This window comes from Pholcus phalangioides, unplaced genomic scaffold (genome assembly GCF_987345545.1).
Source record: "Pholcus phalangioides strain wild (caught in Gottingen) unplaced genomic scaffold, Ppha-v1.0 ptg000008l_1, whole genome shotgun sequence".
In the NCBI taxonomy this organism is placed as follows: Eukaryota; Metazoa; Arthropoda; class Arachnida; order Araneae; family Pholcidae; genus Pholcus; species Pholcus phalangioides.
This window is the reverse complement of record NW_028301601.1, coordinates 34,576,680-34,720,858: the sequence shown is the minus strand read 5'-3', so window position 1 is coordinate 34,720,858 and position 144,179 is coordinate 34,576,680. Positions and strand designations below refer to the sequence as shown.

At 37.3% G+C, this 144,179-nt stretch overlaps 4 protein-coding genes and 1 pseudogene across 5 annotated transcripts; 4 read left to right on the top strand and 1 right to left on the bottom strand.

The window, feature by feature from the left end:
• Positions 1–60,751: 60,751 nt before the first annotated feature.
• Positions 60,752–61,162, top strand: LOC149084206 (DNA-directed RNA polymerase II subunit RPB9 pseudogene; annotated as a pseudogene).
• Positions 61,163–63,784: 2,622 nt separating this feature from the next.
• Positions 63,785–64,454, top strand: LOC149084205 (DNA-directed RNA polymerase II subunit RPB9-like). The gene has a single exon (XM_089235457.1). It carries the CDS (start codon positions 63,898–63,900, stop codon positions 64,288–64,290), a length of 393 nt encoding a protein of 130 aa, XP_089091583.1. The 5' UTR covers positions 63,785–63,897; the 3' UTR covers positions 64,291–64,454.
• A 4,916-nt stretch (positions 64,455–69,370) lies between these two features.
• LOC149084204 (NEDD8-conjugating enzyme UBE2F-like) lies at positions 69,371–84,103 on the bottom strand. Of its 2 annotated transcripts, none has more exons than XM_089234547.1 (7): positions 84,026–84,103; positions 79,108–79,270; positions 76,887–77,050; positions 75,529–75,631; positions 74,777–74,835; positions 71,667–71,729; positions 69,371–69,651 (listed from the first exon to the last, which is right to left on the bottom strand). In XM_089234547.1, exons 2-7 carry the CDS (start codon positions 79,217–79,219, stop codon positions 69,598–69,600), a joined length of 555 nt encoding a protein of 184 aa, XP_089090673.1. In that variant the 5' UTR covers positions 79,220–79,270; positions 84,026–84,103; the 3' UTR covers positions 69,371–69,597. The 2 variants fall into 2 exon arrangements, with proteins under 2 accessions (XP_089090673.1, XP_089090674.1); XM_089234548.1 differs by having other exon boundaries at positions 83,840–84,033.
• Positions 84,104–84,352: 249 nt separating this feature from the next.
• On the top strand, positions 84,353–100,997 carry LOC149084203 (4-hydroxy-2-oxoglutarate aldolase, mitochondrial-like). The gene is made up of 7 exons (XM_089234546.1): positions 84,353–84,697; positions 87,590–87,718; positions 89,795–89,922; positions 93,935–94,069; positions 95,211–95,307; positions 96,271–96,404; positions 99,540–100,997. The coding sequence occupies exons 1-7, from the start codon at positions 84,499–84,501 to the stop codon at positions 99,687–99,689; spliced, it is 972 nt and encodes a 323-aa protein (XP_089090672.1). The 5' UTR covers positions 84,353–84,498; the 3' UTR covers positions 99,690–100,997.
• Positions 100,998–107,437: 6,440 nt separating this feature from the next.
• LOC149084202 (8.6 kDa transglutaminase substrate-like) lies at positions 107,438–120,450 on the top strand. The gene is made up of 4 exons (XM_089234545.1): positions 107,438–107,577; positions 112,202–112,266; positions 116,364–116,496; positions 120,246–120,450. The coding sequence occupies exons 2-4, from the start codon at positions 112,220–112,222 to the stop codon at positions 120,363–120,365; spliced, it is 300 nt and encodes a 99-aa protein (XP_089090671.1). The 5' UTR covers positions 107,438–107,577; positions 112,202–112,219; the 3' UTR covers positions 120,366–120,450.
• The last annotated feature ends 23,729 nt before the right edge of the window (positions 120,451–144,179 follow it).

Sequence of the window (144,179 nt, the reverse complement as noted above, 5' to 3'; positions counted from 1 at the left end):
CTTTTGTACTTGATAATATTTCTAATTTGATGATGCACAGTCAGTTTCAAATCTTCTCACTCTACGCAATTATTCTAATATACAACCCCTTCAAGCGAACGCGAGCAGAGAAAAAACACAAATTTGGAGTGAATAACGTGTTTTAATCTGCTCACACAAAAAATTCCTAATGTTACTTTCTTATCTGAAATTAGCACAGATTTGCTAATCGAAAGAAATGGTGGTTTTACTGTATATCTTCCATAGAGCTTCCAACCTAATATTTCCAAAAATATTGGAAGGGAGAAGGATCTTTGTACCGTATATCCAGTGAAACTATTTAAGTCTCTAAGGCTTTTTTTTTCTCATTTAATGTATTTTATTTTTTATCTAAATTATTTATTTTACGTAAAATGGCTCGAAATCCCTCTGAAAGAGATATATACGAAAGCGATTCCGAGGTGGAAATAAATTAATCTTGCTCAAGTATCAGTTGCTCATTGGGCTCATTTGGAAGTTTAGCCGACGGCACGAATGTTCAATATAAGCACATGCATCAATGAGGTTGACGAGAATCATCTGATGATAAGGTTCTCATCGTGGATGAAGTTACTTAGAGTTATCTCGTGGTGTTGTCGTTTTGTTCATAACACTAAATCTCTTCCTAAAACTCAAGAGTATGGTTCTTTACCACGCGAAGAGATTAACACATCTATGGTGACAGTTATCAAGTGTGATCAGGCTACACAATTTCCTCAAGAGCTGTCTTTTTTGCCGAAGGAAAAAACTGTACCAGTTGAAAGTATATAAACTTAGACCATTGAATCCTATTCTGGACAGACATGGAATGATCAATCGAAATGTTCACTAGCCGAAAAATCTGTAACCCAAGGGGAGCTCCTCATTAGCCTAGGTATCACAGTAACTATTTTTTCTTTTGTTTTTAATTTTTTGGTAGTTATTCACCACTCAAAAGTGAATTTTAATTCCAGTAAGCCGTCGCCATCATGGCTTTTTTTACGAGATGGAAAATTGCGGAATAGAGAGAGAGGATAGTAGAGGTATATACGTATATGAGATAGCACGTTAACGACGTTTGAATAAAACGTCCATGTTTTCATCAGTTGGAAAATTAGTTTTTTTTTCTCTCTCTCTCTGCTGATTTAATATATGATAATAATAATATTTCCCTTTTTTTTTTGACTGCATGGGAAAAGCGTCATCTGCTTCTCATAGTATTCACTGCATCCTCTTGAATAGCATCTTCTCAGTATTATGGTGAATTATTTTCCTTCTACTTCTATATTTAAGTATACATCTAGCGCTTTTTTTCGTGTTTTCATCTCGGATAATGAGGGTTTTTTAGTCCATGCAATCTTCTACATTTTGAGGACAGCACTCATGTTTTATTTATGTTTATTTATTTTTTTATTTTTGACTGCTCATTAAAGTACTCTACAGCATTATTATTGTTATTCTAGTTTTTCTCATTTTTTTACAAAACTTTTTTTGAGCTTAATTGACTATCCCGAGTGTTTTAAGGAACGAGTTCAAAAAGGCTGATGTAAAAGAAAATCAAATTCTAATTTATATAATTCTGCCGTACCGTATGTTGGAAGCGAACTTTAAATTATGTAATATTTTCATTACATTTTCGTAATACTAAATTGAAAAATACGTTGGAAGAAAACCGTGCAGCTTGCTTGTTAGTTTAATGAAGAAAGCTTTCATATAACTCGGGGTAGTCTTTTCCTATACATTTACGGTAATTTTAAAAAGTTTACTGAGAGGGAATTCGATTTTGAAAGTCACTTTTACACATTGTGCCTTAAATGCTTACGATTGCTAACCAGGTTAAAGATTTAGAGAAAAACACCGCGATGCCACTCTCCTCTGTTCATACAAAATACGCGGGACTAAAGTAATAAGATGAAGTTCGGAAAGAAAATTCACATTCCTCTGTGGGAAAATGAACCACCAACTTCTCACTGTCCAGGCGAGTGCTCTACCATTGAGCTACACGGGACAGATATTTTCTTTTCTTAGAGCATATGTATGAACGCCGAACGAGACTGCACATGAACAGCTTCCTAGCTCAGCTAATAACTCTTACAACATCAGCCCCCAGATGGTGATACGAGGTATATAGAATGAATTATTTTTCCGAACTTCATCCTCAACTTCACTTCTTCACTTGGTTATCCAGGCATTTGAACTTCGTATGAACAACGGAGAGCGATATTGTGTGTTTCTCTCGATATATCTACTCTATAATATAAAATCACAAACTCGTAAAGGGCCTGTTGCTAAGCAACCGAGTGACGGAAGTGGGTGAAGTTTTTGAGTGACGGAAATCTGTTACGTTTTTGTGTTACGGAAGTTGGTTACGATTTTGGGTCAAGTATTCATTTAACTCTAGCACATATTGGGACCCATTTGACCCATCGGGACCATGTTATGATGTGCATGTACCGAGAGGCTCCCATATCCTACAGCAGGGCCCTTTGGCTGGAATTTAGATGGCGAGCCCCCAAACCAGCTTTTCAGGGCCCCTCTGTGGTTTATTTATAGTGTGAAACATCAAAAAGTGATAAGAATCGTTCTGGTCCTGTCAGCCCTGCCCTTGTGGGAGGGGGGGGGGGCGGTCATGCCGAGAGGTATATATATATGTATAATATACATATAACAACAGTGCTCCCAACACACAGGGACGGGGTACCCGTGGCGGATTGTACTTATACCTTCATGGGGAAGTTAAAAGTTTTCATTTCCAGGGGCCCTTGATGGATCTCATTGTTTTCTTGCTGCTTTAACATTGAAAAATTTGCGATAGCGGAAGCACAAGATATATCCAGTCTGGGGGCTCCAAAAAATTTGCGAATTCGGTTACGGGTAGTTGCGTGGGTGGTCCTGGATTTTATTCGTTGGTAAAACGAATACAAATGAAAATTTTTCATGGCATTCGCACCGGGGGATGACTGACAAGCTTCCAAGTCGGGGCCCCCATGTTTACAGGTTTCATTTTGAGGGCCCTGGATGAATCTCATTCTTTTCTGTTGTAGAATTTGCAACAGCGGATGCCCGAGATCAAGACAGTCTGGGGCCCCACTAAAAGTATGCGAATTGGTGTTCCGGGCAATTGGTTGGGGGCTCTGGATTTTATTCGTTTGTAAAACGAATACAAATGAAAATGTTTCATGGCAATCGCAGCGGGGGATGACCGACAAGCTTACAAGTCAGGGCCCCATGTTTGCAGGTTTCATTTTGGGGGCCCTGGATGAAGCTCATTCTTTTCTGTTGTAGAATTTGCAACAGCGGATGCCCGAGATCAAGCCAGTCTGGGGCCCCACTAACAGTATGCGAATCGGTGTCCCGGGTAATTGGTAGGGGGGCCCTGGATTTTATTCGTTGGTAAAACGAATACAAATGAAAATGTTTCATGGCAATCGCAGCGGGGGATGACCGACAAGCTCCCAAGTCGGGGGCCCCATGTTTACAGGTTGCATTTTGGGGGCCCTGGATGAATCTCATTATTTTCTGTTGCAGAATTTGCAACAGTGGATGCCCGAGATAAAGACAGTCTGGGGCCCCACTAAAAGTATGCGAATACAACGGGCAACTGATTGAGGGCCCTAGCTTTTATTCATTGGTAAAACGAATACAAAGAAAATTTTTCATGGCAATCGCAGTGGGGGATGACCGACAAGCTTCCAAGTCTGGGGCCCCATGTTTACAGGTTTCATTTTGGGGCTCTGGATGAATCTGATTCTTTTTGTTTTTTGCAACAGCGGAAGACCGAGAAAAATCCAGGCTGGATTCCCCACTAAAAGTCTGCGTATTGTGTTCCCGCTACTGGATGTGGGGCCCTGGATTTTATTCGGTGCAAAATTGAAAAAAATGAAAAATTTTCGTGGCCCCTTACAGGGGTGTGTCCGACAATCTTCCAGGTCAGTGCTCCATGGGAATGTTGATAGGTTCTAATTCGGGGCCCCTGGATGTATCTCATTGATTTTTGCTGTTTAGCATTGCTAAATTTGCAACACATCGGTAGCCCGAGATATATCCAGTGTGGCCCCATTAAAATTCAGCGAATTGAATCTCGGGCCCCAGTTTCTGGGGGTGCTTGATGAATCTCATTTGTTTTTTGTTGCTTTATCATTATTTTTATTAAAATTCGCTTTTTCAGTAATCTGGTGCTTTCACACGTCTCTTTCCATAACACGCTGATGAAGTGGGACGAGATAAACAAGATATGTTGTGAAGAGAAGTGGGGGGGGGGGTTTGGCCGTCAAAGTTAGAGTATCGTTAGTTAGAGTATCGCGTTAGAGTTTCGCGCCACAAAAGGCTGCTTTAAACACATAACCCGAAAGTAAATATTATGAAAAGGCGAAAGATGAGAAGTTATTGAAAAATTGTAAAAAGGAAAAATATGGATCAATGAGGAGGTCGTTCTCAAGGGGGAACTCACCACATTGCTCCAAACTGCAAAAATGTTTATAGTGATGGTAAGCCATATTTTAATGGCATGTCCATTTTTTAAATCCATTTTTTTAATTTGAATCCATTTTTTTAATTTGAATCCATTTTTTTAATTTGAATCCATTTTTTTAATTTGAATCCATTTTTTTAATTTGAATCCATTTTTTAATTTTGAATCCATTATTTTTAATTTTGAGAATTTTCTTGATCTTAGCGGTGAAATTTACCCTACGGATTTGACACTCAAGAAAACCAATCACAACCCCGCTATCTACGGACTTCCTGGATCGTAAAATATGTTTATCTAATAACATAGCTTTTATCGGTATTTTCGACAAAAGAAAATAATTTCAATTTAAAGTCAATTTTCTGACTAATTTCAATCCTAATATTAGTATTAGAATTTTGAAAAATAATTTTTTTGGACAACTTTCAAGAATTAAAAAAACTTTCAATAATCCTAAAGATTATTTAGAAGCATATTCTGAATTTTTAATATCTTGAGTGGCAACGGATTTCCAGCTTCTTTTCTGGGTTTCAAAATTTCACTCACACATTTCTTATAGTCAATTCAGGCGGCACGCTTTAAAAAGAGTCTTACTCTTGGTATGTTTTATTCAAGTTTTCTCATTTTTCAATTTTTAACACACTTTGTGTATATATATTTTTGTGTTCTTAACTCATTTGTTATTTCATATTTTGATACTAATTGTATATTGTCATTTTTGCTGTTTGACTTCCAGAGCTTGTTTATCGCAAAAATGTCAGGGGAACTGATGGTAATTTTACGCCTATTAGGCTTACCATCATTAGAAACATTTTTGCAGTTTGGAGCAATGTGGGGGGGGGGGGTCCCCCTTGAGAACGACCTCCTCATTGATCCATATTTTTCCCTTTTACAATTTTTCAATAACTTCTCATCTTTCGCCTTTTCATTATATATATATATACCAAATGGCAGTAAAAATACTTGTTCAAAATAATTTTTAACTTTTTCTGAATATTAACAGAAAATTCCCAGGATTTTGATCTTTTTATTAGGTTCGTAATCACTTCATGGTGCTATGTATTCATTGAAATATTTAATCACATTGAAATGGGTGGCTAAGTCCTCCTTTTGCATAGGAAACGAAAATTTCTACTATAATTTGAATCAAAAAAGTAATATTTGCGTACAGGAATTACATATAAGTACAGTTTCATTGAAATTTTTATAACAGACGAAAAAAGAGAGGAATTATAAATCTCACGAATGAAATTTTGATATATGTACCTATTTAAATCAAGAGTACATAATTTAATTTATTTCCATTGTATCCCAGATGAATCCACTGACTTCAATAATACGTTGGAAGTTTGAATTTAATAGAGGAATATATTTCTGGAAAATAAACTGAATTTTCCTTATTTATTCCTCACTAATAGCGCTTTATATTTGTATACCATCTAGATATGAAAGCAGCCGCGGAGAGAGAGGAACAAACCTCACGGCAGGAAAATTTTCTGACGCAGCCTGCCTCCGAAGCAATAAAACTATGAAAGCGTGAAATTGGTTTTTCCGCTAAACGCGAGAAAACTACGTGTAATAATAAATTGAATGAATCTATTGCATTGACGTAAACAGATAAACTCTATACTGCCATTTATTTATTTATTTATTTCAATGGGGAAAATCCTTCAGAGAATGAAATGAATTCTGTTATCTGCGCTGGGGATGTTTCCTATTTTATAATTTATGATATTTTAAGAGTTCTTTATCAGGTTAAGGATCATGTGTAGCTCTCAAAATGCAAATGATGCCACATTACTAATGTGGTTATTGTGAGCAAAACTATGGAATTTTCAATCGTATAAACTGCAGCAAACTATTTTCTTTAGCACTCAGATTCTTCCCATCATCCACAGTTGATCAGCTTAGTAGCCTGCTCTATCACTCCATGATGATCTGAATTTTTGTCTTCTTTTTTTAACGAAAAAATTCTTAAAATGGCGTATAGATGGCGTACATATATATATATTTTATGTTATTATAATTATTATTTCTCTATTTTCAAGCACATTTGCTTGCACTATATAGAATTGGTGTACATTGCTGAGTAGTAATAGAGTCGTGCCTGCCACTAATCACAAGTTGCCGGTGATTGTGGTTTCAAGCCCAAATTCTTTGTTTATATCACACCTTTGCTCGATTGTATTATACACAGTGAAACCTCCCAAAAATGTTGGGAGGGAGAGGCGAAAACCAAAAGTTTCCGTAGGGAGTATTCTCAAGATGTTGACAAATATTGAGTGGGTCGGGCTCATCGACCGGATACAATTGTACACCTACGATAATTCGGCATTACATAGTTTGCTAACAGTTTATTCGGCATTATATAGTTATTTGTCCATTATATTACACCCAGTAGTTCTTTTCCGACAAAATATTACGCTTTATAATTAATTTCTCTTTTCTTTTTTATTTGATAAATGCTTCATTCTCCTATCGCTGATATTTATGAATGTGGTTCTAGAATGTGGTTCTTTCGTTTCAAATACTACTTTCTAATTTCAAACGTTCAAATTCTGGTCATATTAATTGTCTTTCTATCGTTTTTGTTTTTAATCCAAAAAATTAATTTCTCAATAATTTGCTAAATATATGGTTATTTTGATAAACTGTGCCCACTTATAATATAATCGGAAACGGTGAAATATTTCATTCATACAGTGTTTCTTCTCCCTTCATGAGCCCGAACTGTTATAACAACGATAAAAAACTTGATTTCTTTTGCAGTGTATTCGTAGTACTTATTTGCTATGTTTTGAATTTATAATTCAAAGTTGAGAAAATCTGCCCGAGGCATGTAAAAATTTTGAATGGGCATAAATTTGTTTTAATGAGCTAATTATATTACATAAGCACACCAGCTCAAGCTTCCCCCCTATGGCTCAGGAACTCGATTGTACAGTGTAAAATATAATAAAAATATGTTCGCACGTTTCTTTCATTTTCCTCTGAATTGTCCTTCATCCAATTGTGAACCTTGTTTATATCAGCCTTTAGTCATTATGTGTCATTTTTACATTGCTTTTCATTTCATTACGAAAGCAACTTTGAAATTTTGAGCAGATCTGGAACTAATTCAACAATTTCCCATAGAAACCTATAGGAAATCCTGTTTCGGCCAATGAATGTGATTCCAAAACGAATTGTCTTCGTTTTAATGTATATGTGTGTGTTATTACATACATCATTCATTATAGTGAAATGTTTCATTTTATGAACTGACTGAACGTTAATTGAATTACTTGTACACGTGTAATCCGATTTTTATAATTGTATGAAATTACCGATCAATATATTTAATGGTTTTTTATACTCAAATACAAATTTCTTTAATAACTGTTACATTTGTGATGTCTTGGTACATCAAACGTTTTTTAAAAAAAAATAATCATAATAATAAATTGTTGATATTTGACTGGGATTGAAAGAAAGTTGGATTTTTTTTATATTAAAATGTTTAGTTGCATAATTCAACAATAGAGCTCGCTAAATTCAACACATAAATGTGAATGAGCAGTATTACCCGTAAGAAGAAATTTCAAGAGTAATTTCACTCAACAACATTTTAAAGGGTAATTTTGTGGAGTGAGGAGAATTTTTTAATGGGAAATATAGAAATAGCTCTATGAGAAAAAAATCACCTAAAATTCGAAGGCGTATTTTCACTCTTCGATGAAATTTGGAAGAGTAAATTGGTAAACACCGAGTACGGTGGTGCATGCACGGTTAAAAAGTAGTAGTATTAGTAGCAGTAGATGACGGCTAACACGAAATTTATGAATCGCATTATGCAAAAAATGGCTGCCAGCAATTTTGTACTTCGTATAGTTAGCGGAGAGGTTCATCGTTACGTTCTATGTCGCCATCTGGTAGCTAATTTCGTTATGAGCTGCTGCTGAGTTAGGAGGCTGTCTATTACGCAGTCCCGTTCTCGCGGTTTCTCCAGTTTCTCCAGTCCCGTTCAGCCCAAAGAAACACAGTGTTCTTAGGAAAGGAAAAATGGCTGTCTTCTGTAGCTTAACACGTTCACTGCGGGGCCTAAATTGCTTGTCGAGTCCGTGAGGCGCATTTTTTTAAGATTCAAACTAGCTTTTTGTCCATGACGCCACCATGGCGTAATGAGCCCTTAGTACAAGTCCTTCATGACGCCACTATGGTGTCATTAGCAGTAAACGTGTTAATGGTAGAGCACGCACCCGGAAAGTGCGAGGTTGGTGGTTCGATTCTCCATAGAGTAACGTGACTTTTCCTTCCAATATCTTCGCTTAGTATCCAGTCATCTGTACTTCGTATAATTAGCGGAGAGGTTCATCGTTACGACATTAACAATGCATGACAGAATAATATATTGCGATTTTGTTATCATGCAATCAATAGATTTTCAGAAATCATGTTTCAAGCTCAACTAAAAAATTTCAGAAACAGAACATTTAACATTCTTCGTAGAACACGAAAATTGGTAATTCACGTTTTGCATGAAAAACATTATCATTAATTATATTCATTAATTCCTATAAAATATTTATAACAATTTTATTATACAGTGTGAGCGAAAAGTCCTGGCCAGATTTTAAAAATTAGTTTTTTTAAAAAAATATTAAAAAAAATGAACATGATAAAATTGTTGTTTGCACACCAGAGTGTTTATCAATTCATCGGTTTTATTTTTGATGAATGATAAATGAAAAAGTTCAAATTTCTCTCACAAATGGCGTTGTGTCATGAGACTACTCGGAATAACATATTGAATGCAACACAAACAGCGCCAAATTAATGTTTATGAAGAATTTCCGATACGTAAAACACATATGCATTTGAATATGAACACTCTTTCTAGCCCTGGCTAAACGGCTGAAAGGGTGCTCATATTGAACTTTGGTAGTTTTATGTAACGCAAATCACAAGTGCAGCGTATGTGTATGTTTTATGTTGAGTATTTAGTGATACAACATCGTCTGTGAGAAAAATTAAACCCTTTTATTATTTCTTTAAAAAATTAAAAAAAACCCATCTCGACGCCTTGATAAGTATTTTGTTGGAAACCGCACTTTTTTATTAATTTTTTAAATGTGTCCAGGACTTTCCGTCTATCCTGTACTTAAATGTGCTGTACTTAATTATGCTGTTTCAAATTTGCGTTTTAAACAATGTATTGGACCGACTTTTTAAAGTACATATTTGTATGGTTGTTCCACCCGTGCTCGGAAAGTTCATCGACAAACAATTCACCAACATCAGTGAGTGAATGATCGAGTGAGCAAGTGAACTTGGTGAGTGAATGATCGAGTGATCGAGTACGCAAGTGAACGTGTGAATGAGTAAATGATCGAGTACGCAAGTGAACTTGGTGAGTGAATGATCGAGGGCAAGTGAACTTGGTGAGTGAATGATCGAGTACGCAAGTGAACTTGGTGAGTGAATGATCGAGTACGCAAGTGAACTTGGTGAGTGAATGATCGAGTACGCAAGTGAACGTGTGAATGAGTAAATGATCGAGTACGCAAGTGAACGTGTGAATGAGAAAATGATCGAGTACGCAAGTGAACGTGTGAATGAGTAAATGATCGAGTACGCAAGTGAACGTGTGAATGAGTAAATGATCGAGTACGCGAGTGAACGTGTGAATGAGTAAATGAACGAAACCCCCTCCCCGGCCTGTCACTAGAGTCATCAAAGTAGCTCATTTTATTCCTCACCAACTAGGTCGTTAATTATATTACTCATCCACTAGGTCACTCACTTGCTCACCAGGATACTCACCTATTTCATAGTTCACTCACTTGCTCATCAGGATACTCACCTATTTCATAGTTCACTCACTTGCTCACCCGGATACTCATCTATTTCATAGTTCACTCACTTGCTTACAGGATATATACTCACCTATTTCATAGTTCACTCAATCACCAGGATACTCACCTACTTCATAGCTCACTTACTTACTCACCAAGTCACTCACTCACAATGTCGGTCACTCACTCACAATGTCGGTCACTCGCTCACTCACTGACTAGGTCGCCCACTTACTCACTATATATATATATATAAGGTCACTTACTCTATCTCTAGGACGCTCACACACCAACACTAACCACTCTTTCACTCACTTGGTCATTCCTCGCTTACTTACTGGATCACTCGCTCGTGTTGAACTGTAGTCAATGAATTGTTAGTTGGTGAATTCTCCTAGCGTTGAATTGCATGGCGGTGAATTGTTGACGGAGAATTTCCCGTATACATCATTTTTTTTTACCTAATCATTATCCCACATCTTGACTTTCAGTCATTTATTCTCAGATTAATCAGAATGTTATTGTGATAATTACAAGAAAAGTTAAGATATTGATGTTTGTCTGAGAAAAATGAGATAAGTTCTAACATGATAATTTTTGTTACGGCGGAACTTCAGTTTTTCATTATCGGAATCTCCAGATGGCAGGGCCACCCTTACCAGACGCGGGGTCTCTTGCGAAAATAATAGAGGGGCCACAGGCGTCCTGAAATGAAATTATATTTCAGGGCCACTTAGTCTTCATTTTTTTTATCTTCTGTGAGAGAGAGGAATCGAAACTTCAGGAAATGAAAATCATGTAAATTCAGAATAATTCAAGAAGTAGTTCCAGTTTTGCCGTAAAAATTCAGAATATATGATAGAAATAATTTCAGAATTGATGAAAATTCGCAGAATCCGGGAATTGACGAAAATTCATAAAATTTGAAAATTGACGAGAATTCACAGAATTCCGAAATTCAGGAAAATTCGTTGCGGTCGGTGAATTTGATAGCAGTGAGTTGTCGATGAATTTTCCGTAAACCATTCCACCTACTACATAAGAAATTTTACTCCATCTTTCATCCTGTGTTTTTTTTTTCATTTTTCTCCACTTTTCTTTAAAATTTAGTGTTAGAAAAATTGGTTTGGTTTTTTTTATTGCATCGTAGCACTTCCGAATGTAAACCTTTTACAGAACGATATATGGAGCGACACATGCACACCAATGCCACCGTGAAAAATCGATCAGCGCATCGAAATGCAATCTACTCTGTGCCGGCGGACTGGAAAATGAAAAGCTGCTCGAAACAGTGGCGTAGGAGGGAGTAAAAGAGAAAAACGTTATAAGAGCACATCGTGTAAAAGGTGGACGAGGATCCGTCATCCGTAACTACGGAAATGAAGAGAAAGTACCCAGCAGTGAGAGAGAGATACCCCCAAGGGAAGTTTTTGTGCCCATCCAATGCCCCTTCTACCTCAAACCTTAACCTTCTTCCCCCCCCCAAATGCACAGATGAGATTTCACGCAGATGGAAAATATCATTTATTTATATATATTATGATGCCGAGAGAGATTGCAAAGTGAGTGAGTGTTGTGTTTCAAGAACGCCACGTTTCGGAAATATAAGGAATTTCTCTTCCATGATCAATTTCGCGGACATCCTTTTTATACGGAAACAGTTCTAGAAATAGGGGATGAAGAATTGTTTAGGTTCACTCTGCTGTGGTTCAATTACAGATTTAGCGCAGATGTGGTTGTTTTAAGCCAGAGTCACCCTTAGGAGGACCGGTGCGATCGCACCGAGTGAGCCCTGTGGTTTGAGGGCCCGCACTTACGGTAAGAAATGAAAAAATATATGCGTTGTGAGATATTTTCTTTCGTTAATTACGAATTTCCACCAATTCTGGGATTTAGATCCCATCACTAGTTATGAATTTTTATAAATTCTGGGATTTTTTTCCCTCTCATTAATTCTGAATTTTCATCAGTTCTGGGAATGAATTTTTCTCACATTAATTCTGAAAATTTCATCAATTCTGGGATTTTTTTTTTCTTTGATAATTATGAATTTTCATTGATAAGTAGATAGTTTTCAACATTCCCGTATATTCAGTGGTAATGCATGAATCTTTGGATGCCGATTCTGTTCCTTTCCCCCCCCCCAAAGTATATAAAATCGGGGCTAACAAGCCCTACAATCATTTTCGTACCGGGCCCAGCGTCTGATAAAGGCGGCTCTGTCTGAAGCTTCTATTTCTGTGGTTTGATTTGCAGCTTTCTTCCCCTTAAAGATTACGTGTTTAGCTATCGTGTCGACACGGCGGAACTATTTGGCCGTACGTGCACCTCGTAAACTTGCATCTAAGGAATTTCTAATGAATTGGTGCATGCCGAAATATGTCTTACGTGAGTGTATGAGTAACGTATTTATGTCGGCAAAGTTATGCGTGTTTCATATCCCTGTGGCAGTGTCATCTATCTTACATAATTGGAAGTAAAAATGGAAGGATAGACTTTTTTTCCAAATGGGGGTTAAAAAAATCGCAGAAAATCAAATTTAGCTGACCACCACTGTGACAACAACGGGCTTCGAATCTGAATAATGCGATTTGAGATTACTATGCTTACACGACAGCACTGCGATCCCTTCCCCCGAACTGCACTATTAGTACTAATATGTAATATTCAACAGTACATGCAACTCGTAAACATTCTTCTGAGGAATTTCTAATGAACTCGCATAAGCAAACATGCGTAATTTTTGTGTATGTGTCGTCCTAGCGTATTTATGTTGTCAGAACAATGTGTGTTTTGTTTTCTTGTGATGTTGCCGTTCAGTCCCGGAACTACAGATCTGAGAAGAGGCACTTTTCTCTGGCGGTAAACTTGAGTGGTTGGCAAAATTTATAGGGGATATAAAAACCCGTTATAAATTCATTCAAAATTTATCCAGTGAATGAACCGTAAAATTAAGATGCAAAAAAAAAACCTAATTTCCAGCCTGCTGCCATCATTCATCCCTATTTGTAAGCGAAATTGCAGATACTTGAGTTGTGTTGTTACTCCAATAACACAACCAACAGGCTATTTGGGCTGCAACTAGAATGAATATGTGTAGACATGAATGGTATATCATGAGATTCACCTTAATAGATTTTTCCACTTACCTCTCTTTGTGTCTTGTATTTCCTGCACAAAAAGTAATTTCGGTACGACTTAGTCCCGTATACCTAAATCCCAGAATTAATCATATTAAAATTATGAAGTAACTTCTCTAAACGAAATGTATCAGTAGGTGTCAATTGCCGCTGTGCAGTCGTGTGGCATCGTGCTGGACGCTCGTCCTGAGGATCTAGGTTCGAACCCCGCTGACGACACACTGTGGTCGGCTGAAGTTGGTTTTCCACGGTTTCCCAGCTTCGAGGTGCGAATGCAAGCCAGTCTCCCATTTGAAAAAGTTTCTCAACAGAGAGCAGGCAGACCTACAACACGATACTGACATAACATTAAAAAAAAAATACAAACATTTCCATCTTTATTCAGAAAATGGAAGACACAGGGCGACATGAGCATTAAACAAGCGCAACTCGACAACTTAAATACGTTAAGAGCCACACATACACTCAGAACGGCATGTGCCGATTCGTTAGAAATTTCGCAGAGGAATGTGTACCAGGTGAATGTACGTTTAAGTAGTAGTAGTAGGTGCCAATTATCATAATCGGATTCTTGATAAACTACATAGCCAATCGATATACAGACTCCGTTACGATACAGAGTCACCGAATCGGAACCGAAACTTGTTCACATCTCGACATGAAGTTTTTTGGATGTGTTCAGATGAAGTGGGATGTAAATGATGCTAGATATAAATGCGTTGCCTGGGTGGGTGATGTGGCATTGTAACACCTCGGTAAAGTGCTGATAGAGGCTAGCAGGTCTTGCAGTTTTGACGGCGACTGTTAAAGAAACGTTTTCGCACCTCGAACCTAATCAAAGCCGCTTGTAAGTTGTACTCTTAATGCAGCTTTGAACCTAATCGAACAGTGTGGGTCTCGAGTCTATGGCCCTAACTAACGTGACGGTTCTTCCTCCCTTGTACTTTCTTTTCTTTTGGGCTGGTCACTCTGACTGCAACTGTTATTCCACGACTAGCTCCGGAAAATTTAATTTTGACCTGAATCGGGAGTTGCGATTCCTCCAACCCTCGTTCTGGGTGAACTGATCTCGCAACTCAGATACTCAGACTCAACTGTATGCCCCTAAGGCAGTGTTTCTCAATGTGTGCGTCGAGGATCCTGGGGGCGTCGCCAAACGTTGTCAGGGGTGTCACGGCGAGGTAGGGACATTGATTTTTGTGCATATTTACGCTTCGAAGTGGTTCTTTTGTAAGTAGAAATATATATTAAACTATTCTGGGGAGCCACAAATGAACCATGAATTGGGCAATGGAGCCGCGAGAGGCAAAATTTCGACAACCTGCTCTAGGGGCGATACAGGTTTGCAGATGCATTGTCCATGTCGTAGCGCGACTTTTCTCATATCTTTTGCACGGCATTATATGATACAGAAAATATGAAAAGGACATTGCGAAAACAATACTTAATTATTACCCGATAATCCCTAATCGGGTACATTACACAAAAATAAATGCAGAATATAATCGAACAAGTGCACTCTCACTCAATTACTATGATTTATAAGAAAAGTTCACATAATAATCAATATTAAAGTTTGGTTCACTAACCGTCATCTCCGTGAGAGGTCTTAAAGATGATTTCATTCGCCCACCCCTTCAATAGGGGCACTCGACCCGGGGTTAGGGAAAGACAGAGAGTTACAGCATACGCCCTGCCCACCAACTCCTAGACTCTCTGGCGAAATGCCTATTGTGTTCTCACAATAAATCGGTGGAAATGCCTGCTATTGGTTGAAAGCAATCAACTGATATCTATCAAGATTTTTCATTGGCTCAAAGGCACATTGTCTGTCTCAGGTGACGCGAGAGATAATTTTGATTGTAGAGAGAAACTGTCCGGTCGAGTGTTCTAACCATTGAACTACAGAGGACAGACATTTTCAATCCTTAGAGCATATCCGTTCAGCATTCATACATATGCTCTGGATTGAAAATGTCTGTCCTCTGTAGTTCAATGGTTAGAACACTCGCCCGGACAGTGAGAGATTGGTGGTTCGATTCCCCACAGAGGAATGTGAATTTTGTTTCCGAACAACATCTCGATCTCCGCTTGGTTATCCAGGCTTTCGTACTTCGTATAATTTTGATTGTGTTGCGCAACTTGTACGTACTCCAGTACGCAAGTGCGTCGTAGAATTCCTGGCGAAGGAAAAGACAACTCACACCTGTCGCTTCTAATGTATTAGTGAGTAGTTTGTGAGTTCCATATGGGAGGGAGAGAGAGGTGTTGGGCGCATCATAACATCTAGATGAGGTTTAACTGTAAATATTGTCCTTTATTGGCATTTTATGCTATTGGAGACATATAGTAAGATGATTCTGTTACTTTTCAACGAGGCGATCGGCACATTACTTCATTCTGATTATTGCTCAGTCAGAGTGTCCGGTGGCACAAGCGATCCATGGAACACAAAAGGTAAAGAACCCTAACCCTATGCAAAGACAAAAAAATGTTGACCACTTGAGCTTTTTGAACAAAATGTAGGCCATATACACCCCCCCCCTTCCCCAGTTACGACGTTGAGGACACGGACTCCCCTCAACATAATAATATTCAGAATAGGTTTTTATAATATAAAAAACACCAAGTTAGTTGTTCTCAGTGAAGGATGAAGTATTCTCTAATGACGGGGTTTGGATTTTTCGAGTTCAATTGACCCTTTGTGCCAATAAAATTAATTTGAAGGACGTTTTGTGCCAATAAAATGAATTCGACGAACCCTCGCTGCCAAGGCGGTGAATTTTTGTCGATGAATTGCTGGCGGTGAATTTTCCGGACACGGTGCCAATCAAATTAAAGCCATATACATATTTGCTAAATAAAGTCTAATTTTTTGCAATGTTAAAACAATGAGTAAATTGTTTTTCCATCCGGATGCAAATGTACACCCCCCCCCCCCCGTAAATTTTACTAAGACCTCCAAGAGGTCTGTGGACCTCCGTGCTATACATATCGTAAAAATTCACCAACAAAACATTTTTCAATGGGGAGAAACATTACTCATTGGTTACGGGAAAAATTATATCTTATTGCGCCTTCATATAATGGATAGTCTTCTTGATTCTATTCAGCATGAATAATTGGATATGTGAATGCTCTTCGGTGTAAAATCGGTATATAATATCCGATATAGGGATATTTAACATTTGGTTGTATGACTCCGAGAACCGAGCAAAGCTGATCTCAATTAATTAGTAACATGTATTATAGCTGACTCTTTGTCTCTCGCAGGGGAAAAATAATAATAATAAGAGATCGCGGTCCCAAAATCCCGGGACGATGAGTATGCGTGTTTGTATGCTTCAGAGATTCATCTCCGAAGGAATTTTCTTTGCACGTGCCACTGCATTCGCAAATCGAAATCGATTCCTCTCGCCGCCATGTGTATATGCCTTTTACCTTTCAGACAGTGAGTTGACGATGGCGATGCCATCGACGGTTGATCGGTAAATCGAACAAATATTTAATTATCGTGCCTAGATCACAGAAAAGAGAGACCTGACGCTTCAAAAGATTTATAAGTTCGCAAGAGTCCGGCGCACACACACACACGCACACTCCTTCATTATTCCATCTATAATGAACCCACGAAACTCATCGGTGTTTATTCGCTTATGAAACACGTCGAAGAGCAGCGTTCCTCTAATAACTAACTTTTAGTCGGATATCAAGTGGAAAATTTTTATTATTATCTTTCTAGATGCGGAATGAAGCATACATGCTCAAACCATGACCCACGGACTAGTCAGACCCGCCCTTAGGGGGTATGTGACAAATGTGGTCGCCCCGCGCCAAGCGCTTTGTGAGGGACCCGCACTCGCGGTGTTTATTGGAGGCTTTCACCAATTCTTAAATAATGTCTTGCACTAAGTCATCAGTTCTTCAGTTCATCAGTTCTGGAATCATATGTACCAGTTAATTCTGAATTCATCAATTCTCGAATTTTTTTTATATACCACTAATTCTGCATTTTCATCGCTTCCGGATTTTTTTGCATACGTAAATTCTGAATTTTGATTGTTTATAAGATTTTTTATAACGTTAATTTTGAATTTTTATCAATTCTGGAATTTTTTTATATGCCGCTAATTCTGCATTTTCACCAATTCTGGAAATGTTTTTTACCCCGTAAATTCTAAATTTCTTCAATTCTCGAATTTTTTATGCAATTATTTCTGAATTTTCATCAATTCTGAAAAATTTTTTCATACCCTTAATTCTGAAATCAATCCTGTAATTTTGTTATACCGTTGAAATGCTGAATTCTCATAAATTATGAAAAAAATTTTTATAGCATTAATTCTGAATTTTCATCACTTCTGGAATTATTTATTACATTAATTCTGATATTTCATTGTGCTAAACTTATTCTTTTCAATAATTTTCAATTCTTCTATTATAACATTTTCATTAGTTTCGGGAATCTGTCTCATTAATTCCGGATGCATCCATCTTTCGGGAACGCTTCGATATCTCCTTAAGATGGGTGTCCTTAAATGTTCAATGTCTCATCAGTTTAAAATGTGCACGGTAATGAATTTTTTTTTTTTTGTTAATCAACATTTAGTTTTGTTTTTTAAATTTATCATATGGATATTTCTCAGAATTTTCCTGTATATCCTGAAAAATAGATGCCGATTCTCCTCGCCTTCAAAATACTTATTAATCGCCGCTGTGTGGTGGTCGAAAATTTGTTAAAAGCGAGGGGCTGCTGGGGTGGTCGAGTGGTCATAGTGGCACATTCGCATCGCGAGGTCCTGGGTTCAAACCCCACCGTTGCCACAGTGGTGTTCGGCTGCAGTTGGTTTTCTGTGGTTCCCAATTTCGAGGCGCGAATGCGAACCGATCTCTCCGTTAAAAAATCTCGCCACATAGAGCAACAAGCCTACAACGGTACAAGTATGCAATAATTACGTAGCACTGATAATTCAAAAAACACTACACTAGATACGCAACTCATAAATGAATGCTTATTAATCGACTTAGAAAGTTTTATAAATTTATCAATATTACTGACGAATGTATTGCCCAAGCGTCGTTGTTAATTCGACAAATACTAAACAAAGTTTACACTTTTACCAGCGGTTATACATAATAACCTAATGTTTTTGGCAAATTTCATAAATACTTAAAATTCATCGCCTTTATCTGTGATTCTGCATAATACCCATGTATGTAATTGAATTTTATAAATATTAAAAACTTCCAAATGAGTCTAGTATGCACGATGAATATAGTCTGACCCCGATATATAATGATAAAAAATTTTATGATCGTACCCCGATATAATGATAAAAAAATTTATGATCGTACCCCGATATAATGAAAAAAAAAATTATGATCATACCCCGATATAATGATAAAAAAATTTATGATCGTACCCCGATATAATGAATTTCAATTATATGAAGCGAATACTTTGGTATTATGAATAATTGTCGGTAAAAGTGATTAATTTAGGGAAATTTATCCAATTTGCCAATGACTCTTGGATGCAATGCATAATCGCCAGTAAAAGTTATCAATTTGGGAAAATCCATCTTACTTACTTACTTACTTATTTGGGAAAACTTACCAAAATGCTCGGTGATAACAACCGCATTTATCACACATTTACCGTTGCACTCTATCTTCATTTCATAACTCGCACAGTCATACTCATAATATTGGATTCTGATGTCCAATACGACCTGATTCCCTAAAAGAAGATAACGTAAATACCATCATTTTTTTTAAATTAATTAGCATTAACGATTTTCATTCAATTCTCATGATGCAATTTTATATATTTTAATTATGAAAAAAACGAGTACGAAACAGACAAGTTCGCTTGAAATTGACTCCCTTGATGTTAACCCAAAATATTTAAAAAAAACCATATTAATGTTGAATTTAGAAACAGCAAGGTCCTGACGGGAGATTCAAAATAAAACTTTAAAGATCAATCAAAGCACATGTTCCTGTCTAAAGTCTACGGAATTCTCTCTCAACTGTATTGACCCAGACGATTCCGTCTGAAATCTCCAGACGAAAATAATTTATTTTTCTTTTCTTTGAAATTGAAAGTAAAAAAGCAGCCCCATATTGATATTCCCTGATTGAAAAAAGTAAAATTATAATATTTTTCAACAGCAAAAATAACGAAAAACATAGACGTTATCTCCATTAAAAAAAATTTCACGAATGCATTCAAGCTCATTGAATTGGATAAAGAACAGCTGTGCTGGATATTTTTTTCCTGTTCTCTCTGTTATTACATGCAAATAAAAAAAAATTGTGTTAAATAAAATAATATACGCTAATGTTCCGGGGTTTTTTTTTAATTTTAAATTCTGAAGTTGTAGAAACTTTATTTGTTCATGTTTATTGACTAGCTTCGACGATTCGACACAAATCTTCATGAACGGTAAAATGCGTGTATCAGCTGAATCCGCTTTATCTAAGGTACATAAAATGATAAATTGAGATGAATTCCTGAAATATATAGAAATTCGTTCGGCGTGTCTGAAGAGGAAAAAATCAATATTTATGTATTTCGATCTGGAATACAATTTATTTTAATGTTTAAGATATGAATGCACATGATGGTTCTGAATGATCAAACCGAACTTATACTACGACATTAAATTTTGAAATTAGTCATAAAATTTCTGAATATTTGCCAAACTAATTGACTGTTTGCACGAAACGGGTACGAAATAAAAATTTATCAATTTAATATTATGAACTAATATTTTTGCATTTGTGTTTATAACACAAAGTAACACGAATTTGTCCTTGGTTAGCACACACCTTCTCCTCCTAACCAAATCATAGCACCCAGCTCTGTCTCAATGAAACCCTATGGGGACAGAGCGGGGGTTATGGTCAGTTTCGGGACCTCGTGATGCGAGTCCGTCACTATGTGCACTCGACCACCACAGCGACTGGTTAGCACACACGCCACATTTCCGTATGGCTTACAAATGCAAATACAAACACGAGGCCACACTCGCGACTGCGAAAGACTGAATGCAACACATTTTATGCTTTAAACGTGGTCTTATTTTTGTGGTGAGGGATAAACATTTCTGAACGTCATTTACCATCAGCTCATTGGGTGACTGGGGTGTTGAAAATGACAAAAACAAGAACTTTTCACACTGCTAATAATTTTAAAAACTGTAAATAGATTTTAGAATGAAGCCTCGGATCTTAACGTTTCTCGGAAAATAAAATTTGAGTCAAAACAGAATTTTTAAATTTGCAAAAGTGGATGGGGCTTTTTCCATCTTTATTCCCGTACACACTTCATCTTCACGTTTTAGCCTCCAAAGGTACTTGCAATAGTATTTTCGATGTGCTTTCCCTTACATAAGTTAGATGCTCCAAGTTCAGAGTTCTTTGGTAAGGTGCTCTTTTGGGTAAGCACCCATGCTTTCTTTGAATTTTCCGAGAATTTTTCGAAGAACGTGGAATACTGTGATCGAAGCTTGGGACATCTCTGTCCGCATGCTTAACAGCTTCCTAGGTAATCGCTGGACCAAAAACCATCTTAAGCTTGTGGAAAAATAGAATACAAACGTTCAACGAAAAATTGGGAACTCCACAAAAATAGATTTTCCATTATTTCTCCAAATGGCACATCGCATCCTTCATGTTTATCTCATTAAATGCAAAGAAAGCGTGGGTGCTTACCCGAAAGAGCACCATCATCAAAGAACTTTCAACTTGGAGCATCTATATGAGGGATAGCATACCACCGAAAATATCACGACAATCAGAACTCCTTCGACTGGATGTCATTTTTTCTTTTCATCAGCCCTCAAAGCAAAGAATTTAATAAGTCATGTAGTTGCTCACGATTTGCGAAATGAGAATCCTAAATATTTTTCGGTTATCATACGTAATAACCGGTTGTTATGCATACTTAACAAGCATTTTGGTAAGTTTCATAAATTTCCCTAAATTTATCACTTCAACCGGTGATTATGCGTAAGTACCCAAGCGTCGATGGTAAATTTAATAAGTAATAAAAATTATTACTTGCGCTTTTATCGGCGATTATGCATAATACACAAGCGTGGTGCCTTTGATAAACATGATAAATCGTACTATATGATATACTATACTTGGCAATTCATATATTAATTGTATCATTATATCGGGGTAAGATCGTAAAATGTATTATCATTATATCGGGGTAAGATCGTAAAATTTATTGTCATTACATCGGGGTAAGATCGTAAAATGTATTATCATTATATCGGGGTAAGATCGTAAAATTTATTATCATTGTATCGGGGACAGACTATATTCATCACACATACTAAACACTTGGCGATAAATTTCAAGTATTTATAAAATTTACCAGCGACACTTGGGTATCATGTATATTCGCCGGGTAAAGTGACAAATTTATCAAACTCACCAAGACGATTAGTAAGTAGTACAGTGTTGTGCAGTAAACTACTTTACAGGCTGGAACAACTAACTGAATTTCGTTAGTCAACAAATCAATTAGAATTTTTTTTGCTGTGAATATGCACTCACAAATGCATTTTACATTGATACTAACAACGACAATTCAGAAGAGATGCTGCCAACAGTATAAATTTGACTGCGCCTGATGATAATGTTACCTCTCGATTAACCGATAACTTCTCTCCTCTACAACGATATTTTTTCTTCGTCCGCAAAATATCTCTACATCTATTTAGATATTGAAATAATAGGGTTGTTTTTTTTGCCATCAAAATAGTGAGAATTAATCTTCGTAAGAATATTTTCCCAAAAAATTCCAACTCCTTACGCGATCATTTTTTCCGAATTATACATAAATATATGAAAGTATTTATCGGAATTCGATTTATTTCCACGATTCCCTTTTACCCGGATGACTGAGAAGATAGCATCTATAATATTTCTTTAAACTTAATTTAATTGAGCGCATCATGCAGCTAAACTAATGCCGGCCGCGTTACCAAAACTTTTCTTCCAATTTTCTTTTTTTACTTAGAGAAAAGGGCTAAAAGAAAAACATTTTTCTGAAGTTTCTCGGGTCTTGAAGTCATTAAGGCTTAATTAAATTTACATCAGGCTCAGAGAAAAGATATATATATATGTATATAATAAAAATAGAAATTTATGGAAGAAAAAAAAAGATTAAAAAAGTTAATGCATGGGAAAAAAAAGGATTTTTCTAGAAATTTCAAAAATGGTTCTCAAATATTGGAAAATTGAAACATTTTCTTTTTATTTTTGACTTTTCTGAAGTTCACGTCTCGCCTCCTTCCCCCCCCCCCTATTTGAAATTCAATCTGTTTTTAATTATGAGAAAATTGAATTTCATTTCCAATTGTGGCTATCAGCTTCCAAAAGTATTTGAGAGATGAATGGGGAGGAGAAAAAAAAATTGAAATCTTCGTCATTTTTATGTTGTTGTTTTTTTTTCTTTTGTAAAGATTCAAACGTCAAAAGTAACGTTAATGAAATAGGATATTCGAATGATTTTATTTCCTTCTCACAATTTTAATAGGAATGATTTTTTTTTTTTATGACATTTGTCTAGGTTGGAAACTCTTTTGGTAATCGAATGTGAGATGGCTCCAATGAATATATATATAACGGATAAAAAAATTTCTTAAATTACATTTATGAGAATTATTTAACATCCTCTGTGTTTTCAAAGTTGCACAGTGTTTCTTAAAATTTTTCAGTGGCACCAGCCGTTGTGGTGGGCGAGTGGTCATAGTGACGGATTCGCGATGCGAGGTCCCTGGTTCGAACCTTACCGTAGCCACAGTGAGTGGTGGTCGGCTGAAGCTGGGGTTTTCTGTGATTCCCAACTTCAACGAGCGAATGCGAGACGATCTCCTATTTAAAAGGAGTCTCGCCACAGAGAAGAACAGACCTAGAAGCAGAAGAAATGTGATTCAATCATAACACATCACTCACTTCACTTCTGAAATATAGATGACTGCACTGAAAAAATCAAACGCAACACTGAGACTGTGTTAGGTACACACACAGTTACACTTCCGGCACAACTCACTAGGTAATAAATCATCCACAGATGGTGATAAACCTGAGTTTCGCTCGGTTTGAAAGAAAGTCCGTGCCCCCCCCCCCCTTTAGACCATATTTTCTTCTCGTGACTTCCCTGTCTTATCCAGGGAGACATCAAAATTCAAGAAGATTCAAATTGTTTTTTTTTAACATCGCTCAATAGATGGAAGCATTTCCGTAGAACTCATTGACTGAAATTGACTGGAACATTATTTTGTTTTCTTTCAGTTACAAATTTCTAAATGCACGCCGCACAGAAGTAGTGGATTGTATATTCCAGAATCCTTGCATCTTCTAATACACAAATGTGTTTTTTTTTTCTCATTGTAAAATTTATAATTTCAGACACTGCGTTCTATGGAAGTGCTGCCATCTATTAATCGATGTTGAAAAAAGACTTGGAATGTTTTTCTTTATTTCTATGTATTACATGTTTATATTATGTGAAATTATTTTAAAGACATATAAATTTTTAAAATCGTGTCATTTCATTTGTACAAACCCTTTTACAATTCTATTCTCTGCAAGTTTTATGTATACCCTTTTATATAAATGATGCGACCCCACAATTTATGGTCAGGGGCTCGTGTCACCTTTTCATTTCATAAATTATTACATCTCAATTTTTTTTTAATCCCCATTGTCTGCACGTTTTAAACTACACCATTATATAATGCACTATGAGTCCATGACAGTAATAATTTATAGAATTTCTCCCGCGCTCCATTAGTCCTCCCTCCACCACTCACGAGGAAAGCTAAACTCATCAAATGCTAAATGCCGAATGTCCAGAGCAGATCCCTCGACAGCATCCCCCGGAAAATGAATGTGCGAATGGACCTCTCACACCGGAATTCTGGTTCCCAGAAATTCTATTCTAATATCAGCTCCGTACTCGGAGTAATACTACTACTACTCTACCCGACTCTCCTGCAGTGAGTGCATGCGTTTAATGTCCTCATACACTGTGCAATCTCTCGCTAGAGAGAGCAAGGCGAACCGAATTAGTCCAGACCCGAATAAGCAAACGTTGAAATTAGCTCAGTGACTAGACCGAGATCGGTTGTCGACTTCCCACTCACTCTGCACGTATCTCGATCTCTCGATGATTCCCGGCCGACTTAATCAGAGATTATAATTTTATGGTCAAGCCTTTGTGAATAGAGCGTTAATGCTGTGCGAAGATAGGAGGTTACGCGTTCCGTAAATCATTATGTTGCGCGCATTAATGTCGTTTGTCATACAACTACGATTCAAACGTCCATATTGGGAGGATTTGTGAATAATCTGCTTGAATTAATCTGGAATTGTCTTCTGTCTTGTTTACTTCTTGGTGCGCGTGTTGACGTCGGCGGAAATTTTCGCCGACTGCGTGGGAGTTATTCAGACAGTTAGGGAGAAGCAATACAGTCGACGTCGCTTTATATAGTCACTGATAATGTTGTCATTCGGGAATTGCTATCGCTTTTACAAATGGAACAGATCAATATCATAACATGGAGGAAAATTCGTTTAAAGTTATCAGGGCACCTGATAATGTTGTATATTTTTCCTGTTGAACGAGTATTTTTGTGCATTCTGAAACTAAGGATTAACCAAATTTATTTTTTTTTCCCCTGTAAGTTATCGTCATCACGCTGCAAGACTGTAGGAGGCTAGAAGGTGTTCTCCTTCACCCTGTCCCTCCCCGTTGACCGTTGATAAACATTGCCGTACTTGATGTCGCAATCAGTCCATAGTTATTCACTGTGATCCATATATGTGTGGAGTGGTGTTTGCAACGTCCCACCTATAGGCGACGGCAAATTGATGTATGAAGGGAAAAAAATTCATTTTCTTCAGTTCTTGATTAGTTTCTTTCAGTTGAACCGATTCAAATTTCTTTCTCCGAAAGACTTTGTCAATGTAAGAAACGTATTGCACATTAAAAAAATCGTAATTCGTCATGTATATTAGACAGTTCCATGCTAACGCCCTTACAATGGCTGAATAGTCAAAAAACGCAGGAACGATTGCACAAATTTGCAAACAATGTGGGGAAGAAAAACTGTTTTCCCGTTTTAACAATGTCCATTGGACCAATTGAGATGTGCGGTCATCTTACTTGCGAGAATGGGAGTTTTCTCGGATATAGTTATCGCTCAGTTATTATTATCAGAAACCCCGAGCCTCGATGTGAACCCATTAAACTGCGCGGATTGCATTACACTATGTTTTTTTTTCCATGCTGCACACTGGTGTAAAACAGACAGTTTTAGTTGAAGAATATAACAAATATATATATTTCTATTTTATATTTGGTTGCACGGGTTGCAGCACAACGATTTTTCTCTCGTTCAGCATAATAAATGAGCATATTATTGTTACGCAGAAACAAATGCTGCCATCTACAAGAACTAAAATAATTCACATCGCGAAGTATTCTAGTGCTCGTTTTTTAGTTTCAACCACCTGTATTCACATTCAGCCAGCACGAGAAATTATGGCTGAACAAATCGGCTTGAAACAAACACACAATTTCGGTTAGAAGAATTATAGCAAATATTTTCTGTTCTCCTCATAGTTTGTGTGCAGCAGAAACTTCTTCCTCGTTTAAGTTATCGAGTACATTATGTATACTCATACTTAGGGTTACCAACCCTCTTCCTTTTTCATGTCATTTCAATCGTCCTCCTACGTTTCGGAAAATTCGCCTTTTAGTCCTTTTCAGGATTAAAGAATTATTTTTCATTTTTTCTGGAAATATTTTTTCCTCCACTTTGAAACGCATGTTTCTTCTTTGATATGTGTGTTTTTGTATTCCCCCCCCCCCACACGCATTCATGAACAGCCGTCGAAATTCCCAGCATTTTTTCTGTTTCTGCTTTTGTTGTAGCGGTTCTGTTTTAGAGTTGGGAAAATTATTGTTGTAGCCGGTTTTATTGTTCGGGATTGTGATACCATCTATTGGGAAAATTGGGACAAGTGACGTCACTAATGATGCGTGCACAGATGTCCTTCTTTCTCAGTCTTCGGATATAGTAACCCTACTCATACTAGAATGTAATGTTGCACTGCTGCCATCTTAGTTTTTTTTTAATTCATATAGTAGTGGACTGCCTGCTGCAAAATATCAAATAGCCAATTAGTTTTATGTTCATTTATGAGTAAAAAAATGTATCAATTTTGCTATTGGTTGTCGCAGCAGAATGTCTTATCAGGAAAAACGTTTTAAGATATTCATTAAGATGTCAGTAGATTTGAAGCAATTCAACGACGGAAAATGTACCGACAATTCACCGAATGGGAAATTCATCGCTGGGAAAACTCACAGACAACAAACAGTTCGACATGAGTGAACGAATGAGCTCACTCAATCAGTCACAAGGTAGCTCGTTCTATTACTGTCAGGCTCACTAGGTAGCTCATTGTATCACTTACTCCCTGGATCACTCGATCTCTTGCTCACTTCGTCGCTCATTATATCACTCACTCACTAGGTCACCTACTTCTTTAAATCACTCATCGCAATGTCTCACACTATGCCACTCAATCACTTTCTGAGTAGGTACTCAATTAATCATTCAGTCGCTATTTAAACCATATGTAACTAACTAATTCACCAGGTTGATCGCACTGTCACTAATTAACTAGGTCTCTCACTCTGTTACTCCCTAACTTACTCGATTTATCACTAACTCACTAGGTCGCTCAGTCTACCAGACAATCAATCACACAGGTCACGCACTTACTCACTAATTCACTCATTGTGTCAGTCGCTCACTCACTAGATTACTCAGCCTATCAATGTGTCACACACCCACTCACTCACTAGGTCACTCACTCTGTCATCCACTCTCTGTCATCCACTCACTGTCATCCATATCATTTATACTGACTCACTCACTCTGTCATTCTTCGGTAACTTACTGGCTCACTGACTATCGGTGAATTTTCCCAGTGGTGATTTTTCCGCGATGAAATGTTGGTCGGCGATTTTCCATAAACCCTGCAGTAATTGTTTCTCTTCAACAACCAACATATAGATGTAAACATATATACAAACATCTTGAGTGACAAAACGGTTTTTCCACGTGAAAAATATTCATGTACGAAAGCTATTTCTTAAACCATTTTATAGCTTTACACATTGCAATGAAATGCTATCTCCGACTGGATCATGACATATGTTTCCCTGTCCCTTTTTGCTCGAATATGATTGGGAATTTGACTTCCATAAATTTACTCTATTTTTTAAAAAAAAATTGCGGCTATTTTTCAGAAAAATGAGTGTACAGGAAATAAATCCATTTCAATCTTTCTCATAAATAATAAAGCACACCGACATATTGGGTTCAAGACGAGACACATTTCTGACTGGTGTCCGCATCACCAAACAGCTCAGGAAGTATTTTATGCAAAACGTTCGGAATTTCAGTATGAAACGGGCTCTTTCTTTTTGGGAATGCAGCCAAGAAAACTTTATTATTATTGTTATTCTTTGCTTACACCCCCTCGGTCCAAATGTTCGGACAATGATTCCCATGGCGGGAGAATCATTTCATAAAACTGAAATACTGCCAAATGTTCGTGTTGCCAACACACACACACAAAATGTAAGAAAAAAAAAAGTATTTCTTTCTTTCTTTAGCTTCATGATCCTTCCACTTTTCTTTGAGTTTTATCCATCTATCTTTCTTTTTCTTTACTTTCTTTTTCCTGTTTTCTGTAGTTTTTTAGGGGGGAAAAACTGAGGAAAAAGTTTTTCCTTCATTTTTTTTCCTTCTGCAGAATAAACAAGAACATCGGTGTGTTCATTGGTCTCTCTTATTTTTTTTTTCTTAATTTCTTTCAAGGGAGCTATACTTTTTCCTTTCCTAATATTGATCTATATCGACCGCCATTGAATCGAGAACTGTAAATAACTTTCACGTAGAGGATAAGTTCCTATCCCTTTGACTTTTTTTTTAGTCTCTGGATTATATAGAAAAAATTCCAATAAACACCAGTTTTAAGATAAATATTTTCGACATATGATCACGGTATATTATTCAATTCCATGCCGCACACCTGCTTAAAACAAACACCCAATTCCAGTTGGAAGAGTTTTTATCTGATGGGTAAGATGGGTAATGAGAGGAGAGAGGTAAGCTCTTTTTCGCTTGTGTAAATCTATATACAGAATATACTGAGTGCATAGGTAACAGGGCGCATGACATTTTACCGGCGAGCCGTTGATCTTAGAGGCACACTTCCAATTAGAAAAATAATCCAAATAACGTGTAGTAGCCACATATGCCATTCATGTGGTTGTATAGTTATTAAAATTAATAAATAAATAAATAAATAACTTTTTATACCGTTCCTTTGTGAACAATAACCAAATTAGAAAGTTGTTGTCTCTCTCGATGCCAACAAAAAAAAAATTCACTGAGATATTCAAATTCGAAAAACGGAGGAAATTTGGGGAGAAAAAACAACTCTAAAGCGATAAAACCGTTTTACCCACATTTAATTAATGCCCTAAATTTCCTCCGTTTTGCGAATTCAAATGTCTCAGTGAATACTGCTCTTACAAACGTGGATTTTTTTTTTCATTAGGAACGACAGCTCACAATTTTTTTCTAATTGGGTTCTTGGGCACGCAGGGAGTGTACAAAAAAATTATTTTTATTTTTATAAATATACAACCCCTTGAAACATGAATGATATATCTGAGTACTACATGTTATTTTGATATTATTTCTAATATTATTATTATTATTTCTAAATAGATGCTCGATCCCCCGACGTTCAGCTGAAGTACAATTGAATTCAAAAACCAAAGCCAAAACAATTGTTTTTTTTGTCAAATTTATGAAATAGCCAAGGTGGCAGTCAGTACCAAAACATATAAAAATAGAAAAATAAGGTGCAGAAATAAAATGCAGAAGGTTAAAGTACATACCAATGCGCTAGCCCTACTTATATGGTTTAGCTATCTGGGGTGGCGACTTCATTTCAAATCTTACACCAATAATGAAACTCCAAAAAAGAGCAATAAGACTTATCACAAGTGACTATTTGACTCCTTCAAAACAACTTTTTCGCAGTCTTGGAATCCTTCCCCTACGTCAGCTTTATTTCTACAAATCTACAATAATTATTTTTAAACGACAATTTGCTTTACCTCTGAACAGTTCCCGTTTCTCAAATAGATTGAACAATATATACGCCCTACCACTTACCCACAAAACTCTTCTGAAGAAGCATTTTACGTACCTCATCCCGAAATTTTGCAACTCTTTACCACCTGCTACCCTTAACATTACTAACTTATTGCCTTTCAAAAGACACATGAAGCAATGTCTTTTTTCAATCAGTGACATCGAGAGTTTCTTTTGATTTGGCTATGCTCCTCAATCAGTTAAATTATGAATCTATTTGATCTTAAGCATTGCAACATTATATTGATTTTTATTTGCATATACTTACCTGAAAATCATGCAATGCGTATTTCATAAAACTGCACTCCTTGCTGTAACCAAAAGTACTACAAATTATGTGAAAGTTTTGTTTTGGCATTTGATTTTTTTTTGTGAAACCCCCCTCCCCATTTTGTGTGTGCGTGTGTATGTGTTTTTCTAATATTTCGTTTTTCTGTTTTAGTTTGTTGATGTTGTTTACTAATAAGTAACTGTGTTCCTTATTATTCATTATAAATTTGCAATGTATTATCCAGTATGGATCTCTATACCCCTTGGCTGATTTTTTGTTTCATCTTGTATTTATGTAAAAAACTGAAACAATAACAATTTAATGACGAACATTTATTTCAAAAAAACATCCTCTTTTAAAACATCCATTTTCCCCCCAGTGGCACACGATATATATATATTTATTATTAACTTTAAATTTAATTCGCCTTTCACCTATTTTTTAATTACCTCTTTCAGTCTTTTCTTTAGAGTCAATCATCGCGGCAATAACGAAGTTAATCCTTCCGATTAACATTTCGAGTACTTATTCTAAATCCCGGAAAAAAAAAAGTCATTAAATGGCTTAATTTTATTGCTCGCAGTTAATTACAGCTAAATCCATATCAGCCTTGTGTAGGCAATAGCTTTATTTTCACCCTATTTATAGCTCAGGCCCTTGTGAAAACTTTGGAATAAATTTGCATCGTTAATGCGAGATATCGATTTTCATTGGTTTTAATGAAGCTTCCACGGGAAAGAGAATTAAATTCGTGGAGATAATTTTCATGATTTTACTGCGAAACACGTTTGTTTTAACAAACACATAAGCTTGGATATCATTTTCTTATCCTTATCCGTACACGACCATCGTTCCCATATTTCAGGATTTTAGGATAACGTAATCCCCCAGTTCCGGAAAATAAGATATTAATTACATATTTATTTCCGAAAGAAAGGTCATATTTCCTTATCAACTATTTTCCTCTCGGATTTAATGAAATAGGGCGAGTATACGTAGGGAGTCCCCAGATAATAATCGGATTTTTTAGTACATATACTAAATTTATGTAGGTAATAGGGAAAATTATGCAGGTACTAGCAGGGAATATGCAGGGATTCCTAAATTCAATAGGCTAATGGTGTCTTCGTACTGAGGTTTCGAGAGAACCTTGGTTTTTTTTCTCGCAATTAATGATGCGATTATATTACGATAAAATATAACTACTCTTATGCTACTGTATAAGTTAAAATAACATGAAAAATGTGTGATTTCAGTGATGTCTAGAGGGTCTTCGTCTGCCTATATGTGTTCATTATCCATAGTTAGTGTTGTGTGTGTAAACAGATGGATATACAGAAATACTTTTTATCATGTAAATGAAATGTTTCAAGTGATCTTCGTGAGTTGGTGAAAAAGGCGAAAACTAATAAATAAATAAAAACCTTTATACAAGAAATATGGAAAAACTGGCAAATTTTAAACAGATACCGATTTTTGGAAAAATTTCACCTCTGTCCCTACCAGGACTCGAACCCGTATACTAATACACTAACAATCTAAATAACTCTAAATAACAATAATTCTAGCAATCTAAAGCCGGATTTTCCTAGGAGCTGGTTACCTGCAACGTGTGCAGCGTGAAAAAAACTGATTGGTTAAAAAACGTGAATTTCAGGTTTTTAACCAATCAGAGATTTCATGCTGCACGCACCGTAGGAAACCTTTTCCTAGAAAAACCCGGCTTTAGCTATAGTGACACGACAGTACATCTTTCTCTAAATATATGTTGCCATTTGGTGATATGATTTCATTTCTTTTTTTCATTATTGCGTACATTTCTTTTTTTCATTATTGCGTACATTTCTTTTTTTCATTATTGGGAACATTTCTTTTCTTCTCATCGTCTACGATTATATTTTTATGGTCTACATTTCCTTTCTTTATTGCCTATATTTTCTTTTCACTGTCAACAATGTGATTTCATTGCCTACATCTCATTCTTTAATATCCACATTTCATTTTTACTGTCTACATTTTTTATTCATTGTCTGAATTTCCCTTCTTCATTGTCTATATTTCATTTTTTTACTATTTACATTTCCTTTCTAATTGTCAGGATTACGGTTTTTAGTGCTTACGTCTCGTTTTTATTGTCGGCATTGCGTTTGCATGCCATCTACATTTTTCTCATTGTCAGCATTTAATTTTTTTTTATCTGCATTTCTTTTTTACACTTTCCTTTCTCTTTTCTACACTTTCCTTTCTCTTTTCTACACTTACTTTCTTCTTTTCTACACTTACTTTCTTCTTTTCTACACTTACTTTCTTCTTTTCTACATTTCCTTTTTTTCCTTGTCTACTTTTTGTAAATGAGATAACCACAAGTGTCCTCCATTCAGCTCCTCTAGCGGGGGTGCCAGGCGGGAGAACAGGAATGATTTCATAATAACCATTACATGCAGTTTTTATTTTATATGTATTATTTTTTTTTCTTTTATAAATATATCCAGTCAGAGCGAGGCAACCAAAACAACAAGACCGATGCTAATCCTCAGCTAAGGCTCTCTCCAGACAATCCTACATTTAAACTATTCCCACATTGCTATATATATATAATGTATGTGTATTTCTCTTTCCTTTATTTAAGTTCTTCATGCATTTCATGTCCACAACACACGTGCATACTCATATTGCCGTGATCATGTTGCTCACCGAATAAGGTGCTAAGCGAGATGGTACGGGTGATCCGTAATTGTATACATTCCCCCACACAATATTTCTATTTTGTATATTTTCATCAAATCCATAGGAGCGAGTGATGATGGCTTCAAGTCCACAAGTTATCACACCCATTTGCTCACCAATAAAATGTTAAGCGAGATGTGTGTGTGTGTGTGTGTGTGTATATATATAATATGGCAAGTTTAAGATAACAAATGAGATGGCATGGGCTCCCCATCCAATTGCTTTTAAAATATACCTCCATCCTAATATGCGTACATTCATCCGTCTTAACGAAACCCAGAAACTTTTCTCCAACTGCCAACCCCCCATCTCGTCTGTAATCAACACAAAATTTGTTAATCGCGACAGTACAATTGCTCGGGGAAAATATGTTGTAAAAATTGTGTACGTTATGTGTTTTTTATCTTTCTTTTCTTTTTTGGCACATAACAAAGTGTCCCGTACTCTGCCACAAAGCTGTGCTGGAAGAGATCTCGGCAACGGGATAAGTCCAGTGGCGGCAATGTTCTGGCGTTCATTGTCTACTTTTTGTTTCTTATTGCCTGTATTCATCTTTTTATTGTCCCGAATTCCTTTTTACCTGTCTACATTTCCTTATCGTTTGTATATTTTTACTGTCTACGTCACTTTTTTCTTACCTGCATTTCCTTTTTTATTGGCTACATTACATTTTTATTACCTGTATTTCTCTTTTAATGCCTAATTTTATTTTTTGCTTTTGCTAGTTTTTTTGTTTTTCTGTTTGTTTGTTTTTTTTTTTGGTTTTTTTTTGTGTGTGTGCGCGCACTGTTCGTTTTTTTATTATGCCCGTATATTTCTAGTAGGTTTTTTGTCATTATTTATTTGTTTATTCATACATTTTTGTTTACTTGATAAATTTCTTAATTTGTCTGTCCTCAGTGTTTAAAGCGGCTCTATTTCACTTTCTTCTTTTCTCTGTTTTTTGTAGAATAAGAGCCTTGGAAGGCCTTTCACATACGTAAGTAAAATGAGAGGGAAAAAACATTCTTATTGACACACACTTATAGGCGAGCCACCAACCTGTTAGCTGGACAGTCAAAAACTATTAAAAATATCACTCTCGTATAAGAATCGCTGACCAAAGCTTATGGTATGTTCTCTCTCGCTCTCTCTCTCCCTTGTGTGCTCTACATACACAACTAACTCATAATAATCCGAGAGAGATTGATAGGGCTTAACTCACTCTCAAAGTCAATAACTGCTTTTTCGTACTTGGGAGGGGAAAAAAATCTATGGCGCAGAAAATAATAGTGGAGCATGAGAATTGTGGGGCTCCAACATCGATACAAAATACTGACCGAGAAGATCAAAAGAAGCGAAAACATAAACCCCCTTTCTGGCTTTGTTTTTTTTCCCTTGTGTTCTTAACGTTTTATATATAAAACATTGCACATATAGAAAAAAATATATATAACCGAACGTGAAGAGAAATGGTTACGTCGCTTGGCTGAGACCAAAAGATCCATTAATATCTCATCAACTTCGAGTCTGCCTATGATTGATGGCGTATTCGGTAGCATTGTTCTTCTCTTCCTAGGATTTCTATATATATTATACGTGAAAAAGAACTCCTACGCGGTGGTGGTGATGTTGAAGTAACAGTTATTTTCTTCTTTCCTTACCCACAAGTGATGTCCAGAAGTTTCTATCCTTCCAAAGAAATTCATAAATAATTGGGTTTTTTTTCTCTATTTGTGCGTGGTATGAGAAATCGTCGTACTCAAAGGGTAGATTCTGGGAAAAAAGGAAAGGTACCAGAAAATAATCCAGATTAACAGGGTTCAAAAAATCCCTGCTGTTATCGATATGGTTTAGACACACATTAAGTATCGATCTACTCGATGAAATATATACCCCATCTTCAGGTGAAGTAGATTTATCACCGTCCGGGCCAGTTGTTTTCGACCAGTTACACGCGACAGGGGTTTCCCGGACAGTTCCGAAGAAAAATTAACTTTAACGTGTGATTTATAATTACTACCGCAAACTGGGGTGACTTGGGTACATGCTTTAATTTCTTTTTTCAGATGACGTCACAGCCACTGGAAGTGAAATAGGGTGGTGATTCCAGTCCCAGCCGCAAGAGTGAGCCTCCGTGAGAAAATTGTGCCCAAATCTCTCATAATTATCCCGCCTACTTTTATCATAACTTGTGTTTTATATACATAATGTGTGTTTTATATACATAATGTGTGTTTTATATACATAATGTGTGTTTTATATACATAATGTGTGTTTTATATACATAATGTGTGTTTTATATACATAACTTTTATATTATAACTACATGCATAATTCATTTGCAATAATATGGTTACAATATGCTAATGTAATGATGTATGCTAATGTTTTTCTTTAATGTAAAATACGTATTGCAAACCCTAGTAGCACCAAATTGCTGCTCGCGAGTTGTTAATGGTGTTCCCTAGGGGTAGGATGTAAATCTTTTTCGTTTTTTTTTTTACATTGAGGAAATAAGTGCTCCATCTGGGGAACCCCCATATGACGAATAACATTTTCCAGGCCGGGGTAAATAACTCATAGCCTGAGTTTTAAGGTTTCGTGAAAAACCTTGTGCAAACCGTTGTAGTTATTCTTTGTCAACCCGCCAATTTTAAACATGCCACTAAAAAAACAACCACTAATTAAGAGACTGATTTAATTAGATTAATTATCATTCCCAGCTGAAACAATAAGTATAATTACCGAAGCAAACTTCTATCAAGACTAGAATATCACAGTCTTGATAAGCACTGAGCAATGCACAGAGTTTTCAGGCCCTGGTTGTAGCATCTGTTTCGCATTTGTTACAGGCACAAATATTTATACAGATGCTACAACATATGAGAAAACGTTAGGCTCCGGGCAGGGTCGTAACCAGAAATTTATTTTGGAGGAGGGGGGGGGGGGGAGAACCAAAGTGATAGAACAATAAATTACAAAAGAACAGATTTAACCATATTATTCCATGAAAGTCAGTCAATTTTTAATATTTCGGGGAGGGGAGCCTTTCGTTATGGTCTTGGCTTCAAGCCAAGTAGGAATACACAAGAAGATCAGATTTACTTTTTAATTAATTCGAGAGGTTTACACTAAAACAGACATCTTTGATTAGGTAGGGTCATTGCATTGTAGACATGAAATAATAATTCTTTATACGTCATTCAGGGTTTTTTCTTTTAATTTGTTCTTGATTATTTCCAGTTGGGTAAGATAGAAGCACACGCTTCGAAAAGTGATATATCAATGCAATGGGTGTTCACCTCTTTCAAGTGTGGTGATTTGGGTACGACTTTGAATTCATTTTTCTGCATTCGAGACATACTTTGATTTATTATAAGCCAGAGCATGTATCCTTGTGTAAGCAAATAACTGAAAATTTCTTCTTTCTATACTTTTGGTAATAAATAACGGGTTTTAGTAATAAATAATAAGTTCAGAAGTGCAATGTGGAAGTGCTAAACGGACCTTCTCTCTCTCTCTTTCCTAAAATAAAGATTATTGACTTACACCTCTGTAATTTTAATCCGTCCAAATGTTAATTCATAAGGGAAATAACACTAGAATTACTAGGTTTGCAACCTGTGAAAGAGAGAACGAGGCCTGCGCAAGCACCCTTTGTGACGTCATTTATCTCAATTTTTCAATAGATGGCGTCACTATTCCGAAAAATGAAACTGGTCACAACGATAATTTTCCCCAACTCTGAAACAGAACCGCTCAAAAAAGCGGAAATAAAGCATTCTGGGAATTTCGAAATCTTTTGCTGAAGTGCGTAGGGAAAAAAAATAAGAAAAAAAGAACTGAAATTGATAAATAAATATGTTTCAAAGTAGAGGAAAACATTTTCCCCAGGGAAAAAAAGTGATTCTGGAAACCTGAAAAGGGGAGCAAAAGGGAGAGTTTTCCGAAACGTAGGAGGACACTTGAAATAGCATCCAAAATGAGGACGGACGGCTGGTAACCCTAGATAACACAAAAAATGTCCAAAATCTGTACTCAAGTCACCCTAGTTTACGGTACTTTATTGATGATATTCGAAATTAATACTTTATCTAGTTATTAATAATTAGTATTTCGCTTATCTAACCTACGAATAAATTTTCGCAAATACAAGATGTCTTGAAATGGGCTGTGTGGTTCAAAACATATCTACATATTCGTCATGTAACGTAGAGTACTTAAACGGAACATAAACCAAAAATGTAATGTGTGCCATCTGGGTATCAGAAATGTAAATATTCAAGAAATAATATGTTGTTTTACTTTACGAAATTTTACTTTATTTTAATTCTTCCATTAGAAACCACACTTCTTTATTACATTATTACAGTTTAATGAACTGCAAAAGTTCGCAAAATGTTCGTTAATTTTCAATGATTTTATATATCAACAAGTATTTATTCCATCTAAAAAATTAATTTTGGATGAGCTTCATTCTAAAATGTTTACGCGGACAACACCTCGTATGTGATGTTCCTGTCGATTGATGTAGTTCGTACGGAAAGCATTGTGGGAGTCAATGGACTCGGTACCCCTGGAAAAACGCATCTACTTCAGTGAGAAGGAGTCTTAATGCGCATACAAGCAGAATGGCTTCTTCTATTTGGAAAGCACTGTTCGTTTGATACACCCAGAGGTGTTGTCAAAATTAGTCAAGGGGCGTTGAACCGAGCCGAAGATGTTAATGTATGTCACCGTGATGATTAGTAGAGAAAGATTTATCCTGTCATTTTTACAATTGCCTACTAAAGTAAGTATATGACCGTCAAGTGCAAGAAAGCCGCTGGTGAGTGATCATTAGGGCGAGAAAACTACAGGTAAATTATGGCAATCCAAATTGCTTTGTTATAACCACCAGTAAATGACAAGTTAGTGGGACCTCTGGCAAACAATGACCGATTAAGATAGCTGGTAAATGGTGGGTAAGTAAGTCCCCGGTAAACGATGGCTAAGAAAGGTGACTGGTAAATTATGGATAAGTAAGACTACTTGCGTCTTGATAGCTGAGTAAGGCGGCTGGTAAACGATGGAAACGCAAGTTCCCTGACAAACGATGACTAAGTATCGTAACTGCTGCTACTTACCTCGCCGCACTCCCAACTCCGATCATATTGCTATACAGCAATTTACTACTGCTGATCGAATTAGGTCGGAAAAGAAAGAGCCATCTATTGGCGGTCTCTTCAGGTTTGCTTCTCTGACTGGAAAAAAATCTCTCTCATTTGCGAGTAAATCTTTTCGTTTTCGCTGAAGTACGATAAAGGACAAATTGAGAAACTTATCACCTGTTAAAATAAGGTATATGATTGATATGTAAGTCTTCCAGTAAACTGCGGCTAAGGCCGGGATTACGCTGTAAAAGTTTAATAAAATATTTTATAAAACTTGAAAAATCCAACCAATAAAGCTCGTAGGTTACATTTGTGTCAATGCAACCGATAATCTTATTGGCTAAATTTTTCAAATTTTATAAAATAACTTTTAGAAAACTTTTATAGTGGAAACCCGGCCTAAATAAGGTCTCTGGCAAACGATTGTTAATTAAGTATACAGGTATAAGATGTCTTAGTAAAGTTGCTGGTAAATGCTGACCGAGTAAGGGGGCTGTTAAATGATCAGTCAGAGTACGTCACCTGACAAATTGTAAATGATTGATAAGTGATTGATAAGTAAGTGCCCTGAGTAAAACGATAATTATTAAGACGGCTGGTGAATGATTGATAATATGTCTCCTGCTAAACGATGCCTAAGTAAGACGTCTGGTAAAAGATTGGTAAGTAAATTCCTTTGTGTAAGATAGTTGAGCGAAGCCACAGGTAAGTAATGGTTAGGACAAATTCAAATTCATTGCTCTAGTCATAAAACCAATTGCAAAGGTAACGACACAATAAGGTGCGATTAATAATACAATTATATTCAGTTTAACAATAGACTTGAAGACAGGTATGACGTGCCGATTCGTACTGTACAGAGAGCAGCTGTGGTGGTCGAGTGGTGATAGTGACGGACTCACATCGCGAGGACCCGTGTTCGAACCCCGCCGTCGTCACAGTGGTGGTCGGCTGAAGTAGGCGAAACATTGAAATGTAGGAAAGAAACCAGAATATTTTAGGCTATCAGAATTTTTTAGTAAGTATGGGAATTTTTTGTAGGAGCTTCCAATATTTTATTCCGTGATGACCGTAAACTTTGCTTCTCAGGAACACATGTTGCCGAGTCTCTGGTACCTTTCATTTCAGAAGAAGCACACACAGGTCTCTTCCTGGTTTAGTGTCATTACTCTATAGCTCACGAAGATCGAATCTAATCCGAATCTAAGTTGCGTGAAAACCAGTTTTACACGATTACCCAGTTTGCCCCCTAGTCGAAATTCGTTTTTAAAAATTTGTATCGGGGAAAATGCGACGAGTTTTTGATTTGTGATATGTCATTTTGAATACTTTCATCTCTCGGTGATTGAATGATAAAGGAAATGTACGAATGATAATGGGGCCCTCACTTGCCCTAGGAAACCTCTTTCATCCAAAATTTGCCATACGGAGTTTAGCCAGTTTGGCGGTGAGGAGTTGTTTGAATTTTCCACATTTTCGGTCAACCGGAGGTAACATTGCTTAGGGTTTCTATGGTTCAGCATTTTCAGGAATCGAATCCAAAGGCCTAAAATCATTTCTTTTTAATCCACTGCAACCGGAAACTGCCCAATTTCTGCTTTCGTCATGTAGCCTGGAATTCGTCGATGCAGAAGGAAACTTTTCCTGGCAAATTCATATAAAACAGTTTTGAGATCAGCTAGGTAATACATAGGGGATCAGACGACTGCGCCGTGCATAGCAGAAGTTAAAATTACAGTAAAGGTATAAAAGCAGCCGAGATGGAATATTTTTTAGATTTCGATAGAATTGACAGAAGATGAGCCCGATTTAGCTTTTGCAATCGATCTCATCTCTACCAAATGGATATTCCCGGAAGAAGAGAAGTGTATTCCTAGGTACATGTATAACGGAGTTGTATCTTCTGGTAAACGATACCCAAGTAATTACGTCTGGTAAAAGACTAATGCATGGACACACACACCCCCGTCCCACCCCTATGGGTATTCAGGTAAATTTCGTAAATCAGACGCTGCAGTCCTGCCCAGTAAAATACTTAGCAGGGAGAAACGGAAATGTCTCGATTCGAGTGCCAATGAGGTCTGATTCGAGGAGTGGTAAAAGATTGGTAAGTTCCTTTGTATAAGATGGCTGAACTAGGCCACTTGTGAGTAATGACAAGGGCAAATGAGCCATGAATATATGGTGATATGGGTGAGGGAAGGATCGGTAAGACAAGGAAACCATGGCAGGCCAAACGTTTGAAAATCCTATGATTCACGGTAAAGAGTAATGATAATAAAAGTGACTTCGTTCCCCAGCTCTCGTTTCATAAACAACTCACTAACGATTGATATAAGTATTTTTAAAATAAATGCAAACTTTAGTATGGTTTTCGACACATTCGAATTTTTCTGTCATATAGCCCAACTCACATAATAATCTCTCTTAAACGCCATTAAAAAATGCATTTAATCTGTATTAGTCCTTGAAATTGGTTAAAAGACTAAAGTTATTCCTCACCACAAATGTATGAGCGTTTGTATATATATATAGGCGTTATGATGGAGCGATAATGAAATACGGCAGAGCAGGTGTCAAAACTGTCAAATAGTATCGAACGCAAGGAAGAAAAATTTCTCTCCTTGCAAGTCATCTTTCGAGAAATGTCTGAAAATGACATTTTTCACCTTCGAGGCCGTTCACTCCTTGACATTTTTTAGTCAAGAAGAAGAAGAGGCAGTCCAAACCATCCCCACCCACGTCTCGTCAACGATGAAACTGATATATACCTTATACCACTAAGAATAGAAAAAAATAAGAAATGAAATTCATTGAATATTTTTTGAAGTGAAAAAAAAAAACCAAAAATTATGGGGAAAAGGTTTTTTTCCTCTTCGAAAGTTTTTGTTTGCATTTGTGTTTACTGAAGGTGATAAGAAATGTATCACTGATTTTCTGCGGTGAATTGTAAAGAAAAAGGTGTGTTGAGATAAATGTAAAAATTACATTTTTTTTCTCTCTAATTCCTTCTCTCTAAAAAGTTTCACCCATTCGAATATTCCTTTATGTGTATTTCATTGAGAAAAATGTATTTTGGGAAAAAATTGACGCAGAGGGAGAATGTTAAAACGTGATAATTTAAAAAAAATAGTGAAAAATTTAAAAGTGAAAATATGTTTGCATTTTTAGCGATAAAGTTATGAAAATTGTCTATATTCGAGATCACGGTAGATATCTATATCACACAAGTTGTATCTCAAAATACAGGGTGTCCCATAAATTCTTAAATGATGAAGATATTCATAAAAATTGAAGGTAATATGTAATTGAATGCTGTTTGAGAAAAAGTTGTTCTCATGAAAGAGGATTTTTTTTTTTTTTTTGGTGCAGGAAAAAGAAATTTAGTTCAAATTTCGGTCGATACAGTGTGCTGCACGAAAACAATTTACAGAATTCTAGATCTGAACCTTTTTTCCATTCTTTCTTTGTCCGAAAAGTTCGTAAGGCTTCAGCTGATAATTCGTGGCTCAGGTAAATGAACTTTACCAAAAGGGCTTTGTCCACCAATGTCAACACCACAATGAAAACCTTATACATGGGGCCATTCAAGTATTACGTAAGCAGATATCAGTCATTTTTTACCCCTCCCCCTTGTCAGCAAATTCAGCAAAACGCAGACCCCCCCCCCCCTGTCAGCAAAATTTCGTCAGCAACTTAGAATATTTCATATCTTCAAAAAGGGGTGGTTGATGACGTAAGCAACCTTCAAACCCCCTCCCCCTTCTCATCAAAACATCAAAAGTCAGCAAATCCGAAACACTCTCCCCGCCCCCCGATGCTGAGGTAATACTTGAATGACCCCCGAGTGCTAGTAACAGGAAAATTCAGAAATGAACAGTTAATCGTGCACCTTGCATTTTCAGATGCATGATTAATCAGATCGTCTGATATGCATATTTCTAAAGCAGTGATTCCCAAACTTTTTACGTCACGGAGCACTTTTTTTCACGGAAAACTTTAATTTTTAAAATTTTAGTTCAACCCCTAAGGGTCTCAAAGGTCACATGAGGCAACTTCGCCGAACCGAAACCGATGAAGTTGTAAATATGGAATATGGTCAGTATTATTATATTTATCGTAACCTATGCAACGTGTTCCTCAAAAAACGTCGGGAAGTAAAAAAATTCTGTAGTCCGCTTTGGACTTATCCGGTGGACCTGGGACACGTTCCTACGCAACACGAAGCTGCCAATGTTCAATGAAGACTGCTACTCCCCTCTACGGATTAGTTCCCAAGAGGAACTTCCTGAAATCAACAGTTCGTGCTTTAGATGTCGTGACTCCGGCTTTGCATCCCCAGACCCAAAAGAACATTGTGCCAACTTCTGTGGTAAAAACGATCTTAGGTGACCACGAAACGAATGAAACTCTCGATGCTGATGACTTCTATACGTATGATGCTGCGTGGAACATCTGGACACTTTTAACTGATCCCCGAAGAGATTCGTTGGGCAGATCCCATCACCGCCTGCCTGTCAGTGATCATGAAAGTCTACAGTGCCTGCTAAAAGGCACCATAGATGCAATTAAATCGACTTGGAATCTCGTTCGAGACACCCGAAAACTCTCCTCGGGAAAGGTGCGGCGCAAGGTGTCATTAAATGATCAACACAGTGTTCGTCGTCTATTAGTCGACCTGGTCATGGAGATAGTTGAGCAGTCAGAAACTCAACCCTCGCCTACGAAGAATTCTAACGTCAAAAGTAAATCAAACAAAGTGACCTTCCCTGGATTACGGAGCAAAATGACCCAAAAAGTCAGCGATCGTGTAATGGGCCAAACTAGCACACAACGTTCTCCAATCGTATCATGTACGAATGAACTTCGGTCGGATGGTGTTCTAACGGTCGCTTCGTGTTACGAAAGTAAGCAGTCAGTAGTCAAGAGAGTGAATCAGCGAGAACATAACATATTTATTAGTAGAGACACTCAAACTGATCATCTGTCAGTGTGTCGGAGTGAAACTGGTCCACTTATTGACAAAGAAACTCAGACGATCTTGGATCATGCTCCGGACGTGGACTCACCAGATCGGGAAGATTGTCTCACCGACGAGCGGCAACAGAACTTTCAATTTGTAGTAGCTTCCCAAAGTGATACAGAATATAATGGTACGGGACCAGACGTCCCACGAGAGAGGAACGCCTGTGTTAGCCCAACGACGACAGTATCCTCTCAACTGCCAACCTCGATATTTTACGTTGAGGATAGCTGGAACAACGAAACCACTTTACCTTGGGAACCTCCCAAACCTCAGAGACAACGTAAAGTCAAAATTGACAGGTCTAGGCAAACGAACAGTCCTTCGATAGAAATTGAAAAGGTGGACGCCTGGCCACAACTGCATTCGAATAAGCAACTGAAGAATAGCACTGCGCTTCCAGCTGAAAAAGTGTTGTCACCTTCCTCCCTCGGATTAAAGAGAACGTGGGCAGAAGTTGTAAAAATGGGGGACAGTGGCCAAAAGTGGTCCAAATATCAAATATTATCGGGCAGGCGGCTTGCACCTGAAAGGACTAAGGGCGTGGACATCTCCTCGCTACACTTGTCAAACCCAGTGGAATCAGATGTACAAGCCGAGGTAATTTCATCGCATGACGTGAACGAAAAGAGACAATCCAACCCACTCTCCTGGGCTGAACGATGTGAAGACTATGACCGAACTATAAAAGGGACTGATACCGTAACAACAACACATAGCCGTAAGCAACTGAGAGAAGAACTTCAGGGCAGTAAAAATAGTCGGCATGGCAAAAACACTTACGCAACAGAAACCCCCCAGGCTCGTCACCAGCGAATGAGCTACCTAACCAACACTAGCAGCGGTGCGGCGAAATTAGACTCTTTCAAGGTACATAGACGTAGTCAGGTACAACACGCAGAAGAGCAGTTGGCTCAGCCGTCAAGTAGGAAGGCCACAAACCCTCCCAATTTTGATGCTGAAAGAAATGTCAGGAGGTCTGATTATGATCCTCATGGGCGTGACTGTTATCCACCACACCGACGGAAACACATTACGTCTGACCATTATACTTCCGACTATAGGGACAGCACACTGGGTACAGCGAGAGAACACTTTCGACAAGACCAACGACGAAGAAAATACCATCTCTCACAAGGAGTAGTACGTGAGGAAAGGCGGGTATATGTTGACACACGTGAACTCGGACGCCATCGCCATCGAAACTGGCAAAATATACGAGGTGTATCGACGAGACGAATGCAGATGACCGGGTATACTCAACCGATCAACACTCATATGGACAGAACGGGCAGATGTGTTGACTGTGTGCTCATGAACATGGCGCAAGACCTCCGCTTTAACACGGACCACAGGTCGAGGAGCAGAGAATGTCCCAGTTTTCTCCTCACAATAGGTCTGCAGTCGACTCGCCAGTTATTTAATCAGCGACGCAGAGATTGGTAAGGCGTGATGGTCGAAAAGAAAGTGTAACAGTAAGTTACTAACTATGGGCCTGAATCTAGGCAGTGAATTAACACGGAACTGATGACGTCACATTCGGCAAAAAACAACCAAGTAAGACACGGACTTCGTCTCCTCCAATTAAATGCAGACAAAGCTAAGATCTGTATCGAACATATGGAGGCTTTCGTAAGAGCACAGTCAGTAGATGTGGTTCTACTTCAAGAACCATGGCAAAATAGAGGTCTTTTACGTGGTATTCCACAATCATGGCAGTCGTGGACGGCGCAACTATGCAAAAGTGCTATATTGGTCCCATCGACTCATATTAGACCGGCCACGTACAAGATCGGCCGCCACCTGGTAGCTGTTCAGATAAGTCTGCCGGGACGTGAACTTATAATTGCTAGTGTATACATTTCTCCGTACGAAGAAGTAGACGAAGCCATAGAGGAGATGGATGATCTTTGCGAGTCAGCACCAGGTATCGACATTATCTTCTGTGCGGACGCAAATTGTCATTCTTCGTGGTGGGGCTATCGAGAGACGGATCCAAGAGGGCGCGCGATGCAGGAATTTCTCACCAGCAGGAACTTGTTTCTGTTTAATTCTAGACGGACAAGACCTACCTACGAATTTTATGACGCAAAAGGATGGCCAGATCTTACTTTTACAACGTCAGAAAATATTTACAGGCGTTCCGATTGGTCAGTAGGTACGGAAGATTCGTATAGTGCGCACAAATATATCCATCTACAACTCAATATTACGCCTAGATATCAAAAACCTACGAAGTATAGAACTACCGCAAGACGATTAGCAAAGATCAGGCCTGCTACAGAGCAGATCTTCATGGACCTCCAAGAACAACTTCATATGGTTTTGGACGAGGATCAGGTTAATGCATGCTTTGACGCCTCAATGCAGCGGCTGAAAGAACGATGTATCCAGGTGTTGGGCTATGCACAACCGCGTCTTACCGCTTCTTTGAAATGGTGGACTGATGAGTTAGCAGCTTCACGCAGGCAACTTCGTAAACTAGAGCGTCGTTTCATTAAGGCCAAGGGTGATGATAGAGTACAGGCGAGGATGGAGTTTAGAAAATTCAGAGCAGGGCATATTAAGGCCGTAAACAAGGCAAAAACGACTAGTTGGATTGCCTTTTGCACAGAGGAAAGCCGCCCATTTGGACAAGCATACAAATCTATGTTCAAAACGAAGCGTCTACCACCACAGGTAATGATGACTAACGGTCCACATACTGGTGCCACGATGCTGGAAGCGGCCCAAGCACAATTGGAGGAGATTTTTCCGAACCTCCCGGATACTATAAATTTTACTCCATACACGCCATCTATGATTATGACGGACCCACCATTCACTCATACGGAGATCAATCAGATAGTCAGAAGACTGAACAATAAACGAGCTCCGGGTATTGATAACATAAATATTCCTCTTTTGAAAACCCTAGTCGCAGCCCATGGTCATGTTATCTCAGATATCTTCAATAGTTTAGTCAAGTTGTCGGTGTTCCCAAAGTGTTTCAAACGTGGTAAGGTCTTGCTTTTCCTGAAGAAAGATAGGGATCCAGGGGTGCTGCAGTCGTATCGCCCCATCTGTTTACTCTCTACAATGGGTAAAGTCCTAGAAAAATTGGTGGTGCAACGGATCACCTACTATCTAGAGAAGGCAGACTGGCTTAGCCCAAGACAGTTCGGATTTCGTACAGGTGGCTCGGCAGAAAAAGCAATAGCATCACTGATGGAAGAGATCACGACTAGACATCGACGAGGTCAAGTAACGGCCATAGTATCCATAGACATTCGCGGTGCTTTTGATTCGGTCCGCCATGAGATAATAATCAATACTGTACGAAAATTACCAATTCCTTACAATCTCATTTGTATAGTGGAGAACATGCTAAAAGATCGAACGGTTGTGATGCCAACTGATGGAGGAGACGCGGAAAAGCATCAGGCCATGGGCTGTCCTCAAGGCTCATGCAGCGGTCCGCTACTATGGTCTATCGTGCTTGACTCACTGCTGAAAAAGAATTGGGGACCGGATGTCTATGTTCAAGCTTTCGCCGATGATCTGGTGTTTGTGATCTCGGCGAGAACTCCCAACGACATTGGCAGCACTGCGGATGCCGCGTTTGACGAACTGTCAAAATGGCTAGAAGATAATCGTCTCAGCATGGAGGTGACTAAAACTAAATTACTATGGCCACACCCCAAGAAAAAACGTCCCTGCATAAGAATCAATGGTGTTCGACTGCAAATATCTAAATGCATGAAATATCTTGGAGTGCATATTGACCATCAGTTCAAATTCACGACGCATGTGGCGAAACAAATTGATAGGGCTCAAGACACCATGCAAAAATTGAGACGCATAGCAGGTCCAAAGTGGGGTATACGCCAAAAATTTAGGAACATTTTGTACAGATCGGTTGTACAACGGCAGATTTCATACGCAAGCGCCATCTGGTATAAAAACCCGACACAGAGACTCCGTAAATTACTAGATGTTGCCCAACGCCCGTTCTTATTGTATGTAACTGGTGCATACAGAACTACGGCCAATGATGTTCTGTATACTGCTACGGGAAACCCTCCGCTCAGCCTATATGTTGAATATGACGCTCGTCGATCTACAATCCTGCATTTGGGTAAGGAGGTCTGGATGGACGGAATTCTTATAACACCTGATGCCTACGAAGGGAACAATAGGAGTTGGCTTCATCATCCCAGTGTGGACTTGTTCCAGAATCAAGTTCCGCTGCCTGGTACGGAACAATGCTCATCGGATGAAGCTATTAGTATATTCACGGACGGCTCAAAAACAGAGACATCCACGGCCTGTGCATACGTAGTTATGAATGCAGAAGGATCTGTTGAAGAGGCTTGGAGTCGACGGTTGCGTCAAGGGAACAGTATCTTTCAGGCGGAGGTTCTGGCCATACTAGCTGCAGTAGAATGGGCGATTAAGCAAAATCAGCAGACGACGATATATACTGACAGCGCGTCTAGTATTAATGCGATTCGTGATCAGCGCACTCCACATGAAAATACTCGGCGAATACGCAAGCATTTATACGACCATCCGTCTATCAGTATCAAATGGGTCAAAGGCCATGCAGGAATAGCGGGGAATGAAATTGCGGACAGATTGGCCAAAGATGCTCTTAATCTCCCAACGGAAGAACAACTCTTGCTACCACGCAGTCACATCAAACACGTGCTAAAAAGTGACCTGTTACAAAAGTGGCAACAGCTATGGGACAAGAATGCACATAAAGATGCCTATAAGATACAGAAACACGTCCGTTGGAATAGTTCCATTTGGTCTAGAGAGAAAGTGATCATGATAACTGAGCACGGCCCATTACCGCCGTATCTAGAACGTTTCAAGAAGTCGGACAACGCCATGTGTGCGTGTGGTGAGATTGGATCTTTATGGCATTACCTGACATCTTGCCCATATACAAAAAAATTTCATTTTGGTGCTATTCCCGAAAACGGTCGACTGTGTTTCAAAAAAAGAGTTTTGAAGAGCCCTATGGGCCTTGCTCGGGTGCGGTGGATTATATTGTTCCTCGATAGCAACTTACATCGCATACATACTAAGAAGACTGGAAGTGCGCGTCTGAGCGGTGGGAGCGATGACGAGTTCAAACCGGCAAGAGCCCCAGCGATTGATCTTAAGAGGAAATATGATCTTCGACCACGTCGGCGTCAACAAAAGTAACCGATAAATGAAAAACAGAAGCAAGTTCACCTGCAAGGAGACGAATCAAGTCATCGATGGCAAGGACGAATTAAGTGTGATTTACTCGGTTATATAGTGAATTGTGCTGATCTCAGTTCACCCGGTGACGATTCGGGAAACGACTGGCGGCTTAGACGATGATGATCTGCGGCTAATTCACAGTGATTCGAAATTTTATAGACCAAGATTATCGGCAATCATTCGATCAATTGACGATTACTGGATTCTTATGGGATGGACGGCTATACACCAGCATCTTATAATCCCGTTTATAATTTTGATTGCCCATTGGCGTTGATTGCTTAGATTTTATTTATTTGTTATATGACTTCAGAAGTTGGCGATCAATTTTTATGTAAATTATTTTATTTTGCTGCCTTCGTCTGAGGTGGTCATGTTACGTTGTTTTTAATAAAACTTTCCGGATACACCCATCCTTCGGGAACGCTTCGATATCTCTCTGAGATGGGAAGCGGGGTGTATCCGGTCTTCAAAGGTCAAAGTCCGTTTAATAATTTGATCATTTTTGTCGCACCACGGTCATTTTCTGCACACGAGGGCTAATTAGACCGGGACCTACAATTTATTGCCGATTCCGAACGGCAGACTTGTGTTTTTATACTCATCGTGAGGTTGGTGCGCTAACCACTCGATGGATTACCAATTTTTTCTGCGGTCATGTCGCCATTTCTGTTTTACCCCTGTGTCAGGAAATTTTTTTTCTGTCAAGAACGAACCGGGTATCGAACTCGCGACACCTGTAAACATCCTTTGGTACTTTAGGATTCCCACCCGCTGTGAGCCCTTTTGGGGTGAATTTTGAGAAATCCCTTCTTAGTGAGTCTTTACATTATAGAATAAAACTATTGACCACATTCCATATTTACAGCTTCATCGGTTTTGGTTCGGCGAAGTTGTCTCGCAAAAATTAAGAAAAAAAAATTCCTTCTGAAAGGTGATCTGTGACGTAAAATGTTTGGGAACCACTGCTCTAGAAATATATGCAAATCAGAATCCTTTAAAATGCAGGGTGCATGATTAACTGTTCATTTCTGAAACCCCTTTAGGGGTTGAATTTTGGAAAAATTCATAAAGCATACCAAAAAAAATTAGTTGCATTTAGGTCAGCACTTCTTTGTAAACCACATTTGTGGGTGATAATGCCTTTTGGGGCCAAGATGACTAGGCTACTGGCAGAACTCACTCTGGAATACATGCGACATAAAACTGTCCATGAGAGAAACAGTCCTCTCTCTCAAGTCGATGCCGACCATTTCCAGAGACTGCCCTTGAGATTTATTAATAGTCATAGCAAAGCACATATTGAAAGGGGTTGCTGTATTCTCTTGAATTTGATTGGATACTCCGTTGGAACTAATGGTATTCTTGGAATAAAAACCCTCTCTCCCCGAGCACACCCACTGATCACTGTTGCTTCTACAATGTTTTTATGTAGAGCTTTTACTTGTTTTATATAAATAGATAATAACGACCGAATTTCATATTTATAGCTTCCAGCCGTTTGGGCTCAGCGATTATTGCCCCCATATAACTTTTGAACCTACTTATGACAACCTTAGGGGTCGAATTTCAAAAACCCTTTTCTAAGTGTGCCTTTACTTTATGAAATAAAACTACTGACCAAATTTCATGAATATATCTGCAGCAATTTCAGCTTGACGTGATTTCTCTGTGTTACCTTTGAACGTCCTTTCGACCCCACCCTAAGGGCTGAATTTCAAAAAAACCCTTCTCGTTTTGCCTTTACGTCACGAAGTAAAACTTCTAAACAAATTTCATGACTATAGCATCAGCGGGTTTTGTTCGGCATGATTTCTACGTGTTACCTTCGAACCCCCTTTTGACACACCTAGAGGTCGAATTTTGAAAAACCCCTTCTATGCTTTTTTTTACGTCATGAAACAACACTTCTGAACAAATTTCATGATTATAGCTTCAGTGGATTTGTCTCGGAATGATTTCAATATATTACCTTTGAACCCCCTTCGGTCGAATTTCAAACAAAAGTAGTGAGCCTTTACGTCATAAAACAAAACTGTTGACCAAATTTGATATTTATAGCTTCAGTGGTTCCGACTCAGTGATGATAAATCAGTTAGGATGTATAATTATGTATAGATTACCACCTTGAATTCAGTTATACTTCCTTTCAAATAATGATTGGAGGGGAGTATAAAACGAAAAGTTATTACACGGTTCCCAATCAAAAAAATGCAAAACACTTAAATTTTCAACAATTTATAACAAAACATTTGGAGAAATTATTCAGATACCTATATGATTGAAATTCTTGATTTTCATTTTTCATGTACTAAATGACCAGTTGTATAAAAACTCGATTTTTCTACGTAATCAACTAATTTAGGGAAGTTTCGTGCAAACGCCAAGTAACAGAACCCCACGGTAACCAATGAGTTACTGTAGAGTGAAACAATCTAGGTTACTATTTTCTAGATAGAAGACCTTGGGCAACCGCTTCCATATTCGTTCGTTTGAAAGCCGTTTCCGTTCTGGTTTGAAGGGCAAGGACAGTCGCTTCCGTTAGTACTTTCATTCTAGTTCGGGAGCCAAGACAACCCGCTTCCGTTAGTACTCTCGTTCTTGCTCCAGGGTCTAAGACAACCCGCTTGCGTTTGTACTTTCGTTCTTGTTCGAAAGGCTAGGACAGCCGTTTCCGTTAGTACTTTCGCTCTCGTTCGAAGGGCTAGGGCAGCCGCTTCCGTTTGTACTTTCGTTCTTGTTTGCGAAGGTGGCAGATAGCGTCCAACCCTTAGAGGTGATACACTAGCAGTTCAGTACGCACATTGTTAGCGCAAATCAGACATCAATTTAGTCACTTAGCGCTATTTAATACGCTTTTACACTCCTCTTTGACACTCTCCGCCCCATAGCTACTTTCGAAGTTCACATCATCACCTATTCAGTTTCTCTGTCTCTCCCCCACCACCCGCCTTTCTAATTTACCGAGAAGCACCTCAGATCGATCTTCATTTCGCCATGGATTCCGGTCCTTTACTTAGTGTGGTTCACGTAGTCCTTCTGGTATGGCATTTCAAGATAGAATGTTTTAAGTTTGGTTTTAATGCTCGTTTATCTACGTGCATTTCACGATATTTATAGTGTGGTACCCGTGGTCCTTCTGCTATGTACATCTCGAGATAGACCGCGGTTGTTATTCCGCTATGAACATCTCCCAATACATCGAGTATGGTTAACGTGGTGCTTTTGATATGTACATTTCGCGATAGAGATGGTGTGGTTCCCGTGGTCCTTTCATTTTCTACATCTCGCGATATAGTTCCGTGGCCATTCTGATGTACACATTTCACGATTCATATAGTGTGGTTCTCGCGGCCCTACTGCTATGTACATGTTGGGGTACATGGAATGTTTCCCGTGGTCCTACCGCTTTTCACTTCTCACGATAGTGTGGCTCCCGCGATCCTTGTGGATCATCTCACGATAGATTGAGTATAGTTTCCGTGGTCCCTGTTATAAGTACATATCGCGATACAAATATTCTGGTGCCCGTGGTCCTTCTGCTCTATACATCTTGCGGTAGAATGTGGTTCACGTGATCCTTATATATGTATATTATATTCATTTCACGATAGATAGTTTGGTTTTCGTGGTTTTTCTCCTATGTACATCTAGCAATATATAGAAAAGGGTTTCATTGGTCCTTTCGATATGTACATCTCACGATAGAGATAGTTTGGTTCCCTTGTTCCTTCTGGTTAGTCATTTCACGATAGAATTTGGAGCTTTTGGTTTTTCCATGTACATCTCACGTTATAGTGTGGTTGCCGTTGTCCTGCTACGTACATTTCACCGTACATAGAGTATGTTTTCAGCGATATTTCCGCTTTGTACATATCGCGATAGATATAGCGTGGTTCCCGGAATCCTGATAGATTGAGTATACTTTCCGTGGTCCCTGTGATAAGTACATCTCACGATACAGATATTGCGGTACCTGTTGTCCTTTACATCTTGTGGTAGAGTGTGGCTCTCGTGATCCATATATACGTATATTTCGTGAAGAGTATAGTTCGCGATAGGAATATTCATAACACATCAACCTTCTATGTGCATTTCTGATTGTACATCTCGCTGTATAGTATGGTTCCCGTGGTCCTTCCGCTATGTACATCTCACGATAGATAACGTATTGTTCTTGTGGTCCTACCGCTATTCACATTTCGCGATAGTAGTGTGGTTCCCGTGGTCCTTCTGTTAGGATCATCTCGCTGTATAGTATAGTTCCCATGGTCCTTCTGATTGTACATCTCGCTGTATAGTATAGTTCCCGTGGTCCTTCTGATTGTACATTTCGCGATAGATAACGTATTGTTCCCGTGGTCCTTCCACTTTCTACATCTCGATATAGTGTGGTTGCCGGATAGAGTATGGTTCCCTTGGTTTTTTTGATTTGTACATCTCGCGATAAATATAGCGTGATTCCCGTGGTCCTTAAACTTTGTACATCTCGTGATAAATATAGCGTGATTCCCGTGGTCCTTCCACTTTGTACATCTCACGATAGATAACGTATTGTTCCCGTGGTCCCACTTCTATGATCATCTCGCTGTATAGTATAGTTCCCGTGGTCCCACTTCTATGATAATCTCGCTGTATAGTATAGTTCCCGTGGTCCCACTTCTATGATAATCTCGCTGTATAGTATAGTTCCCGTGGTCCCACTTCTATGATCATCTCGCTGTATAGTATAGTTCCCGTGGTCCCACTTCTATGATCATCTCGCTGTATAGTATAGTTCCCGTGGTCCCACTTCTATGATCATCTCGCTGTATAGTATAGTTCCCGTGGTCCTTTTGATATGTACATCTCGCGATACATATAGTGTGATTCTCGTGGTCCTTCCACTTTGCACATCTCACGACAGATAACGTGTTCTTCCCGTGGTCCTTCAGCTATGCACACCTCGCGATAGTGGTGTGGTACTCGCGGTCCTTCCGCTATGCATATCTCGCGATAGTGGTGTGGTTTCCATGGTCCTTCCGCTTTGAACATCGCGCTATATTGTATGGTTTCCGTGATCCTTCTGCTATATGCATCTCGCGATACAAAAAGTATGGTTTCCGTGGTCCTTCTGCTATGCACATCTCGCGATATAGTATGGTTGCCTTTGTCCTTTTGCTATGTACATCTCGCGATAGAGGTAGTTCGCGTGGTCCTTCTGCTATGTACATCTTACGATATAGTGTGGTTGCCGTGGTCCTTTTGCTATGTACATATCGCGATAGAGTATATGCAGTAATAGTTACGTGGCCTTTCTGATGCATACATTTCACAATTGACATGATACATTCCACGATATAGTGTGATTCCCGTGGTCGTTCTGCTATGAATATCTCGCGATATAGTATGGTGTCGTGGTCTTTCTGCTATGTACATTCGCGGTACATAGAGTACTTTTTCCGTAGTGGTTCCGCTTTTTACATCTCGCGATAGATATAGTGTGGTTTCGTGATCCTATATATATGTGTACATTCACGCATATTCAATGCACATTCATTTATGTGCATTTCACGATAGGTAGAGTATGGTTCCCGTGGGTCTTCCGCTATGTACATCTCCCGATAGGTAGAGTATGGCCCTTCCGGGGTCAAGAAAAGGGTGATCCTCATAGAAATCAGTGTTAAAATTGCCGATTTTACTGTAGAAATGCTGAAATTTTGTGGAGTTTTCTGTCACAATAATTTTAAAAATTGTATTGAATTCTAGAGTTCTGAAATATTGAGTTCGATTAGAGATATACGAAGCCCGGGAGATTAAATATTAAGTAATTAGCTGGACCTACTTTTGAGTTGGACATCCATGCAATAACATTGATTTCAACTATTTATTTATCTTCTCAAGCATGAAAATTAATGTCTCCGTATTGTCTTTTGATATTCAACTGCATTAATTCATAGTTTAGGATGTTTTAAAATTAATTATGGGCCCGTAAAGTACATCGAAGAAATTCCACAGCTTTAATTAAGCATTTTTGGAAACTGAAACAGGCAGAGATGGATAACTTGAAGTTCAGGGGGGGGGGGGGAATCGAAATACTTAGCGCCCCTTAAAAAAGGAAAAAAGTATTCATTTCTGTGTTTCTTTAAATCTATATTTTTCTTTATTTCATGATTCGCGCAGGAAGTAGCCATATTGATTAACTTAGACACGGTTTGCATGTCCCTCGAAGAAAGAGGGAGATATCACGTGATCCATAAAGCCTCATTGAAGAAAACCCGGGTATTATGGCTAGTAATGAATAAAATGCGCATAAATATTGTAGATAGTGTAGTATATAAAATAGTGTAGATAGTGCGGCAGATCAATCAGGAAGCATCTGCCTGATGAATTTGAAGAAATGGACACCCTTATGCTCATCTTGGTCTCCAGATTTAAAATTTCGGGAAATTTGTCAGAAAACTGAAGATCAGGCAAGAATCACAGAAGTGATGGAACTCTTTTCACAATCGGTGCACAGGCGAGATAGACTTGAAAGTCTTGGGGGCACGGTTATTATTGCTGGGGGGGCATGATGATGATGATGATGTCAATTCAATATATACATTAGATCAGTCGGCTGCACCTTTGACGCTGGGGGGGGGGGGCAGCGTATCTCCGCCAATGAATCGGTGACGTGAGTTGAGACTGAGCATCTTTTAGATTAATTCAGCTCTGCTGCAAAGAGTGCTCATGTTGAAATTTTATAGTTTTTTGCACACTAATGTGTAAATCTCGTTATGATCATTGGAATTATGCACTATTTGCGTCGAATTTCTGTGTTAAGGTATCCGACTACCTTTCTTGTCACTTTTCTTTAAAATGGTTCTGGATTGAACTTTAAATACATTTTTTGATAGAAAGTGTCTCGAAATGGTGAAAACAGTGACAAATTTTGGTCTATCTATTATATTTTCTATGAAAAAGTCGTTTTTATGTCAAATTTTAGGCAAAATTCATGTGATATTTGAATGTTTTTGAATTTGCTTTGTGATTTTCACAGTGCATTTAGCTAGTAATGTTGCAAGTTATGAACCAAGATTTAAAGGATTGCATGATATGTTCATAAGTTACACCAAAATATGATTAAGTACGTGTGAATTTTTTGAAATTTCATCCTACATTTTGTCTATAAAACACTGTAATGCAAAAAATATATGTGATAGACCTTAGATTTTGGTTCATAACCTCAACAATATGTAGCGAAATATCGCATTAAAATTTCGTAAGGATGCAATGCACCACAATGTTTACAAATCATGTCACAAAGTCAAGTAAAATGTCAAAAATAGCATTCTTCGTAAAACACGTTTAAAATCTTTATTCCCGTATTACTTGTATGTAAAAACGCAACACTAAAGTGAATATAACTTTGATTCTAAGCATCATATAAACAAAACAAGGCCCGTTTTGGAATCACAACAAACAGGGCTTTTATAAAAAAAATATAAAAAAATGAAAATCCACATATTTTCTTCCAAAATGACGTTTTCAACGTAGTCGGATACCTTAAGACGCCTTCATATACTGTATTAAGGAGTTATAGGATACCTTAAGTCGAGTTGTCCGTGAAACAGCGCCCCCTATTAGTGAAATTTTGAATCATTTTGGTACATCAAAAAATAATAATGATCTCTCTCCGCCCTAATGAGTACTTCAATGTAAACCTCACGTTTCTGTGTCACAGTTGGTTGATTTTTTTTTATTAATTTTTAAATTGTGTCATATATTTTTCAACCAGCATTTATATTCCTATTGACATAGGAGAGAGAGAGAGAGAAATATAATTGAACATCTATTACGTACAATATATACTCTTAAAATGAATGTCAGAAGAAATACTTGTGCGCGATATACCATTATTCGTGTGTGTGTGATTCTTGTTTCATTCTTTGAGGTCTTGCATTTGCTAATGAGAGAGATAAATCACTCTTCTATAAATGAGACATTCCATCTTCAATAAGGGAGACTGACAACTGTCATATCAATCAAATCCTAGGATCCATTTTTGCTCTTGCTCCATCCTTCGCCAGAGTATAATAGATAAGGTAGTGTCTGAGATAGAATTGGGTTAGTTCGCACACACTCACACACAAATGATCTCTTGATCCGAACAGTTAACTCAGAACACAACTGGGAATCTCTGCTATTCACTTGGCGTGTGCATTCCGAGGTTATTTCCGGAGCAGATGCCCATGTGTCCCGGACGAATTTGTTCTCGCAGTTCCCGCTATTGTTTGCATCCAATCATTACCGCTTGATACGTCCGGCAAATGGCAGCAGCCCATTAACAGCGTGACATGGATCATTAATCTCAAACCATTTCGCCAGTCACTCGGGCCCCCCTTTTCCATCAAAGCACATACCAGTGATACGCACGGATGCGATAACTATACGGAGCCAATCGCCGGCGTATACTACCCACCGTCACCGTTTGTGATAGGGGTAGTTACGTTGCTAAACGTGCGCGTATGGGAAGTATCACCCAGTATTCACGTTGCCAAATCTCCCTTCACCCCACGTACGTGTTGTTGTTGATTTATCGTTGCTATATTCTCAATATTACTGCCATTCCCTTTACGAGCACTATTTATTAATCCCATTTCTAGGATTAGATTACCATCATCTTGAGGTGGATTTCTGGGCATTTTTCGTGTTCGTGATAAGTAAAGACTAGACTGTTAAATTTGACCAAACATTTATTAGCTGCTGAATGTTCCATGAGGGCACACGTAAATCTCTTAGAACACGGGTTGAGTGTTCTGAGACATTAATTTCCATTAAAAAACAAAGAAAAATATAAACTGTCAGTGAAGCTTGGCTCTGGGAAACACACAGCTTACTCACAAATTGAGATTTAATACACGAGGTGGGTCGAATGGACCCCATTGGTAGTCTAATGGTTAAACAATTAAATGTCCTCTTAAAGCAAATGAATGGCCTGTTAACTCTTCAAGGCACACGATTTTAAAGAAAATGAAACCCTAGTTGCACAGAAGTTTTTTTATTATAAAAAATGAAAAAAAAAGCCCCATTCATTTCGATTATTTAACATAAAACATTACTCAAAAAATAAGAAAAAAATAATAACAACATTTCAATAAGTCCTTTTTTACAGCATAGCATTGCCAACTGAATGAAAAAGTAATAAACAGTTTGACTATGAGTAACTTCAACTTTTCGAGGTGGGTTAAAATATATCCCACCATGCGTAAAAAGCTAAGCAAAACGTGGGACAGTTTTTAACAAACCGAGCCCCAAGGTGGCGCCACCTACCTCGAAAATTAAAGCAATTAAATGTCATCGACAGTCAATGGATAGTGCTTAAATGCACACCACTAAAAAACTGTTTTCCGGAAATATTTTTGGTTCAAGTGGGTACATTCGGTGTATTTCGCAATTTAACGTTTTTCGAATTTTGTTTCCTACCTATTATAAACAGATATTTCAGCTCGAATGAAAGCTTTAAACGTATCTAACGGTTCGAATATCCTCGCAAAAATAAAAAAAAAATAAAAAACACATTTTATCGTATACAATTACGATTTCAATCGCATGTTCGAAGATCTCTCCTAAAAGACGAGAAAATAGATATACAAAAGCATATGAAATGTAAGAAAATAAATGAAATAACGCTGTATCTCCTTTTTCTTTTTGTTCACCATGTAAACCATATTCATTCTTACCCAACCCATCGTCGTCATCTTCTCTTTCTCGTTCCCATCGAACTTCTGAGAAATACGATTTCGGATCCGGTACAAGAGGCCAAAAAATAAAATAAAAAAAAGTGAGAAAGCGGTATCGTTTGAAGATTGGAAAATACCTTAGAAAAACACAAAGAATTCGAGAAATGTGTGTAAGGTAAGGAGTGTGTGCATGTAGAAGGGATAGGTGTGTGATACTCATCTTCTTCTCTCTGGCTTTTGTGAAGTGTATTTTGCAGCAAAACAAATATCGGACACATTCCTGGAGTTCTCTTCTTTTTCCTCCATCTCGTTCTGCAATAAATAACTCGTGTTGATTTTTCACGGTAATAAAGGGACTGGGGGAGGGGGGGGGGAAAGATAAGATCCGATAGAAGCCAATATCACGTTCCTACTAGACCCGGACATTAGAAAGTATCCGATCCTTCATAGCTGCAGGAAAAATAAACACTCATACATAGCTCGAATTGACGGTGAGAGAGAAATTGATCGTGCTTTCGAAGAATTCTTTGCTTATATGTACAGGATGTCCTAGAACTCTGCCGCCAAAATGAAAGCAGTAATGTCAACACAAAGAGCTTTTGTAATGGAACCTAGTGTCGCAAATGACTTTCATGTTCAACGCATATTAACGTATGATTTTAAGCCTTTGGCGACAAAAAAGGGAGGAAAAAAGAATACTTAGAGTAACCCTGGAAAGGGGAAGGGGGAAGACACTGGCTTTATCATTTCACTATCAATCATATTCACTTATCTATCTAAACAGGACATTAAAGAGGTACGAACGAATATTTTCCCCTCCGTCATTGCCTGTAATTCGGAGGAAGAATTTTGTCCTCCCTCTCGACCCAGTGTATGAAATTTCCCTGTTATGTAAGCAGGGTTGCCATATTTTGGCGACTCCTGAAGTGAGGTGTGACTTACATATTTCCCCGAATAAGTAAGTAACAACCCTATGTTCCCTTGCAAAAATTGTTCGTTTTGACGTGTACTATCTCCTATATTATTTTGGTGGTAAAGTTCAAGGACATCCTGTATAAGGGTGTATCGAATTATCGAATGAAAAAGCAACGAGCGCCCTACCCCTTCCTGTGATATGTACTTACCGGTTAGAAATTACTGCCTTGTGCCTAAAAAACTATCACGTTGTTTAGTAAGCCCTTGTATGCCTTTCTCAAAGACCCATGCCTCATTAGCGTAGTAGGCAACGCGTCAGTCGTATAATAAAACAATGTATTGTAAGGGAAGAGCAACCAACCATTTGCAATGCTCTTCAAATCGGTGTCTGAACTGGCCAACGTTCCATGTTTTATAAAGGAAGAGAAGAGTGAATTCTATTGACATATACCGTTCGTACAAGTAACTCTATGACTTCCAATTGGAGATCATAGAGTTACTTGTACGGACGGTATGTCAATAGAAATCATTAATCCATAACGCCTTTACTCTTGACATACCCCGACCTGAAACTTAATTTTGTAAAATGAACTGAGCAGCGTATTACCAGATTCCTTAAGTTACCCGCGGCACATTCCCAGATCACATAAATAAGCCGAGAGACATTTACACATCACTTAAGCGATCCGCGGAACATTCCTAGATCACTGAATTGACCCGCAACATTCCCAGATCTTCTAAGTGACCCGTAACATTCCGATACCACTTAAGTGATCCACTACACATTTACAGATTTCTTAAGTGACGGGTATTTCTTAAGTGACGTGTAGTACATTTATAGATCACTTAAGTCACCCGCAGCTCATTTACAGATCACTTAATTGGCCCGTGGTGCATCTATAGGTCATTTAAATCACCCAGAGCACATTTACAGACCACTCAAGTGACCCGACCCGTGACACACTTACAGACACTCAAGTGACTCCGTGGCACATTTATAGATGATTTAATTGGCTTGTGGCACATATCCAGACCACTGATTTGACCCGTGGTACATTCACAGACTACTAAGTGTCCCGCAGCACATTTACAGATCAATCAACTTAGCCATGGCATAGCAGATCACTCAAGTGGCCCGTGACACGTTTTCAAACCAATGACGTGACCAGCACTCTTTGAAAGGTTGAGTACCCTTAAGTTAAAGAGATTCGTTGTCACCTTATGCGGTGCAGCTCCCGGGCACCGAACCCGATTGCCCCCCCCCCCACCAGCTTCGGTTATTTGCCCTTATAAAATATTACGAGATTAGATGTGAAACGAAAAACAAACTATTCGATTTGACATTGCTATGGACTGAAAATTGATTTGCAAACATGTCCGTGGAATTCATTTTATAGGCGTGCGGGCAGGAGCCCTGCTCGTTATGAGTTCGGGCCTTGGGCAAACGTAACTTTTTGAGGACCTAGCATTTTTCGAGGTTGAGAGACATGGGGGGGGGGGGGCATTCCCCCCACCTCCAAGATTGTCAAAAATTAGAAATATTCGTTAATATTTATTTACACACATTCAGTCACTTTCTTGTTCCCATTCGTTCAAGGCAGTGAAATGTCGGAGGCGAAATTTTCGGATCCTACCTGCCTATCGATTATACCAATTTAAAGTGCTTGAGAGACCACTACCTTATCCAGGTGGGCCCCTCATGTCCCAAGACAGCACTGTTAGGAACCCAATGCCCTATCACTCCCCCCCCCCTCCTCTCCCGACCTGTGCCGCTAACCATTTTAGAAAAACTGGAGTTTCTTTCTTTTTTTATTTGAAGAAGTGGTTTCGCTTTCGGATTGGTATTATTTTGACAGATTTGGGAATGAAGGAACATCGTAGATGTGTTTTTCCTCGACAGTAAACAACCAAGCGAAGTCGTCTGTTCTAATCTGACGTCCAGTGGTCATCTTCCAATCGCGAGAGAAAGGAATTGTTTCCATTTCGATCGGCAACGTGCGTTGCCTTCCCAGGTAACCATCAGCCATGTCTGTTTCGTCGTTGGACGGCTTCGAAGATGAAGACGACGGGCCCGTCTTTCCCGGACTGAAGTTCTGCAAGAAGTGCAACAACATGCTGTACCCGAAAGCCGAGCCCGTCAGGGAGATCCTCCTGTACAGCTGCAGGACCTGCGATTACACGGAGGAGGCGGCCAGGAACTGCGTCTACGTCAACAAGATCATCCAGAAGAAAGACGAGCTGTCGCTCATCTCGCGCGACGTCATCCAGGACCCGACGCTGCCGAGGACCAACACCTACAACTGCGGCAAGTGCGGGCACAAGGAGGCCGTGTTCTTCCAGGCCCAGACCAGCCGGGCTAACCACGACATGAGGCTCTACTACGTGTGCACTAATCCCGTTTGTAGGAACAAGGAGTGTTCCGGGAGCCGCGATTAGTCAGAAAATTATCGTCCTCCAATGTTTCGTTGTTTTCGTAATTAAAATGAAATGGATCGCCCATTCGATAATGAAAGTGAGTGCACATTGCGCACATTTTTTTTTTTTTTTTTTTGATTTCATCCGGTGTGTATCCGCTCTCAACGCATATTCACTGTAAATATTTCAAAGTTGATAAATGGTATTTCCGATATCGTGTTTTGTATGATATTTGGGCCTGGATATTGACTTAAATTTTGTCGCCTACCCAAGGCGCATTTATGATTTAGCCCAATGTTTCCCAACCTGTACTGGTGTGGACCCACAAGTGGATTAATGGGCTTCATTGCCCCCACATCCTGGAGCAGGGCCCCTAGGATGGGACCTTTGGTGGGCCCCCTGACCAGACTTTTCACGGGCCCCTTTATAGTGAATTTGTGGCGTGAAAAAACAAAAAAATTATGAGAATCGTCCCGGGTCCCAGGGCTGGAGCCCTGTCAGTCTCCCCCTTGTGGCCATGATGGGCTTCACACATTTTTGCCACCCTTCTCACATTCTATTCGAATTTTCTTGACCGCACATATACACTCATTCTTCAAAATTTACATTGAGGTATAACACACTTAAGTCCCCAACCCTTTCACTCTTTTGGTCACTCTCATGCTAGTAGTACTCATTCTTAAGCACTTGGTTATTTTTATAACGCTTTTGGCAATTCACTGAACTGCTTTTCGCTCTTTATATCACTGCCATGATCTCACACACTCTAGGAGCTTACATACTATCTAGATCACTCATATGATTCACACTGCTTTTGCCATGCACATGCTCCAAGTCACTTTTTTTTTTTACCCATTCGAAGGTTTGCACACACTGTTTTTGTATAGCTTCGTCACTCACGCTATTGCAGGATCGCGTTAGGATCACCATGGAATCCCGACCAAGTGAATTTCCTGAGGCCCTAACTGGCTGAAAATAACTTGCCAAAGAATTTGCATGCCTGCTCTCGAAAATTTCTATCACATCCCATTTTCGTGAGGTCCTCGGGTCGGTTGGACCCAGGGGTGGAGCAGGTGGGTCTGGTGCCCCGGGTGCTGAACCAAAAGGGGAGCCGAATTCATCCTTTAACTGCATCGCAACCAAAATGCCGGTTTGCCCCGGGTGAAGTATCTAGTTGCGGCCCTGGTTGGGCCCAAGTGTTAAGACGGCAGTGCTTGAGATCCCCGACATTTTTCCCGGGTAGGACTACCAGACGTCCTCCTTTTTGATGTCATTTCAAACGTCCTCCTGCATTTCGGATAATTTTGTCCTCCTTTCTCTACGATTCCAGAATTTTTTAATTTTTTTTTCTCACTTTGAAACAGTATCTCTTCATTGACATGGGTGTTTTTGTAGTTTCCTCCTTAGCCGTGGAAATTCTCAGAATGCTTTTTGTTTTTAAAATTTGTTTTTGCTGCTCTGTTGTAGTTTTGAGAAATTATTTTCTGGCCAGTTTTTTTTTATTAGTTAGTATAGTGCCGCCCTCAGTTGTGAAAACGCGAGGTGACGTTGTTAAGGACGCGAACGTAGGCGTCCTTTCTCAGTTTTGGATCTGGTAACTCATGCGCGGGTAGGCTCATTCGTTGAGATGGTGCACCGCGGGACCAAATGAGGTTGCAAGGTGATGTGTCGGGCGGATTTAATATGTGGCGGAATTTTACACTTCATTGTCTAATTTAAAAGGGCTCAATACTTCACTTCGAGCCCTCACCCTCACTTAATCCTGTTGGATCGTCCCGTATTTTACGGAACGCCCCATATTATCCGGTTCTTTGTGGGAGGGGCAATCGCCCCCCATTTGTGTCGATGGCCTCGATACATGCGGCATGAAGTTTATTTTTTGCATTATCAATTGACTAGAAAATGGAGCCCTCATGGGCGGAGGTGAACCCCCCCCCCCCCCATAGCGTCAAAAGTGAAGCCTACTGATCTGATGTATATATGAATTGATAACATCATCGTGCCCCCCCCCCCCCAGACTTTCATCTCTATCTCCTCGTATAGGCTGTGCCGTCTTAATGCATGGGCCCACCCGGGCATGGTTCGGGAGCCTCAAGAGAGGAGGGGCCTCAGAAAAACGAGAAGTAGTTGAATGTTTCGAGAAGTTATCAGCTAGGGCCTCAGGAAAACCACTTGGCCCGGGTCCCATGATGCTCTTAAGACGGCCCTGCGTATAGGAGCCCTTGAAAACCTTGAACCCAAATATTTTGAAAGCCCCAATAAATTATTGAAGTTTTTCGAAAAAACTGAAGTAGTTATTAAAAAAAAAAATTTCTTGAAAAAGATGTGAATAAAACACAAAATCCAAACAAATAGTGGATTTGAGAGATCACGTTTCGTTGATAATAAAGTAGATGGCAGCACATAGCGCTGGATGATTTTATTGAAAATGTATCCGAAGAACAACTTTCGATTCTGTTTTACCATACAAAATTCATCTGAATTATTGAGAAAATTGATAATCCAGATAACAATTTCAAACTAAAATCGATGCATAATTGTGTTTTTTCTCAAAAAATAAATAATATCAATATTTCATTAGTTGATTTCGACTTTCAAAATTTAAACAGGGAATGAAGGACTTTCCTTATCAGAAATATTATATATCAACATTGATTTTGATTACACAACAATAAAATAGCCAGTTGTGTCCAAAGCGTATTAAAGAGCTTTTAATTACAGCTTTGGTTGTGTCATCCATTTAGCTGTCTGCAAAAATGTCATTGGCTATAAGGAAAATGGAGGGCGACGGACCGGGCTTCGTCGGAATCAAGTTCTGTCAAGAGTGCAACAACATGCTGTACCCGAAAGAGGACAAGGAGAGTAAGGTCCTGCTGTACGCCTGCAGGAACTGCGACTACCAGGAGCCCGCCGAAAACAACTGCATCTATGTCAACAAGATAACCCACGAGGTGGACGAATTGACTCAGATCGTGTCCGACGTGATACACGACCCGACCCTGCCGAGGACGGAGGACCACCCTTGCCCGAGGTGCCACCAGAAGGAGGCCGTCTTCTTCCAGGCCCAGAGCAGGAGAGCCGAAGACGAGATGAGACTGTACTACGTGTGCACGAATGCTCAGTGCACTCACCGGTGGACCGATTTGTGACATTTATCCATGTGCTCTCCACACCCTCTCTTTCTTACTGTTTACAAATTGTACTGACGATTTTTCTCTTTTATGATTATACCCAACATCAAGAATTCGAAGTTTTAGGATTTTCATTTGTGTAGTAACCGTTTCGGAAGCAAATAAATAGATGAAAGTCTGGATTTTTTAAATCTTGTGGCCTTATCAAGGGTAGTAGCTATAAAGTCAATACAGTAAAAACTGCTCTTAACAATCACCCCTCTTTTATTAAAGAGAGTAACTGTAGTTATATTTTGTCAGTGCAAAACTCCTTATTAAGCCTAATTCTTTCAAACGCCACAATAGCAAAGATAGGTTTCTGTGTCAAAATTAACAAACATTCGGCCAAACAACAGTGTATGTAAAGGGTTCTCAAGCTTTTTTTATCCACGGTGCTCTTTTACCTAATCAATGCTTATCCGCTGTTTACCAGAGCAGCATAACAAAGAATCACTTCAAAGAAGTTTTTGAAAGGGGTACCACATGGCGATGCTGACAGAGGTTTTTTGAAGCAATTTTTTGTTACGCTGGTGTTGTGAGCCATGGATAAGCATGAGGGGTTCTCAAACTGTGCCAACCTTTGTCGGGGATGAAATGGTGTGGTAACACGGATAAAGGTTGGTGTACACATTTTGAGAACTTCAGACCAAACACAATACAAGTCATCACCAAATAAGCGAAAGTTTTTTTTTTTGCATAGATTGTGGCTGTTTAAAAGTACATAGTGACGACATCTGTTCGCTTTTGCACGAACATACTTTAGGAATGCTTAATTATAGGTCTATGGAACATTATTAGTAAAAAAAACTGATTTCGTAAAAATACAACATAGACCGTTATTAAGCCAAACACTTCAATTGTGGGCCACTAGTTTATGCACTTTAATTTCCTTCAATCCCTAGGTGTGAATTTTGTTTTTATGCATAAAATTTTGACGTGTACCAGATTCCGATATTTAGAAATGATGCATGCACTAGTCACACTCTGGCAACATCACATTCATGTTTGCAACAGATGTTACCATTTTACCAACAAATAACAGTTCTTTAAACCAAAACAGAGTGGCTTTTAAATATGTATAGATTTTTTTTTTTTTTCAGGGATGCTTTTCAATTCAGCGTGTTTATTAAGGCAGGCATACATGACACATATTCGGGACACCTCTCCCGCATGTTCACAGCCACTGGAATATTTGTCTTACTTCTCTTGCCTTGTTTGGTATATGTCTACTTCAAAGTTTCCAAAACCTTTTGTTCCATCCCCCCCCCCTTTTCTGAACTTTATTTCTCTCTTCACCCCCCAACTCAAGCGAACCCATATGATCCTATGTTATACCCCTAGCTTGTATTGTTCCCCTGGACCATTCCATCTCCCACTTCGGGAAACATTGGTCTACATTATGTTCAGTTCCCTGCCAAACATTTGCTTGGAACGATACTGAAATGTGTACACATGGGTAGTCTGCTGATAAACATATTGGCGCTGTCTGTACAACTTGTTATTGTCTGACTGTATCATGTGAATCCCTTTGATGTACTAATTGCGACTAGGTCTACCCTAGTATGACATTCATCTAGTTTGTTGCATGCCTCATGATGAATATTTTGTGGCATCCCCACAAGGTCTTGTAATACACGATGATGCTAATACATATATGCACATAGTAGGAACAAAAATGTTGGTGTGAAAAATCTAGAGACATGAAGATAAAGAGTGAAGAAATAGCGTCTTAACTATTTCTTCATTTTTTATACACGCATATGTATAGGTCATCCATGTCGCTTCATTGGGACAAGAACATAAATAAGCAATACTCATTGAGACTGAGGTGACATTATGTTGTTTCATAATTAAATTTCAAATACTTATCAAGTTTCAAAATATATGTAAATCAAAGTATTAACATGTCATAAACACTTAAACTGTGACTTTGGTCGAGATGAAACAATCCAATTAAAACAAAGAGCAAATTCATTATGGAATCATATTAACAGACACCCAAATAGAAATTACAATGGAAGCTAAGCTAATCTTGCCAAAAGCAACTTGAAACAAAAAAAAACCCATCATCTTCTGATCTACAGAGCACCCTGTGTGGCAGGAAAACTCTTTTATATTCTATATATATATTTTTTTGCATTTTTAAATTTAATTTAAAAAAGCAATTCGGGTAGGTCAGGCAGGGAAAAAGCCATACCTTCCTACCTTAAAAGTTCCTTCTAAGAAGAGTGTGACACACCTAGACTTCGAGCAATCTAGCAGAGATGTTATTTTCTGATTGTTCAATAGGGATCATGTGTCACTTCTGGAATTTCAACCAAAACTGGGAGCGAGACAGAAGATAGAATGTTTATAGTGAGGCGGCAGCTGTCAAGGAGAACATCTTAGTGTTCTCCTAAAGTCAGTCTTCCGCTTTTTCGAGGATTAAATCGTCCTGGACTGGAGTATGCTGTAAGGTTTTGGAGACCATACCTACAGAGGGACATAAAATTGGTTGAAGGGGTGCAGAGAAGAGCTACGTGTGTGTCCTTATTGGCACACGGCTTGAGTTATGAAGATAGACTTCGTCTTTTGAATATGTTTACATTGGATGAACGCAGGTGTCGAGGAGATATGATCAAAGTGTTCAAAATTTTGAATGGGATGGATAGGATGGACCATGAACTTTTAGTACACCGCGAATCGACTGCTTTTACAAGGGAACACCAGTATCGATTGGTGAGGGACAATGCAAGGTTATGGTGTCGCAGGGAATTTTTCTCTAATAGGGTTGTTAATAAATGGAATAGCTTATCCCCGGAGGTAGTAAATTGTAACACAATTGACACGTTTAAAAAGAAATACGATAAACATGTTGGGGTAAATCGAGGAACTATTCATTCTTAGAATAAGACAGCCATAAGTATTCTTTATGGGCATTGTATAATATTTTATCATGTGTATATATTGTTTGTAATTTGTGTTAATTGCATTTTTAATTGGGTTGCTGTATTTTTGAAATATATGACATCCATATTTTTATGGGCATCTTTTTATCAGCCACCTCGTTGGTCATTTTGCCTGTTGTATTTGTATTTGTGAAAAAGACAACAGGTTGGTATATGAATTTCTAAAGGCTTTCGCTGAAGGCAGACTTCAGCCAAAAGATTTGTTAAGAAGTGTTAAATTCTATGTGTGGTGGAAAAACTCACGACATCCATAATGCATCTTTGATCATAGGCTCAGATAGACGTGAAAGTCTAGGGGGACACAACAATATCAATTCATATATATGCTAGATCAGTAGGCTCCACCCTTGACTCATCTCTGTCCATGTCTTTGATGTTAGGGGTGGGCCCTGACAGTGCTGCCCTCACGCATTGTCCCACCCGGCACCTTGAGAGACCCTCACAAAACAGGACCGGTTGAAATTTTCGAGAATTTGACAGGTGGGTCCTCATGCCCACTTCCTCCCATGCCCATAAACCACCAAAATTTCAGTTAGCTACTAACTCCCTTAACTTTGTCATATATATTTCAGGAAAATGCGGCAAAAATGGGCTTTTTCCTGCTTAATTTTGTTCTTTGCATCAATAAGGTTGGAGAAAATGGTGTTATTTTGTAAAAAAAAGTTTTAAATACAATAATAGTTATTGCATTTATAGAAATGTTGGTATCCGAGCCTTAAAGTACTCATCCTTCAGAATCAGACGTTACAAACAAGAAATATATAAATTTGGTATAAAATTCGCGAAAAATGATCAAACTGCATGAAATACTCATTTCCAATGTGCACCTTTATAGTTGACCACCATTTCATCCTCAACTGAAAAGGAAAAATGTCGTACCAGTATCGGCATCTGTTATGAAAATTGTGAATTACAAATTAAATATGTATTTGAAAGAAAACAAACTCGGTTCATGCATTGCAAATACTGCATGTCTGAATTGTACTAGACAACACATGCATGCCTTTAAGAAATCTAGTGTTTCACAAATTTTGCTCTTTTTCTGGAGAAAGAGGTAACCCAAAGGTGTTCATAATGAATCTAGGCCTACCTGGACAGCCAGGGGATTTATGGTTTTAAAAGGTTAAATAGGTGTTAATAGGTTAGTGGAGCATTTCCAGGCTGGGTAAATGGGACACAGAATATTTTGCTGGGAAGGGAGGTTGATTTGCTTTAGATATAGCCTTGGGAAATTTGAACCCTTGGAGATATTTGAATTCGAAAAACAGAATGGTTAGGAAGGAGCAGCCAAAACTAACAGACAACACTTCTTTCCTTAATTTATGCTAACTTTTCCTTTATTTTGTGGCACACCACATTTTCACTCTGAAAACTGGTACATACAGGGTAGTTTTGAACACCTTATGAGCATTTTTTAAATTAATACTATACCTCTACGACAGACGGTTGATGAGATAAAGGCCACATCAGCACTTACAAGGCACCCGTAATAGCCCACAGTGCTGTGACCAGAATGGTGTCTTGCTCGGAGGAAACTTTGGTTCTTTTCTGTGAATTTAAGTTCGTGATTGGTTACACAAACACACACCAGGTCAAAAAACCACTAGAAGTTGATTTTCAGGAAATGGGCGGGACCCTCCATAAATTGATTTTACTTCTGTAGTAAAAAATTAAGAAATTTCAAAGTCCAGGTCACCGGGCTGGTAGTATTACTTTCACATTAACACTTCAGATTAATCAAACAGAATGTTTGAATTAACAAACCTAATGAATGGCGAAGAAACACTCGAAACTCCAATTTGAAGGGGGCTTGATTTAAAACCTATGAAAGCAAACATGTTTAACCTTATTTAAAGAAAAATGATTGACAATCACAGTTTTAGGAACTAGAAAAGATTTCAATAATTTGTTAGTTCACAAATGGGAAGGACGTTTAAGAGCGAGAAATAACATATTGTTTACAACTAGAAGTACAGTTCGTAAAATCGAGAGGCGACTGTAATAAAATAATGAGCAAATGAACTGTAATTGGTTTGCTACTGCACAAAAAAGGAAAAATATTAGAGAAGATAGTAAAAATAACACGTTCCCTATGAGAGAGAAGATTGGTATCGTATCCAAATATTTTAATATCACACTATTTACAAAATATACAAAATTTTTAGTATCTCATCTGATAGCGGCTGCGAAATGATATTAAATGACAAGAACTCCACTCTTTGGGATGATTTTTTTTTAAGTTCGTAGATACAAATGTAGATTTTTCCTCCCTCGATATATATACTTGATGAGTGATGCCAAACAAAAAAAGTACTTTGATGCCTAACTTCGCGAATCTTCATCTTTTGGCATGTCTGTTTATATATTCCTTAACTTTTGTGTGGAAACCATCCTGAAAGAAGAAGAGAAAAAAAACATTTAAAATAACAGCATGATAAAAAAAAAAAATTGCACCGACCTATTAGTCCACACCGCTTAATAGCAATCCCTTTATTAAACGGAAGATGGATATTATATCGAAGGGAAAATGCAAAAGGTAGTTCTCATATTAAAACATTTCAGACTTGTCATACTGGCCGTTATAATGAAACTCGCTATAACATGGAATTGTTATAACGTGTGTTAACGTATACCCGAAAAGAGTTCCATTTGCTCAAAGGGGATGTATGGTAAACAGGTATTGGTAAAATAAGACAACTTTATTCTTTACCACACAATTTGTTACAAAATTTTCAATCGTTCCATTTCCCCCTTCTTTTCTAAAAATGGAACGTTTCTCCCTCTGAGCCAAAATCCAACATTTTTGTTACTCAGTCATTGCGAGGCATTAGAATGAAGCTGTCTAATATCACAAATTACAATATGCTTCATAGATCCCTTGAGAAAGTCTCTCGGAAAAAGAGATTTGAATCTGGTCAACTGAAGGACAGGGGCTTTTTTTTTTCCATCATACTGGCCTTCACTATAGAAAGGCCATTGCAGAAACAGCTCCACACTTATATGAATCCCAGCAAATACTACAGACTGATTATGACATCAAGTACGGAATTGTTTGTCAATGAGGAGAGAAAACTTCTGGCAGCCTACATATAGTCTTGGACCATGATAACGATAACTTATGGGGGAGAGTTTGGTTACACTGCAGCTTCAGAATGTGCAAAAAACTTTTAATGGAAAAAAATTGATATTATCCAAAGTCATTAAGCATTTTTTTACAAGCTATAATATTGGCCCATTCCATTCTTTGGAAAAGTGATAACATAATTGAATGATAACATTATCAGTGATTCTAATAAGCAGAATCAACTGTAGTGAGATTGGACAAGGTACATAACTAACAGCATGCACTGTGCAAATTACAAATGAACCATTGATCCCAGAGGCATACTTCCCATTAGGAAAGTATCCAAATAATCTGTGGACCATAGATAAGTCATGCTAATTGTAAGGGGTCGTAGTGTTATTAACGTATCATAAAAACAATTAAGTTTTTGTATGACCAAGCATGTCTTTTAAAACGATTACAGTAGAAAGTTGTTTCCCCGTCTCCCGAGGCCAACAAAAAAAAATTGCATGTTTCTAAATGCAATATTTGCTGAGATATATCAATTAAAAAACCAGAGAAAAGTTCGGCAAGAGCTGATGCACAAAAATATTTAAAAATCCAGCTGAGTTGTTATGAGTCAGGCAAAAAATGGACCAGCGATGCGAGTCCGTCACTATGACCACTCGACCACCACAGCGGCAGAACAGAGAAGCTGGAGAAAAGAAAGGTTTTTATACACATCACCAAGAAGTGCAAGAGGTTATGAATAGCCAACTGTTATTTTTAATAATTTTTTACGGCTTTAATAATTGCATTCTGCTTTTAATTTTGTTGTTTTTATGTGCTTCTGGGCGAGATGAATATACTTAATTTTTTGAAGATGACACCTTGGGACCTTTTCCTTGGAAACATGGAATTTTTTTGTTGGCCTCAGTAGAGTCAGGGCAACAACTTTCTGATTAGGTTTTTTGGCGCAGAGTGTCCGCATTAAAAGTTTTTTTTTTTTTGCATAACTATACAGCTCCTTATAAAATGGCTTATCTGAGGTCAACACATCATTTGGATACTATTGCTACATGTACGCCTGCCTATAGGATCAATGGTTTGCAAGTAATTTGTAGTGTGTGTTGTTAACTATGCACCTTGTATATTGAGATTACCTGGGAGAAACAGCGATACAAACATGGAATTGATTGAAACAAACATGTTTAAATTGACTTAATTACTGTTTTTCATACACGATTGTAGAAAATAAGCAATCGAAAACGATCTGATGAAAATAACATATAGCAAACCAAACTGAGAAAAAATTCTAATACTATATAAAACTATAAAAATTACTATGGAAGTCATAAACTTACTTTGTCTTTCTGGTAATGTTCCGCTGCTTCAATATTTAACGGATCATCAAAATTTAATAAATCCTGCAAAAAGAAACAAATTGAATAGGTATTACAAAAAAAAAATTGTAGACATTTGTAACACTAAAGACCTTTTGTCAATAAAATATGGCTGGACTAGCGTATTACAAGCAAAATTAATTTAGTATATTACAGCTGAATGAACCTGTTTATATTGTTACCCATGGGGTGGCGAAAGTGAGTGAGAGAGAAGTGAAAAAAAAATCAACAAAGAATCATTACGATTTCTACAGGTTGGTGCAACAGCAATTCTATGGTCAAGACGGTTTCAGAAATTGATAGATTGAGCCTAACATATTTCAGTCGAGTAAGCAAGCAGTTCAATTGCTCACAATTTATGCAATACTGTCCTTTCCTTTGTTTTATAAATGTTGTTCCAGCTATCTTCAATTATTCAATCTTTCTCATTTTTTTGTATTGAGAGTGTGAGAGCTTTTCAAACTTTACAATCTTTGAGTAGCAAAAAAAAAAGGTAAATACAAGTAACAACACTGGTCACTATTTCTACAGCAAACTCAAGAAAAGAAAGCCATAAATGACAGAAGGCTATGAAGAAAACAAGATAGAGTTCATAACATACATTAACATCAGAATGGCATCGATACTGTTGAATAACATAAGACACACCATGGGGACTGAAAAATTTTTGTCTGTCAACTGGGAGTGTCCATTAATATAATATAGCAAAATGCACTGCTGGCCTGTTCTATAGACTTCAAAGCATGCATCTGTTAATTACAGATGGGGAGCATACATTATGAAGGTTCCCCAGTGGACGTTGAGGAGAAAAGGGAGTCTTCCTATCATTTCAGATTCCTCCTCCGTGAGTGCTATGCTAACCTTGTTAGAGATGGAATACCATCACCCTATCGTCACCTCTTACTGACTTTTTTACATTTATGCACAATTGATATGTTTAGTTAGAGCAAAAACTGACATCCTTTCATGGGGCAGTTGGGAGAGTACCAGACTGCTGATATGAAGGTTACAGGTTAGATTCCAGCTTGTAAATGTAAATATATTTTTTCCCTTTCATCTTTGCATGATTTTGTCGTATATTATCACGTTTTAATATAAATTATTTTGCATTATTCTGTGATGTGTGCCGCAGAACAATCTGAGGAAGGTGTTAAGAAAATAAGGAAAAAGAGCTCTATAACGTCATACAATGCTATAAGATGACCTGTGTTAACGTGATATGGCCTAATTTTATATTGTAATCATTATGATATAACAATATATATCCCTCTACAATATTTATTTTCAAATCTTGTTTGGGAATGCATATACTCTAATGTTAAATTGATGCCTTTTGATATAACAATAATCCCTCTATAACAACTTTTTGGCCCAAAGAGTATTGTTATCTTGAGATTTCACTGTATCAATCTATGCCTAGGTTTTATTTTTTATTTTTTTTATTTTTAAGCCGTAGTATAAACAGGTTCTACTGAACTCTTTAGCTGTGGTTGTTAACTGTTAATTGAACCCGTGGAAAATTCATCATAACAGAAAACATTTTTTTGTCATCATTTAATATAAGATGGTGGAAAAAAAATGAATGCACATCTATACTCAGTCATTTATTATGCAACAGGCAATGCTATCGACCAAAGAAGAAATGTGCTGCCTTACAGGTACTTGAGTTAAAATCTAGGCACAATGCTTCAACAGGGCGCTCTAATATTCTTTGGAGGGATAATAATTCTTTAATTAGCAAGCACCGTTCACTAGCCACTTGAAAAAAATGGAAGTGTCCAAGCTCTTTGGAATCTACTCATTTTTCTAGTAAGAGGGTGCAAAAATTCACTCACAGGAAGTCCAAAACAAATTCTTGAATTACGCAACTGAATTACTTGAGAACTTGAAAAGTGTAAAAAAATATCTAATGTAATTAAAATGAAAGATCAGGGCCACACTTATCAGACATCATGCAAGGTGCAAAAAAAATTTTGGAGTTCCTTAGCCCAATTTTGTATATTCTGTGGGGAGGGGAAACTGCATTCAAAGAGTCACACATTATCACGAAATATACAGGAATGATGAAAACTACCTACTAAAAAAATACATATATAGACACAATGAAATGTAGATTAACACAAAAATCAATGAAGATTTTGAACTGAAAGAATTTAATGAATTTGAAAATAAATTGATGAAGTAAATAAGTTCAAAACTAATCAAAATTAACGACTAATAATCTGAGAACTAATGGAAATTTAGAATTCATGAATTAAACTAATTTAAGTAAATAAAAGATATTCCAGCACATTGGCATAGGAGGGGTGGGGAACCCCCACAGAGATTATAGTGTTATTTTGTCGGAAAAACATACATCCCCTTTCCGTAAAAAGAAATGAAACTCTCTTTCCATCCTTGAGAAAAAGTCCTGTATACCCCCCCCCCCCCACTATACTCCAGAACCAATGAAAATTCCAAATCAAAAGTCACAATAAATCAGATAAACATAAATACCAGAATTTGGGAAAGTTCAAAATTAATGAGTGAAATAATTCCAGAATTGATGAGAGAGATATTTAAAGAACTGATGTGGAAATTCAGAAGTAATGAGAAAAGAATCCCAGAATTGAGAGATGAAAATTCATCGAAAATGAAATAATTCCAGAATTGATGAAAACTCAATTAATTAGGCTGGGATTACACTACAAAAGTTTGATTAAATCCCTTTTATAAAACTTGAAAAATCCAGCCAATAAAGATCATAGGTTACATTCGGGCAAATGCTACCAATAATCTTACAAGTTGAATTTTTCAAATTTTATAAAAAGAACTTTTAGACACCTTGTTTTATACAAAAAAAAAAGTATTTGACTGCTTACGTAAGTTCGGGGGGGGGGGGGGTGGCAGTATGCAGGGCATGGTGTAACCGCACCTGTCGCACACCCCAAGGGTGACTCTGGTCGAGATGTTTCATAAATTGTCATAGTAACCGTGATCTGACATTAAAAGTGCTCCTATAATATAATTCAATGGTAAAAATAATAAATTGTTAATTTCTTATGTACAAAAAATGCAAAAGCAATACATACTGTAAACAGGGAATTGAGACCCCAAATTAAATCTTTGAGTGTCCTTGTTGGCGCCCAACCTGTAATGATACATACGTTATATGCAATATATTACAACATTTAGGCATATATTGACTGCAAAAACTGACAAAAAACTAAATACAGTAGAACCTTGATTATCTGAACACATTAGGACTGAATCGTGTTGGGAAAAGTTCGGGAAATCAATTTCAAAACTAATTAAATAATGCAAATATAAATTGAAATCCAGCAATAAATGTTAACCCCCCCCTCTCCTAGCAAAAACTGTGAAAAGAACTTTTTGTTGTCAAGATGCACTCCCCACTATCATTAAGGCACACTCATAAGATTAAGATGAATTCGTCAGCTGAAAAAAAAAAAATGACAGCTAAATATGCTCCTATTCATATGTTTGTTTTGCTTGCCAATCGTTTATAAGAACATAAACTTTTCCTGGATCTGCCCCTGTTTACATCTGTAGCTCACAGGTACAGTATGTACAATTGTTTGGAAGTAGATTATTGCCCAATAGAAGGAAGCTATCCAGTTGGGAGATAAGATTCAAGTTCCAAGAAAATACCAACTGTTGATCATCATTGGCTATAGAAAACTGAAAATGAGAGGATGAAAAGGTATTCAGTTGACCGAGTTATTCAGAAAATTGATGTTCGGATAAATGAGGTTTTACTGTAAATAACATTCACATCATTTAAATATGAAGCATTTATTAGTTATATTGGTTGAAAGCTTACCCAGACCATCAATTGAATTTTGCCTCAGTAGACTCAAGCAAATATCTCCTTCCTCCGCTATATTTGGATGCCAAATTTTAGTCATGCACTTCACCTGTGGTGGCTAAAAAAAATTTATATCAAAAGAAATAAATTGCAACCAAACTTTTATTTATGGTGGTCAGACATTTTCAAAAGAAATGAAGCCACATCAACATATAATTAAGAAATGGCAGCACTTGATCCACACTATAGTAAACCTAGTCTGTCATACCCCCCGTTACTGGATCAGATACACGGAACACCCGAACACAACAAATAAAATTTGCAATCCCTCAAAATTTGTTTTAAAGGCATTTGAAAATAGGAAAGTTGAACATTTACATTTAAATGATAAAAATCAGTTATAATTGAAGCTTAATCCCTAGGCTGTGGGAATAGCAAAAGAAATCTCACTCTCAAAATAGCTGCATAAAAAAATCTTTTTTTTTTGCAGTTGTGTTTTGTGAGAGGTAGGTGACACTCAAATTCATACGTTGCAAATACAGTGACACCTTGACTAACAAAGATAATTCATTCCAGAATCATGTTCGTTAGTCGAGGCATCACTGTGCAGTGAAACCAGGGCCGGATCTAGAATCCTGCACACTACATGGCTGCAGAAAGTGCCAACTGAAGACGGTGAGGGGCAATTTTTTAGGGTGCCAACAGAAGAGGGAACATTTTAAGAGCATATTAGAAAATGTCTTTGAAAAAAAAACAAATCATCTCAGGATGATGGAGCAGCACACTGTTATTCTCATCATCCCTGGACAATGGGAGCATGCTGTGAAGCTTTAAATTATGATAAAACTGTCATTACAATAGACATGGCATTGTAAGCAGTGGAAATATTCAATGTTAGAATGTCAATAGACTAGCATCGTACGAAGAAAAATAGAACATATTACACTTGCAAATCACAAACTGATTTTTAATGCATCTGACTTGTACTGTATACACATTAGAATTTTTCTCCTCTTGATAAAAAAAATGTGCAAATGAAACGAAATGGCTGTTAATTCAAACTGGCTTTCCTTTTCAGTGTGATCACAAGGACTTGGATTTTTATGATGTCATATTTTCGGCAATTTCGAGCTATTGGTCATATTTTAAACATGTTTGAGCAATCATTCATATTCTAGGAATTTAGGGATTTTTTTTATGAAGATACTAAAAAAATCAAAAGAATTTGGTTTGTGACCAGAATTTTAATAAGGATGAAAAATCAGAAGCATTGGCATCTATGATATTATCATGATTTATCTAATACGGCTAACTCAATGTAGGTACATTTCAGAAAAGAACAAAGGAACTAAGACCAAAACACTAGTTCTTACCACCATATTGTATTCTTCTGATATATCAATCAAAAAATGGAATTTGCCGCCTGCCCAATACCCTTCATCTGGCGCAACGATCACTTCAAAATGACAGAGGGTATTTGCATCACTGAACTTCACTTTGCATGTACCAGGCATGTTGGCTTCCATTTCTTGAACTTCTGCAGAAAAATGTGAGGAGAAATTATGCCACTGACCACTACAGTTATTGCCAAATATACAGACACAAAAAAAAATTAATGAAATTCCTGCATATATATATATATATATATAAATTTCTCTCCACCCCCCCCCCCCCCATTTTTCTTAAGAAATGAAATTTCTTCAGCATGCTGAAATGAAGACTGTGGACCACACTTCTGTCATATAATTGTCTTGGTAAAATGACTTCAGGTGGGTCTACACCAGCCCTAAAGCAGAATATTTTGCATTGTTTTGCAACAAGCCGTCAGCTGACCAGAAAAGTTCTGAAATAAAAGTTCCCATAATGCAATGGCGGAAGAAATTAGAGGACCATACTGAAAAATGATGAATTTTAAAAAATAACCGTCCAGATGTTTTTTCAGAGACAAAAGAAGAAATATCTTGAAAACTTATTCAAAAAATTCACAATACTTTCCCACGCATAAGGTGCCTACACACGTAACTGCAAGCTCGAAGAGCATGCACGTGCAAACTTTTGTATGAGAGACTGTGTACAAGAAATTTTGCGCAAGGATTGTGATTGTGCAAGCAACTTGAGCATATTTGATAATGCAGGCTTGTTCAAGCCTTATGTTTGTGCAAACATAACCATATAGGCCAATATATGCATGCAAGTATTCTTCATGTTTCAGTGAGCTCTGTCAGTCTTCTTGCTTGAGTGAGTTGTGATTTGTGTTGGCGTTTGTTAAAAGGTGTATTTGAAGATTGTTGAATTATAAATTGTGAAAGTAAATGAAATATTTTAATACAAAATATATATAACAGAGATCACTGCTTTCACCTACTCAGTCACTCACTAGGTTGCTCACTATGTCATTTGTTCACCCACACACTCACTTATTTTCTCAATTGCTCACTGACTCTTTCTTGCTCATTTCTCATTCACTCAGTTGGTCACTTGGACACTTACTGATTGCTCATTCCTCATTCATTTCCTCAGTTACACACTTTAGCATTCACTTACTCACTCACTTGATCATTCCCTTTCTTTTTTACTCATTCACTAGCTCATTCATTCACTCACTAATGTGCTCACTTCATCACTCACTCATTAACATGTTCTTTTTGCTTATTTGGTCACCCACTTGCACACACTATCATTTGCTCACTGACTTGGGCAAGTGAGTGTGCTTGCTCATTCATTCATTTATTCAAGCAGATCGTTGACTTGCTCATTCACTCACTCATTTTCTCACTTGGTCAATGACTCTGTCACTACCAAGTGCCAAATTGGTTGTCTGTGAATTTCCTGTAAATTGCTTCAGTGTAAAACCTGGTGCTTGTGCAAGCATGCTTGTACCGTGTGAAGGAAAAAGAGAAGTCACACATGTGCATAAAGATTGAACATGCACACTTGTCAAGCTTGCAGTTATGCATGTTGGCAAAAAACAATTACAACCGCTTGAATGCACCTTCAGCCATACAAGATTCTAGAAGTGTGGTGGCTTGAGCATATTTGATGTATCACCACATGAAATGTATAAGAAGAATTTTCATGAATCATTTAGTCACATGGCAGAATCATATAAAGGGAAATAAAATTTTCATTAAATTCCCTCCAGATCATCAGAAAAAATCCAGATCATCCCAGGATGATGGAGTATGCTGCTACGCTCATCATCCCTGGACGATGGGAACATGCTGAAGCTTAAAAATCAACCTGTATAATCTGCATTAAGGAATATTGATATATTTTTAAATTATATATTCCACAGACAAAAGAAATAAATATATAATATTTAGGTATCTCGTCACGTTTCACTTAAAATGCTAAATCTTAAATTCAAACTCACTTCCCCCTTTTAGCGCTATCTCAAAGATAATTTGAAACTTTGAAAGGATTGAAATTCTTAATGCACAGAAATTATTTACATTTAAGTAGCCTATTTTACAAAATCTATTTAAAATTTACCTTACAATTTAAATTCAACTAGAATATTTGTTTTTAGGGAGACTGGAATGTAGGCTATATTCAATAAGAGATGAAAATAATGATCGTGTGTGAGCTGTGTACCTTTAACTAGAAGCTTATCCCTGACGGATATTCTGGATGTGCAAATATTGTTGTTGGTCGCTTTCCTTGCATCTACCGGGGTTTTCTTTGCTTTTTTGGCTAACGTGATCATATTTACTGGAAATTTTGCTTTCTCGACTCGTTATGTTCTATTTTCTGCTACCTGTACAAAATAAAGAGACAGGAATGATTAGGCCTATTCTTTCTCTAAAAATGATAGGTAACACATTTAAGATCACATCAAAATAAAAAAATTGACACTTCCAGCAATGAAATCTAACAAAATTATTATATTTCTTGATAAAAATTAGCATTGAGACATTTCAAACTTTCATACCGAAGGTGGGATTAGTGCCAAATTTCCTCATAGGCTAGACATACTGTAGCCTAGGGCCCCCAAGGTCTGCAGATTCCCCCTACCAAAAAACTAACTGTCATGCTTTTGGGAGAAAGTGATACTGGAAAGATCAAATTTTAACACATTGAAGTATGTATGAAGTTCAGAATTGTTACCTGGCAGTTCTATGACTTTTACCCTTTGGTCAGCAGTAGTTGGACATTTAATGAGCCCTCATTACATTCAATAACCTAGGGCCCCATCGAATCTAAATCTGGCCCTGGGTGCAATGCATACTATATCTCAAATACTCCTGTAATTATTTCCGTCATAAGTATGGGAATAATGAAAGTGTAAATAAGCACCAGAACTTGCACACACTTTAAACATTAAAAAAGAAATGCACAACTGCATATTGCCAGAGATAAATGGTTACACCATTGTTAATGCACAACATCAATTGATTTCCTGTTTCTCTCACTCAGGTTTTTTTAGTGTAAGTATAAAACAAACAAATGTAACCACCTAACAGTTTAGTCCAGGGCAAAGTTGCCATGTTGACTAAAAAATGGGCCTGGGGAGGCTAATGAAAATGAAATCTGGATCGAATTCTCGAGAGTGAGCATGTTCATTTGAAGGCAGGCATTTCTAATCAGGTAAGGGAAACTCAGAAAAATAACTTCCCGACAACCAACAATGCTTTTAAGAAGGCCCTGTGCAGAAGCGAATAGTTAACAATGAATAATCTTTTCAATGTACAGATATTCCTATAATTTTCTTTTATTTCGTCATTTCTGGAGGAGATAATAGTGTAGAATAATTTATAATATAATATCTTCATCGCTGTTAGAATCGCAAATTTTTTCTATTCCTGTTTATGAGGTACAGGAAGATAAGTGAACTGGACACTATTGTTTTTGCTCATATCCCGAGCTTTGAGATTTTTTAATAGCGCTGTGTGAGAAAGAACTGGCAACTCGACTCTCAAGTTGAGACTACTCAAGATCAATTAGAGTATCTCAGTGTGAGGAGGCCCTAATTTAGGTGTCTTAAATTTTTTTTTGCAGTCACAAGCACTGCTATCAAAAAAAAGAGCACCTTTAAGGCAAGTTTGATAAATGAATGTATGAAATCAGGATGATTTCAATCCTTGAATGCAATTTGTACAAGGTGCTTAATTGAAACCTTGTTTATGTGCTCACAAGCATGAAATTGGACAGACTATTCTTGTGTCCAATTTCATGAAGGTCCAATTTCATTACCTAGAGTCCTCTGGGTACTGCATGGAGCACCATGGTGCTTGAGAGAGCATCGGGTTGAAGATGCATGCCCTAATTCTTCAAAGATGTTATTTGACAACCTAAACCCGGTCTCCAAAGCAAAAAAAAAATCTTTCCATAATTGTTAGCTGCAAATTGTCATTTGCTTTGATAACAAAATCATAGAAAAAAATACAGGGCAATTCAGAACTCGTGCTCCATAAGTAAAATTTTGCCAGCATCTAAACAATCAATTTTCAGCATACAAGCAAACAACGAACAGCACTGTTTTATTAAACACATAAAGAGCTGGTTTTGCCATTTATCATCCTCCCATTTGTGGATTCCAAAAGGAATGGTTAAAATTCAAGAATCACGAAAAAGTGAGCATGCAGGAACAGCTGTAATATAATCCCTTATTTCTTTGGTGATTTCCTTTCTAGCCTATTCTCACTTTTTTTTCTTCTGTGCCTGCTATTATTATTTCCTTCATCTCGTAGGTTGCCACTGTTTTTTTATTGTTAAATGACATAAGACTACAGAGGGTGTTGATAATATGCTTTTGTATTACCACGGCATTTGAACGATTTGAAACTCTTAAGTTCTTTTTTGTCCCTTCTTTGTATGGCATATATACCGTTTTCCACTGTGGAGTATGTTACCATCAATTTTTCTTATTGGATAAATTTCGTTTTGGATATCATTGTTCCTCAGGTTGTACCTTTAATATTTCCATTTTTATTACTTTTTTTGCTTACTAGCTATTATATCTGTAGTTTTAATCCCCCAAATCATATTTTTATTGACCGAACCCACAGAGACTTTTATGCCCACTCATTTTAAGGTTTTTATTTTTTACTATAGAGAACATTTATACTTCAGGAAGCACCGTTGTATTATTTAAAAGATATATATCACCGTTTCTTAAATCCAGAATATTCATTCTGAAATCATGTGAATTTTATATGTTGCTCCATTTTAAATCACGATCCTCTATTTAGTCTAAAAGCATGGAGTAGAGATACGAGGGGGGACCCAAATGTCAAAGGTGGAGTCATCTGATCAGTATATGGGTATATATAAATTGACGTTATTGTGCCTTCCCCCCCACCCCAGACTTTCAAATCTATCACCACCTATGTCTAAAAGTTATTATTTTCGATCTCGATACCTTACAATATTGTTTTATCTCATCACATTTTTTTAAACTGCTGTAATATAATCCAGCTTTTGTCTACTTTCTTCTTTGGTAACAGAGATGTCTGAAAGCAGGACTTTTTCACTCTTGGTGACTTCTTGTCATGCTTTTGAGCATTTTTCTCGCTCCTTGTATAGAAAGGGTTTCCACTAAAGCTATTTAACATGCATTTTAGGTATTATAGTGCTGCACACAAAAATGCTAGGCCTACAGAAGCTCAAAGACTACACTGTGAATGTTTTACAAACAAAACATGTGCCAACTTCACTAGTATCAGTGAAAAATGGGCTCTTTTTCATCAATGGCATGCAAGGTACAGCAGGAATGTGACGTCACAAAAAGCCAGTTTTGCACAGACTGATATCGCTCATAAGTTTTTCAATTTTACACACCTTGTTGAGAAACATTCCCTGTAGTCTTCATGACTTCAGAATATCCTATGTATAGGTGGAGATAGACATGAAAAGCTGGGGAGGGGCACAATATATATGTATATATACCAGCTCCGTCACTGACGCAGGGAGGGGGCATCACCCCCTTATCTCAGCCCATGTCCCCAGCACTGTAGGCCTACACTTTTCTATGATTCATGTTTCCCATGTTTTATGCAATGCCCAGCAGAAATGATAATTAAGGACCAAAACCAGCCCTTAATGAGTTCAGGCAGTTTGAGGGGCGTAGCCAGAAATTTCGTTCGTGGGGGGACCAAAGTGACAGAACAATGGATTTGGCCATATTTTTCCCTTTTTTCGGTCATTTTCTCACATTTCGGGGCGGGGGGACCAGACCCCCCAAGTCCCCCCCCCCCGCTACGCCCTTGGGCAGTTTCATTGATTGCTTTATATTATACCATATATTACAAAATGGATTTTGTTGTTTGGATGCATTCTGATATTTTCCTGGATTTTTTTGGAATCACCTTGTATAGGCCTTTAATTCGTGATACACATGCTACTAAGCGACACAAAAGCATGCCACTGTCACACAAATCTCACTAGTTGCATGTGCAGAGGCAGATTTAGTTTTGGTGCCCAAGGGCTACACAAATTTTGCTGCCCTCCTCCCATTCTAGTCTAATTTTCCTGACCACTTATTTCTTGAATTTGCGACCCTGTGGTTTAACGAGTTTTTTTCTGTTACTGACATGCCTGCGAACTCTCTTGCCATTCGTTTGGCCACCCACTGTCCAAGTCTTTCGCTCTCTGGGTAGAAGTGTATTTATCGTGGGCTATAAAATTGTTGTCATTCTTCCATTCTAATAATTTTCTTGGCTATTCATTCCTCAAATTTGCTGCCCTTCCGAACTTACCACCCCCGGGGCTGTCGCCGCTAAGACCCCGTAAATATGCCACTGTATATGCTCAAAAGTGACATGCTTTCATGCTACTTAGTAGCATATGTAGTATGGCCCTTTACTACTAATAAGCACTTTGGTCAAATCTATTAGGGCGGCTGAAAAATGTATGAGAAATATTGTTTTACAATTAGACAGAGTTGGGTAATACATTGGCCGGAAATTGCAGAGCACTACCGTATAAGTTTCCGTGCTCCATACTGTAATAACAGGATTATAGTGATCAAGTAAAAACAAGTATTCAAAGCCCTAACATGACTATAAAAGCGTAAAAACTATACAAGACATTAAAATAGTGGCCTCAAAGTAAGCAACGATGCACGCACAATTTAGTTGAAATAACGCCAAGGGTTCCAAGGCTTTTCTGGTAAATTCATAATGTAAAAATTAATAAGTCCTCGGCTTAGACCCTTGTGAGGCACATTCATGTGAAGGGTCATAAACAACGTATTAGACTAACAATGATATCATTAACAATCTAGAGGGTGGAGGGAATGCACCATAGTATTGACGGAGGAAAAATTAAATAAAATCTACATATATTTCTAATTTATTCAATCCCCCAAACGAACCATTGAACTTACACCAAGGCATCCAATATAAAAATTAATCATGCAAAGCTCATGCAAATACATTTTTTTAAACATATTTAAAAACAACACGTGCAAAGCATTTCATTATAACTCATTATGATAGAGAAATATAAAAAAAAATTATAAAATTAATTTCTTTAAGAAATTAAATGCGGAACGAAACAAAAAACGATTTACCCTGTGTTATCTTACTGGAAAGAAAAATAATAATAACAAATGGAAAGCGTGAAAGCATATTTAACCTTTCATTTTCAGATCTGAGAAAAAAGGAAAAAAACTGGCATCAATAATATCGGGAAAAATATCTGATAAATGAAATTTTATATTTTTTATCTTAAAACTTTTGATTAATCGAGAGATTTTATTAATAAATTTAGAATTATATTTTTGTTGGTTTTCTTTTTTTTCAAGATGATAATTTCCATCATCATCACCATCAACAACAACATGTCGTATATATTTACATATGGTCCTAGTAGCCGAGAGCCCTGTATAATTATTATTGTATTGTCTTGTTTACATTGATTCCAATGACCTCTGATCAATCAGCATGAAGTATTGGAGAAAACTGGATGGCTATTGGACATTATAAAGCCCGATACGATATTCAATTAGTTGATTAGGATTGTTGAGAATTTAAAAAAGAGAAAATGATTATTTTCAAACCTTCAATATTATCTATCATTGCAAATAATGGCACGGGAATAGCTCGTTGGTCGAGCACAAAATGCTTGGATCTCCGTGGGATATTTCCACCGATCACTACATCCTTCAAAAATGAAAGCGAGGAAATTGACTTTAATCAAATGAAAGCTAATTTAAATAAATGGGAGAAAATCCCGTTTCGAGGTTTGTGTCATTCACTCTTGATAAAAAGTGCAATTTAATGTGTTAAATTGACAAGCTATGTGTCGAAGAAATGACCTATTATTTAATTCGATGAGAAATTATTAACTTCGTAAGGGACTACTTCAGGGGGTCTTCAACCTTTCTGGAGTACCTAGCACTGCCTATGCCTAAAGCCCCTTTATAGATGCCTTACCTATGCCCATTACCAAACAAGAGCACTGCAACTTTCACATACTTATAGCTGAAAAACCTGCATTTAATTTTTAATTCTTGTATTTGATTTTCATAGTGCTTAATTAAATCATCAATCAAGTTCTGGTGAGCACAAACTGACATAAGCGTTGAGCGCTCTTGGTGTGCATCATGGTGCTTTGGAGCAACAGATTTGAGACAGCTGCATCCTAACTGATTCAACAGAAAGCTAACAAAGCTAGAGATCACATAACTATCCATATCACCAAGCGAATATATCCTCTATGTTCATCCCAAGCACATCAGCCAGAATTTTTGAAATGATTAAACACGTAGAGGGTGTCATGTCCGAGGGTAGATGGATAATGTAAATCAAGTCTTGACAAATTGAAAAAATATATTAGGTGCCAACCCAATTTCTTAGGAGTCGGGTACGGTATTTTTCCAAAGAAAAATGTTCCTAAATAATGTTTATTTTAGTTTTCCCATGTTAAAAGATGTAGCGCAATGAAATTGGAAAATTTTGTGTCACCCTTAGACTCCAATTTAGAAATTTACTCCAGTTTTGCAACTTTTGGGTGTCAATACCAATTTGTTAGTCATCATTGCAGTGCCTGTGATTTGTCGAACCCTGTGTAAATAATCATATGATCTCTAGCTTTGTTGGCCTTGAATTAAATTGGCCATATCTGGACTATGTTCAGGGCCTGTTTCTCATAACTTGGAGCCTTGGGCAAGTATGAGTTTTTAAAATAGTGTTCTTTGGGGACGGGACCCGTGCCTATATATTGTAGTAGCCCATTTTTGATGCTCTGAAAATTTGTGGGCTCTGGGCATATGTTTCTGTTTGCCCATACAAGAATCAGGCCTTGTGCTCTTGCATCGGGCAAACAGTAGATGACCTTATAAGCAGGTTTGGAATTCTCTGGGCTATAAAGTTATATGTTTGAAATGAATGATTTGATTTGATAAATGAAAATGCAGACTGCAGGATAAAAACTCAAAGCGCAGCTGCTAAAATTAATAAAACATGAAATATATATAGTGCAACTTGAGGGAAGACTAGACGGTATTCCAGCGAGAAAAACAAAAATACCATACTGCTAGCAACATACAGAATAATGGGATGAGAAGAAAATAAACTTGGGCAATTCAAATCCACAGATTCAAATGGCATTCACAACAGAAGACTTTGTAAGGAGTACCATCTACAAGATACCTTAAAACGATCACAAAACACATTGCCAGCAATATATATAAAAGGAAATAGAAACCAAGAAGCCAAAGGAAATAGTTGACAGAAAAAAATGAATAGATGAAAACTGAATATGTGACTATACCAAACTGTAAACATTCAATGTATGACTCAGTTTTTTAAATGACAGCACATTGGTGGTCAGCTGAAGTAGGTTTTCTGTGGTTTCCCAACCTTTAAGGAGCAAGATCTTCCCATTGAAAAGTCTTGTCACAGAGAGCAACAGGTAGTTAGAGAAATTGTTGGCAAATGGAAGAACTACACACAGCAAGTATTGCAAAGAAAACAGAATTCATGTTAGGTTCACAACACATACATGTACAGCTTCCTGCATGGCCCAGGTTTTCTTTGACCATCTGCTAAAATAAATATCTTCATTGAGACAGTGGTAGGCCATGATCTGGTTAGGTGGCATTTAAATATTACGTAGCTTGGAATATTTCATATCTTCAAAAAGGGGTGGTCGATGATGTAAGCAACCTTCAAACCCCTCCCCCCCCTTTGTCATCAAAAGTCAGCCAATCCGAAACCCCCTCCCTCCTCGATGCTGATATAATACTTGAATGACCCCTTAAGAGGAGGAGTTGTGTTCCATAAAGCTCTGAAAGTTGAGCATGCTTAACCTCCTCTCAGGCACAAAATACATAGAATAAAGGAGATCACAAATCTCTTGCATATGCACACCTGCTGGAAGATTAACAACAGAAACTAGCCTGATTTCCAAAAAAGTAAGTGGAGAATTTGGCTTGTGACTCTCTAATATTGGGGGATGGGGACTCATTACTTGATATATAGAGTGAAACCTCTAGATGAGGATATTGCCTCTATGATGATAATCATGTATATGAGTCTAATGATACGGTTCTCAATTTTTTCTCATCCATGTTTTTCTTTTTCTAGTCAACATATTTGGAGTTATGGCACATACTTTGAGAATCACGCCTAATAATACAGTAGATGTTCGTTATAATTAGTCCCATCTTCTTGTCGAAAATGGACCACATCACATGGCCATTGCAGTGCTCGTTATCTTAATGCAAATCATAGTTGGATGAATCCAATTTCAGTTTAACTGTTCCTGTTCATAGGCCTAGTGTGTGTTTCACCATTGTGCAACCCTAGGTAAAAAATGTGTTCTATGACTGCAAAGCTATGGGTTATACAAAGTGCTTTTGGGTTGGATAGAATCACTATTCGTTTTTGTTTTGTTTTTTTTGTGATTTTGACATTATGATTGAAAACTTTGATAAATTTTTTTCTTACAGTTTTGTTAATTTTACAAAATTATTAATGTAATTAAAATTGTAATGTTTACACTTTTTGTTCATATTTGGCAATGAATGTCCATATTGAGAAGAAGCATATGAGTTTTTTGTCTTTGCACCAAGTACTATTTCATCGGCCACGCCTGTCTCATAACTTAATTCACATATTTCTATCATCAGGATATGTTGTCCTTGGTTCCACCGGAGAATTTGTATCATTATCTACTGATGAGCGTGTGTCACTTGTGAAGCTTGTCAAGCAAACAGTTTCCAAAGACAAGTACGTCATTGCTGGGTCTGGCTGTGAGTGTGAGTATAAAATTGAATTTAATATGGAGACATAGCAAGCTCTCACAACTGTGATTACCATCATAGCGGAATGATTTTTAGTTGTTTGGCTGTTGTGATGCCGTTCAAAAACTCAACATTTTTTTTTCACATCTAAATGTTAGCCTACTTCATTCATGACACCAAATAGCTCAAAATCCTTTTATCATAATCCTTAAATTCTGAAATTCCATTTCATTTGAATGCTTTGATACCCAAATTCTGTCTGTTCAAGGAACAATGCAGTCAAAATGAAGGATGGTAACACTAGACAACAAATTCTGGCAAAGTGTCTGCATCTTGAATGGAAATAGTTATTTCTTATGAAATTCAGTATGCAAATACTGTATACACAAATCTGAATCTAAAAAAGCTGGATTGGCTGCGGTTTTTTTTTTGTAATTATACATTTAATACATATATGTACATATAGGCCTATATACTGCATAATATAATACATTGAAATGAAAGAGAAGTATAGGCTACAGAAAACTAAAATGTAAAAAAAAACACACAAATGTATATAAACCTCAATGTTACATAGAGACACAACATTAATACACATAAAAACATAATACAAATACATAGGAACACATTTGTTTTGCAGCATAATAATTCATTGACAAGGCTTCTGATACATTACTTCCTTTGAATTACACTTGTTCTGAACATAAGGTACAACTCTTGCAATTGTAGCATTCTCCCTGTAACCCATTGTTTTATGTTGACTATGTCCTGATGGAAACACTCTCTATGCTCATCACCAACATTCCCGCAGTTTTTTTTGGGAATAAATCCAGATAAAAATCAAGATAATGAATCTTTAAGGAACAGGGCAAGCATGTCCTCCACCAATTTCTGGTAATTATTTGCTTATTGAGTTTCCGAGACTTCAATCTGAACACAAAAATCAACAAATGTGTCTCACTGAGCTACACCTCCCCTTGTGAAATATAGTAAAACCCATCACCTCTCTTTAGCCAAATAATAAATTTTTATGCATAATGAAAGTATGCATTTCAAATCGCTGATCAATGGTCACATTCGTTTACAAACAGTTTTTTTCCTGTCAGTGTCAGCAAAAGAAGGATTTTACTATACTAGTTTAGGCTTTTTTCTCCCCCTTACGATGAGATGCCACTCATACTTTAGGTTTAGGAATATAGAATGATGAAACTATTTCTTGGTGTAATGTAGTTTTGGGAGAATTCAGTTTGGTGTAAAATTTTGAGCCCTTGGTCAGTCTCATTTTTCACCAAAAAATAGAGTCGAACTCTGATTTAAGAACACAATATATTTCTCAAAATTTTTGCGCTGTGAAGAGCTATACTGAATCATGGTTTTATACGTGTAAGTCCTAGAAATTCCTGGTGCTAGCAGGTTTGATGCAACATCCCGAGGGGGGGGGGGATGACATCTATAAGGAGGATTTGACTGCACCACTCATAAAGCACTTTTTAAAACTGTTAACAAAGTAATATCTTTAAAACGAGAGCCAATAAAACTTTTCATGATAATAGATATTTGTGTTAAATAGGTCAAAATCATTTGGAATTGTACATACTTTCATGTCAGACACAATTTCTTTGTTGTCTTGTGTAACCTGAAAATATCTTATGATATGTGTGGCAAAAGATTAAAAAACTGCATAGTGGTGTTAAGCATGATGGCTAAAAAATTTGCTTCGGCATTCATGATTGCTGAATTACAGTTTGAGGAGAACATTAAAATTTTCAAATTTGCATCAGTATGTTCATCTACTCAATCCATAATGTCCCTTATGCAGGATAATCGGGAGATCTCATATGCTTGTAGTGCTAGGGAAGTGACTAATACAGTGATTTGTCACTTGTGTCAGTGCAAGGGAATGAAAAAAAGATGTGAAGTGAATAGTATTTACCTATATCTTTGACAGGAAGTATAGAAAATTGTCTTATAAGTGTATGAAATGTATATGTGAAAGATCACTGTAATATTTAGTAGATTTGATTTTAAGAATGTTGAATTTTACATTACTTAAAAAAAATCCCTGATGAATTCCCTAACTACTCTTCACAGCGACAATGAGTACAATTGAACAAACAAAGCAGATGGCAGATGTTGGAGCTGATGCAGCACTTGTAGTGACACCTTGTTTTTATAAAGGCCGCATGACAGATGAGGCTCTGATAAGTCATTATACTAAGGTAAGAAAATTCTGTTCATTTTGGATTTAGTAGTTTTGTCTTGAAGGTGTGATACAACAGGTCTAAACAAATTTCTTTTATTGTGGAACATGTGGTCATATTGACCTATGATTAGAATTTTGCCATCCTAGTAAATAAGACACACTTATGAGATCAATAACACTAATTCGATGATGAGGTCTTTGGGTGCTTCAGTTGAGTCACCCAGTACACTGCCCAGGAGATGGGCTACACAAACAGAAGTAAGAAGAGCAGACATCTTTTTTCTGGAGGAAAAAAGGGAATGGAGCTTATGCTATAGGTCCATGGTATGGAATTCATTGCAGTAGCAATGGGTTTGAGTAATTCTGCATTCCATGGTGAAAATAGGATACTTGATTGAAACCACAAGCACCCTTTGTGGTGCATAATGCAGCAAATTCTTCAAGAAAAATATGGTACTTGCTTCCCATGAAATGCTGTTATACCAGGGATCTGTCCAGATGATATTTGGGTCCATTTTCTGAACCTTCCACAAAGTTTAGAATCTGAAAAACAGACTCTTCACATAATTCTAAATTTAAAAAATTAACTATTCACATAGTAAAAATTAACGAATTCGTAAATCTAAGATTTGATTTTCTTTGTACGAAAGAAGATTGTTTTGCTTCCTGCAAAATCACCAACCTCTTTTTTATTTGGGATTATTTCCACAAAATGAAGAACATTTTCATAGGAAAGACACCCTATAAAAACTGTCTGGGCACAGAACCTTGTATACACTCTCCAAAAGCATGCTTTACTGTCTTTGCTATTCTGATTCCAACCACATATTCTATAAGTTAAAATGATGTTTGTTTATGAGTGTATCTCATCACCTTAAAATTTTTACCAAGATTTTGAATTACACTGTAGTAACTTGAGCTCATGAGGAAGATATATATACAGAAATTTTTTGGAAGTTTTTTGGATCTTGAGAGTTTTCATAAAAGTTTTTAAAACCATTTTGTGACTTGTTCAAAGTGGAATTTTTTCTGAAAATTGTTTCATTTTGTGCCTTCATATTTCTGTAGCTTATCTGATGAGGAGGAAAGAGGTAAGGTACTTTGAGTTTTCGGCATGTCTTTTTTAGTTATGCTTGCGTTATAGCTATTTCTAAATGCTCGTATTTTTGTCTTGCAAAGGGAATATTTTCATTTGTGTCACAAAATAAATTCTTGATAGTCATTCCATAATAGCTTCTCTTGAAGACCAGTGTTGTTTTGTTATTATTTAAAAAACAAAAACAGTATAAAAACATGAGAAATACAAGATGCTTACTACTGGATGCAATACAAAGATGAATTTCTTAAGGTAAATTTAACAGGTCTTTCCGATGAATCAAACCACTATCCCCCCTTGCAATCCAGTCGAATGGGATAGACCGCTATGCTGTAAGAGCACTGATCATTTCCCTTCTTTAGAAGGTATATACACAGAAGGGAGGGAATACACAATAGATAATCAACTAATAGCTCATGAATTGTGTGTAATTCATCATCATGTGTGTAAATTTTGCAAAAATATATATTTCTAAATCATAAAATTTACATGTATTTACAAAAAATAAATGAGCTATTTTCTGAGTTTGGTTTGGCTGTCCATTGTACAAGCATTCAGCATTCATGTATTCTGTAGGCAGGTATAAATTAGCATGCCGATTGTATAACGTATGATTTTCCCTGAAGCAGTTTCCGATTGTTGAAAAAAAAAAGCCAGTACCCAGTGGTTGAGCCCAAACAGCTCTAGAATCGTTCTAAACACCAAACAAATTACTGAACAACCAACTGTGAATGCTTGCATTGCATGATTTGCATGCTAATGTACACATGTCTTAAGGAAGAAAAATGATTAGTTTCTTCTGTATCATTTGCCGTCTAATGCATTTGCCCAGATCGCAAGGGAATGAGGGTTCCATTCCTGACAGAGGCTTGTTGTACGAATAGCGGAGAGTGACATAATTTCTCTGTATACTAGGAATAGATCACCTTCCAAAGTTTCAAGTACCACATTCAGAGTTGGATTAAGACACTTTAAGGCCCCTAAGCACTTAAGTAATTTTTGTTACCCCCCCCCCCCCCCCCCCATTTTCATGGCATTGGCTACATACAGTTCATGAGTTAGCAGTTTTTTTACATTTGAAGATTTGAAGGCTTATAATTTTTACTTTCAGGCTTTCTTCACGTTTAACTTTTTTTTTCAGGTATATGCTAAATCTCTCCAGGGTGACCATACATGCTGCATTTCCCATCTGTCTATTAATTGAATCTATCAATTGGGGGAGAAAAAAAATTTTAAATTAAATTTTATGTTCCAGAATTAGGCAGAAACTATGTCAATATTTCTAAGCACTCATTTCATTTGTTTGAAAGGTCCCCCTTCTGCTTTTTCTGGTTTTGCAAAGTTTTTGACGACATCTTCAAAAGCAATGCTACATAACACATCTGCTTTCACTTTCAGTAGAGATGAAGCATCAAGCCTTTTCTATTGCTTTGAAAATTTTTGTTTCAATGCTTGACTGGCTTCAAAATTACAGTTACATTTCTGTAGCTTTCTCATTAAAATTTTGCTTGATAATTTTTCTTAATTAATAATTCTAATAAATTTTACATCTTGTTTATTAGAATTGAGCAAGCCAAAGAAATATAAATCAGTGTTGCTATCACTGTTTTTCAATTTGCCAAAATGTATGTTTTGGAATTTTTCCTTTCATATTTTCCAAAAGACAGACCTTTGATTTTTACCCTCTGTTCTAGTCTTTTAAAAACATTCAAAGGTTAGAATTTTCCAAACCAGCTTCAGAAGTAACCACTGAACCTTAGCATGACCACAATATTATCCTCAAGCACTGTACCTTATTTTTGGTTAATTGCCATCATTGGGTACCTTTTCTTTCTGATATATTTTCTGAGTTTGTTTTATGTCTAGTTCTGGAAATCTAGTTCTGGTCGAATTTTTTTTTTTTTTTTTTGCTTGTATGGTGGGTCAAACTACACAGTTTGTCCATATGCAAGTATACCCGCAGATTTACATGCTTTAAATCCTTATTCTGTATAACTTAGCTTACTCTTTGCTTTCTCCACACATGGGACCACATGGCCACACCTCAGGGAAGTGTAGAGAGGGCCTTGTGACAATTACATCTGGTTACAATTTTTACGAGTAAGTATGCAAATTGGATGGCGTGTATTTTTTGTTAGGTGGGAGCCTCAGAAAAATCACTTTGTTGGGAGGGGGGCCCATCAAAAGCGTACACTGACTGACCTTTCTAGGGGCACAAGGAATCTTTCCAGAAGAATTTTGAGTCACTAACCTTCAAAAGAGCATTTTGAATTAATTGATATTGTAATTGTTTTCAAAAAATATTTTTAATTTTTTAATCGTCCTTTGAAGGGTACGGGGCTCCTATCTGCCAAAGCCTCTGGAGCCTATGATACTGTTAAGAATGCTCTGGCCTTACTTTATAGAAATTTTGTCACATCTCATTCCAAAAACTCAGCATTAAAGTGAACTCTAGTTTACAATACTATTAGTTTCTCTAGATTTGAGATTTCAATATTATTGCTGTAGAAATAGTATATGCATCTCATTGTGTCAAAGATAAATTTTAAGATACTTTCCATTTCCAATATGATCTTTGAGAATTTTCTACCGAATAGTTGATACTGTGAAAAAAAAATTGTACATTAATAAAGAAATATACCTTGATAACTTTTTGTGGTGCCCTTTTTCTGCTGATGCCCTAAGCACATGCTTATTTTGCTTAATGGTTAATTTTACTCTAACCACATATTATTGTGTTTCTATAATTACTTTTTTCCTGTGTGGTATCATATATTAATACTACATAATTCTACATTTGTGTGTATTAATATTACATAATTCTACATTTGTGTGTATTAATATTACATAATTCTACATTTGTGTGTATTAATATTACATAATTCAAATTTTTTTGTGTATTAATACTATATAATTAACAACTGATATTTAGGTAGCTGATTCTAGTCCAATTCCTGTTATACTATACAGTGTTCCTGCAAATACTGGGTTAGATTTGAGTGCATCACTCATTTCCAAATTGGCTGACCATCCAAATATCATAGGCCTGAAAGACAGTGGTGGTGATGTAAGTTTCTTTCATTCTTGGTTTGCTTCACAGTACTAACTAATGAATTTGTGACATCTTCTGACCATTAAAAGTACACTGTGTTCAATTATAATTTTATTCACTAGATAAGTATCATGATAGTTAAGTATCAATGTTTATATCATGTAAAAGAATGTATACCTAGGGTAAAATACAGTGATGTCATTGCTAACAAAGATAATTCATTTCGGAATCACATTTGTTATCCAAAACACAATTTTCCATACATTTGTGTGAGAAATAGTTCAATTAATTTTACGAACTGCCAAAAATTTCAAACAAACTTCCGTAAAACATTTAGAAGCACTATAAAAAAATAACCGGCAGAAAACCGACATGAAAAATTTCATAATCAGGGGAAAGAGAGTTTGAAGAAAGATGAAAAACTGAACATTTTGTTTCACACTATGTGTGCTATTCAGTCGGGTTTGTGAGCCGTAGGAGAAAAAAAGTGTGTGAGTTGATGTGATATAGTCAGCTCATTTCTCTCTCATTCATATGCAAAGGGAACAGTTCCTAAAATGTCCAGACTTTCTAGTTGGTATTAAGACTTACCATATCAACTGAAACCATTCAAGTCTGAGATATTTTTTTCTCCTTTTAAATGCATTTTATCTTTATCAATCTTAATCATTCATCCTACATGAAGTGCTATGTTCATTAGCAGTATCTGTATTCTTTAGCCAAAGCAGAAAAACGTAAAAAAAAAAAATCTTCATTAGCTGATTATACTGTACCACACACCAACTCCAGTCATATATCGTCATATGACAATTTCCAACCAATGGAATTGGGTGGGAAATGAAGGCTCCATCCATTGGTAGTGGCCCAAGGCTCAGTAGGTAAAGAACTTGCCTCTGATGTTCTATGTCTGGATTCGAACCCATGAACCTTGATGGTAACCTTCATAGTGAAAGACGAGCATCTTGCCACTCGGGCAGTATATTAGCTGATTCTGGGATGAATTATCGTTGTTTGTCGAGGTATAATTGTAAGCTTAAATTTCAGTTATGTAGCATGGTGTGTATGTGTACATTGTCAAAAAAATTCAGTATTTCCAAATCACAAATATTTTTTTTATTTAAAATATATGATACAAATTTTTATCTTTCTCACACAGATAACAAAGATAGGATATGTTATACATAAAACAGAGGGGAAAAAGTTCCAAGTTGTTGCTGGTTCAGCAGGATTCCTGTTCTCTGCACTGTGTGTCGGTAATATTTTCCTTCATGTCCTCAATTCATGTTTTCTTCCTGTCACTCATTGAAATTTATTTCTTTGAATACATAATGGGTCCCCTTGTCAAAATCTTTCTTTACTGAGGTGAAATTAGCACCTGTAGGAATAGAGAGGTTGGCCTCAGATTGCTGAAATAATTACACTGGATACCCTTGGATTTTAGAAAATAACAATTGAATTGTAATAATAATATAATAAATCTTCATTATATTCCCTTTCATCGGTAGCTCTCTGTAACTTTTGTCTTCTTCTGCTCCCTTACTCTAGTCAATGCCTATCCAAGGCTCTCTACAATAATCTAACAAAGAGTTGCTTCAAAACACCAAACCAGCACATTTTTTCCTTTAATTTTTCAATAACATGATCTTCATATATTCCCGAGATCAGTATGATCTGTCTAGGGAATTTGTTAGTGTTAGTAGACATCCATACCTGAACCAGGATTCGAACACAGACCTGGACAATGAGAGGCTAGCCCCCTAACCACTCGACTGACTTGGTGGCAGTCAAGTGATATTTAATTTCTACAGTTCATTGTAACGTATGCCTACTAGGGGCCACTATGCACACTTTTAGAATCATTGCTTTACATGATAACAAAATAATAGTTGACAATTTTTTATTTCATTCAAAATATAATTTTCTTTTGAATCTGTTTTCAAACTACCAATATATTCACCACCTGATACAGTCAAACCTACATGAAATGGAACCTCAAGAGACAAATAGTTTTCTGTTCAAGACAGGTTTCCCTTTTAAAGGTCCAGCATGTCTTTGTTCGACAAGTTCGTTGTATAATATGTTTCTCATAGAAAGAAGGGAGTTAATATAGCAACAGCATTGAGTGCTCTTCATTTTCAAGAGTTAAAATTTTTTGAAATAAACGTATATGATTTGTTTTATTTTATTATGGAATAAATATTCATTTATAATTACAGGTTGTGTCGGTGGAGTATTAGCCCTCGCTAATGTTCTTGGTGAGTCATGTTGTACCTTATTCCATATGTTCACTCAGGGTAAACACGATCATGCTCGTGAACTTCAGCATCGACTAATAGGACCTAACTTATGTGTGAGTGATTTTGAATCAGTTACAAGTCCCTTATCTTTCTGTTTAATGAGTTATTTATTTTATTACATATGACATTTTTTTTGGTTGTCACATATTTTAGAAATTAGACATTACCTTTCTTGGGGGTGAAATTATTTTGAAAACAAAATGCTGTTTTTATGTACAGAGCTTTTCAAGTATAGTAAATTATTCTAAAAAAGTTAAAAATGATGAGAGTTTTTTTAGTTATTATAACAGCTCTAAAGCATGTCTTTATTAATTGATACCTATTTTATTATTCTTTTACAAAATGCAGTCGGACCCACTTATAACAAAATCAGAAAAAACAATGAAACTATGTTGTATATGGTAATGCACTTGCCTGGTTTGCAAGAGGACCTGGATTCAATTTCCGACAGATATCATTGATTTTTCTACCCGAGTTCACCTTGGCATTATATCCAGACAATTACTATTTCCTTGAGTGAAGTTATTCTTATATGCAGACTCCATTGTAAAACCCTGCCAGCTTGAAAAATGGTGTGTTTAAGGAAAAGTAGGGCATTATTTAAGTAATAATCTCAGTATTTTAAAATTAAGATTCAACTAATATACTTGCAAAAAAAGCAGGCTAAACATTTAATTGAAATATTATATATCATATTTTAACAAGTATAAAGAATCCCCCCTGATTTTTTTGGACTTAACATTTGACAGGGCTCCCACTCGTCCTTTTTCTGCTCTTTGGTAAAATGTCTTACTTTCTAGTTTTTCAAAAAAAAAAACAACAGATTTACTGATAAAGAAAAGTGTACAATGAGCGTACTGCACCAGATTGTTCAAGCTTACCAATAAAAGTTTTTCAACAGTGCATATTTTTACTCGCTGGTCATTAGATTTCAAGTGGTATCATCATCTTAGATTTGCTCCGTTCAGTAAAGTTAAATACAAATACAAATACAAATACAACGCCACAACAGGCAAATTGCCCAACGAGGTGGCTGACTTAAGAACATCATGGATCCCCGAGCCCCTACCTACTACTGCTACACCACACATGCACCCCCCCCCCCCGCGGAACCCCCCAACGAATCGGTACATGCGGGAATGTGCGTGTACGTGTAGTGCAACCTGACGTAAAGTTTGTTTCTGTGTAATGCTTGTTATGTGTAGTGCTGTCACCTGCCCCAGTTTTACTAACTATGAGTGAAGTGTTATGGTTGAATGATTTACCGTTGTAGGACTGTTGCTCTCTGTGGCGAGACTTTTTAACGGGGAGATCGGCTCGCATTTGCGCCTTGAAGTTGGGAACCACAGAAAACCAACTTCAGCCGACCACCACTGTGGGGTTCGAACCCGGATCCTCGCATCACGAGTCCGGCACTATAACCACTCGACCACCACAGCGGCCGAGGAAAGGAATTGTTCTTTTAATATCTGAAAATCTGGGAAATTTATGATTATACTCATATACATAAAACCAGTACACACTAAAAGCAATTTTGCCATTATTTCTCTTTGCTTATTTTGTTTTTGTGCTTATAAAATGTATCACTAAATTTACGCAGAATTAAAATAATGTTAAATATAAGTGTATGTTTTTTTTGAGTAAACAAATCAAGAAATATTCAAATAATTATGTGTACAGTATTTGCAATTTTATGAATTTGGAATTTAATGTGTATAAAATAGTTTATTTTATCTATGGAGTAACACTAATAAGACACTGAGATATACAGTAGTTTATAATAAGCGTGTGAATTTATGTGATGGAGCTTCTCCGAAATGCTACTCTGACCATGATCCGATTATGACCTTGTTATAAAGTTAAAATTCTTAGGGATGGATGGTTATGTTACAACAGGGTTCAACTGCATAAACATGTCATATGTAGTCTTTTCTTTTATCAACAGCCCAGTCACTTGGACATTTTTTGTAGAAAGAAATTTTGAATTATTTAAAAAGAGTGCTTCTACATTAGTATGAGCTCCTCCTCTGAATCTCTCGATATAGATTTTCAGATCATCATCCAAATACTTTCATTAATTCACCCTTTGCTTTTCAAAATTGGGGATGATGAACTTTTAGGAACCCCTGATCTTTGAAACCTAATTTTTTTCTATTTTTGGCAGTGAACTAAATGTTTGGCTTCAATTTTTGAAGCAATGAATTGTTTTGGATTTCACATTGTCAGAAATTAGCTCTCACTCACATACAGAATAACCACCAAAACAAATGTCTTAATTGAAATTTTTGAAATGTGCTCTAAAGATGTTTTGAGATTATATTTTTGGTCATGGGGCAATGTAGTTCAGTTCAATAAGATACTTACCTAAATTACCAAGGAATGTTTTGAGGTGTTACGAGTTTGATACCCAATTTGCCCTTGTCACAATCTTTCCTGATGCAGAGGTACAATAAAAACACTGACAACATGAGCCCTTAAGAGTTTGTACTGCAGCCACCCCCCCCCCCCCCACTGGGGGGTTAGCCTGCTGGGAAGGCATGTGAAAAGCAAAAATATCTAATGCTGTTGTTCGGAACCAGCAATAAACTTGATCTAATTAACGCTTATGTGCAAAAAATGGTAGTAAGAAATAAATAAGGGAAGTTTTAAAAAATATATATGATGTAAAACAATAGCATTTTACAGTACTCAAAACCAAAACCAGCAGACTATAATGCCTTCCATGCAGGGTTGTCTCAAGAGCATCATGGGCCCCGGGCCAAGTGATTTTTCTGATGCCCTACCTGGCATATTCTCGAAAAATTCAACTACTTTTCATTTTTATGAGACACCTCTTCTCTTGACGTGCCTGGGTGAGCCCATGTATTAAGATGACACTGCTTCCACGGTGAGAAAGGAGACATTATCAGTCGCATCTACTTATTACAGAAAGGTAAATTTACCGATAAGAAGATTTAGATAAGATTTCAAAGAAATATGTGAACATTTGTGTTTGAAAACTTGGTGAAAATTCATTACAGTATATTTTTCTGAAATTGGTGTTCATTATAAGCAATCATAATAGCATAGATAAGCAATTCAGAATTCAGAATAGGACAAGAAATAGCTTCATTATATGTGAAAATTTGTAATACTCATGATTATTATAAACGAGTCTGACTATATATTTTGAATTTTACTCATTGCAGGTCACGAAGCGCTTTGGTATACCAGGTGTTAAGAAAGCTATGGATCTTACTGGTATGTATGGTGGCCATTGCAGGTCTCCACTGCTGCCTCTGCGAGATGAAAATGTGCAAGAACTGATCAATGAGTTTAAAGAAAACAGATTTATGTAGTCTGACAATTACTTGAGAATATTATTGTCTGTATATTCTGACATAATATTATCCTGATCTTTTAGTCATTTTTTTAATCAAAATCATTTACTTAACCAGTCATCTGACCAGTTTATGTTTCAGTGTGCTACCCACAGTGTGCCTCTTTCTATGCAGATGTGTGCACATCTTTTTCATTTTCTTTCTTTTTTGGAAGTCTGAAGCTAATAAAAATTAGTCTTTGATTGAATTTTTTTATGAATACATCAAAACTGAGTTTATCATACTCTTTTGTTACATATATATATATATAAATATATATATATATATATGGCAAATTATTCCATCATATCCATGTGATCCAGACAGAAAATCCATGTGACGTCATAGGCACCACCGTTATATCTAGCCACAACTTCATATGCAGTTGTAACTAAAGGGAGAGATGACTGGTTTATGTAAATGTCTACTTCAAAACAAAAGAGAAAAAATTCTATAAATTTGATATGACATTGTTAGTGTCACATAACTTTTTATGTAACATAAAATATTTGTTTGTTCTTAGAAATTTTTGTAACAGTCATGTATGTGATGATTAGGGATACGTAAATTTTGTATTTATAAAATAACCGAGATAAATGCAAAATTCACGAAATAAATGTGATAAATGTGAAATTTGCTAATTTTGATGAATAAATGCAAAAATTTGAATTTTTACTACTTTTCCGAGAAACCTAGATAATTTTGACTTTACACTTAGACGTAGTTAATTCTTCTGAGTGATCCCAAGCTATAATTGACGCCTTAAAGCAGCGGTTCTCAACCTTTTTTGACTCACGGAGCCCTTGTCAGTATGTAATTTCTATGATGGAGCCCTGTTTGATTCAAAGAGCCCTTTTTTGTACATAATTTTTATGGCAGAGCCTTGTAGGCCTCTTTTATTTACTTATCTATCAAATTTACTGATTCATTTTATTTTTATCGAGTCACCGCAGAGCCCCAAGGGCTCCACGGAGCAGTGGTTGAGAACCGCTGTCTTAAAGGAATACAAAATTAAATACTCTGAAGTAAAAAGCCTAGTATCAGACTCTGTGCATTACACTGTGTATATATATGACTGCATGATTTTTAACTTATTAAAAACATTTCTTGGTGACAACTTTTTGCACTACCAATGCTGAGTTCATAAAGTAAATCTCATGAGTGACGTATTCATTGAAGAAAGAGTTCAAAGAATTGAATTTTGTTGTAGCCAAGACAAAGACATTCACACTCATTCTTTTGCACTCAAGAAGAATGAAAAGTCTGTAGGCCTATTTTTAAACTACCAAAAAGAATAAAATATCACAATTGCCAGCAAAACTCTTCCTGATGCCTCTAGTAACCAGGTAGAATTCGTGAGATTCAAAGATGTGACCAAATATATGAAACACATTGTTGCTTTTTTCTATGAATATGAGGACGATAACTCGAGCATTTCGTTTGATTTTCATTTCCAAGTTCTGTAGGAAGATTATGGGAAGATATTAGAGGGAATGAACTGTGTCGTAAGAGTATTTTTTCTCTATATATAAGTATTTTTAATTTGTTTTAAAGAATCATAGAATTGAACTTTTTTTTTCTTTTGGCTGAGGTCTTCCTTTACATCTTATGTTCAGCAGAAGCCTTTAGTTTATATACACTTTTATGGTAAGGAGATCCATACTGACCTGAAATGCTTTGAAATTCAATCAAAAAATTTAATAAAATAGAATGTAAAAGTTTTCCTGCCACAGGGTGTCCCAAGGGTGGAGGATGATTTTGGATGAGTTTTGTGTTTTTTTTTTGTATTTTGAGTGGGGTTAATTGTTTTGAATCTTAATAAATAATGAAAATTTGATTGCGGAACAACATAATGTTGCCTCAGTCTTTCAAAGTGTATTGTTTATCTTATTAAAAATAAATTTTGTTATCCGACCTTGCAAAAACGGGACAGGAGGACTCTACTCATGAAATTGATTATTCATCTCACAGGAGTTGATGCTTCAAGACACTTTTTTGCATCGAATTTAGTGTTCTAAAAATTATTCATCCAACTGACCGACCAATGAAAATTTAATTATTGTATGATTGCTCATTTCCATGGCTGAATGAACTCCTATTATTTTTGCTCTAATATTATAGTTTCTTAACATGATTTGTTCACAGGCTATATAAACGTGCTAGTTCTGAATAAGCACACACTTATAAGCACTGGCTGTGACCATTGTCTCTGAGAGATACAGGAGTTGAATAAAATCTCACATTTCATGCCCTGTTGTGGGAAAGCTTAAAAATATAAAAAGGATGGGGGGGGGGGAAGGAATATAAATGTTACTTTCCTTTGTCCAACCTTTTGTCAGAAGAACCTCAGACTAATGCTTATGAGGAGCGTGTGCGATGGATAATAAATAATATTTATCCATTCTCTTTTTGTCTAATTGTTGAAGGGATGAGAGAGAAAAACTTTGTTTTCAGGAGTGAAAGCTCCATTATTTTCATCTACTCAAATATTTAGTGAATCTTTAATACTAACTATTGAACAATCGCTGATTATAGTGAGATTTTCATTATGAACTGTACTCATTATATTGGACTTTGACTGTAATTCTTCGCTGACTGCGCTTACCAGTCTGTAAATGAGCTTAACTATTTTATCGTCTAATGTTATAAGGCATATTTCAATTGTAACTTTTTCAATATATGGAAGGTTAGGCCAATGATTTTAAGTGTTATAAACGCATAGGAAGAAACACGGCCAGAAATTTTCCATGCAAAATGTAAAATGATTTTCAAATCAGTTTTTTGTTCACTTGATTCCAATTTTATAAATCTTTTGTTATTATGGTGTGTGCAATATTATGTTCCTTAATACTCTTTTTAGTTTCTTAATGTTTGTATGTGTATAAAGAAGAGATTTTTATTCTGATCTATGGTACTCATTATAAAATGTGATGTATATCTATGTATATTGCTTTACCATATTATACGAGCGGATCAAATGAAAATGGAACAGGAACCACAAAATTAAATGGCATAGTTTATTTCAAACTTAATCTTCAAAACTACAAAAACACTTGTCTCACTGTTTGGCCCAGTGGTGAATACCCTGCTTGTAGAAGTCCTTTGGTCATGGCCCCCACAAGGGTGGAGCTGATAGGGCCGGGGCAATTCTCATAATTCTTTTTTAATTTTATGCTATAAATTCCCTATAAAGGGGGCCCCATGACAGATCCATTGGACTGTTCCAACACTGTCCACCGAAACTTTACCAACGTGATCTGTGTAAAAGCTACTTTTTATGTGGCGTTAAAATGTAGGAAAACCACTCCAGAGGACAACGGGCTAGGCTGTTTGGCCTTGATTGCTGCATAACAACATTGATTGCTGCATAACAAACGACTGCTGTTTCATAGAAGATGTTGGCAAAGTTTTGGTGGGCAGTGTTGAAACTCCCACCATATAGCCAGGGCCGGACTTAGGCAGGTGCGAAGGGTGCAGTCGTACCTGGCCGCTAAATTTTTGGGGCATCAAAACGAATTAAAAATACTTTGTTTACAATGAAGAAAATACGTTGATTGCATTGAGTTACATTTTGACTTCTTATCAAAGCAATATCTTAAGATTCTGTCCAAGACAGGGGACCCTCGAGATCTAGGATTTTGACTCCCCCCCCACCTGAACCCTCTACCTGCATTTCATAAGTTCGCGCCCTAGGCAAGTACTATTTTTGGGCGGCTCTTGTAGTTTTCTTTGAGGCAGAGGCGTTGGGGAGGGTATTGCCTGTAATGCAAAAAGCAGCCAAATTCTGCACCCTGCAAATTTTTAAGCACGTGCGATGGACAAGAAAGAGCGCTGAATTCTCACTCGTACTTATTTAAAATTACAGGGGGGTTGCGGTGCGGCAAAATGCGTGCTTGTCACAGCTGAAAGCGTATTTAGTTTAACTCTGGGCATTTAATCCGTCGTCTAGCCCTGACAAACCTTCCATTGTGATGCACCGTGTACAGATGTTGTAGAGATGGCACCCGCATTTTGCAGCAGAATGGGTCCGATGCCTATGCTAATCTCTGGCATAGGCATCGGAACCTGGGGGCTGAGTCTTATTTCAGCCCCCTCAAGGATCTTGAAAAATTATTTTGGAGTGCCGCAAAGCAGCTGTTTTCGCACCGGGCCGCAAAATGGTTAAGTCCGTCCCTGCATATAGCCCTGATCTGCTGCCTTGTGACTTTCACATTTTTGGTCCGCTGAGAAAGGCATTAAAGGGTCCTCCTTTTTACTCCGACAGCAGTCATGGACAATGTTCAAAACTGGTTACGATCTCAACCAAATAACCTCTACGAACAGGGTATTCACCCCTTAGTGAAACAGTAAGAAAAGTGCTCGTGTAGCTTCGGAGATTGCGTTTAAAATAAACTACGTCATTTCATTGTGTGGTTCCTGTTCCTTTTTCATTTCATCCATAAGTATATATGAGGGATCCCATTTTAATCCGGATCATCGTATGATATTAAACATTTGCAATTCAATGTAATGCGTGATAAAAATATTATCATACCAATAAATTTGTATATATTTTGTCAAAAATAACTGGAAATTTTCTATCAGTTTTTGTTATTGCAAAATCCAAGGAATAAACATTATTATATGAATATTTTTCGTTTGTTTTAAGTAATGAGCATATTATAGAATGTTACTGTAGAACAGTGGTTGTCAAACATTTTTGAAGAGCGACTCCCCCTTATGGTCCTTTTTCCGGGATATGTTTGATTTTTTGTTAATGAATGTGCTTTAATTTCCGTAGTCAACGATGAGTGGATATGCACAGTGGCGTCGGAGCCGGGGGTACTGTGGGTGCTCGAGCACCCACGGAAGTTTGTAGAACGAATCCGAGCACCCACAGAATTGATTCAAAAATCCAATTTTTTCTACATGAATCTCAAGACGGGCACCCACAGATTCGAAACACTTCCGACGCCCCTGGATATGCATCCCCAGCGGCAAAGACGGATCCGACTGATCTAATGTATATGATTATATAGGAATTGACATCACCATAATCATGCCGCCCCCAAACTTTCAAGTCTATATCCGCCTATGGATATATACATATGAAATTTCTATACTTATTTGGCAGGACTGTTTAATTATAAAATTCGAAACTACCCACATGCTTTTTTGCTGTGAATACTGTGGTCGGTGTCAATAGAACCGCAAGTTAGGACGGAATTCGTGTCTTGCGCATCATAATAGTGCAGTGTGGATAACTTGGTAACTAAACTCAGGGGTCCAGTGCAACAATATTTTCAAGTTGTTTTTGTAGGACCCCAAGTAATTGATTTGTTATATTATTTTAAGTATCCATAAAATTTTCATAGTTGGGACACAGCCACCCTTGCTATACGTATTATATAGACACACATGACCGCTAACCACCCAGAGAGACCATCTTAGGATGGTTTGCGCTCTTTCCCAAAGAGTTGGACAGTCTCGTGACTGATTCAGACAGAATGACAGACTCTTTTGGGATATTTAAAATAATATAACATCATTTACTCGGGGTCCTACAAAACCGACTTGAAAATATTGTTGCACTGGACACCCCTGAGTTTAGTTACCAAGTTATCCACACTGCACTATTATGATGCGCAAGACACGAATTCCGTCCTAACTTGCGGTTCTATTGGCACCGACCACAGTATTCACAGCAAAAAAGCATGTGGGTAGTTTCGAATTTTATAATCAAACAGTCCTGCCAAATAAGTATAGAAATTTCACATATATCCATAGGCGGGTATAGACTTTACTTGATCTATTCATTATTGTACATGTAGAACTTGATAAAATTGCATTATGCGATACATTAAGTTGCTGCTGAACTGAGTGCATGCATTTTTTAGTTTCCACGTATTTTTACATACGTTGCGAAGAAGGAAAATCAATTTCTTCGGGCGATTTCATTCTGGATAATCTCTCGCAACCCCCACCAACTCATTAAAGTGACTTCCTCTTTTGGGAACAACTGCTATAGAGTAAGCTTGCTTTCCGACAGATCGCATAAGTTGTCCCTATGATGTAAGAGATGTTGATTCTTGCTGGTCTGGCTTTCTGTTGCAACAAATTCATGGACATATATTTTGTACATCTAAATAAACATCTACAGAGAAAAAAGATCTAAAATTAACATCTACACAAAGAAAAATTTCTGTTGCTTCGCAAAACGCAAAATACCTCTCGTTATCCGAAATATCAAAAACCTTAGTCATTCTATAAATTATTTCCGTGAGTCTACATGTTGTATGATGCCCTCTTTATAGCCTGAGACTCTTAATGTTGCCTGGCTTGGAGGGTTGTTAAAAGTTTTTCAGATGCATCATTTGCACGAAATACGGCTACGCTCGTTTATCAAACTGCAGGCATCGTGTGGTCAAACATGGAGACAATGTTTAGACACCGCCACCTGCGACGGTTTTAATTACGTTACTTCAATTTTCTACTGCCCTCGTGGAAGTAAGTGCTGTACGTCTTTTATAATCTTATAGCATCTTTACTAACTAAATTTGCTTGTTTCTATGCAAAGACATCGAAAGTCTAAAACATAGTTTTCCAAACCTTTTGTTCCATCGCCCCCTTCTTCAGAATTTTTTTCTCTCTCATCGCCCTCCTACTCAAGCGAACCCATAGGATCCTATGCTAAAACCCGTGGCTTTTATCGCCCCCGTGGACCATTCCATCGCCTACCGGGGAGCGATATTGCCCACTTTGAGAGACACTCGTCTAAAACGGTACATGTTGCTCGAAATGTTTTTTGAGAACTTATATTTTTTCTTCTGATGTGACCTGAAGCCTAACTTTGTAGAAAAGGAACTAAGCGGCACATTTTTACGGCGCGATACAGTTCAACGTTACCTTAGTGATCCGCGTCAAACGTCCAGACCACTCAAGGGAACAGCGGCATATTTACAGATAACTTGAGTAACCTGCGACCCAGTTACAGAGTACTTAAGAGGCCCGTGTACAAATCGACAGCACTCAAGTTACCCGTGATGCAATTCCAGAGCATTGAAGTAGCTGGCCACACATTTACAGATAACTTAAATGACCCGTGGCACATTTACAGATCACTTAATAGACCTGCTCCAGGTCACTTGAGTGGCCCGCGACACGTTTTCAGACTAAGGAAGTGATCTGCACTCTGGTAACGGTTGAGCACCTTTGGTACAAGCCTTCGGATACCTTCAACCAGGACATTCTGTTTTTGTTCCTTCTCGTGTGCAGCCCGAGGGTCAGACACCGCTAATCTAAATGATTGGTATTTCTTGAGCAATATCGTCCTTATCAGGTTTTAATTGCAATTCCGGGTAAAAGGGATTCTCTTAAGCGTGGGAATTGGACTTTTTTCGAGTTCGTAAAACCAATACGGATGCACACTCAGAGTAAACAACCTGTTACACGTCATCACGAAAACCACACATTCGAGTAACCTATATCCACTATTCATTCCGTTGACGTGTGGTCATAATAAAAGGCGTGGGAATTTATAACTCGACCAGGAAATGCCAACGGAACTAAAATTCTAAAAAAAAAAAAAAAAAACCCCGTTAAATCTCTTCACCTTATCTTCGAAAACAAATAAAAATATGTACACATATGGCACCCACACGCACTCACTCGTGTTTCCTAGCAGAAAGAAACGTCAAGTGGCGCTTTTAGATAAAGAGCTTATCGAATATTTACTCTTTCACCTTCTGAAATCGTGACAAATCGATTGATTGATGCGCTATTAGAAAATATATTTAAAAACCCCGTTAAGTGTTATTCCATCAAGGAGCAGTCAGTCTACCTCTGGGATAGATTATACAGTCACGCAGAGCTAAAACGTTCATTAAAAGTAGGTAAGTTGTAAAAATTATTTCTGTTTCGCGCGCCTTAATATGATCAATAATAACGGTAAGCGTTGTTTTCGTAAAATGATTTGCAATCTGCCATTAAAGCCAAAAAAAGTTTTTTTTTAAGTACGCAGAGTCAGATTTATAGTTTTTCCGCCTGTAGGCTGCACAAATTTTGCCTTCCTTTTCTCATTCTATTCTAATTTTCTTGGCCATTCATTCTTCAAATTTGCCGCCCTAGACTGTAGCCCGATTAGCGCCCCCGCCCCGCTCTTTGAAATACGCCTGTCTCCAAGTCACTCTTTTGGTCGGTTCCATGCTTGAACATTTTCTTGATTTCTTCTATCACCTGCTTATTATATCTCTTCATTGAGATAGAGCCGTGGACCATGATCTGGTTAGGAAGAAGTCACTATTTTGGCCGTTCACTGACCTGGTTCTTTGCTCTCTAGCACTAAAAAATCGTCAGTGGTCTATGTGACCCCCCATATCTTTTATCGGTTTTTTTTTTCTTTTTTGAACATTTTATTATTTCCAGACATGTTATTTATAATACAGGATGCATAGGAAACAGAGCGTATGGCATTTTACTGACGAACCATTCATCCTGGAGGCATACTTCGGATTAGAAGAAAGTATCCAAAGATGTTGTAGTACTCAGATGTGTCATTCATGTTGCAAGAGGTTGTAGAGTTATTGAAATTAAAAAAAAACAACTTTTCATACCGTTCCCGTGTGCTCAAAAACCCAATTAGGAAGTCGTTGTCCTGTCTCTGTTCACGCCAAAAGAACAAAAGAAGTTCCATGTTTCTAAGTACAATATTCGCTAAGACATGAGTTTAAAAACGGAGGAAAAGTTGGGAAAAACAGCAATAAAAAAAAAAAAAAAAAAAGCGGGCAAACGATTTTCCCGCATTTAATGCTGTTTTTTCTCTGTTTTCTAATTTGAATATCTCAGTCAATATATATATTTTTTTAATAACGTGATCCTCACGTATTCCCAAGGGATCAGAATGATCCGGCCAGGGAATTTCTTAGTGTTAGTAATAAACATCCATGCCTGAACCGGGATTTAAACCCACCCCTGCCCAGTGAGAAGCTAGTTCCCTAACCACTCGACTGCCAGGCGGCTTTATTGCACTTAGAAACGTGATTTTTTTTTTTTTTTAATTGGCGTCAGGAAAGAGGGCAACAGATTTTTGACTGGGGTTTCAGGCACACGGGGTTGAAAAAGTTATTTTTATTTTCATAACTATACAACCCCTTGCAACACAAATGACATATGAGTACTACACGTTATTTGGATACTTTTCCCAAGTGGAAGTATTCCTCTAGAATCAACGGTTCGCCAGTAAAATACCTATGCACCTCCGTATATTTTTCAGACATAATAGAGTTATAACACGAATAACGAAGGGTAAAACAATTTATTTCTATCAATCTATTTTTATTGTTATTTAGTGTGGAGTGTAGAGCAGCGTTTCTCAATCTTTCTGTAAACCAGTAAAATGTCTGAAACAATACGACGGACCACTTGTGTCCCGTATTGCGGAAAATTTTGGTAATTTTCGTTGTTCCGATGTTTTTGATACATTTGTCCCGTTTTTCGACGATTCCCATTTGAAATTTTAATACTTATTAAATTCAAGAAACACATACAGGTACACAGAGTTTTCGTAATATAAACTTCATTATGATAATTAATGCAAAATCATACATTTTTATATAAATTATACAATTACAATATTTAATATAGTTATTGTTTATATTATTATTTTTATTATAATTTGAATTATATACGTTTTCTCACATTTATTAATTCCCGTACCCTTCTTTTGTTTTATTTGTCAGATATTAACGTTTTGTCCTCAGTTTTTTTTTTAATTTTAATTACGATTGGTGATTGTGCCTACTTCCGATAATGTATTTGATGATAATTAACGATGTCGCGTATTTTAATGATTATTATTCAAGATCATCGTTTAAAGAATTTTATTTTTCCCAATGAAACATGGTAGTCAGTTCATTCAGTGAATTATATATGTTTATGCGATCTGTAGAAGCCTATTTCCCCACCCTCACACTCTCCAGCAGTTTTAGCAGGGATTAGTATATTGGGTTAACGTAACGCAATAAATTGCAGTTTTTGGTAAAATTTATTCATATCCCGTATTTAGGATTTCAGTTTCGTGCATTTTTCTCGATGGTGCATGGTGAACTTAAGTGTGTAATTTTGTTTGTGAAGCCATAAACAAATTACTAATATTTATTGCAACAGGTGAATATTTTTATCACGGCTACCTGCGGACCACATATGCCATCTTCACGGATCATGTGTTGAGAAACTCTGGTCGCTGCTTTGTTTTGAATAGGATCAACAGATGTGACCTTGCTTTACTTATTTATCTTTCGCATTTGGGGAAGCGCATCTGACGATCTTTTCGAAAGTTTTCAACCAATCTTCCCGATTTCGATCTGAAAAATTTCAGATGTTTGTATTTACACAGAAAGCCGTCATTTTTCTCTCAGCTATAACTAATTTTTTTCAGCAACTATTTCCGTTTCCTATAATAACAAGGATAAATCGTTATTAACTTTTATTGCAACAGCTGTAAGCCTATTCATGTTTATTTCCCCAGCGGGCAAGCAGTGAAATTTTGAATGCTACGTAGCCAGTGTCAAGTACGCGTACTCATAAAATTGTTAAGATGGATTTTACATCACTCTTGCCGTTTGACGGGAAAAGACGTTGGTTTTCATTTACTAGATTCGTGGAAGAATAGTCACGACTTATATGGTAAATATATCTTCCGTTTTGTTGGCCATATCTACTTCCATCATCAGTTACCAGTCTGTTACTTCTTGTTGAATTAATGGCGCAATGATATCACGGAATTGTAATGAAAATAGTCTTACGAGGTTATAAATCTTACTTTTTGCGATGATATCGCAATATGAGTGTGACTCATTCCCTCCTACTCTTAGACATTAAATTATCTGTACATATATACAGTATCACGGAAAAAGACAGCGATGGGTATCCTATATAAGGACATGTTGTCCTGCGAAATGTGCCGCTGTTATTCTTGCTTTGAGAGACGGCGCCATTCTTTCATATTTTCCGGTGTCAGTTGTGTAACAGTACCCTCGGACGCCACTTTGAGAATTTACTGTGAGTCCCCATAGCCTGGGGTACATTGGTATGTTTTATTTACTCTGATATAAGCGACCTACGGCTGTTTTTGAACCTTGTTTTTAAACTGTTTTTAACCTTGTTTTTAAACTGTTTTGAACCTTGTTTTTATTTTCCTGATTAAACAAATGCATTTCGAACAAAGGCTCCATTGCGAAATGTATTTGCTTTGACGTGTACGATCACCCCCAGAAGTTTGTCTGTAGAATTGTCTATTCTTTCAACGTTTTTGAAAAAAATCGGACGAAATCGAAATATTGCAAATTCAAACAGTAGTTATAGGAAAAAGATCTAGCTTTCGAATTTAAAAGATATCGATGCAGCTGGCTTTACCTTGTTCCAGGACATTAGTTCCCGAAATGTGTGCCAGTTTCCGGAGAAAAGGTTTTGGAATCCCCACGTGCTTGTTGGATGCGAAAACTTTCAAGCAAGTGTCAGCTGGTTGAATCGTTTCAAAGAACGGTATGATGTGTTTCCATAACAGATTTGAGAGAAAGCAAATTCAGTTGATATGAAAAATGTGAATGAATGGAAAGCTGGTGAAATAGCGAAAGTGATGTATAAAAAATAAGCCTATACAGGGCTCTGCGAGTCAAAAACGTTGAGAACCGCTGCACTAATATGCACTTATATACGCTTTACTACATACAGCATCTGAAGCCTTAGCTAGTTTGGAACTCTAAAACGATATTTATCAGTATAGAGAACTTTTCCAGACCGTTTGTTTGAGCATGTGTATACTTTAGAGGAATTTGTTGTTTCCTCCGCTTCCATAATACTTGTGCAATAATAATAGTAATTATATACTATTAATATTAATAATTATATATAATAATAATAATTATATACGGATTATTTGTCTCTAAAATGTTAATAAAGTAAAACCTTATGCAAAAAACTCCAATGCTTAATTGATTTGAGTTGCTTTGTGTTATTTTAAAAATTAAACTTCATTCTTTTTGTTATCTGTAATGTAAATAAGTATGATTTTCCCTGTAATCAAATTCTACTACAACGATTTCTTTTTTTTTTGCGCTTGTTAAAAATTGGAAATTCCTTTATAACGAAATTTTGTTATAACGAAGTGATTTCTTCGGTCTCTTGGAGTTCGTTATAACGAAATTTCGTTTTAAAGGAATTCCAGGTTTCTGCATTGTTCCTGTGTAAACTTATCTAGGTGATCAGAAAAGTGTTCGTTAAAACTAGATTCGACTGTAATATTTATTTCCGTGTCTAAGATGGTCCCAGAGTTGGCCCGTTGTAATTTACGTGGTATAATTTTGTCTCATTGGCCATACTACTTCGAAAACAAGAAATATTTAGAAAAAACTTGCGAGTTTAATGACAATTTGCATGTTTTTTTTCTTTTTGCTTCATTACCTTAATTTATTGAATACCATTGAGTAATTGTCGACTTTTTGGTTTCTTTTCAGAATAACTCGCCTGCGAAAATGAAGACAGTCCTCATCTTATGTTTTGCGGTTGCACTTTTCTGCTTGTAAGTGCTTCATATATTTAAAAAATAATGATTAAATTCTAACAATCTTTAAAATCTATTAACAAACATTTGAACTTTCCCCGTGTGGTATCATAGTTATGTGAGCAGGGCCATCTTGGCGGAAAGGTTTACCCCAGTGGTTCTCAAATTCTTGTCACCGCGGTTGCATGGTTCATCTGCGGCTCCCCAGAACAGGAATTTTTTAATAATGATAATTTGATCACGTTAAGACTCAGGGTTTCTGATGACAATAACTGATTGATAACTTTATCCGATAAAAATCCCCGTTGTAAGAGCAATGAACATACGCCCTGTTTAGTCGAACGCGACACAACGATGTTTTTCTTTCTCACATATAATAGGTTTCAAAATGTTAAATCGTGCACTTTTTTTTTAAAATTTTTCTAAAACAACATTGCCCCGCCCCTAAAGCTCAAATCCTTTTTTTTTCAATTCAGAAAAATGTGAGGAGCACAATTTTCTACATCTTGCAACAGGGCCTCTATAGGCTGTGATCTTATGTACATATTCTTACATGTTCAACCCATGAGGCGCGGGTGAAACGTGGCCCTTGGAGTTATCTGATGTGGCCCATGACAAAATTTATTCAGTGACCCGTGGCACACAAGTGGCTCGCAGATTACTCCAGTAGCTGAAATCACATTTCCATATCACATGTGTGGTGGCTCGCAGAACACGTAGTACAGTTCAGTCAGGTGGCCGCGACGTATTTGTAGTTCATTTAATTTTTATAGAGTAATTTTATGTCCCTTGGCACGTTTCCCGATCATTTAAGTGGCTCTGAGGGCATTTCCAGATCCCTTGAATTGCCCGTGGCACACTTTCCGTAGCCGGTCAATTTGTCGCACTCAACTTGTCGCGCACAACTCGTCGCGCATCAATTTGTCGCAGTGCCAATTCGTCGCGGTACAAATTCGTCGCAGAGCCAATTCGTCGCGGTACAAATTCGTCGCAGAGCCAATTCGACGTGTAACCAATTCGTCGGGACGTCAATTTATCGCAGAGTCAACTCGTCACGCGATCTGTATGTAGGTTTTTTGTCTCATACGTGAAAAAATAAACATGAAGAAAAGTTTTTTTCCATCAAGAAATGCACACAGTTTATTAATTTTTTTTTTTGTCATTTCGAAAAAAATCATCGAAATTACATCGAAATTAAAATTACAATTGATATTAATGTTTTATTATTCAATTATTGTAAATGTTAAAAAAATCATTTTTTCTATGATAAAATTTTAAAATTCTGTAAAAAAATGTCGGTGTTTATGATATTCCCCAAATTACAGTACAGCGGAGGCTCTCTTTAAGTGTAAACTTGTATCTGTCCCATGTGGAATCGAGACTCCCACCAACATTAACCGCTACAGTATCTCCACAAGAACCTGAAATAATTAATAATTTAATTTAATTAATATTTCATTTTCACCGGATAAGCCACACTTGTCGCTTTCTCTCGAGATTTCCATTACTTGTAGCGCGGGGAATTGGGGCGCACACCGAGATGATAAATTGCGATCACATACATTTTCAAAATTTAATTTGCACCGGATAAGTTGCTGAAGTTAAAAACTCAAAAAATCCAACCAATAAAGTTCATAGGTTACATTCGAGCAAATGCAACCGATAATCTTATTGGTTGAATTTTTCAAGTTTTATAAAAGGACTTTTAGAACACTTTCATAGTGTAATGCTAGCCTTAGATATATTGTCGGTAAAAAATTCCTCAAAGATGTATTCTCTACATGGCAGATACATATTCAATAGTGAATTAGGGCCATTCAAGTATTACGTAAGCAGATTTTCAGCCATTTTTGACCCCCTCCCCCTTGTCAGCAAAAATCAGCAAAACACTGAACCCCATCCCCTCCCCTGTCAGCAAAATTTCACCAGCAGCTTAGAATATTTCATATCTTCAAAAAGGGGTGGTTGATGACGTAAGCGACCTTCAACCCCCCCCCCCCGCGCCATCAAAAGTCAACAAATCCGAAACTCCCTCCCCGATCCTGACGTAATACTTGAATGACCCCTTAGGCAAATTGTGCTTTGGGATGGGCATTGATCCTAATTTACCATCTTGGTGTGTTCCCGCAACACCCCTCGCTGCGAGAAATGGAGATCCCACCAGAAAGCGGGAGTGCGGCTTATACGGTGAAAATTTAATTTTGAAAATTTATTTTCTCGTAATTTATCATCTTGGTGTGTTCGCCCAACGCCCCTCGCTGCGAGAAATGGAGATCCCGCCAGAAAGCGGGAGTGCGGCTTATACGGTGAAAATTTAATTTTGAAAATTTATTTTATCATAACTTATCTATCATCTTCGTGTGTTCGCCCAACGCCCCTCGCTGCGAGAAATGGAGATCCCGCCAGAAAGCGGGAAGTGTGGCATGAATACCATGAAAACTGAATTTTGAAAATTTATTTGATCGGCGTACTGACTCTGCGACAAATTTGTACCGCGACGAACTGATTCTGCGACAAATTTGTACCGCGACGAATTGACGCTGCGACAAATTGATTGCGACGAATTGTCGCGCGACAAGTTGATCGCGACGAATTGACCTAGACCCACCTCTCACGGACATTTGCGGTGCTCATGGAAATATAAATTGGTGCTCAATTGTTGCGTCGGATTTCGAATTTTGGAGCTATTTAAAGAGTCATGCAAAATGGAGATGTCGTTGTTACAAATTTTTCTCAACGATTCTCCAACTCTGGGAGGGGGAGTAGGGGGTGTTGCGTCTTCATCATCAAAAAGTGTAACAGATAACGGCCGCGAAAAAATTAGCTCTCATGTAACCGATACGCTAATTGTTTGCATTTTTCAAATATTGTATAAAACTTTTATGAAGCTTTTATAGTGTAATCCCGGTCTTAGTTTCTTAAAAGGTAGGGAATTTTTCAGCTTTACCATATTTGGTGCTTTTGTTTAGGTAACGGGGTAACTGACGCTGCGGGAACGTTTCAACACACACACACACCAACTTTGTGTTAAGAAATGTGAATTCTTTATTTCTGTTGATCGTAAATATATAGCATAATGTGTGATTATAATATACGGGGTGGCTCATAAATTCGTTAATATTTTAAAAATTCATAAAATGAAAGAAAATTGTATTTTTAAATGTAGTTTGCAACAAAAAAAAATTCTCACACGTTTCCGCAGAAAAATTTGTTTAAATTTCTGTCGATAGATGGCGTCACATTAAATCAAACAACTAAATTCTGGACTAGCACTTTTCTTCTCAAAACCTTCCGTATCTGTAACGTTCATAAAGCTTCAGCTTCCCATTCATTGATGAGGCAGAACAACTTCACCAGATACACAAAGTCACGATGAAAATCTCATGTAAGCGGCAGCAACAGTATAATTCGGAAATGAGCGGTTAATCGTACATCCCCTGCATATTAGACGACTGATTTGCATATTTCAGTGATTTGCTTTTGTACAGCACCCTCTATCGACGAAACTGAAATTTTTTTTTCTGCATCAAAAAAAAAAGAAGAAAAAAATCCCCTTCCTGAGAATAACTTTTTCGCAAAACGCATTCAAATACAGTCGAATCCCGATATAACGTACTCCAAGAGACCGGAGAAATCGCTTCGTTATATCGAAATTTAGTTATAGAGGAATTCCAGGTTTTCCCATTATTTCTATGCAAACTTTTCTGAGAGATAATAAAAGCGTTCGTTAAAACGAGATTTTTTTCGCTATAACGGTATTCGTTAAAACGGGATTCGACTGTATACCAATTCCTTGAATTTTTAAACTGCTAACGAATTTATGGGACATCCTGTATATGAAATCTGATCATTAAATGTATCTCCTCTTCATCCTTAATATAAAATACTGTCAACTATTTTTTGAGACGGCAAATAAATTTTAATCCCTTTACGAACGGTCCCTAATTGCTCACTTCTTTGGGATGCCAGTGCCGTCTTAACGCATTGGCTGACGGGCTTGCATTTGGCCCGGGGGGAGGACCATGATGCTCTTAAGATAGCACTGGGTGATGCAGTGGTTCACAACCCTCCAGTGCTGAACATTTTAATATCTGCAATCTTTGCTTCATTTACAGATTCAGTGGAACCGAAAGTACGTCTCCACCGAATTGTAAAGCCTTCAAATGTGCACCAGAAGAATGTCCGAAGCGCGACTGCCAATGCGGATCATACAAAGATTATTGCAAATGCTGTGATGTTTGCTTCAAGGTATGCATTTAATTTGGTAAATCAATTCGTTATTTTCCTCCACATGAGAGAATACTCTGACCATATTTCATAGACAAAAATACAGGTAATTCATGTCTTAAATACGGGATATCGCCAATTATTACCAAAAAGATTCAAATTCACGAGGAAATGGCGAAGGTATTGCTAAAATCGCTAAAAATTTCCAATTCGGCGAGAAGTGAAAGGCTTGTGCATATCGCATTTGATAAAAATTTGTTTTACGTGAAAAAAAAGACGTCGAGTTCGACGAATATATATGTATATATGGTCCGCAAATCTTTTCTTGTATTTATTTATTATCTGCCGGTCCTCAATTTTTTTACCTTTGTCTATATATTTTTGGCGGTCTGCAAATAATTCCTCTTCTGTATTTTTTTTCTATCCGCAAATTATTTCCCTTATGTATTTATTTTTTGCTCCGCTTTCCCCTCTGAAAATATGTTGCCACTGTGTGGTCGTGTGGGGACACTCGTCCTCAGGATCCAAGCTCGAACCCCGTTGACGGCACAGTGGTGATGGTCAGTTGATAAAGTCTCTCTGCAAAGAGCAGGCAGAACTACAACGCGATACTGGAATAACATAAATTCAAGCATTCCCACTTCAGAAAATGGAATTCAGATGGCAGCACGAACACGAAACAAGCGCAACTCGATGACGTAAATACGTTAGGGCCCTTTCACACGGAGCGGATGCGGGTCCGGAAGAAGTTTTAACAATTGGAATATACTGCGCCTTTCAGACGAGCCGAAAAATCTCCGCACCTAGGAAATGTTCATGCGGGTCCGGACGTCGTCCGCATGTGTCAAAACCTAAGTGCGGGCTCCGCATCCGCATATAGAAGTTTTGACAATAGGTTTATTCGGGGCTATTCAGACGATGCGGATGCGGAGCGAATTCGTCCGCATCTTTGGCTACTTTTTGAAGGTGATTTTTCACGGAATTTTTTTTAATTATTTGCCATAATGATAAAATGACCATCATAAAACACCATATGATGGTCCCTGCTCATTAATATAATGTACCTACATACGTCTATCCCTTTGTTTCGTTCTGAGATTGAGATATAGCAACTTTAACTGCCTTTTGTCCATACTTTACAATTTTATACAATAAAACCTGCCAACAACGGCCACTGACGGAACAAAAATGATAAGCCGTTCTGTGCATTACGAATATTTAATTGACTACATACTTTAATAACTTTTAAATTTAATTTAAAAATTTTAATTTTTTTCTTTTTAAATTTTTTAAATTATTTAAAAATATAAATATCTGAAATATTATTTTAAATATTTGTTATTTTTTTAAATTTTTAATCTGTTAATTTTTTTAAACTTTAAAAAAAATACTTTTATTAAACAACGTTATCCACGTACGGCGTTCACTCAGGGCCGTTTGAAGACCCTAGCACTTGAATATTTTTGGTGGTTCCCCCCATACCTACAAGTTTATTTTACTCAATATTCAGTCTATAAACTTAAAAAATGAAATTTTATATTTCAGAAATGACTAATCTAAGGATGGGATTTCACTATAAAAGGTTTATGAAAGTTATTTTATAAAACTTGAAAAAAGCAACTAATAAATTTATCGGTTGCATTTGCTCTAATGCAACCGATAAATTTATTAGTTGCTTTTTTTTAAATAATTGTTATAAAATTTTTATAGTGTAATCCGGCCGGGATTATACTATAAAGTTTTATAAAAGAACTTTTATGAAAGTTGAAAAATTCAACCAATAGGCGCATTGGTTGCATTTTCTGGAATGCAACCAATGCGCCTATTGGTTGAATTTGAAAATGTGTTGAAAATGTGTGTGCGTGTGTGTGTGTGTGTGCACCGGTTGCATTTTCTGGAATGCAACCGGTGCACACACACACACACACGCACACACATTTTGCATTCAAAAAATTCAACCAATAAGATAATATTGGTTGAATTTTTCACGTTTTATCAAAGAGCTTTTACAAACTTTTATAGTGTAATCCTGGCCTAAGGCTGGTATTACACTATAAAACTTGAAAAATGTAATCAATAAACACATCTGTTACATTCGAGCGAACTTAACTGATCGGCCTATCGGTTGCATTTTTCAAGTTTTATAAACTAACTTTTATAAAACTTTTATACTGTAATCCCGGCCTAAGACAGAATTGTGATGTGAATATTTCTAAGCACAGACATTTTGAACGTCCCCACCCCTCCCCTTTTTTTCTACTTGCAAATTCTTTGATATCTCCTGAATTTTTTTTTTAGGAACATATTAGTTTCGGATGTTTTTGGATTGGATTTTTCGAACATTGGATGTTTTTGGAATTTTTCTTTCATATTTTTCCGGAAAGACAGATTTGTTTTCAAAATCTTTTGAAAATATTTTAAGACATTTTCTCCCATCGACTACTTGTGAGGATCGGAATGAAGATATCTTTATTCCCATATTCTATGTGGCTCTAGACTAAACCACCAAAGAATACCTCTAGGCTGCATATGGGCACTGAATCAGGGATGAAGGAGAAAAACAGTTACAAAAATTGCGAAAAAATAGTTTTTTATGCACGAATTTCAACCTAAACATGCGGGCGAAACACCCGCATCTTCAGTGCTCGTGTGAAAGGGTATGCGGACCCGCTTCCGCATCCGCTCCGTGTGAAAGGGGCCTTAGGGCCACACATACACTCAGAATGCATCCTGAATGTGCCGATTCGTTATAAATTCCGTAGTGGAATGTGTATGAGGTGCATGCACGGTTAAGTAGCAGGAAGTATGGTCCCCAAAACCTTATAGTCCCCGACGTTATAGTCCTCCAGTCCACGACGAACAAAGTCTCAGGAAAGCGGAAGAATGACTTTGGGAGAACGCGAAGACTCTTTTGAAAATGAAACCGAGCATTCTTTTCGATTTTTCGACCACTGCTGAATAATGTTCAGATATCCTAAGCCGCTCGTGAATACAAATGCCCAGAACAGTGATCCTAGTTGCACTTACTTTCATTTTAATTAATTGTTATGAAATATGTGCGTAGTGCACCCATCACGTACGGGAGGAACTGGTAAATGGTTGAATTTAAGCGATATTTCTGCATGATTTTTCCACTTTTATGAAGCATACCAACTTCATTTGAGAATTGTTCATAACCGGCGGTAAAAAGTGATAAATTCAGTGAAATTGATCAAATTTACCGCTAGGATCGGTGATTATGTACAATCACCGATTTATCACATTTACCCCGTAACATAACCGTCGTGATAACCATTGACTGTCGTGAGAAGGGTTAGTTTTACCCTACTGTTGAGAGACAGGCTGGGGTTCTCCAGATCGATACAGTGGGGCTTCAGCTTGGTGCAATCTATCACTAAGCCCCACTTGGTCAGCGGTTTAAGCTCAGTAGCTATAGCTAAAAACCACACGACGGACATTAAGAGGGTTGGCAACAACCCTCGAATCTGGCTCCGCTGATTCTCGATTCGGGATTTATTTCCGTTTCGCCCAGTCAGATCTGTACTGAGTGGGATGGCGGCTTCTGATTTACGGATTACACCTGTATAGCCTTAGGGCTGGGTCAGGGGTGTGTTGATGCATTACTGTAACATAACAACACCACGGGTGAAAGAAAGCTCTTTAGAATACAACCAAATATTCAATTGTATTAGTATTTGTATTGTATAACGACTGCTTGAATTTAAAAAACAAAGTAAGATAATTTAAAAAATTTTCTTTCTTTTTTTTAGTGTCCAGGGGAGGAATGTTTAACTGTTCGGAATGACAGATGTAAGGACGGCAAGAAATGCAAGAAACCTGACGGTCTTCAAGGTCCCGAACTATATAATGCAAAAGGAGTTTGTCCATGATCGAATTGCAATATGTTGTTTAATGTTCTGCTATTTCGCAGTAATTTTCTTTCATTGAACTTGAATAAAGCTTCTGAAAATTAAATGAAGTTTTATAGATTTGTTTGTAAATCAGAAGTGTGTGTTCCGGATGAACGTCGAGGGTAACTCTTGACGCCTAAATTCGTCTAAGATTTCAGAGGAATGGGAGAGACGAGAATATTTACGCTAAGGGCCGTATTCACTGACATGGTTTAAACAGTAGACACAATTTTTGGAAAAGAGGTCGACATAGATTGGTTAAAAACCCGTATTTAACCAATCCGTGTCGATCTCTTATCAAAAAATTGTGACTATAGTTTATACCAGTGGTTCTCAACCTTTTTTTGTTCATGGCCCCCTTTCAGCCATTTCTCATTCCTATGGCTCCCTCTTGGGAACATGAATAATTTTCTAGCCCCTCCCCACCCGCCCGTTTTTTCATTAGAAGATAGTTATTCAAAATTTGTCTGAAGTACATAAATATGTTTGAATTATTATTATTAATTTGATTAATTTTTAATTTATGAAAATAACGAAAGAGCAAAATAAACGTAATAGAATACAGTAAAAAAAAATAGAATAAAATATTTTCAATCAATTTGAATTCTGCGCTTGAAGACGACACAAAGTCATCAAGTTACTGTACTGGATGAAAAATTTGTATTATTTCAAATTTGTTTATTTTTGTGTAAATGTGATTATGGTTTCGTTGAGAAAATGTCAGTTGTAGCTTCCAAAATACCCATTCTCATAGTGATAAAAGTCGCAAAAATTGGTAGCAAGCAGTTTTATTAATTTTATTCTCTTCATGCGGACAAAAGCAGTATATAATAAGATAAAAGTAGTATATAATAAGAGAGTAGCCACACAGAAATGAATCACAATTGAACTAAAATACGTGTGAAAAAATTTTTAATATTTGTTTGAAACATTCATTCCAGAGAAATCATGTGCGCAGTCACAGGGCCAGATTAACCATTAAGCAAAATAAGCACGTTCTTAGGGCATCAGTACTAAAGGGGCAACACCAAAAAGATATCATATGGTATTTTTTTTTAATGCCCGATTTTTTTTCAACATCCATCATCCGATAAATTGTAAGAACACTTGATTGTAATAGTTGAAGATCACTATCACAAGAATGGCACGAAAGATGAGAATCTAATAATGTCGCAAACTAGACCACATTATTGCCAAGTTTTTCGATTAGCTTTTCACAATTTTCATAAAGTACGCCCAGGGCTGTCTTAACATTATCATACGCCCACATACAAAGCGATTTTTCTGAAGAGGCACTACTACCTTGCTAAAAATTCCTACCTACCTATTTGCATATTTACTCTTGAAAATCGGAACCAGATCTAATTGTCACTTGGTTGCCAGAAGTGACCAGATGGGCCCCATGCAGCAAACAAAGTTCTACAGAATAAGGACATGATTTTTGTGGGTCATTAGTGGATCAACTGGGTAGTTTCATCCATAGAAGTAAAAGAAATGCTACCGGGTGTGAATTACAAACTTGACAATGTATCTAAAAAGAAAAAATACCCAATATATATGTAACGATGAATCGCCAGAACTAAGATACCTATTGGCAGGGCCGCAACTGGATAGTTGGTTAGTCGGGGCAACTACTCATCTAGGCACCCCCCACGTAATGCTGAAGGATAGGTTGAATGGTTGAATTTGCGCCCTCTTTTGTAATGCGCCTAGGGCACCAGACTCGCCTGCTTCCCCCCCTCCCCCCACTAGTTGCGGCCCTGCCTATTGGTAATATCATGGCCATTATAAGATTCAATGGTTTCTCCTTGGAGTGTTGGTACAGCCTTTATCCATCAACCATTCGTCGTAGTGGTATGGCTCTAATTTTAAAAATTCTCAAAATATGTCCAAAAATCACCCTGTACGAGTTTTGAGGATGAAAATACAGTGTACACAAAATAAAAAATTTAAATTTTAGTACGATTCCCCCCCCCCCCCCTAATTTCCACTCAGACAGTGTTGTTGTTCTTTCTCTTCTGAGCCCAACAAACAAATCACATGTTTTTAACTGCATTATTCCCTGAGATATTTAAATTCAAAATCGGAGACAGGTCCTTGATCAGGAGAATTTCACGACCCAATGCAGAAAAAAAATTTTGCGGCTCCCTCTGACAACATTTTATGTAGTTGTTCCCGACTTACAAACTTTTCGAGTTGCGAACATAAATCTTGGAGGGGAATTTTTTTTCAGAGAGAACGCATTTTATTACACTAATTTTTTCCATTAGTTCAGGAACGCGTTGATAGTCTGGATCAAACACGATCCATTGAGAGAGAATGACATTTAAATTAATTTTACAAAATTCATAAATTATTAATAATAACTAGCGCGTGGTCCACCTGCTGTCACTTCATCGTGGCTCGAATCATATTGAACAGTCATAAAATTTTGTCATACTTTTAAAGCGCTTCATCATCTCTTTATCAAATATACGTTGCAATTCGATAACTTTGATCATTTTTCGAATTTTTTATTGCTATTTTTTTGTAATTAATGTAAATTAATAGAAGTAAAGGAATCAATTACTGGAATTCCATGACTTCCACAAGAGTACGGCTGACAGGCAGGATCGTCGTAATAGCATCATAGGCCCTCCGAGCCAAGGGATTTTTTAGAGGCCCTACCTGGGAAATTCTCGAAAAATTCAACTACGTCTCGTTTTTCTGAGGCACCTCTTCTCTTGATGACCCTCGGGGTGGGGGAAGCATGCGTTAAGACGGCACTGCCTAAGGTTCTCACCAGGCGTCCTGATTTTTCAGTTTTGAATCTGGTAACCCTATCTGAAGACCTCATAATCCGTGTTTTCACTTATTTGTTCGATCACCCATATTATCCGTATGTTTTTGTGGAAAGAAATAATTATTTTTTCTACATAAAATCGATTATTGCAAATGTACGAATTTTGTTGCCGAAATTTTCGTCTCATAAAAAAATTTCATGCCAAAAAATTACAAAGAACTCTCTTTCATCATCGCATGAGTTGCCTGAAATTTCGAGATTAAATGGCAGCACCAACAGTATATAAATCAAGCCGCCGGAGAGAGTAGGACGTCAGCGGTCTCCGCCTTGGAAGTGCTGAGAACTGTGTCTCCCAATATCTTTCGTCGGAACATCACGTGACTCGGTGAAAACAAACACGACACCCCCCTCCCCCCGTTATTTTCTTATGGCATAAAGAGGAGTTAAAAACAATAAATGAAAAAAATAACTTCAGCATGGACGAGATAATTCCAAAATTAGTGAAAGTTATAATTTCAGCATTAAAGAAAGATAATTTCAGCATTAATGGAAGAAAATATTCTAGAAATAATGTAAGAGATAATTACAGCATTGATAAAAGTGATAATTCCAAAATTAGTGAAAGAATTAATGAAAGAGATAATAATAAAATTAATGAAGGAGATAATAATAAAATTAATGAAAGAGATAATAATAAAATTAATGAAAGAGATAATAATAAAATTAATGAAAGATAATTCCCGAATCAACGACAGAAATATTCCAGCATTAATAAAAGAAATAATTTCAGCATTAATGAAAGAACCAAATTCAGAATTGATGAAGGCAATTATTTCAGAAGTAATGAAAGAAATAAAATAATTAATAAAGGAAATAATTCCAGAATTAATGAAAGAATATTCAAAAAATAATGAAGGAAAATTCCAGAATTAATGAAAGAATATTCAAAAAATAATGAAGCAAAATTCAAGAATTAATGAAGGAAAATTCCAGAATTAATGAAAGAATATTCAAAAAATAATGAAGGAATATTCAAAAAATAATGAAGGAAAATTCTAGAATTAATGAAAGAATACTCAAAAAATAATGAAGGAAAATTCCAGAATTAATCAAAGGATACTCAAATAATAATGAAGGAAAATTCCTGAATTAATGAAAGAATATTAAAAAGATAATGAAGGAAAATTCCAGAGTTAATGAAATAAATAATTTAATCTTTTTTCACCTTTAGATGAGTTCTCCGTCCTTTTTTTAAATCTTTGAAACCCAATATTTAGAGACCGAACTGTACATTTCTATGCAAAAATTGCCAGGCGGGAACTTTGTTTTGACGGAGTGACGTGATTTCCTTGCATTTGATGTCGCTGCAGTCGCGGTGGCTGGATGCTTCCTCTAGTAATAAATCCTCTGACCAGTAATGTCGTCTGCTTCTCTCCAGGTTACTTGTTTTGGGCGTCTCCTTGTTTCCCGAAAAAATTACTGAACTGGCAGTTCAAACTTCCAGCTCTGTTTGTGAGCTTAGGTTGTAGGGAACCGACTTCTTCTCTGTCGTCTGCTCATTAAGGCTCTTTGTTTCGGACGTCTCCTCACGCTCAAATAAATTAACCGAACTTATAGTTTAAATTCCCAGTTCAGTTCACGTGCTTTGTTTATAAGGAACTGAGCGGAATAAAGAATATAGTTTTTTTCACTTTGAACTTCATCATAACCACATGAGTCACTTTTAAATTTGACATTAGATGGCAGCACATTACTATAAAGTGCAGTGTGGAAAAATTCACTTTTTACGATCTTAGCTGTCGTTTGCTTGTGTAGAGGACCTTTATTTGGATGTCTCTTTGAATCTTGAAAAAATTACTCAACTGGAATTTTGATCTTTCAGGTCAGTTTATAAGTTTTTGTTTATAAGGAGCAAAGCTGAATGAAGAATTTAGTTTTTTATGCCCGAGCTTCGTCATCACCACATAAGGCACTTCTGATTTTGAAAGTAGGTAGCAGCACCAACAATATTTCTGAAAATGAATTTCTTAAAGTATTCTAGAGTATTAGATTAATATTAATTCCCTTTTAAAATTGTTAGTGGCATTGTGAATTCGCGGCAAATGCTACAAGGCAAAAAACAAAAAAAAACTGCTATTGGCGGACGGCGTAACATTTCGAGTCATCCGGTATATACGGATTTTGTCATTGCGTAGCGCAGTGACAAAACTGTTCATGTGAACATAATAATGATTCATTATCAGGATTTCAAGCCCATCGGAAAATATAAATAAGGGGCCATTCAAGTATTACGTAAGCAAATTTTCAGCCATTTTTGGCCCCCTCCCCCCTCTTGTCAGCAAAACACTGACCCCCCCCCCCCCGTCAGCAAAATTTCGTCAGCGGCTTAGAATATTTCATATCTTCAAAAAGGGGTGGTTGATGACGTAAGCAACCTTCAACCACCCCCCCCCCCCTTATCATCAAAAGTCAGCAAATCCGAAACCCCTCCCTCCCCTCGATGCTGACGTAATACTTGAATGACCCCTAATTATATTTTCAAATAAGAAAATTATCAATTTGTTGACTTCAATTTCGATACGGTGAAAATCTGATATTTCGTTGGATGACAAGCTGCATTCAAGCGGCTTTTTGGTTCGTACTATGGCCGCTCTCTCGCAGGCGAACGAAGCAACGTGCGAGTTGGCTTAAACACAACACAATATTTCACATAATAGTCTGTACTATATTTAATATACAAGGTGCATAGGTAACAAGGCAAATGGCATTTTACTGGCGAACCATTGGTCCTAGAGGCATACTTCCAGTTGGAAAAAGTACCCGAATAATGTGCAGTACTCAGATATTTGATTTATGTTGCCGGAGGTTACATAGTTATTAAAATAAAAATGTTAACTTTTTATGTGGACACCCTGTGCCCCAAAACCCAATTGGAAAGTTGTTTCCCATTCTCCAACAAATGAAGTTCATTATAATGGGGTAGACTGTATTCCCACCAAAAAAATCTGATATATTTGCAATTTGATGTGAAAGCAGTCCTTTTTATAATGATTATGTCATTTTACTTTTATAAATTTAAGAAGCAAACAAAAGAAAGAAAGGGTGGGGAGAAAAAAAGAAAAATGGCCAAGGAGGCTCGGTTGTGCGTAAATGCCTTGAAATTCCACTGGTGTGCAAGGGGATTCGGGTCTCACTCTCAGTTTTATGACAAAATTTTACATTTATGAGACGTTTGACTACGGTCACGATTAATCTCTCTATATATATAGCTTTCAATATTAAAATATTTCATTTAAACGAAGCACAATTTCAATTATTTGGCATTTTCATTTTGACTCGAACTTCAAATCTTTAGCATTTAGACATCATTTCAAACTATCAAATCCACGCAGTTAATGCAGATTGTGAAAACGCGTCGCTGAATTGGTTTTACATGCGTATTATCAACACTAAAAACCATAAATTTTAGGTTGACAGATACAAAGAGATGAATTCAGCTTTGGAAGACTCGATATACAACTTCACACCATGATAGGTTGATAAAAAGATTGATGTTTATCAATGTGATAATAGTTGTGGAATTGCTTAGGTCTCTGGTTTGGATATATCGCCAGCTACGTCTTTTAAAGAGAATTACAAAAACTCGTTTTATGATTCATGTAAAAATTTTCCGTCAACTAGTGCTTTCAAAGCACCGTATTCACAAACACACAACACACCACATTTCGAGAGGTTAGAGTGAGCTCGAAACACGTAGTTTATTACGGAGAGAAATGTAAGTGTCATTTTCAGTGACTGAAAAAAATGTAACTTAGATGGCCACGATGCATATGCATTTCCAGGGAAAAGCTTCGCTCATACTTCAGCAGACATCACGGTGGAGATTCAGTGAGGACATGGGCTGCCTCCAAACTTAATGGACACTCTTCTTTAGCAATCCTAGATATACGCAGGACGCTCAGGAATACATAAAGGCAATAGGAAATAATTTCACTCTTTTTTGGTTAAATTTTAAGGGGTTCTTTTTCTCGACCTTTTTTGACTCACGGAAGATTTTTTTAATTAAATAATTCTATGGGGTGGAGCCCCGTAGGCCTATTTTTAAAGTTTTCATCAAATTTATTGATTTATTTTACAACATTGATACGTTATTTCCATGCTTATACATACACTCACCCAACACGTTTGAAATGTACCGATCTGTTAGAAATTTCTCAGAGGAATGTGTACAAGGTGCATGTACGATTAAGCATAGGTAGTCCTTCGACGCGGTACTTAAGACAACGAAACAAGAAAATTAAATTATGCATTTGGATGAACAATAGAAAAACAGTGACTATTAAATTACGTCTCGTATATTCGTTTATACGCTGCATCGTTCTGGAAATCAGAAGTAATGCAGTCTGATAGTAAGTATATGTTATTTCGAGAAGTTCTTTGATACAGGATAATGTCCCTGAACACCACGCGGTGTGGAAGTCCTGTACATGCATCTTAATTGCATTGCACCTGTAGCACTCAGCCGTTTGATCAGATAATACAACGGACATTTAGGGCTCGCAATACGCATTACTAAATGATGATTCCACAATTTTATCCGTAGAAGATGCAAATGTACGGAACTTTGTATTCGCGCCAACGCTATATGTTTTCTCCTTCTAGCTCTAGCTATGACACTCATAGCTAGAGCTATGGAAGCTATATTGGAAGAACTCTTATTGGATGAACATTGGACCACGAAGATTGTCACGTTGCGAAGCAGGTGAAAGGAGAAGGGTGGAATTATGCAGGCAAAAAGACATTTTAGAATTAATTTACACCTACTGAAAGTAATTGATGAGGTCTAATTAACCGAACTATAATTGCTCCTGAAGCAGAAGTGATGCCCAACGAATGTGATCAAGATTGAAAAGTTGAAGTAAAGTTCACTATGAGCAGGGGTTTCGTTAGGCTAAATCGGCTCTGCATAATTCCCATGACATGATGCCGCCTATACGTATAGGCATAGGCGTACGCAGAATTTTCTCGGTGGGAGGGGTTTCACATTTTTTCCCCTCTGAGCGGGGGGTTTACGTTTTCTCCTACAAAATAACACTATAATCTACGCTCGGAAATACGTCCCCCCCCCCCTGCGTACGCCAATGTGTATAGGTAAGTTCTTCCCCACATAGGAACATTGATAGAGAGGACATGCCTTGTCACCATACTCTAATGAAATATTGCAATGAAGAATATACACGGCTTACGGATAACACAACATACCGACCCCAGCTCTGTCCCCAACAAGGCATATAAGCTGGTTATTCAAAAGAACAGGTCAAAAGAACAGCCATTATGACGTTCTTTCAGAAAACATCGCCGATCACCACTGATCCGCCCCCTTAATTTTGCCATACGAGATAGATATCAATAGCTTGAATGAAATACGTTCCCCCCTCCACCTCCTAAAAAATATACAGTTTATGTTAACAGCGTATTTTACGCATTCGCAGCGAACTTCGCAAATATAAGAGTTGACAGCTTTTTGAACATGTCGGCCATGGCATCCGAAATCCTGCAGCAGTATGTAGAATGAGAATTTTGGCGGGAGCACAGGCCACACTTTTCATGAGCCCTTCAACGGTGAATTTTTAATGTGAAAAAAAGTAATGAAATCCTCAAGGGCCCCCGAGTTGTACCCCTGTCAGTCCCCCTCCCCCGATCCTTGTGGAACCATAGGTGTGGCCCATGATATTTCGAAAGCACAGGTAATTTTGGTTGTTTTGCTTTTAGTCACAATCTAGTCGGAATTCATGAACTCAGATGCGTATATTGCAAGGAAGTAGAAGATCATTTCCCGGTTTGCATAATGATCCCCTTATTTTGTCAGAAACTCTTTCACCATACGCTAAACAAGGAAAATCATTATAACCCTTTATCTGCCGCAGCTGCCGGAGGTTTCATATTTATTTCTCACTAGTGTGAAGAAAATGTCAACTCTTCGTGGCTAAGAGTTTCGAATAAATAGCACTTTAACAGCTCGAAGCACTCCAAAAACGATTCTTATATCACTCCTCTTACCTTCACGAGAAACGATTTTGGATTAAATTCTACAGATTCTTCGAGGAACAGACACGTTTGTAACGACGCACTGCGGTAAATATACTTTCTAGTTTATTAACAATATTATCGTTCAGAGCAGCAACTAGAAATGGAAACTATTTCAAACTTGTTTCAATTATTTTCGAGCTTGTTAATGCTTTGCTCGTACAAGTGGCGTGGTGGTAAGATGTTCGTGTACTACCGTGAAGGTTGCTATGAGGCGCTAACCGCGGGAAGAATATAGTGTATATAAAAAGAAATATTTAATGACAAACTTGGGGTGCCACAGTTAGATGGAGGCTTCATATCCAGCCCTAGTTAAGGCTGGCCCTTATATCGCAGTATAGTGATATGGGTTGACTTGGTACGTGGTAAAGTAGTATCTATCTATCTATAATTGTGGCTCTGATATACAGTAAAACCTCGTTAATAAGTCACTCTTGAGAGACCAAAAATATGACCTCGTTAGCAGAGTGATTCGTTAAACGGAGTAAGCCATGCCCTTCCTGATTCCTGTCTCTCTATTGATGTAATCATGCGGAAAAAAAAAACAAATTTTAGTCATTCAAGCTAGTTGAGTCAGGAAAATGTATTACTCGAGTTTTTATTAATCAATTAAAATGTTTCGTACGTTTCAACATTGGAAAAAATGGCCCAGTAAACGGAGTGACACGTTACCCGGCTGACGCAATAACGAGGTTTCATCGTATATCTCTATATTCTGCACCCCTCCCTGTTATTTTCAACGTAAGAACAGTAAACTTGGAGCCGTATCTACTCTACGTTAATGGGAGCGTTTTCGGGAGCCCCGCATTTACTGTAATAATAACTTCTTTCATAAATTATAAATTTTCATCAATTCTGGGTAATAATAATTTCTTCTATTTATTCTGAATTTCCACATGTTCTGGAAATTGTCAATTATTTTCATTTATTGATTCCGATTTTTATTTTATTAAGTCCTAATCTCAATTGGTTTTCGTAGTGCTTTTACCATCAATCTAAAATTTTCTTCACTGCGAAATTTTCATTAATTATTTGTTGTTAATTTATATTTAAATGCATCGATATATTTTGTATGAATGTTTTCAACACCTGTATATTATAATATGTATAATATGTATGTAACCTATAATATGTATAATATGTATGTAACCTATAATATGTATAATATGTATGTAACCTATAATATGTATACCTATAATATGTAACCTATAATATGTTTACCTATAATATGTAACCTATAATATGTATACCTATAATATGTAACCTATAATATGTATGTAACCTATAATATGTATACCTATAATATGTATATGTATGTACCTATAATAATGTATGAGTTATGATTTTCTGGGCCCGCACAATATTTAGGCTAAAAATGGGGTTAAATGGGCTTCCTAAAATTATTAAGACGCCTCTGGCCTTACTGATATTTTTGGGCTACGCGTCTGATAAGAGAAGCCCTGGTACTCCCCTAGTTCTCTGGCCTTGTCTTTTTCCATCACGAAGTCTTGGTTCCTTCTTTTTCAATCAATGTCACAACCACATCACGATATCGTTAATATTATTAAAAAAATCCATTCTAGTGGGCAACTTAAAAATAAAAACAATATGAAGAGAGGAGCTGACCTTGGGGCAGGGATTGCCAAACTTGCTAACAAACATGATATCAACCTAAATCCCGCAAGGTAGAGACGAATTTTTATTCTAAGTAACTTTTCTGTTCCACACTTTGTAAAAGTGATAACAATAACCGAATGACAGCATTATAAGCTGCGTCTACTGCAATGCATACCCAAATGTTATCAAATTTGGAGAGTTTAAATTTGGTTTCTTTTCAGAATCTCTCAGGCGAGAATGAAGACAGCCCTCATCTTATGTTTTTCTGTCGCACTTTTCGACTTGTAAGTGCTTGTAATCATATGTTTAAATATATTTTCATTGCATAGATTACCGTATTTGAACGTGGTTAAGGAAACCCTGATTTTTACAGCATCTATAATACAATATCCATGATAGTATCCTATAGAGTATACTATCATGATATTATAATATATCCACGTATAAGAAACCCCACATATGTTTGGGATCCAATTTATGCCAAAAAGGTGCTTTCTTACAAACGTTCAAATACCGTAAACTCAACAACGGTAAAAAATCTGTGCATCGCCTGGAGCAATTTATGACCTGTATTTGTTTCATGATTCGGTCTTCTTCTAGCAATGACTCACCCGATTATATAAAGCCCAGGATAGTCTTACCGAATGAGAGCCTCTGAAATGTGCATAAGTTTATTGAAAATATTGAGAATGCTCCAAAATATTGGAGGTGGGGAGGCTCAAACCCAAAATTTCTACAGGCGTTATGAAAACGGAGGGCAGATATTTTGGGGGAAAAGACATTTTGAAGCTCTTGGGCCCAAAACAAGTTTACGTGTATGGTTTCTGATGACTTGAGTGGCGGTTCCCACCTGAGACTGCAGCGCATAACTCGACCCCGGAGCAGGTATCTTCAAGATCAGGTATTGCCCGGGTACTGCGATGCTCATGGAAGCTCAAGGATGTTCATTTAAGCCTGACTCGGGTTTCCTGAACAATTTAAAGAACAACAACACAAAGTCAAAAAATGACTCTCTCGGGGCAAAAGACGGGAGAGTTAATTTTCACCTGAACATTTCCCTCGATAATGCCAGAGGCTACTACTTCACTAGCGCAAACTCTAGTCATATCGCTATACTGAAATTTACTGCCAGTAACAAATTGGGATCGAAAATGTATATGCCATCTATCGGTGGTCGCTTAAGCTTGTTACGTTAATGCTAGTAGCAGCTTAGATAGCTGGTGTCTAACAAGTAAAAGGTCCCAAGGTGACGTCTTGAAAAAAGGTTCAGAAAAAATTACTTCCAATTCTACTAATTTAGATGTGCAGAAAAATATAAAAAATCCAGCATTTAGCAATTGTGTTATTGTGGGTCACTCAAAAAAGTCTCATTCTTAACTCATAATCTGCCAGCGATAGTTTTACTGCAAGAGACTCTCTTCCAATTCACGACGGCAGCGAAAACCCTACCACTAAATCGAAATTTATTGATCGACAACCCTGATAAATAACCTCATTCAAACAGTATTCTAAGGTTTAGCATTATAGTTATTCAAACTCGAGCATTTTTCAGAAATGCCAGTTGGTGACCATTTTCTAACGATGATCATGCTAGGTGTTCGTTGCCGGGTAATGTTTGAAGATAATGTTACTTGAAAATGAAAACATGTTGGACAAACTGATGTAAATGAGAGCTTTGATTTATTTTTCCTCATCTGTTGATCGTAGATGTGTTACTGCCAAAGCCCGAACTGCGGCCGAAATGATTCGTGCTTTGGCCGGTAAACGCGAAGAGGCTGGATATCCCTGGCTTATGTTCGATGTGCTGACGTATAAAACGGTCCAGCAGGCCCTAAACCTATTTTCTCATCGCTAATGTGTAATACATGGCTATATGTATACAGTAGTTGTATTGAATTGGCTCCATGCGAAATTAGAAATTTGTGAGTGAAACCACTGTATTCACATAATAATATATAGGCCTACAAAAACTATTTTAAGAAACATTAGAAAAAATAATTACCTCATCCTTGCTGCTATGTAATGGATTGCGATTGTGGGCAAAATTATCACGAAAAAATACGCCAAATAGCAACCCCCCCCCCCCCAATCATTCCAGTCACTTTGCGAATTGGCTAAAATTCGAAAAATAAAAAAAACCCGAAATTCGGACGTTGACCAGGTAAATTTACATGGTCAATTCGCGAACTGTGTGGTTTCTGGCTTTAGCAGTAACAGATACTTCATGATCAGTGAATGCAGTACGTATTAAATCTGATCAGGATATGTATCATTGCCACTCGTGTACTCAACGAAAATTCAATGTTCAACTAAGAACCAAAAGTAAATTTTAATTATGCAATAACCGGTAGTGATTTCTTACCGAATGTTCTCTCAGATGATGGGGGTGATACACCCCCAGGACTGAAATGTTTGCATTATATACATTTTTGTTTCTGTTATAGATTCAGTAGAGCTAATAGTTATGATTGTGAACCAGAATGCGATAGAAGTAAATTAGCAGTTCCGGATCCAGGGCTCAACTGCAAATGCGGACAATTTGCAAATGAGTGCGATTGCCATCGGCAATGCAAACTGGTAAGAATTTAATTTGTGAAAATTAAGTCAAAAGTTTTCCTACATCAATCGTCTGAGTATATTTCATAGAGAAAAATATGTATACATAATATATATATATATATATGTGTGTGTGAGATCTCTTATGAATACGAGAAATCGCTGTTGTTGTAGAAAATATGCCAATTGAGGAGAAAAATAACCAAGTTGTGTCTGAAACATTCGGCAACAAGTGATAATAAAATAACAGCAAATTCCTATGAATTACAATTGATTTAAAAAAATGACTATGGCGAATATGTGACATGAATTATATAAACATTTGTAGTAAAAAAAATCATCGTAACGTAATTTTTAAGCTTCAAAATTGTCTTCATCAATGATTTCAGTAAATGTTACAAATTTAAGTACACCGAGTGCTTCATAACTTCATACTTTATGTAGAAAATAAAGAAGAAATACGGTGATGTCCCGTAAAATATGAGTCATCATACTACCCATATTTTTTTCAGTTCTGAGAACCAATTTAATTTTTGAGAATATGGTACAATATACGATTCACGAAAGGCGTGTTCTGGCGATTTCGGTAATAGTTGCTAGGCGAGCTTTTTGTTTTTCTTTTTTTGTGTTAGTTAACTTATTTGATGAGAATTGACTAACCTCATCGATGAAATATCCCAGGTCTCCTTACGGTCTTGGGGATATTCCAAAGGGTCACGGGTAAAAAATCGTATAGAAGGGATAGCCACAATAAGGCAATTGTCATCAAGGAATGCATAGTCTAAAATAAAACACAAACGCGCTATCTTGTTTAGAAAAGGCCGTTCCGCAAACGTTAAAACGGCATTCCTGTTGACATTTATCGGTAGAAAAAGCACACTATATGCATGCAAATGTAACCTGGGTAAGAAGAAGAAACTATATGCAAATCTGCGTCACATTGAACAAAAGGCGTGGATGCCAGCCCTGCGAAGTTATCCGAGCGTGTAACCGTTCTAACAGTTTCAATGTACGGGATAATGGCGCGCGCTTTTGTAATACTGTAAAAGCAGACATGCATTTAACAGGGTGTGAAAAGCATGTCTGCATAAGGCTTCTTCTTCTTTCCCCAAGTTACATTTGCATACGTACGTTATGAGTATTGATTTCAACAAGCTGTTTGGATTCTTCGTAGAACTCCAACTGGCAATAAGCATCTTGTAAATCTAGCTTTGACAAACTTTTACTTCACAAAAAACTGAAATTACTAAATTTAAAACAATTGAAATTACTAATTAGTACATCTATTAATACATAATCAACCATACAAGACTATGACACAACAACACAACGGGTGCCATTATTGTCCGAAAGTTCACTGTCTATATCACAATGTACAGAAAACCTTCCCGGAGATGAAACCCTTGCTGCCATCTGCAGGGCCGTCTTAAGAGCATCGTCGGGTCCCGGGCCAAGTGGTTTTTCTGAGGCCCTACCTGGTAAATTATAGAAAATTTCAACCGCATCTCATTTTTGTGAGTCCCCTCTTCTCTTGGGGCTCCCGGGCCGTGCCCGGGTGGGCTTAAACCCTTGGAGAATGAAATCCTTACCCAAAATATTAGTGAGAAATGCCGCTCAACTTAAAAACTCAACCAGTTTACTTTCTGCACGGAGTATCTCTAGCCCAAGGCAATGATCACTGAAGGAAGCGGAGCGTAGCAGCACCTCCTAGAGATAGATCTTTGTCTCTATCTCTAGGAGGTGCTGAGCGAAGCCTTCAGCAACGAGAAGGTCGATGCTGCCTTACAAGCCAGAGCAGCGTTCACTTATCTCACCAGCACTAGCGACTGCTTCATATTGTGGAAAAGAGCCTACCTAAGAAATCGCTCCTCACGAGACAAGACTTACATGGCGAGCACGACGGTCAGCTGGCTAGCAAGCAGCCGGTACATAGGCGTACGGATCACGGCAGATTCTCGCTGGTGATACGGTGCGACTGGAAATGGCGGGTCGTAGAAGAAAATCAAAGAAACATGCCAGCATGCGCGTGCGAAGAGAAATTTTCGCCCGGTGAATACAAGATAATTTTCCACAACAGCACTGACAGCGATAAAATACTAGATTTCTTAATAGAGGCAGAAATCGTAATTTTAAGGCAATCTGCACCTGATGCCAGTACAGTCAGCGTAATCATACGCGGACTCGACTCAGCTATACCAGCCGATTACATTAAACAAGAGCTAATCGAGGCGGGCTACGAACCGACACACACAATGGTATCCCAAATTCAATCCCAAAGACGGAAATTACGGACTAAAATACTATCGCTATGGAAGGTTGACCTGCCTTCCTGCGAAAAGTCGAAGGAAATATTTGACTTCAAGCAACTGTTCCTTGTTCCCATATCGATTGAGAGATATCATCGGAAACCAAATCGTATATCGATTAACATCTGTTATCGATGCCAGACCGGGGGTCATCGCTTTGATGAATGTGAACTCCCCCAGCGCTGTATGGTTTGTACTGGATCACAAAACGTGAAACAGTGCACCCAAGTACACGGAGTAGACCCCCCCCCCCCAGTGCGCTGTAATTGTGGGAAAAACCACCCAAATGTTTTTTGCGGATGTGAAAATTCTACAGAAAAGAACTAGCTAAACACCACAAAAATCTGAGATCAACGAAAAATTTCCAACAAAAAATGGATAAAATCTTGCCAGCAACATTCGAGAAATCGGGAAAAGACTATTCCACACAACGTTTCTGCCGAGAAGCGTATGGAAAAATTCAATGACAACAAGAAAAATCGTACCGACAAAACAGTGAAACACTCGGCTGAACCAATCGCGCCCGATCAGTCGAATAAGGAATGGTCTACGGACTTCGCAATGGACCTGGAGAGAAGCGACGAAATTTTTTCCAAGTAGAACTCTACGGACTTCAGTCAAAAAGTCACCGAGTCGAGTAGCGACTCTGGAAAATTAAGCTTTTCAACTGATAAAGCCAGCGAAGCTAACGGATCTTCTCCCTTACCCGCGGGGCCCGCAAAAGTGCACGGGGAACCGGACTTGAGTGACTGAAGGTAACGCCAACGACAGCCCGACCGAGGAAATTGCATCAGACGTCGCCGACAAAAATGCCGAAAAGACGTGCGAAGAAGTGTCTTCTTACTTGGACTCGGATGAATCGGCAGCCGGCCTTAACTCAACGTATGAAATGTACGAATTTGCAGAGTCATCACTCGCAAAAAGAAAAACGAACGATCCCTCACAAATTCCTACAAAAAGCTGGGAGTATACTCGTCAAAAAGAAACGAGAATAAATTAAGAGTAGCGCACAGCTCTAAAAAATGACGAAATGTTTTTGCAATTTCGGTAAAATCTATTTTTTTTCTTCATAGATTCTTCTATAGTGTTCTAGTTTTTAGATTCTGTAACACCCTAGCCAATATTGATCGGCGGAAACTGACGCACCACTGATCAAGGGATATTAAAATGCTACCACACAAAATATATTACATATGCTCGCTGATTTGGTTAATTTTTTAAAGATTAAATATTCTTTTGTCTAATACAGTGTAAAGGAGAAGAATGTAGCAATAATTGGCAGGAGACTGATAGGGAGAAGTGTGCAGACGGATTAGAATGCAAGGAGCAAGACGAAGATCACGAATTTTGTGTATGATCGCTTTGCAAAATATTTCGATATCGCATTCTGATGCGGTTTCTGAGTATTTTTCCTATCGTTCTTTGTAATTGCTGTGTTTCTCAGTGTTCAATATTAATATGGTGGTGGTATATTTCTTTGATTGTGTGAAATTCGAATAAAATTTGTAAAAAATTCAACAACCTTTTGTATATTTGTTTATAAATTTGGTATTTCTGATACACACATTAAGAATAATTGAGATAATTCTCGAGATTAGTGAATACAGGTGATTGATTCACTTTGTAGGTTCGTCCCGTATTTTACAAAAACCTGTTTTAGGCATATAATGCAATGCGGCTCTTGCGAAGGGTGGTCTGCCTCCACCATCCCATTCATGATCCGTGGCTGGCTCAGGGTTCCAGAGATTGATCTTATTTTTAATATTATTTGTTCATTATATATTCAGTTTTGACTATATATTAAATGCAATAAGTAGAAAGGGTATCGCTCTAGGATTAGGGTAGATAGATAGATAGAACCGCTCACAGCCCCGGACTGATGCAAAGCACCTTACTTCCGTTACCTCAAAAGAGGCAGAGTTGTGTCGGAAAAGTTAGCAAAGATTTATAGTGGTGGCTCCCCTTGCCCCGTACTCGCAAGTTTCGAATTACTCGCGTCGTTCTCCCCATGAAGACAGCCATCAACTCGATGCAACATACAAGCCATTTGACAGAAATGGGTGACTGAATCCAATGACTAGGGAGAAAAATTGCACGTGCGCCCAGTGGCACATAAGGGCCGCAGACCGCAGCCTGGGATTTCAAAAGAAGGGTGGAAAAGACTTGTGGACAAGAAAAAAGAAAAAGAAGCTGGCATGTTGAAGTGGGAGAGATTTGAGAATGGTCTAAATACACAATGCATACAAATTACATATATACAGCGGCGCCTCGACTGTGACGGGAAACGAAGAAACAAAGCCTCCGTCCACAGCGCTGAACAGTGTGTTCTGCTCGCTCTTCCCCTTACAGAACATGCAATATATATACACACACACACAGAATACACACATAGCTCGCACTGCGACGGGAACAATCAAACAGAGCCTCCGTTGACAGTGCTGGGCATTCACATTTGAATTACATGCATACATTATTTACTTTACAAAAATTTCCCTTTTTTATACTATTGGGAATGCACATAAACATTACTATGAAGGTAGTATTGGGTACAAATATCCCCCTGAGCTCATATAGGATTAGGGTAGGGGGAGCGTGGATAACCAGTAAATCCTAGTGATAGAAGGCCTCCGTAGTCTGCTTGTGACGTCAGTAAGTAGTTACTTTTTCCCCTCAGAATATTCGGGGGGAAAAATCCCTGTTCGTGTCAGTATCATCGTTGTGAGGAAAAGAAATGATCGGGCTCAAAATTGACGATTTCTATGCCCCACATTCAATCACTATGCGGTATTTATGAGCCAATCAGGGTGATTCTACGCCAAAATAAGAAGAAACGAAATAGGATGCTGCGTTTCAAAATGTGACAAACTTGCTAGGTAGTCTGAATGACGTTTGTGACAAACAGTGCAGATTCCTTCTATCTCTAGGAGTTGCTCAGATAACACAGGGCCCTAGAGAAAAAAATTAGGTCCGGGGGACATTTGCTTAAATGGCTGAGGAAACACTGTCCTAGACGGTTCCCAGAAGCACTGGTATTCTACTTTTTTAGACTCTATTACACCCTAGTTAATATTGATCGGCGACACCTGACCGGCTACGGCTGATAGAAACCGTCACAAGATATGTGCCACTGATCAAGGGACATTAAAATGCTACCCCCCCCCCCCTCACACACACAGTATTATATATGTATATATTATAAATATATTACATACACGCTCATATGTGCATTGATGTTGAAGTGAATCACCACAGAATACATAAATCATGCACCATCACGCCAAAGTCGACACGAAGTTGCTTTGGCAACCCTGGAGAGAAAGGGAAAATCTCTTTATTCGAGTATGATCATCGCCGCTATCCATGCGAAGGTTTTTAACAGCTAGCTGATGCGAAGATATATTTAGGAAAGAGAGGAAATTCAATTTTGCCCTAGCGAGGAATCGAACCGACGTCCTTTCACTTCCCGGGTGAACGCACTAGACCAGGGTTTTCCAACTTGAAAGCTCGCGCGGAACTCTTGATAGTTACGAGGCTATTCCGTGGAACCCTCAACAAATTTTGAATATTTCTTCACTATACAGGGTGTCCCGAAATTCCGCATTCGTTCTGCCGAACAAGAATCCTCTCTGGTATAGTAGATAAAAGTGTCAAAAAAATTACATATTTGTATTACACATACTGTGTCTATATGATCCATATTTTGCATTCACGTTTAAGTGTTCACATTAAAATTCACAAAATGCAAGAAGCTGTCAAAAGAGCAAGAAAATAGTAAAAAATATATATATTTGATGAAATCAGGACCGGAACTGGGGAAGGGGCAAAGTGAAAAATTGGATAGAAAATTTTAGGAGGCGGCAAATATCAGGAGAGAAAACAAAGTACCGTTACAAAATCATCAGAATTTGAAGTGGAGAGGGCGGCAAAATCATGTTTGACCCTCCTGACAAAAATCGTAGTTACGACCCTTGATGAAATGGTCGCTAACGATAAATAAACAGTATTATTAACAAAATACAGAGCAAGAAAAAAAATTACTAGTCAACCGTGTATTTGGTTAAGGGTTGAGTGTGAATTTTGGCATACACTTTCTCATCCGAAATGCAAAGCGAGTGGCCGAAGGAAGAGAAAGAATGAATTCAACCCCTCCCTCTGAGAGAGAGATCCCACATCCCATCAAATTCTCACAAAACAGTAATTCTTTTTTGGTAGTAAAAAAATTTGTTTAAATTTCTGTCGACAGATGGCGACACATAAAATCAAATCACTAAATTCTGGACCTGCACTTCAAAACCTTCCGTATCTGTAACGTCGGAAAGCTTCCCCTAACCATTCATGGATAAGACAGTACAACTTCACCAAATCCACAAAGTCACGATGAAATCTCATGTAAGCGTCAGCAACAATATAATCGGAAATGAGCTGTTAATCTTACACCTCCCACGCACATTAGAGCACTGATTTTCATATTACAGCGATTTGCTTTTGTGCAGCACCCTGTATCGACGAAAGTTCAAACTGAACTTTTTTTTCCTGCATCAAAAAAAAAAAAAAAAAAATCCCCTTCCTGATAATTACTTTTTCGCCAAGCCCATTCAAATACAGTCAAATCCCGTTATAACGAACTCCGAGAGACAGGAGAAATCACTTTGTTATAACAAAATCTCGTTATAAAGGAAAAATTCAGGGTTTTTCCGTTACAAACGTATCAGAGAAATTATAAAAGTGTTCGTTAAAACAAGTTTTTTTCCACTATATAACGGTATTCGTTAAAACGGGATTCGATTGAATACCAATTCCATCAATATTCATGAATTTTTAAACTGCTACCGAATTTATGGGACATCCTGTATATGCAATTTGATCAGGAAATGTATCCCCCTCATCCTCCTCAAAATAAAATAGTCCTTAACTATGAGACGGAACAGAAATTGTAATTTCTTTACGATCGGTTCCTGATTGCTCATCTCTTTGGGTGATGCCAGTGCCGTCTTAACGCATGGGCCCACCCGTGCACGGCCTGGGGGGGGGGGGGGCTCACCCGAGGGGCGTCGCAAAAATAAAGTATGGTTGAAATTTCCGACAATTTGCCACGTCGGGCCCGGGAGCCCATGATGCTCGTAAGACGCCTGGGGTGATGCGGCGGTTCACAACTCTCCAAGACTGAAAATTTTAATATCCATAATCTTGGCTTCATTCACAGATTCAGTGGAACCGAAAGTACGTCTCCACCGAATTGTAAAGCCTTCAAATGTGTACCAGAAGAATGTCCGAAGCGCGACTGCCAATGCGGATCATACATAGATTATTGCAAATGCTGTGACGTTTGCTTCAAAGTATGCATTTAATTTGGGAAATCAAAGCTTTATTTTCCTCTATATGAGAGAATACTCTGACCATATTTCATGAAGAAAAAAATACAGGAAATTCCGATCTTAAATACGGGATATCGCCAATTATATATATTGCCAAAAAGATTCAAATTGTGACGAGGAAATGGGGAAGGTATTGCTAAAATCGTTAAAAATTGCCAATTTGGCAAGAAATGAAAGACTTCTGCATATTGCATTTAATACAAATTTGTTTTACGGGGGGGGGGGAGACTTCGAGTACGACGAATATGGTCCGCAAATTTTTTCTTGTATTTATTTATTACCTTCCGGTCCTCAATCTTTTTCCTTTTATTTCTGCCGGCCCGCAAATAATTTTTCTTATGCATTTTGTTTCTGTCACAAATTATATTTCCCATATTTACTTATTCTTTCTGCTGTTTATTTTCTTCAAGTCGGAAAATTATTTCCCATATTTATTTTTTACTGTCTGCAAATTATTTCCCTTATGTATTTATTTTTTGCTCCGCTTTCCCTCTGAAAATATGTTGCCACTGTGCGGTTGTGTGGGGATCGTGCTGGACACTCGTCCTGAGGATCCAGGGGGTGAACTATCTCTGCAGTCCTTAGTAACTACTAGTCCTAATGAACTACCGGTCGGAGGACTGAAGCTAAGGACCGCTTCAACTACTAGTAGTTAAGAGGTACTATGTACTACCAGTCCTTAAGGTCACGTGACGTGAAACAGTAGTTAGAGGGGGAGAAAATTTTTGGTTTCGAGAGTAACAGATCTCTAACCAATCGGGATGCCGTTTGAAGCCTACAACTACTACTAATTATTTAACAATCGTTTTTCCGCAGTGGATTGTGGCAGCGATTTCATGTTTACAAACAAACATGTTGTAAACAAACTTTTTTTTTCCGAAGGACTCGCCATACATTTTTTTGTCACCCGTGTTTTGCAATTTTTTTTACTCTAATATCGCTGGCTAGTTTAATTATTTTGTAACCGTATGAGGACGTTGCATTTTTCATCTTGGGACTTTTTTTTAGAATAAGATTCAGTATATAATAATAGTCAAAGTATTTTTCTTGTCCGAGCTCATGGACCCCACTTTTGGATGCTTGAAGAAGCGAGTATATGGGACCCCAGCTGCATATAAGCGGGTCGCATACTGATGAAATCAAAATTTGAAAAAAAAATTCTTACAACCAAATGTAAGATTTTAAATTAAGGTTACCGGCACTAGTTGAGCCTATGGCCGTAATGTGCCTTTTCGGGGCAGACTTTCCCTTTTTTTTTGAGGGGGGGGGGCTCTTCTTGAAAGGGTTATTATGCAAAATAATTATAGATTTTTGGGCCCCCCTATTCACCTCGGGAGCCGTACTTGAGACCCCAGCTGAATACTGTTTTTAATATTGAGTGCTACTTTTTTTTAAAAACCAATTTGTTAAATGATTTTTTATTATCCATTTTTATTCCTTTTAAATTCATTGAAACAACGAATTGCAAATTCTTTCTGGAGCAACTAAAATAATAAATTATTGATAATTTATAATTAAAAGAATTAACTGCCTTGCTGTGTATTGTAGTTCTGTATTTTAAACTATGGGTTTCTCCTCAGTATTAAAAAATATTATCAGAACATGATTCTCTATGAATGAGCACTTACCTGTTAATGCAAGTGAATACTTCAATATTTAAAAGATATATACTTCTATATTAAAGATCTTTCATCAATTTATCTGTTTCATATTTAGCTTCCAACAAATAACTTCACCTGATAACTTTCATTTGATCGTATATTTCATTTCAGTTGATTAGAAGATGAATGATTGATTGAAGTTGATTAATAGAAACATGAATTGAATAACAACTTGCACACATGATTTATCATACAAAAACATTTTATTTCAAACATATGTTCATAGAAAGTTATCATAATCACAATTTATTTGTTGTACTTTTCTTAGAAATCGCACCTTTCAAGAATATAATTTTTTGAGATTCATTAATTTTCATTTGCATCTTCAAATGTTGATTTACCTGAAATTAGAAAGAGGAAGAAAAAAACACCTTTATTATGCTTATCAATCTTTAAATGTACTGTATATTTGATTTCAAATTATAACAGTCTTTATTTGCATAAGTAGAGATAATTCGTGCACAATAGCACTTTGTTGACTCGCCACCATTTTATCACAGTAGGATCCAAAATGCATCAACTGTGTTTTACAAGGGAGGCCTGGCATTGCACACAGATGCACTTGTTCATGTCAAGATCTTTTTACCTAGGGCTTCACAAATCTTAGGAGCCAACATTGCAAAAAAGAAAATCATACTGACACCTAAAATTTTCTATGCAGATCACAAAATATTTGGAGTTTATGTCTGCATCTTCCGATATGTGAAGATCATCACCAAGTGCTAAAAAAGTTGAATATAATTTGTTTTTACTTTGGATTATTTCTCCTAAAAATATGCTTGGCTGCCAAGAAATTTGGCCGGCACCTAAAATGTTTTTCAATTTTTCGAGCCATGTTTCTACCCTAAAATTTTGGTCAGACAGATGAAGTGAAAAAACCTATTGGCACGCAGCTAACTTCAAATTTTCACTTTACTTTCAGCTTCGCTCTAAAACACATCCTTAGCAACCTCTTGTGGATCGGGGAACCCTATTTAAATTAACATAGAAATTTTGCAGTGTTGTATGGTCTTACTAGTTAAAAAGTATAATATTATTTGTCGTCAAACATATTGTTTTAATATTTCCATTCACAAAATTTGCTCATCAGTAAATATAACACGTTTTTCAAAGAATTAATATTGCTTTTCAGTTAGCAAAGCTTCTAAAGGTTTTTTTTAATGTCCTCCCTCTCATTTATATAGCCAAGACAGGTTTTTCAACAGTATACATGTTTTTACTTGCACTGGTCAAATTTTGAGTGGTACAGGTAGCCATTAAGAAATCTATCTTAATTTGCTCAATTCAATTATGTCAAAAATAGTTGTTCTTTCAATAGTATCTGAAAAAATTATAATTATAAAGAAAATTACTCATAGCAAGATATTTCTCGAGAAAAACCAATATGGTATGGACTGAAAACAATGCCA

Coding starts and splice junctions, on each gene's coding strand:
- LOC149084202 (XM_089234545.1), top strand. CDS start 112,220: ATGAAGACAGTCCTCATCTTATGTTTTGCGGTTGCACTTTTCTGCTT. Junction 112,267..116,363: donor GCGGTTGCACTTTTCTGCTT/GTAAGTGCTTCA, acceptor CTTCATTTACAG/ATTCAGTGGAACCGAAAGTA. Junction 116,497..120,245: donor GCTGTGATGTTTGCTTCAAG/GTATGCATTTAA, acceptor TCTTTTTTTTAG/TGTCCAGGGGAGGAATGTTT.
- LOC149084203 (XM_089234546.1), top strand. CDS start 84,499: ATGATTATTTTCAAACCTTCAATATTATCTATCATTGCAAATAATGGC. Junction 84,698..87,589: donor GGAGAAAATCCCGTTTCGAG/GTTTGTGTCATT, acceptor TTCTATCATCAG/GATATGTTGTCCTTGGTTCC. Junction 89,923..93,934: donor TGATAAGTCATTATACTAAG/GTAAGAAAATTC, acceptor ACTGATATTTAG/GTAGCTGATTCTAGTCCAAT.
- LOC149084205 (XM_089235457.1), top strand. CDS start 63,898: ATGTCATTGGCTATAAGGAAAATGGAGGGCGACGGACCGGGCTTCGTC.
- LOC149084204 (XM_089234547.1), bottom strand. CDS start 79,219: ATGATCACGTTAGCCAAAAAAGCAAAGAAAACCCCGGTAGATGCAAGG. Junction 71,730..74,776: donor GTCTCAATTCCCTGTTTACA/GTATGTATTGCT, acceptor TTCTTTTTGCAG/GATTTATTAAATTTTGATGA. Junction 69,652..71,666: donor AACATTACCAGAAAGACAAA/GTAAGTTTATGA, acceptor TTCTTCTTTCAG/GATGGTTTCCACACAAAAGT.